The sequence below is a fragment of the Panthera onca genome, chromosome E3 (genome assembly GCF_046562875.1).
Source record: "Panthera onca isolate mPanOnc1 chromosome E3, mPanOnc1 haplotype 2, whole genome shotgun sequence".
NCBI lineage: Eukaryota > Metazoa > Chordata > Mammalia > Carnivora > Felidae > Panthera > Panthera onca.
The window spans coordinates 26864882-27008325 of record NC_138354.1 but is presented as its reverse complement, the minus strand read 5'-3'; the positions used below and the strand labels follow the sequence as shown (position 1 = coordinate 27008325).

Here is a 143444-nt window from a genome sequence, read left to right as displayed (position 1 = left end):
CATCCAGGGTAAGGAAGAAAAGCAGAGATAGAACCAGAGATTAGAAGAATAAATTAAAATTTTTTCACATTCAGCCCCTTTCAGAACTTAGGATCAAGAAAATAATTATCTCAACTAAAGATGTGTTGTTTTCCTTTGATTAGAAAACAAGAAATTGTGTGTAGCACTGTGTTTCCCTTTTTGCTTTGGCCGCCAGAAGGCTCAAAGCGAAATTTAACTTTTAAATCTTATTAAGAGTAACTGAATGAATCTGGGCTGTCTTCCTTTCTGTCATGCGCATTTAAAATTTTCTGTTCTATTGACTTTATTGTTCCTGTAACATTTAGAATTAATGTAAAACAATTGTTAATGCAACTGCTTGAACAATGGGTGAGATAAAAATGAACAAGACATATTATGTAGTTATAGTTTAAAACAGTGCATTTGAAATCAAAGCACTACCCGTTACTTGAATTTTAGACAAAGATAAAAGACACTGAGAAATCAGAGATGAATTTCAAAGTGGAATTAGTTCAGAAGAAGCATTTAGGGAGAAAAATTGTAAATCACCCCAGACCTCGTCAGTCCTGTTTGCAGGCAGAGGAAGGTCAGCTTTGGTCCCTCTGGGCTCCACCCTGGCTGGCACTTAGCTATTTGAGTCCCAGCTCTCAGAGGAGCAGAGGCCTGCCCCTATGTTCCCATGCCTCAAGGGACTTCCTGTTTATCTTTCCGGATCTTGTGTCCATTCGCACAAGATGTGAATCAGCAGCAGAGGCCAGGATGACAGGAGCTATTTCTGTAAGTCAGTTCGATGTTAACCATGCTGGAGTGAAGAAAATTTACATTTAAATGAAACTTCGATCAAGTTCCCATTGTCTGGAATCTCCAGAAAGAGAAACTGTGGGTTTCTGTGAGAGAGTGTGTATGTGTTTACATCCAAATACGATATTCTCTGTAAAGAGGCTGTGAGAGGTGTCCTCATTTGGAGTTGGTGTAATGGCCAAAGATTGGAAACAATATAATTGATGGGAACTGGCAAAATATGATGGAAAAGGATGCAGGCGTTACTAAAGAATGAGGACACAATTAACTATGAAAAATATTCGGCGGTATCTAGTTACTCTCAACATACACCTGACCCGGGATTCTCATCCTCTGCTACCCTCGGGATAAAATCGAAAGTTCTTAGCCTGGTCCACATCAGGCTTCCTCAACATCGGCACTACTGACAATTGGGGCCAGATAGTCTCTGACGGTGGGGGAGGGGGCTGTCTTGTGAATTGTAGGATGCAGAGGGCATGTCTGGACCCCACCCACCAGATGCCGACGACCGGACTCCCCTCTGCAAGGTGTGACAAGAGGGTCTCTAGTCATTGCTGAGTGCTGCTACCTGCAACAACATGACTGTATCTCACAAACATAATGTTTGGCTAAAAAAGCTAAACAAACACAAGAAAAGAGTACATATTATTTATAAACCCATTTGGTTTGGGAGAGGACATCTAGGATGAGAGGAACGTTCTGTTTCTGGATTTAAGTAGTGATTACTTAGGTGTTTTTCACTTTGAAAGTCACTGTGCTGTGTGTGCACTTTCCTGTAATTACAATGTAATTCAATAAAATGTTTATTTTATTTATTCAAGAATATTTATTTATTTTGGGGAAAGCACAAGTGGGGGAGGGGCAGACAAAGGGGGACAGAGGATCTGAAGCGGGCCCTGTGCTGACCGGCTGACAGCAGCGAGCTCCCGATGTGGGGCTTGAACTCACGAACCACAAGATCGAGACCTGAGCCAAAGTCGGCCGCTCAACTGACTGAGCTGCCCCAATAAAAAAAAATTTTTTTCATGAGGCATATCTAGATGGGTTGATATGGAAAGATCTCTAACATACATGGCAAGTGGAAACAAAGCAAGATGAAGAATGAACATGTCGTGATTCTGTTTGTAAAGGATCCCAACAACATGGGGAGAGCCCACACGCTCCCCTTGGAAGTGTCGACCGTGAATCACTGCAGAGCAGTGGCCCTCATTAATCACACTGGAGTTACCCACACCCCATAACATCTGGACCCCGAGGGCATGTTCCAGAGAGGCTCCTGCCCACTGCCCAGAGAGACACTGGAATACTCACCACAGGGATTCTGAGATAGTAAACAGAAGCTCAGAGGGGTTAAGTGACTTGCTGAAGATCACACAGCCTGTGAATCAGAAAGCCAGGATCTTGGGGCGCCTGGGTAGCTCAGTCAGTTGAGAGTCCGACTTCGGCTCAGGTCATGATCTCACGGCTCATGAGCGCGAGCCCCACATCAGGCTCTGTGCTGACAGCTCAGAGCCTGGAGCCTGCTTCAGACTCTGTGTCTCCTTCTCTCTCTGCCCCTCCCAGGCTTGTGCTCTGTCTCTCAAAAAATAAATATTAAAAAAAAAAATTTTTTTTTTTTTTTTAAAGAAAAAAGAAAGCCAGGATCTGCTCCCAGGTGCCCGAGAGCTGCTCTGAGGGCTCTAATGCTCTAGCGCTTTCTCCTGGCCCTGTACGTGGGTGGAAAATCCCACCCTGGCTGGCTAAGCACCCTCCCACCTGAGCTGCAGGAGGCAGCCTTCAGAGCAGGAGTCACTGCAGAGATCCACCACATAGGCTGAGGGTGACCTCTGCCAGCATACACCCTCCCCTGCCCAGACCCCAGTATGCACAATGTGTCTGTCTCCTTCCCAGCCTTGAGTTATTCCACAAAATCCCCCCTTTTATATTGCCTTATCCTTGGGAGGTACCAGCCTCAGGCAAAGGAAAAAAACCCACTCTCCCCTCTGCTGTGGGCTCACCCAGAATCCCCCCTCTTCAGTGGGCTGGCCGCCCTGCCCACAGCCTGGCCTAACGGAGAAGCGACGATGGCAGACAGCCCGGGCAGGACAGATCCCAAGGCCTTGTGCGGGGGGGAAGCCAAGAGTGTTTCTTGCCTTTGGGAAGGGAGAAGATGTGAGTTGCCTGAAGAAGATCAAAGACAGCTCCATCCTCTGTGCAAGCGGTGAGCTACTCACACCTTAAAAGGGATAGATGAAATTAACATGGCAACTGTCCCCGGATTGACAAGAAAAGTCACCCACGGGCATGATCACACCTGAGAACCTCTTGCTGGAGCCTGAGCTGTGCCCTGCTTTCTCTTCTTTCGGTTTGGGATCACCCACCCAAAAACTCAAATTCCTTCTCATATTGAAAATAATGATAATAGTAACAATAATAACAGGGCTCTCGCTATTGAGACTGGTGGGCATTACTCAGGTAAGTGCTTTACATCTAGTGACGTGTCTCATCTTCCCACTTCCCAAAAAGCCTGAGAAGGAGGTTCTATTGTTAGCCCAGTTTTGCTAATGGGGAAACTGAGGTGCAGAGAAAGAATGCAGGTCAGGGGTCACAAACTCAAATGCCTCCAGGAGCACGCAGGCAATATAAATGGGGGCAATGGGAGGATATAAGATATCAGTCTGGATTAGTGAGGACTGTATGAACTGAGAATAAAGGCGACAGCCCCTCCTCAGTCCCATCCTTAGGACTGCCACTTGGGAATGTGGCCCCAGTGTAGCCAGATCTCATTTTTCAAGTGAAAATATAAATTTGTATTTGAATGTGAATATGACATCTTCCCAGTTTTGTTAGCAGCTAAATCACTTAGGATTAGGATTTCCTCCTTATGACAAAACCTCAAAACAAGAAGGCTAAGATAAAAGTATCAGAAAGTATCTGGAGAATCAACAGCTCAGAGCTGGGATGGAGACTCCAAGCGTCAGCAGGGACCCAGACACTATATTCCTGCTCAGCATCCTCAGCTCACGACTTTCATCATCATGGTCACCTCATGGACCAAAATGGCTGCTGGTGCTCTGGTCATCTCTCAAGAGAGGGCAAATGAGCAATCGCCGAGCAGATCACTTGATTCCACCCCCCCCCCCCCCCCCTTCAAACGCTACACTTGGCCTTAGTAGGCATTTGAATCTCTATGCCTTGGTAAATCTAGGGTGGAAAACAAAACCAAATTCCATGTTAGTAGCCTCTCTTTTATTTTTTTTTTTAATGTTTTTATTTATTTTTGCGACAGAGAGAGACAGAACATGAGCAGGAGAGGGCCAGAGAGAGAGAGGGAGACAAGAATCGGAAGCAGGCTCCAGGCGCTGAGCTGTCAGCACAGAGCCTGATGCGGGGCTCAAACCCACAGACTGTGTGATCATGACCTGAGCCGAAGGCGGACGCCCAACCGACGAGCCACCCAGGTGCCCCCATGTTAGCCTCTCTTAATGGGGCTCCATCTCACTCACAGAAGGTTGATAGGGACTAATCTGATTATTATCCAAGAACCTGGGATGAATCTCCCATTAGCTAAAAGTCTGGGATTGCATGTAAGATCAAACTCCTTGCCATCAATTGAAAAACTTTGCCACAGTATTTTGCAGCATCTCTAATCAAGAGATGGAGTCTACTTCTCTATCTCCTGCCCCTGTGCTGAACCCAATATTTCCTTTGACCAGTGGAATGTAGCAGAGGTGGTGTGTGAGTTCTTGGGCCTGGGCCCTACAGCTTCCACTTTTGCTCTCTTAGAACCCGGAGACTGCCATGCTGTGAAGGAGCCTGGGATGGAAGGCGACATGAAGAGAGGCCTGGCCATCTGGTGGCCCCGGACAAGCCCAGACCCCAGTGGATCTGCCAGCTGAATGCGGCTGCCTGAGTGAGCCCTGATAAGACCATCAAAAGAACCGCCTGGTCGGGGTGCCTGGGTGGTTCAGTCAGTTAAGCGTCCGACTTCAGCTCAGGTCATGATCTCACGGCTCATGAGTTCGAGCCCTGTGTCGGGCTCTATGCTGACAGCTCAGAGCCTGGAGCCTGCTTGGCATTCTGTGTCTCCCTCTCTCTCTCTGCCCCTCCTCTGCTTGCATTCTGTCTCTATCTCAAAAATAAATACACATCAAAAAAAGAAAAGAACTGCCTGGTCAACCCATAGGAATTGTGAAAAATAATAAATGGTCACTCTGTGAAGCCACTACTACAATTTGGGATGCTTTATTAAGCAGCAGTATCTAGCGGATACATTCTTCATCTCTGTCTACCTTCCTGTTCCAGATCCTTACCAGGGTCTATAGCATTGACTCCACCCCTAGAGTAAGACATCTCTTCCACCATCCCTCTTGATGCCAGTTTGGATACTTGAACCTGGTCCCTTCCCAGCTCCCACCTCCCACCATGGCCCTCTTTTCTGATCATCTCAGATGATTTGTTGATTTGAGAACCTATCTGTATCAGGTTTTTTTTTTTTTAATTTTGTAATATTTACTTACTGTGAGAGAGATAGAGACAGAGTGTGAGCAGGGAAGGGGCAGAGAGTGAGGGAGACACAGAACCCGAAGCAGGCTCCGAGCTGCCAGCACAGAGCCCGACGTGGGGCTCGAACCCACGAACCGCAAGATCATGACCTGAGCCAAAGTCACACACTTAACCAAGCCACCCAGGTGCCCCCCTATCTGTATTAGTCTTATAGAGTTGCCATAACAAAATGCCACCAGATAGACTGGGTGGCTTAAACAACAGAAGTTTATTTTCTAATAGTTCTGGAGGCTGGAGGTCCAACATCGGGCGCCAGCATGGCTGGTTTCTCCTTGGCTTGAGGTGACCACCTTCTCACTGTGTCCTCGCATGGTCTTTTCTCTGTTCATACGCATGGCTGGTGTCTCTCTCTCTCTTCTTAGAAAGACACCAGTCCTATTGGATTAGAGACCTACCCTGATAGCCTAATCACCTCTTTAAGACTATCTTCAAATATAGTTACATTCTGAATACTGGGAGTTAGGGCTTCAACATATGAATTTTGGCAGGGGGGGGGGGGGAGGGACACAATTCAGTCCATAATACTGCCCGTCTCCCCACTCACCTGCTCCTTAAATAAAGGTGGAATTCAGGTTTCATCGCAGAAACTCTTGTGTTTTTTATAGATGAGTGCATGTATAATTGGTTGAATGTGACATATATGGTTTATTGGAGTAGGTGTTCAATGTATTAGAAAAATATGTTGTAACTAGAACTGAACCAACGGTTTTACAGATGGTTGTTTGGAATAAGGCTACAGACAAAAGTCAACATTAAGAAAAAACAGATGAAATGAATAAGGCACACTGATGTAGCAAAGACAGTCAAGGTGGCGGCTCAAGGGCCAGAGTTGAGGAAACCTGATACTAAGAGAGCCAGTTCTGCAGGCTGGTGACCCTGAGCTTCTTCCCTGGCACTGGTGCTCATTAGCTGTAAGACCCTGGGCAGGCCGCTCAGCCTGTTCATAGCCCTGGTTTACTCATTTATCTAATGAGGATGCCAAACAGACCTGTTCCAGGTGGCTGTTCGGAGCATCACATCAGCCTCTTGAGGCACGAGGCACAGCATGTGGCTTGGGGACCAGGGCCAATCCTGACTCTGCTGCTTACCAGCTGTGTGGCCTTTAGCAAGTTATTTGCCTCTCTGAGCCTGCTTCCTCTTCTATAAGAAGGGCATAATGGTACCTAACTGCTCGGGTGGTCAAGAGGATTCAGTGAGTTAATTCACCTTCTGAGTGATGTCTGGTACACTGTGAGTGTTTGATCAATATCATTATTATTAGTTACTCTGGGGACAGCTCTGGACACTAGCTGAAATGGTCCCTCAGAGAGGCCTTCATCAGGGGCAAGTCCCAGCTCCAGGCCAAGCCCTTTCCAATGAGGCTGATGTCAGAATTCCTTAAACTCCATATCCTGCCATTGTCCCCAACACTCCAGCTCCAAGGCGGGAGATGATGTCATGGGAACTGATGGGTTTTTTCCTAAAGGGATGGGCAAGGGTGGGTGGGGAGGGGCCTTGCTAAGGCAGCCCTTCTCTCCCACTCCTGGTCTCAGCGGGGGGAAGCTTGGCCCTGAAGATCTTCACTTCTGTCTCGTAGGATTCTGCATTATATGAACTTTTTATTTTATTTATTTTTATTATATCTATGATCACAAACAAGAAAGCTATTTTCATTTTTCCCCTCCTCCCACCAAAGCTATTTTCATTTTGAAAAATGAATCCAAGGCCAGTTTGACCCTTCTAGATTCCCAGGGTCAGTTCTGATTTATCTGGGTCACTTGCTCCTTGGCCTGGCTCTCTGCAAAAATAATTTAACAGAACCAGGATACTTCAGGGGTTCCTTCACTGAAGACCACTCTGACTCTAAAGTGGAAATAAGACCACTAGCTACCTCCTAGGCCCAAACGAGTCATAGACTTAAAAGTATTTGGCACATAATGAGCACTGAATAAATGGCACCTTTATTATTATTCATGAATGTCAATCATGTTCTGTGCCCAAAACCTTCCATGCTTGATTTTATATAATCCTCACAAGGACCTCAAAGGGGGTTCCCATTTTACAGATAAGGAAACTGAGGCTCAGAGAGATAAAGGGACTTTACTCAAAGTTCTGAAGTCAAACTACATTGTGTCGTCTGCGATGTCACTTCCTTTGGGCGGCTTGCTTCCCCTGCTCCTTCCCAGCACTGTCCCCCTGGTGGCTAATTCTCTCTTACCTTGCTCAGAGCTCTTTGTCCCTACCTTCACATGGGAATCATCTGGGAGGCTTTTAAAAATCTTTTTCTTGAGCTGCACACTGATCAACGACATCAGAATCTCTGGGGTTGTGACAGTCACTTAGGAGCATGATGGGGAGTGATACTGGGACCTGAGTTATTAATGCTACCCACGTGATTCTAATGTGCAGCTAACATTGAGAACAGGTGTTTTAGAGTGATTGGCAGGTCTGTCTTCCCTTTCTTATAAGAAGGGTCAAAAAATAGGGTGACTAATGTCCAGTTTGCTCCGGACTGACGAAGTGTCCTGGGACACAGGATTTTCAGTGCTGAAACTTAGAAAGCCCTGGGCAGACTGAGACATGTTGGTCACCTTGGCCAAAGCCAGGTCCCACAGTCAGCAAGACCCAGTGGCTCCAGGTGCCAGGCCAGTAACTACATGTGTGAAGTAGCTGGTGGAAGGTGATAGAGGATGGTATCTGAGAGCGGACAAAGAGAGCGTGTCCTGCTAGAACCTTTACATTTCAGTGAAATCAACGTACCAAACAGGGCCTACCGGCGAGCCAGACCCATTTGTTTTAAACCCAACAGATGAACTTCACCTTCTACTCTAGAGCCACCAGGAGAATCTTCCACCTACAGTGGGGTCTTGGTGGACCAATGGTTTTCAAGCCCCTGGTGGGGTCACCTGGGTAACTTCCAAAAAAAAAAAAAAAAAAAAACCATGATGCTCAGCTCCAGCCCAGACCAATTGAATCACAGTCCCTACGGGTGGGACCCAAGCATCAATATTTTAAAAAAATCCCCCTCCCCAGGTCACTATAATGTCTGGCTAGGGCTGAAGATGGCTGGGATAAATGATGACCAAATGAAGGAGGAAAAATGGGCTTCTCTACATCTTCAGTGTCTCTCTGATGTCCTTGATGTCTGACTCATAAGGTTTGGGGAGCATTTCTGTTCTACCTGCTTTCTACCGTAACAAGCAAAAATGAATGCTGAAGCAACCAAGATGTCCTTCAGTAGGTGAATGGATAAATGAACTATGGTTACATCCAGATGAGAGAATATTATTCAGCGCTAAAAAGAAATGCACTCTCAAGCCATGCAAAAACATGGAGGAATCTTAAATGCATATTACTAAGTGAAAGAAGCCAGTCTGAAAAGGACTGTATGATTCCAACTATATGACCTTTTGGAAAAGCCAAAACTATGGAGACATTGAAAAGATCAGTGGTCGGGTTACCTGGGTGGCTCAGTCAGTTAAGTGTCCAACTCTTGATTTCAGCTCAGGTCATGATCTCACAGATTGCGTATGGCTGTGCACTGACAGTGTGGAGCCTGCTTGGGATTCTCTCTCTCCCTCTCTGCCCCTCCCCCACTCATTCTCTCTTTAAAAAAATTAATAAGCATTAAAAAAAATCAGTAGTTACCAGATGTTATGGAAAAAGAAGGGATGAATAGACTAGACACAGAGGGTTTTCAGGGCACTGAAAATACTCTGTATGATACTCTAATGGTGGATATATGTCATTGTACATTCGTCCAAATTCATAGAATGCACAACCCAAGAATGAACCCTGAGGTTAAAACCATGAACTTTGGGTAATAACGATGCATTAATATAGGTTCGTCAATTATAACAAATGTACCACTCTGGTGGGGAATGTGGATATGGGGAAGGCTATCCACATGTGGGGACAGGGGGTATAAATGGAATCTCTGTGCCTTTCGGTCAATTTTGTTGTGAACCTAAAACTGCTTCTAAAAGAATAAACTCTCTTAAAAACAATCCGTACAGAACAAGGACTTCCAATTCATTCATTCATCAAGCACCGCTGAGCCCCAGCACCTAGCCCAGCTGTCAGTGATCACCACCAGCCTAGTGGCTTCTGTTGTGTGACACTGGGCAACGCACTTAACTTCCCTGTCCCTCACGTCTAACATCAACAAAGATGTGTAGGTCTCTAGCCCCATGGCCATTCCGAGTAAGGCTAGGGATCCAGGGTCCCGAGCCTCTGGGCCTCTTCATGTGGAGAGAGACTTTGCACAACGGAAGGAAGACAGGAGGGTTTTCTGGCATCGGAACACCTTGTTCAAAAGAGAGGAGGAAAAGGTCTCTGAGTCATTGGAGGAAATTACCATGTTCAGTGGAGAGGGATCAAACAATGTGTGTATATGTGTGCCCACGCATGTGGATACGTGTGATTCTACACATGGAAGTGGAGGGGGTGTGTGTGAGGGTGTGTATGTCTGGAGTATGTGCATGTGTGTACATGTGTATATGTGAGTGCTTATGTGCAAATATGTATGCACGTATATGTGAACGTGCATGAGGACTTGGTGTCAATATGAGGATGTAAACATGTGACTGTCACTGTATGCCTGTATGTGAATTGTGGACGTGTGTGTGATGAATGTATGTATAATGTGTGAATATGTATGCACCCACATATTTGTGTGAATGAGTGTGTATGAGGTTGTGTGTCACTCCCCGGCTGTCGTGAGCAAGTTATTCAACTATTCTGTGCCTCTGTGTCCCTATGTCTAAAGTGAGGATAAGTACTTACTCTGGTGGATTGAAGGTGGCTGCAAATCCTTTGCTAGTCCTGCCTCCAGGAGGTGGAGTCACTTCCTCTTGAACCTGGGCTGGACTTGTGATCTGTTCTGACCAATGGAATCCGGACCTTAGGAGATCTGCCGTTCTTCTGCATTTGCAAACATGACACTGCCTCTTGGAACCCAGTGGCTGAGCTGTGAGATGCTAGAACTGAAAAGTAAGGCCATGAGGAGGGAAACCAGCGCGTGTGGGTTGTCAGTGCCAGCTGAGTTCACAGCGCACAGTAGCACCAACTGCCCTTTGCTGTAGAGGACCGTGGTCCTAGCTGACATCACGAGGAGCAGAACTGCCAGCAGAACTCAGTTAACACATAGAAATCATAAGAGACAATAATAGCAGTGGCCGTTTTTAAGCCATTAGGTTTCAGGATGGTTAGCTACGCAGCAGGCATGCCTTGTAAAATTTTTAAGCACTTATAACTGAAGTTGGCAAACTTTTCCTGCAAAGGGCCAGGTAGTAAATATCTCGGGTTTTGCAGGTGATGCAGTCATTCTCACAACTACTCAACTCTGAAGTGTAGTGCAAAAGCAGCCAGAGGTAATGCGTTAATGAATAAGCATGGCTGTGTTCCAATAAAACTTTATTTACACAAACAGGTGGCAGGCTGGATCTGGCCCCCTGGCAGTCAAATGTTTGCCCAGAGCTTGAAAGTTGCCTGGGATCTGGTGAGTGCTTTAAAGTGTTGGCTACGAGGCGCCTGGGTGGCTCAGTCGGCTAAGCGTCTGACTTCGGCTCAGGTCATGATCTCATGGTTCGTGAGTTTGAGCCCTGCCATCAGGCTTTCTGCTGCCAGCGAGGAACCCGCTTTGGATCCTCTGTCCCCCTCTCCCTGCCCCTCCCTCTCTCATGCTCTCTCTCTCTCAAAAATAAAAATAAATAACTATAATGTGTTAGCTATGAGTGTATGTGTTAAACAGAGTGTATGTCTATGCACCCACGTGCATACGGGCATGTCTGCATGTGAAGCATGTGCCAGAATGAGTGTAAATGTGTCTATATGCAGAATCCGTTTAGTCCTTCTGTAAGACAAAGCAATAGGTTCATATCAGCTAACTTTTTTTTTTAACTTTTTGGTAATGTTTTATTTATTTTTGAGAGAGAGTGAGAGCATGAGCAGGGGAGGGGCAGAGACAGAGGGAGACACAGAATCCGAAGCAGGCTCCAGGCTCTGAGCTGTCAGCACAGAGCCTAGCTCAGGCCTTGAACCCACAAACAGTGAGATTATGACCTGAGCCGAAGTCAGATGCTTAACCGACTGAGCCACCCAGGCACCCCTCAGCTAACATTTCAACGCAGCTACCTCAGGCCTTCCTGCTTCTATTCTGGGGAGAAAGGGAAGCATGGTACAAAGCCAAGGGAAGAAAGAGCTGGTATGTCCCTATCGTTTTCATCTGGGTTAAGTTTGGAGGGAAGCCATCATCTGTCAGTGGCTGGGCTACTGTAGGGCAGGCAGCCCACGCCTTCCCGTCCGCTGAAAGGAGAAGTCAGTCCTCTGGGGAGAGGGGGAGGGGATGCTGTAAAAATGAAAAAGGAACACTGGAACTTTTAAGGAGGAGCTTGGGAACTGGAGAGAAAGCTATCCCCACCCCCCCCCCCACCCCCCTACAGTGGGTGGCTTTTCCAGGCAACTTGTCAACATCTGCTTGCTGGTTTCATTCTGATCTCCCACTGTGGGCCTCACGAGGGGTGACTTCCTGCATGACTAACCTCCCTGGCTCGGTTTGCAAGGGCCAGAAATGAGTGTTAGCGTTGTAGCCAGATGTGGATTCAAATTCCTGTTTGCACTTACTTACACAGGGCATGTGGCCTCCTTTTGCTGAGCCTCAGTTTCCTCACCTGTAACATGGGGATGATATTACTACTACCTCCCAGGACTGTTGCAACGGTCAAGTGAGGGTGGTGTGTGTCTAGCATTTTGGCAGAGAGCTTTGCACATAGCAGGTGCTCTGCAGGGTGACGTCCAGAGGCAGACCCTCATGGTTAGCGTGCCCGCCGGGCTTCAGAATTTCGGGGAAGCCTTCTCTAACCCCCTGGGCTGCCATAAAGTCCCTTCTGATTTAGAAACCTCTTTCCTTCAAAGCACTCACCGCTGCTAGTTATTCTGCGCTCATCGGCATGCTTATTTGTCGAGCAGCAGTCTCCTCTGACGGACTGAAAGCTGTAGGCAAAGACGAGATGGAGTCCGTTTTGCTAACCACGCAATCCCCAGTGCCAATAAGGGCCCTGGCACGTGGTTGGCACTCAATGATTATTTACTGCACGTGTGAATGCCGATGGAGCATTTCATGACTGGGGAGTCCTTGGGGTCCGAGGAGAGAGCATCTTCTCTCCATCTACTTCAAACACATCAAGATAAGAGGCTTGCAGTGGGGTCTTCCAAAATGGGGTGATGATAGGAGCCCTCTTCAGCGTCCTGTTGTATTGATAGGTTAAGCTGGGCTTTTCTGCAGTCACAAAAAATCCCAGTGTTTCATTTCAGAAGGCTAACACCACAGAGGTTTGTTTTTCACTCATACAAAGGCCACGATGAATCAGGTGACCGTCAAGGGCAGCTGTGCTCTTTGTGGTGACTCAGTTCCATCTTGTGATGGCTTTCACGCGTGACCTTTAGGGCTTCTGCAGAATCATGTACAAGTCCCTTGTGCTCCCTGCCCATTGCTCAGAACCAGTCGGCTGGCCCTGGCAAATGGCAGCAGGGTGGGAAGTACAGGGTTACTCAAGGATATTCAGTGAGCAGGAATGTCTCTGCCGCGAACGTGGGAAGGGCTCAGACGTCTCGGCTGGTCTCCTGGGTCTGGGTTTAATGATAGGACAGCCAAATGCATTTCGAATACTTGGAAAATGGAGATCCCTACTAATTAGACTGCTTTTGAAAACCAGGTATTTATCAGAGGAAAAATAATCAATCATCGCAAAGCCTTTACTTAAGGTACGAGGAGCAGTGTTTCCAGTCTGCAGTTTCTTGCCATGCAAGACCCTGAGGGCCCCCCATCTCCAGATGCCACACCATTTTCCTCCACGGTTGAAATATGTCTTAGTAGTTTTGATAAGGATCAACAGTCGCCCATCAGAGGCTTAGCTCCTAATTCGAGGGGACCAGTGATTAAATAAACCGTGAAGATAAAAATCTTTTGCCGAGATAAGGTCATTACAACCTTTTAGTTTGAGTCTGGTACACAGTAGGACTCCTAGTTTCCACCACCACCCCCCTACGACATCGGGCTTCACTGGAAGGCGCCTTGATGGACTTTACTTTTTTTTTTTTTTTTTAAGTGGTAGCTCAAAGTCACTGCATCTAAGATGGTAATGGGGGGAAGGGGAGGAGAGAGACTGAGACAAAGTGTGGGCAAAACCATTGAATATTCATGAAAAGAGCCAGCAGTTTGTAAAGACAGGCTGTATATGATGTGTGTTCTCACCAGGCTAGAAGACAAAATCAGAAGGGCAGTGTGCCTCTGAATAGAGACGCTGGGTGTTTTTTTTTGTTTTGTTTTGTTTTTTCTGCTGAGAAGTTTCAGGATGACTCTGATGCCTTTTATAAATTAATTTAAAAAAAAATTTTTTTTAACGTTTATTTATTTTTCAGACAGAGAGAGACACAGCATGAATGGGGGAGGGGCAGAGAGAGAGGGAAACACAGAATCTGAAGCAGGCTCCAGGCTCTGAGCCATCAGCCCAGAGCCTGACGCGGGGCTCGAACCCGCGGACCGCGAGATCGTGACCTGAGCCGAAGTCGGACGCTTAACCGACTGAGCCACCCAGGCGCCCCTAAATTAATTTTTTTTTTTAACTGTTTCTATCTCCCTGGGGTTGGAGAAAAGGGGGAGTGCCAAAGGAATTAAATCCTATGCCTGCTTGATATTATTTTGCCCCGTATCTCCCAGCTGAAGAATTCTATCCTGGGCTTCTATTTCTGTCCCGCCACCACCACTACGGCCAATCACCTCTTTTCGCTGTCTCTACCGCAAAGCAAACCTCACACATACCAGCTGGAGGTTCCAGGTTCTCGGACCTAAGGGCCATCTCACTAAAGGAAGTGGTTCACCACCCTGGCGGCCTTCTAGAATCATCAAGGGAGCGGCAAAAAGTACCCACACCTGGGCCGCACTCCCCGCGCTTCTGACCTCATCGGGCCAGGGTGGAGTCCCGAGCGTGGATAATTTCACAAAGCCCCTCATAGGATGTTAGAGAGCCAGGACTGAGAACTACGAGCTTTCACTAAGCTTTCTGCCTCGGACTCAAGCCACGAAAATGAAATTTCGTTTGAGAAATGAAACAGAGAAAGCTTGTAAGAAAATGACATAGTTCAGAGGAAAGAGACACGGGGGTGCTGGATCCTCTCTCTGGGCGTCCTCCCTCCTGGGAACACGTATAACAAGTACTCACAGCTGCAGCTCACTCACAGGCCTGAAGAAAAAGGTTGGCGGTGGGGGGAGGTGCCGGGCAGAGAGCCAGATGGTGACCATCCCCTAAGAAATGGATTTACCTTCTTCCTGTTCCACAGATGCTGGGGCGCTGCTCCTGAGACAGCAGCTAACACTTGGAGGGCACTTCTCAAGTTCGCATGCATCGCTCTTTGATGCTCCCAACCAACCTCTAAAAGGCAGGATTCTCCTCCTTCATCGCCGCCCCCCGCCCTCCCGGCGATTTTGCAAACGAGGAAATTAATGTCCAGATAAGTTAACTGACTTGCCCAAGAGATTACAGCCACTGAATGGTGGAGCTGGGACTTTAGTTCTAACATTTACTGCGCATTTACTATATGCAAAGACTTAGACAAGTATAAATGATATAACTATGAAATTATATATTCCCTGATTACATCTTTGACACCACCTTCGGCTATTTGTTCTTAGCATTTCTGTGGCAGAATCTTATTTACCCACTAATATCCATTCTTCCATTATATTTGGCTTGGGCAGCTGTATGCCATGGGGCAGGCTTTCTCCTCCAGCTTTCCTCACAGCTAGGTGTGGTCACGTGACACCATCCTGACCAATGAGATGTAAGAAGACGGCTACTACGTTCCCTAATCCATTCTCTCTTCTCCTTGCCTTAAACAATGCCTGGAACTGTAGTAGCAACTGTGGGATCTGGAGATGACAAGTATGATGATAAAAATGAAAATACCCAGGGGCACCTGGGTGACTCAGTTGTTCAAGCGTCAGACTTCGCTCAGGTCATGACCTCATGGTTTGTGAGTTCCAGTCCCTGCTACGGGCTCTGTGCGGACAGCTCAGAGCCTGGAGTCTGCTTCAGATTCTGTCTCGCTGTCTCTATGCCTCAAAAATAAATTTAAAGAATTTAAAAAAAAATTTTTTTTTTTTTTTTTTTTAATTTATTTTTGGGACAGAGAGAGACAGAGCATGAACGGGGGAGGGGCAGAGAGAGAGGGAGACACAGAATCGGAAACAGGCTCCAGGCTCCGAGCCATCAGCCCAGAGCCTGACGCGGGGCTCGAACTCACGGACCGCGAGATCGTGACCTGGCTGAAGTCGGACGCTTAACCGACTGCGCCACCCAGGCGCCCCAAAAAAAATATTTTTAAATAAATAAATACACATTTTAAAAAATGTTGGGGGGGCTGTGAAAATACCCAGAATGACAGAGCAGAAAGATGCCTGGGTCCGTGATTCATCCCTGAACTGCTGGCTGTGCACCTCCAGGCTCTGGCTGTTGAGGAAAAACAAGCCTCTGTTTAAGTCACCGTAGGTTAGGTTTTTATAAATTGTGACCTAATCTATGTCTAAGTGACACAGTCTCCTGCATGCCCTTCATCACTATGGTGGGTCTTTTCCTTTACAGTTGAGCACCCCACCCACCAGCTCAACAGCAGGCAGCATCTGACTGCAGCTGAAGCTTAGCCACTTGGGGCACATTGAATCAGTGTCCTAATTGTATTACCTTTGAGACCTGTGGCATTTTTGTCACCCGAATCAGCACTTTCGTTTTCCCAGATTCCATTTGTTTTTACAAGATAAGGGCGAATGTAGGAACACAGTCAAACAACTGTGTAAACAATCTGCACAAAGATGGCTACACTGGCCCAACTCATCCACTGAAGGGGAGGCCAACACCCTCCTGCCACAGCTGATGAGGGAAACCCGGATTACTGTGGGCAAGGTGCTTTGGGGCGTCAGTCAAGCACGTGTATCAAAGTCAGGCTGTTTGAAAGTCAAACGTACAAAAGTTAAGGACTGCCTGTACACACTCCAGTGGCAGCCCAGTATGCCAGATTGTGGTTTTTTTTTTTTTAATTTTTTAACTTTATTTATTTTGACAGGGGCAGAGACAGTGCAAGTGGGGGAGGGGCAAAGAGAGGAGAGACAGAGAATCCCAAACAGGCTCCACATCGTCAGCATGGAGCCTGTTGCAGGGCTCGAACCCATGAAACCATGAGATCATGACCTGAGCAGAAGCCAAGAGTCAGATGCTCAACCAACTGAGCCATCCAGGCATCCCTGCCAGATTGTTTTTTTAAGATTCCAAATCAATTCTCTATTGCTGAGCTACAAATGACCACTAACTCAGTGGCTTAAAACAATACCTATTATTCCTGAGAGGCTATGAGCCAGCTGAATGCTTCTGCTGATCTGGGCCAATCTGTGACTGGTCTTGGCTAGCTAGGCTCGCTCAAGTGCTTGGGTCAGTTCGTGGTCACATCAGTCTGGGACGGCCTCATTCACGAGTCTCACAGGAAGCTCGCTGTCAGCTTCAGGGACAGGGTTGATTGGGCCACAGAGTCCCTCATCCTCCAGCAGGCTATTCACACAGTGGCTGCAGGTTTCCAAGAGAACAATCAGAGGCAGACGAGGCCTCTTGAGTCTCAGGCCAGGAACTAGCACAGCATCCCTTCTGCCACATGCTATTGACTAAAGAGAGTCCCAAAGTCCTTCCAGTTTCAGGGGTAGGTAAAAAGGCTCGCCTTCTTGATGAGACAGGCTGTGGAGGCATTGGCACAGGAAGAGAAAGAGGACAGGGGCCATTTTTGTCATCAGTCCACTGTCGTACCCAGAGTGAGGGCTTTCCATCGAGTGGATGGCCATGGACGTCAAGGAAAGAGATAAACCAAATCACAGTAGATAGAGAGATGGTTGCATGGACAAAAGGGAAACATGCCCTGTAGTGGAGAAAGAATGAGCAGCAAAGGAAACAGGAAGAGGATGGAGACACAGATTAAATCAAAATTCCATTCCAATAATTACTTCTACGCTCACCGCCCCTTCCCAGGTGCTTATTATGTTAAATACCATCTCACTGAATCCTCAATCACTCCTGTGAGGGAGGTTCCATTATTAATCCCATTTTATAGCTGAGGGAATCAAGGTTCAGAGAGGATTAGGTAATTTGCAGAAAGACACACAGGATGAGTAATGCAGGACACAAGACTTCTTCAAGTCTCTTGGTGTCACATCTCTTGGTGTCAAAGCACTGGCCCTAATCAGGACATTGTTCTATCTTTAGGCCAACTTGTTTCTCTGTCCCCACCTCAGGCCCCCTGCCCAGGCCTGGACTGTTGCAGGATCTGAAGACTTCCAGCCTGATTACTTCCAACCGATTTTTTTCTGTAAAGGTCCACTGAGTAAGTATTTTCAGGGTTGTGTTGCAATTATTCAGTTCTACCAGTATAGACAGTATATACACCGTCTATAAAACTTCATTGGCAAAAATAAATTAAATGGCCACCCCCTGCTTAATCCATTCTCCACCTTGCAGCCAGAGTGGGCCAGACTCAAATGTGACCCTGTCATTCCTTACCTGAAGTGTTTCACCAATATCTCCAGGATCAGTCCAAACCTTTATCGCGGTATGTATGACCTTGTGATCAAAGTGTGGCCCCTGGGCCAGCGGCATCACCATCATGTGGGAGCTTGTTGGGAAAGCAAGTCTCAGGTCCCACCCTGGACTTGCTGAGTTAGAATCTGCATTTAACCAGTCTCCCTGGTGATTTGCACACTCCGGTTTGGGAAGCCCTGTCTTCAGGACCCCCGTCTCCTGGCGCCTGCCTGTCTCCCCCCGCCCCCATCCTTTGCTACTGGAGCCTCTTCCCTCCCACCCCCACTTTCCAGCCACTCATCTCTGTTCTTGATACATTCCTCTGCTACCCAATTGCCTCCACTTAGCGAATTCCTGCCTACCTCTAGATCTCACATTAGACTCCACTTCTTCCGAGCAGCTCTCCCGAACCTCCTGAACTGCACAAGGTGCCCCTCTTCTGTGTTTCCATAGCCCTTCCTCATCACCAACCACCACACTGCATGGAAACGACTGAATTGCCAACCTCTCACAATTAGTGTGCGAGTTCCTGAGAGGGAGACCCCGTCTGCCTCGGTCATTTCTACACGTGTCCTCAACACTGGGGACAGTAAAGACTCAATAACTACTTGTTGAAAACTGAATGAAACACACCCACCGCCTCTGCCCTGGGCAAGTATCCTACACAACTACTGTTTAATCAGCCTGTGGCTGCAGGTTTCTCTAAGCTTTCACTTGGCTCCGAGGCTTTGTGGAGTCTTACATCGTCCCCAAGATTCCATCTTTCACTAAGCCCGGTGGTTTTTCATTATTAGCAAACGTTTACTACTTGGAGAGGGCCCAGGGGCCTAAGAGATTTCTGAGCAAAATTCTTGAGCGATAAATTAGCTACAGGCCAAGACTTGAACTGTGTTAGGGAGTGTGTGGGGGAGCCAGGCAGAAGGTTCTAGGCGAGGAAGAAGACTTGAAGGCAGGACCCCAGGCTGCACACCTTCAGAGCTATGAACTAACATCTTTTCCCACCTGTGTATGGTGCCAGTTCTAGATGAACAATTGTTCTAGCTTTGCTGAGTGGGAAAAGACTCCCAGACACCCAGAGGTGGAAGTCAAGTGAGCTTTGTGTAAGGAATCATAAGCCAGTACATCCATGGGATGCCCTCCCCAAGGGAAGAGGAGAGCCCTCCCCAAATCAGACACTCAGTCCAGGGTTTTCTACAAGTTCCTTTATTAACAAAGCCAAGTATAAAAGAACAAGGCCCCCCAGATGACCCAAAAGATTAAAAGTGCAAATTTACTCCAACCTGAAATAGAAGACAAATGGCTGGCCTCAACTGCCTGGGCCATGGAAATTTGGTGTGATTGAAAACTCCTTTGAATCACACAACTGTAGCAGCGGAATCATATTTGATTAACTCTTTGGTCTCTGTTACTGGAACAAACCATACACCATGACTGCAGCCAATGGGCTACATCATAATATATAGCTGGGGGTCAGAATACACATTTAAAATAACAATAAAATAAGAGGAATGTTTTAAAGTCAAGTCACTGAATCAAGGCACATTTTTTTTTTAAAGCAAAAGGTGCTAAAAATATTCCTGAATATCTTTGATACTTCAAAAACCAGATTATATATAATTTTTTCAGTCTATTCTCTCTGTATAGATGATTGCATATTATCTTCACCCTCTCCCAACTTATACTTGCCAAATTTCCACCAAATCATGTGCTATGTAGGTATAAATGGAAACAAACAGTAGTGTCTAAGTAACAGATGTACGATTAAAAAAAAAAAAATTAACGAACACCAAGATGATAACACTGAACATTTTTCCCCCCCTCTCTAGGGTCACTGGAAATGTTAATGAGGTTCATCTTCCCCACTACTGGGGAAGGAAGTCATAGCCTTCCTCCCTGTAGGTAGGGATAAGTTAAGTCTTCACCAAGGTCAAAAGCCACATTTTACAGAAAGAGTGACTTACTCCGTGAGGTTAAAAAAGATACTTTGGAAGCATGTTAGGTTAATTCCTTCCAAATCCTAGGATGTCCGTTTTGGTGGGACATCCCATCCCAAGTCAGAAAGGGGTAGAAACATCTGATCAGAACGGTATTCTTTGGCAGTAGGAGCTTGAAAACCCAGCACTGGATTTCTGTTGTCCATGGCCACCAACCATCCTTGCTAAGGCACGGTATGGGATCCTACTAAAAACTCACTTAAAAATAAGAACAAAATACAAATAAAAAGGAAACAAGTTCTTCTGCAATCCTTCCTGATTACTCATCTGCGAACTCCAACTGAGCCAAGGAGTTTAGCCCCAACTCACCAGGAAGGAAATGCCAAGAACTGGCCCCCAGCGGTTTGATTGGAGGATGTGACTGGGAATGAACAACTCCAGGATCGAGGGTCCTCCTGGGAATTATGAGTTAAGTGTTATCTGTGGCCATGTTAATTTTTTTTTTTTTTTTGGTTTGTTTCTACAATAAAGCTTAGCTCTGAGAGATAAAAAGAACTTGAAGTATCACAACCCCAACAATGTATAACAACATTATCTCCATAACAATAAATATAACCTTATACATACTGTGTAAGGCAGGGGCCGCAAACTGGTGGCCCCCAGGCTCCAGCAAATGTTCTGTTCGGCCCACGTGGTGTTTGGAAGATTTTAAAATTATTTTGTTTAAAAATGAGAAAGTTCCACTTGAAAGAAAATCCTGATTTCCGGCCTCTCCCTACCCTTTTCCCAGCAGAGCTGAACGTTGGCTGCCCCACTTAAGATGGGCACAGTCCCCACCACCCACCCACCCCTTCCCATATTCATCTCCCTGCCTTACTTCTGCAGGCTGCTGAGTTTGCGACCCCTGGTTTGAAATAGCACATACCTAAAAATGTGTTTCCTACCCAAACCTCTTGCACCCCCATGTGATTTCCACACCATCTGCCCTTCTCCCGTCTCTTCCTTCACTTCTCTCTTAAGGCCTCCTTCCTGAATTCTTCAGATTTCTCCCTCCCCTCCATGCTTCCATTCTCTCTTCTTTCAGCTTCCATTTCCTTTTTGCAAAAAACATCTCCTTCTCTCAGCGCATGAGCCTTCCGGGACGGCTCCCAAGACTGGTCAGTGGGAGTTACTGAAGGGTGTCTTTGGGCAAAACAGCTGAGTCATCTTCCCTAAAACTTTTTCTTTGGGCACTGGCTGGACAATTCATCTTTTTTCTTTAACATGAGCAATTGTGAGGCTTCTCGAATAAGAATATTTGCATAAATGAATCTCTAGTACCAAGTATACACCAAAAATGTGTATGTACATTTCAGATCAAGGACATGACAGAGCCCTGATAAAATACAGAATTGAGCTTAATTTAAGTGCCTCAGACAACCATCACACCTGGCTAATATTCCATATTATTTCATTTGTACACAGTACATGTTTGGGATCACTAAACATTGATCAAAATTGATCGACATCTCTAACTTTTGGTTACCATGTGCAGAGAACAACTGCTCAGCATGGCACTTAAATAAAACATTAATATTTTAAAAATTCACAAACACAATGCCCCATTAATTAAAAAATAAGAATAAAATTTAAAAATCTTGAGGATGGATGAGGCTTTGGGTAATTAACCTGAAGAAAAAAAATAACAAAAACACTACAAGAACAGAATGTTACCAGATTTACACTTCAAAAGACTAGTATGATTTAAAAAATAAAAATAAAAAAAGGAACCTATTGACTCTGCTAGAAACATCTGAAAAATTCAGTTTTTAAAGCTTTATAATCCCTCCAATAGCCTTGCTGTTCCCCACTTCAGTAGACTTAATGACTACGGGGGGAATTGGGGCTGATATGGAAACATTATAAATATATATATATTTATAAAGATCTACGTACTCTTGGCATCTATTTTAAAAAGTAAGTTTAAGAAACACTGTGCAGTTTATATCTTCGCAGGAAGTTGGTAGACGGATTCCTTTACTAAATGCAGTACCTTATGACCTAACACTGACCTCCAAAGCTGGGAATGACCTTTGTGTCATCAAGAGGAACTGTCCCCAGAACAACCTCAAAGAGAAGGCGCAACATTTGCAACTATTTCTCTTACAGTCCAAAGTGACAAAGGACAGAAGTCGTCTCCTCAGCTCCCACGAGGATACCCTGCCAACCATTTATTCACAATGACTTCCTGCAGTGGCCAAGTAGGTCCCCTCAAGCAAGTTTAAAGAATTCCCTCAAAACAACTCAGAAGTTGAACAATGGCCCCATTTAGATGGCTCCTTCTGTCTTCCAAGTTTTACCTTTAAGCATCTAAGGAAGTACATGTCTTTGTAAAAAAAAAATAATAATAAATAAAAGTCCCCAAGTCTAGCACTGGGTGGGACTGGTTACATTTTCTATTTGGCAAGCAAGCGGATGGTGGACTTATTGACACCTCAGCCGAGTTGGGGACATTTATGTCCAAAGAGAAACAACAGCAGACTCCTGACAAGGACTCCCCTCACCTCCCCCTCACTTACTCTCCTCGGCTGATCAGTCAGGGAGCCCAGAACCCAGGATACTGAATTCTTTGCGAAAGGCCCTGCAAGACCTGGGCTGAATCAACTACTCCTCAAGTTGGCCTTAGGACCACTTACTTAAAGGCTGCGGGGCGGCGGGGGGGGGGGAGGGGGGGCGATGGGAGAGGAACTTTTAACCATCGCCGAGCACTGACTGAGAGAGCTGACCACATCCTAGGCACTACAGCCCGCATTGCCTCTTCGTCATCTCATGACACTCGGAAAGAAATCACCGGGCAGAGGGTTGTGTTAAAAAGGCTGAAAACAAACAAACCAACCAACATGTTTCTGTCTCTAGCCAGCAGCAAGCTATGGTGAGTCATCTTCATAGACGAAGATCGAACTACATCTTCCTCAAAACCCAACACGTTTCTACGTCCTCACCAGCGTCGTGCTAAACATGGATTCTTTGCTACTCTGCACTGTGCCTGGCTGGCGGTAGGCTCTCCATGAATGGGTGCTGACTGGTACTCACCCCATCGTATGCCTGCAGGGATGTTAAGCAAGCCTGCTTTTTAAGACTGCACATTTCTTAATGACAAATGGAACTAGTCTCCCTTTCAGATGCAACAACTTGGCACTGGCCATTAGCACAAAATGAAAGGTCTGATCAAAATACAGTGCTGTTTGCTCTGGGAGTTTCTCTAACCAACTCTAGACGACCTCTCTCTCAACATATGTGACTTCATTCTTTGCAATCCTGTCAGACACCCGTGATTGCACCATTTAAAAAATACATGAATATTAATTTGAACGGTGGAACCTGTGTTCCTCAGAACATTAGCCCCTAGAATAGAACTTCAATTCCAGTTGTAAAGATTCCGATTTTTAGGAAGACCATCAGGAACCCAGGACCTAGCAAGTAGTTATATCAAAAAAACATTAGCTTCTTTAAATCTGGGGGCCAGAGATCTGTGTCTCAAAAACCGACAGCGGAAACTTTCTCTGCAGCTATTTCTTGCTTCCTTTACTGGACTTCCCTAAAAGCTGGATCCTTCTACAGAATCATTTCACACAAATCAACATTTGGACCAACTCTTAGCTGCTGGGGTTGGATGTCTTTCTGTGGCTTGCTCCGGACACGCTGGTGGGTGTGAAAAAGATGCCATAACTATACTGGCTTTGGAGCCAGGGGTGACATAATAAGTCACCAGATGTCACCTTCCGAATTTTCCAACACCTGTGGCAGCTCATTTCCTTGCGATAAACTGGCTTCTTGCCATCCCCACCCCCCGCGGGGGGGGGGGGTGGCTTTAGGAGCTTTTGGCCAGGTGGAGGCGCTGTCAAGGTTTATGGTTCATCTTCAGGGAAGCCCTGGGTGCGCTGACTCCGGGGTGGGGGGCACCTGGCAAGGTAGCGAGGACCCCCATAGACCCGGAGAAGCTGGGGCAGCCTTCGCCACGTGGACAGCAACCTCGCAGCCGCGAGTTCCCGGGCATGTCTGTCGAACGCGGCCAGGAGGTCAACCGGGGCAGCTTCACGCAGAACCTTGGGCAGTGGGCCCACCTCGGCAGCGGCCCCACCAGGGCCCAGGACGCAGTGGAAGAGCGTATGGCGTCGCAGCAGGCAGTCTCTAAGGAACTGCACTAATTCTTCCAACCGCTCACCCAGGTGTGCCTCGTCCCAGCCTTGAACCGGAGCCCCCTCACGCAGCAGCACCGCCAGCAGCACTGTCTTGAGCATGTACGAGGACAGAATGCGTCCCCACTGGGTGGCGGCCGCCGGGTCCAGCCCGCGGGCGCCCAGGTCTCGCAGAGCTTTAAGCAGCTGCAGGCACTTGAGGTAGCAGGCACCTGGAGGGGCCCGTTCCTGCAGCCAGCTCAGCAGCTTCTGCTCCTGACGCGCTGTATTCACACCCCACAGTGCATCAGTGCGCAGGCCTCCCGGGAGCTCCGACAGGGGCCCGACAGGTGAGGGTGGCGGCGGTGGTGCCACGAGGAAAACGCCATCGCCCAAATGCACAGCGGGGATGAGACGCACTGCCATGGAAAGGCGGCAGCAGCCGTAATCCGTGCGGCACGGCAGGATGTGCAGGGTAGGAGGCTGCTCCAGGCCGCCGGGGGTCAGGCTGACCCGACAACGCCCCTCCAGGCTGTAGCGCACGGTGGCCAGGGAACGCTGCAGGTGCGACTGGAACCAGCGAAGCACCATAGTGGCGGAGAGGTGACGCCGCCCGAGCACGTCCACGCAGAAGCCGTCGGCAAAGGGTTTGCAGTCCCGGAGCCAGTGACCCCCGGAGGCCCCCGGCGGCGCCTTGAGCGCGCACACGAAACAGCCGTGGAAGGCTGGGGCCAGCGCGGGCTCGGCGCCCAGGCTCCGAGGCTCCAGCGCCACCAGCGGCGGGAGGCGCAGTGGCACCAGCACGTCGAAGCCGTCGGGCCGCCGGATTTTATGCTGCTCGTAGGCGCTGCCCACCTGGATGAAGTCTCCGCGGAAGGCCAACGCCAGCGCCCCGCCGGGGATGGGTCCCGGGGACCCCCGGGCGCGGCCAGCCCGCACCAGCTCGCCCACGATCCGGCTCACGTGCGCCTTGCTGTGGCCCAGCACGTGCGGAGAGAGGCGCACCTCGTGCTCGTAGTAACTCTCCAGCAAGATGCCAAGGCTCGGCTCTCGGAAGTGTTTAGGAGAGAAGGTGGAGTGTCTCCCCAGGCGGGGAGACCCTGGCAGGAAGCGCTGCCGGACGGCGTGGCGACAGCGCAGGAGGATGTAGCCAAGGAGGAGCAGGACGGCCACCTTGAGCAGCGGGAAGCCGCTGTCCGCACCGTCGGGGGGCTCAGCCCGGTCGTCCCCGCTTCCCCGGAGGACATGGTAGAGGCACACAAGGGCAGTGCACAGGCCGGTCACCAGGGGCCAAAAGACGCGCAGATTGAGGGTGTAGTGCACCGACATACCGGGCGCCCGGGACAGCGGCGGCCCTGCAGCCCAGGGCGCGAGCCCCGGCGGCGCCCCCGGCCCAGCATGCGGGCAGCGCCCCGGCAGCCCCGCGGTCCCGGTCTCCTTCGCCTCCGCGGCGGCTCCCCCCTCGCAGGGTCCGGGTAAGGCGCCCTCCAGCTCGGCCTCCTCTCCCAGCTCAAGTTTTCCTTCCAGCTGCGGCCCGCCCTGCGCTCCCGGGCCCCGGGCCGCGCCCTGCGCGGGCTGCGAGCTCCGTCCCGCCCGGCGGCCCTCCCCGCCCCGCCCGGCGCGCCGCCCGCGGCCAGCTTCCGACCCGGCCCGGCTTGCCTCCTACCCTGGGCGGCACTCCCGGGCTCCCCCTCCGCGCTCGTGTCCGCTCTCCTCCGCTCTTGTTCCCGTTACTCGGCCCCAGGAGTTTCCTCTTCCGAGGGGAGGCGAATCCGCGCCAGCTAGCGGGGAGGAAGTGCCGAAGTCTGGAGCCGAGCGCAGAGCGGGCGGGCGGCGCGGCCCCCTCCCCGGCCTCCGCCTTAGAGCGACGCGGGGCGGCGGGAGGGACTTCAGGAGGCGCTCGTAACTGGCTTCCCGCGGGCCACCCCCGTTCCCCTCCCCGAAGGCAGAACTGGGAAGGCCCTGATTCCGGGGCGGTGGCCTTGTCCTGGGAGCTTCTGGAGTTGTGCTCACATAAAGTTACACTGGGAAGTTGAAAAGGAGGAGAAAAGGACTCACACCCAGGGTGTGCCTCCCCACCCCCCAGCCAAGCAAGTCGTGGCGCTGGTGGCGTGGCAGGCTTGGGCACGGAAGCGGCCGCTGCCACTGTGCTGCAGTCCCTTATTCAACCAATATTTACTGAGTACCTACTACGTGCCAGGCAGTAGGCCAGGAGCTGGGGCAATAGCAATCGACAAGGTCCCTGCCCTCCGTAAAGCCTACATACAGCCTTTCTTAAAAAAGGAAACCAAAAGAGAAAGGATTCCATAGCAGAAAATGCTCTGAAGGAAATAACACTGCGCGACGGAGTGAGAAGGGCGGGGGCGGGGGGTTGCCCTCTAGAAGATGGAAGCTCTCGCGGTCGGCTGACATTTGGTCTGAGATCTGAACGAGGAGGAGCCAGCCTTGGGAATCACAATAGCAGCTTTTACAGAAGACTTACTGTGGGCCGGTATTGGGCTAATCCTTTTACACACGCTCCCGCCTCCTGTCAATGCTATGAAACGTCCGCTATGATTTTCCCCATTGTTCAGAGGAGGAAATTGAGACACAGGCAGGTTCAGCCCCTTGCCCAGGGTCACACAGCTTTAGCAGAGCTCCAGCATCCGGCTCCAGAGAAGCCAGGGGGCAAGACTCCAGGAGGTTGACCAAGAAGCCCCTTCTCCACCTACTTACTGGGAGTTGTCTGTGTTGTCGGGACATACACTGGGGCCTCGGTCCCTGAGAAGCTTTGTTTTGTTTCATAACGGGGAGCACTCTCTGAAATAATCGGGATTTCTTTAGCTAACCTGGATTTATTTAAATCATTATCTTTATTTACTTATGTCAGTTGCACCTTCCCTGCTCCCAACACCATTTAAAGAGAGCAAAGGTGGAATGCTTTAAAAATGTCAGAACTCAGCTGCCATCTGGGACTCAGCACAAAGAGGATGGCTCCTGAGTTAAGCACCAAGATGCTTCTCAGGAAATCCTGGATTGAGCCTCTTAGAGCTGAGGAGACCTGCTTTCAGATCCCATCTCTACTACTCTTAGCCACTGGACCATCGTCTATTAGTCTGGGTTCTTTGGGCTGCGAGTGACAGAAACATAGCTAAAAAATAACTTCTTGTGTGTTTATAGCAGCACTATCCACAATAGCCAAAGCATGGAAAGAGACCAAATGTCCATCGATGGATGAATGGATAAAGAAGATGTGGTATATATATACAATGGAGTATTACTCAGCAATCAAAAAAAGAATGAAATCTTGCCATTTGCAACTATGTGGATGGAACTGGAGGGTATTATGCTAAACGAAATTAGTCAGTCAAAGACAAATATATGATTTTAGTCATATGAGGACTTTGAGAGACAAAACAGATGAACATAAGGGAAGGGAAACAAAAGTAATATAAAAACAGGGAGGGGGACAAAACAGAAGAGACTCTTAAATATGGAGAACAAACAGAGGGTTACTGGAGGGGTTGTGGGAGGGGATGGGCTAAATGGGTAAGGGGCACTAAGGAATCTACTGAAATCGTTGTTGCACTATATGCTAACTAACTTGGATGTAAAGTAAAAAAATAAAATTTAAAAAATAACTTATTGTGTCATGTTAAGTGAGATACCCAGGAGATCCTGCTTCAGTACAGTTCGATCCAGACACTCTCCGTCCTATTCTTGACTCTGCTTTTTTCTAAGCTGGGGCACTCTCTGCCAGGCCTCCTCCATCTCCTGCAGTGGCTCTCCCCTCACGTTCTCTTCACATTAAACTCGTCATAGAGGAAGAGAGAACTGTGCTTGCCTGGAAATTGTAGCAAAGGCCATGCCTAGAGATAGACTTGAGATGTATGCTAAAAGTGGCCATGTTAGGAGTGCCTGGCTGGCTCAGTTGGTAGACCATGCGATTCTTGATCTTGGAATCCCGAGTTCAAGCCCCACATTGAGGGTTGAATTTATTTAAAAAAAATAAAATAAAAATAAATAAATAAATATATATATATATATATATATATATATATATATATATATATATATGTATGTATGTATGGAACGCCTGGGTGGCTCAGTCGATTAAGTGTCTGGCTTCGGATCAGGTCATGATCTCATGGTTCAGTTCGGGCCCCCGCATTGGGCTCTGTGCTGACAGCTGGGAGCCTGGTGCCTGCTTTGGATTCCATGTCTCCTTCTCTCTCTATGCCCCTCCCCAACTCGTGTGCTCTCTCTCTCTCTCAAAAATAAATTTAAAAAACATTTAAAATTTTATTTATTTTTATTCTTATTTAAAAAGAATTTTTAATGCTTATGAAGAGAGCACAAATGCGCACATGCAGAGGAGAGGCAGAGAGAGGGGGACAGAGTTTTCAAAGCTGGTTCCACACTGACAGCAGAGAGCCGGATATGGGCCTCAAACTCAGGAACCGTGAGATCATGACCTGAGCTGAAGTCTGATGCTTAACCAAATGAGCCACCCAGGTGCCTATTTATTTTTAAATGTTTATTTCTTTATTTTGAGAGAGAGAGAGAGTGAGCAGGGGAGGGGCAGAGAGAGAGGGAGACAGAGAATCCCAAGCGGACTCCACACCATCAGCTCAGAGCCAGATGCAGGGCTCGAACTCCCAAACCGTGAGATCATGACCTGAGCTGAAATCAAGAGTCGGACGCTTAACCGACTGAGCCACCCAGACACCTCCCCAAAAACAATTTTAAAAAAATAAATAAAAGTGACTAAGTTAGAGAATGCACTGATACACCTGGTCTGGGCTGGTTCTATAGACTAAGTTGTGTCCCCTCAAAATTCATATACTGAAGCCCTAACCCCTAATGTGAGTGTATTTGGAAATGGCTTTTCAGTGGTAATTAAGATGAAATGAGGTTATAAGGGTGAGCCCTAATCCAATAGGACTGGTGTCATGATAAGAAAACATAGGGGTCTCTCTCCATGCACATGCACACCAAAGAAAGGCCTTGTGAGGACACAGCAAGATGGTGGCCATCTGTAGGCCAGGCCAGGAGAAGAGCTTGCACCAGAAACCGAACCCTGAGTGCCTTGATCTTGGACCCTCTAGCCTCCAGAACTATGGGAAAATACATTTCTGTTGGTTGAACCATCCAGTCTATGGTACATGTGGCCCCCGCTGACTACTACAGTTGGAGGTGGGGTAAGCCCTGCCCAACCCACGGGGACTGTAGGAGGGGTATCCCTCAAGGAAAGTCCCAGCACTTCTCGGGAAGAAGGGGGAGGCTCAGGCATGCAGAGACAGCAAAGTGGCCGCCGTTTTGGTATAAACCTCTTTATCTCGCTTTGCTTCAGTCTCCCCTCTAATCTATGAAATGGGAGGAATATTAACAGAGTGACGTTTGTGTGGCTCAGTCGGTTAAGCGGCCGACTTCAGCTCAGGTCATGATCTCACGGTTTGTCAGTTCAAGCCCCGCATCAGGCTCTGTGTTGCCTGGAGCCTGCTTCAGATTCTGTGTATCCCCCTCTCTCTGCCCCTCCCCACCCATACCTTGTCTCTCTCTCAAAAATAAATAAACATAAAAAAAATTAAAAAAGGGGGCGCCTGGGTGGCTCAGTCGGTTAAACGTCCGACTTCAACTCAGGTCATGATCTCACGGTCTGTGAGTTCGAGCCCCGCGTCGGGCTCTGGGCTGATGGCTCAGAGCCTGGAGCCTGCTTCCGATTCTGTGTCTCCCTCTCTCTCTGCCCCTCCCCCGTTCATGCTCTGTCTCTCTCTGTCTCAAAAATAAATAAACGTTAAAAAAATTTAAAAAAAAAAAAAAAAAAAAAATTAAAAAAGAAAAGAAGTGGCAGGGGTGCTGAAAATTCCAAACTTCTAATCATGGCTTGATCTCTCTGGTGACCACCCCCAATCCTGGAGCCATCCAGGAGCCCCCGCTCCAGTCATCTCATTAGAGCAAAAGATACTCTTAGAGCTCTTATCACCTAGGAAATTTCGAGGGTTTAAGGAGCTCTGTGCCAAGAACCAGGCTCAGAGACCAATATATACCTGTCTTCGATGCTCTCACAGTGGGCCACGATTCACCCCACTACACTGAGTAAATGATGCTTCGCTCTTACTGTTTTTCCAGCCGATAATCGGTTTCCATAGCTCATTTCCTCCAAAGAGTACAAGGTACAAGCCTCAGAACTTCGGCCTTGGAAAATCTGCTGTATGTGTCAGAACAAACACAAATTCATTTATTATTAATTTATTACACACCTCCATGGGTTCTCACCTTGTGCCAGGCAGAGGGGAAGGTGAAGGAAAACATCCCGGGGCTCCAAGCTCAGGGACTGAAACGCCAGACGCACTGCATGGGAGGGTTCAGAAAACTGCCACTTTTCACTGACTTTTGATTCTTATTTCATTAAAAACAGTCTTCTTTGTCTCTCTCTCTCAAAAATAAATAAACATTTAAAAATTAGGAAGAAAAAGGGGGGGCACGCCTGGGTGGCTCGGTCAGTTAGGCGTCCAACTTGGGCTCAGCTCATGATCTCACCGTTCCCGAGTTTGAGCCCCATGTGGGGCTCTGTGCTGACGGCTCGGAGCCTGGAGCCTGCTTCGGATTCTGTGTCTCCCTCTCTCTCTGCCCCTCCTCCACTTGCACTCTCTCTCAAAAATAAATAAATGTTAAAAATTTTTTTTAATTCAATTAAATAAAAAAATAGCCTTTATTGTTTAATATTTGACTAAGGCCACTCCTGTTTTTTTTTTTTTTTTTAAAAGGTCAGCAAATATATACACACAGTCCTCCCAGCATTTCTGATATCCCAGAGGTGTATCCCGTGGAGGAAAATGCTAGTAAGAGGAAGAGAGAGGGTTGAGGTGACTCATTTCTCACCGAAGGCTTGGGGAAGGCTCATGAGGACTGGGATAAGACATATGATCAGGCTTTGAAGGATGGGAAAGGACATTGCGTTTGATAGATGTCATGTGCCTCCTGGACGGAGTCCTGCCCATGCAACATCTCCTGAAATAGTCAGAACGAGCCCAGTGAGGCAGGCTCTGTTATTAAGGCCATTCCACACATGGGGAAAGTGAGGCTAAGAGAGGGTAAGCAACTTCTACCAAGTCACACAGCTGGCAAATCTGACCCCAGAGCTGAGTGCTTAAACCTGGTCCTTGACTCCCTTTCACAGTGTAAAGTGTTTTATAGCACAGAAAGGGAGCATTCTGGAAAGGCAGGTTAATTTACATTTCTATCTCCCTAACCAGGTGATGAGGTTTTTGGAAGCAGGGACTTGGCCATATTCAACTTGGTGTCCCCAGCAAGGGTTGAATGAATGAATAAGATTTTGGGTAGCAGGAATGCGGGGAGTCCATTTCAGGTAATGGCAACAGAATGTGCAAATGCACGGAGGTTGAGGGGCATGTGACAGCGGGGAGCAGGACATCAGGCTTGTTGTCACGAGAGTCTGGAGTTTGTGGGGGCACCTGGGTGGCTCAGTCAGTTAGGCGTCTGACTTTGGCTCAGGTCAAGATCTCACAGTCCCCATGAGTTCAAGCCCTGTATCAGGCTCTGTGCTGGCAGCTCAGACCCTGGAGCCTGCTTCGGATTCTGTGTCTCCCTCTCTCTCTGCCCCTGCCCCAGTCATGCTCTGTCTCTCTGTCTCTCAAAAAATGAATAAATGTTAAAAAAAAAAAAAAAAAAGAGCCTGGAATTTGTGAATGGACACGGTGGCATTCATTGGCCATCCATTCCAGCCTTCTCCAGCAGCCCTTCTTCTGCATCTCGGACTGGAAACCCAGACACATTCTTGGATTCTCCGGCCGAGGGACAGAATCCACCCAAGACACCTGCTTTGGTAATATGGCTGGTGGCAAAGGTGGGGTGGTTCTGCGACCCACAGCTGGGCCTTGATTTCATAGGCAGCTCTCCGGTGGAGGCTGAGGCAGCAGCTCCCATGTTGGCCCAGTTCTGCTGTGTGGCTGAGGAATCTTCTGGAAGTTGGGGTCACAGTCCTTTCCTGCAGCTTTCTCAGGGCCTCTCAAACCATATATGATAAATGATCTATTACCATTTCTTTAAAAATTTCCTATTGGTTCTCGTATGCACAACTATCACACAGCTCGTGTCACATACAGCTCAGAACACCCATGCTGGTCTATCCTCTTCAGAGAGACAAATTCATCAATCACACTTCTTTGGATGTCACAGCAATGTCAAGTTGATGCATATGTTTCTAAATATTCACTCTCAAGTGACTGGACGAGGGCAGCCAGGAACAAGGGAGTCTGCCCCACAGCTTTGCAACAATGCCACCCACTACTAGGTGGTGACCAAATGCCCCAAACCTATCTTTTCCCATAGGGATTCTGAATGAGACGCATAAGTCATGATGAACCGGGATTCAGAATTAAGCAGAAGTCACAGAATATGCAAAAAACTTGTGGCACCTGGGTGCCTCAGTCAGCTGAGTGTCCAACTTCGGCTCAGGTCATGATCTCATGATCTCATGGTTTTGTGAGTTTGAGCCCCACATCAAACTCTCTGATGTTGGCACGGAACCTGCTTCAGATCCTCTGTCCTCACCCCTCCACCCTTTCCCCTCTTGTTGTCTCTCAATAAATAAATAAACTTAAAGAAAAAAAATATGCAAAGACCTTGAGAAAATAGATACCATGGCAGGTCAGGGGAGGGTAGGAAGAAGCAGGGAGAATAAGAAGTTGATCCAAGAATGGTGGGTGTCCAAGAATGATTGATGTTGGGACACTACAGCCACCGTGTGCCTGGATGACATTCCAGACCTCATTCCTATTTGAGTGAGAGGCTGTGTCCTCATTTCTTTGGATCCTTATAATAATAATCCCCACTGGGTTCTCAGATCACGTGAGTGTGCCTCGTCCTCATAACCCTGATGCAGGGCTGGTCATGGCATGAGGTGGGGAGGCATTTCAGTTCATAGCAGAAGCACAGGTGACAACCTAGTCTTGCAAATGGCACCCAAAGTGAGGTGGTAAGGGGACCTCTTTTGGGACTGGAATCTGACTGTCTCCAGGTACATAATGTCAGAATTGAGTTGAGTTGTTGGACACCGAGCTAGTTTTGGACAATTGCTTGGTGATATGAGAGAACCCCCTTCCATACATCGGAATTGGTCCTAGAATCATACACGGCCTTATAGAATGTGAGAAATAAGGCCACTGACCCAATCAAAGGAGGGACGTGGGGCCTTGGAGCACAGTGAAGTGAGGCTTTAATCAATGGTCTTGCAAGAGCGGGTGTCAGATGGACAGGTGCACTCAGGGCAGTTACAGCAGACAATTTATCTCTTAGGGTGCAAGTCCCTCCCCTGATTCCTCATTGGCTGAGTACCACAGAGGTTACAGCCTTACCCCAAATGTCGCCTATGCCCATGTAAGGCAAAAAGTAGTCTGATTGGAACAAATGTATATTTCCTGACAACACACAGAGACTTTCAGTCCCTCCTTTGTTCTTTGGCTCAAGCTCATCGCAAAGCCCATGAAAATAAGCCCGCGAAATGGAAAGGGGGAAAAAGAACCAGGAAGTGAAGTGTGTAAGGGTTTGGGACTCCATTGTGGGTGGGTAGAGGACTCATATATATTTCCGATAGGTGGTAAACCTATTGTTAACTAGACAGCACAGCTTTTATTTGGTATTTCTGAAAATGAATCATCTCCCTTACTTCTCACATAGAACAGCAAAGGAGGCTGGGAAATGTAGTCATTACCCTAGATAGCATGTATCCTGCTAAAAATAAGTGTTTTGTGACTACAGAAAAGAAAGGAAATAAATATTAGGGGACAATTATCAGCCTTTGCCATAGCAGGCAACCAATAGGATCTGCTCCAAGGGCTGCTGTGAGATGAGTTCTATCCTGATTGTGATTCATTATTTGTGTGATTACTAAATAAGTGCTTGTATTTTTAAATATATTGTGAGAGTTTTTGCAAACGGGACCATAACTGTCTTGCACATACTCAATTACTAATTGTTGAATGGCTGACTGAATGAAAGAAACAATGAATGAGTCTTCCTTCAGAAGTCTAGCAAAGTATCCCTACATCGATACAGAGCTTGTCCACCAGAAAGTGTCCTTCCCTGATCTCCATTTTCAAAGACACTGTTTGTTTCAGAGTCCTCAATAATGAAACCAACATCAGTCAAAGGAAAGCTTTGGTCCGGCAGAGATGAAGGGCCAAGAGAGAGCTAATGAGTCTGTAATGCAATTTGATGCCAATAAAATGGCGCAATATTAAATTCAAGGCCATGAGATTTACACTAAAACCCAACACAATTAAAGAGTAAGAACCCGATCCCCCACCTGCTCCAGTTCTTCTAGTTTGAGTCATTTTATGGACACAGACTTCCCACTGACATTGTCTGGTGATGTCATGGTGAGAATTTTGACAGTCATTAAATTTCTGGCTGGAAGGCCAACTCAGCCAGAGAGACTCAGAACGGAGAGGACCATAAAATCACTGAGTTCCAAAAGCCACTGTCTACAAAGTCAATGAGTCAGATACGAGAGCTCCTTCCCTGTCTCCTGCTACCAATGTGGTGATACAGGTCAGCCTGTCCTGAATGTCTGCTGCGTGGTGGGCAATGTTCTAATTAAGGCCATTATATCATTTAACTCATTCACACAGAACAACCTTATGAGGGAGGTTCTATCTTTACCTCTATTTTGTAGATGGGGCAACTGAGGCATATAGGCACACTACATACTTTGCCCTAGTTCATAGAGCCAGAAACTGGAAAAGCTGGGATTCAAACCCATGCTTCTTATGCTGATAACTTGAACCACCCCACAAACTGCCTCAATTGCTTCCAAATGGACATCTGAGGATGTTTTCCAGGGTCTGGGGCAAAAGAGCAAAATAAGACATGTAAAGAGAATTTTTCATAAGGTTCAATTTACAGTGGAGTCTTGTCTCACTGGGTAGGGGCATTTCAAAGTCATCACATAGCAGAAGAAAAATTGCATTTCGTTTAAATTACCCTTGATAGATCAGCACAGGGATTTGGATTACACATTTGTCAAAACTCATTGAATAGTCCACTTCAGACTCGTGCATTTCACTGTATCTCAGTTTTACCTCAAAAAAAAAAAAAAAATCATAAACACAAATTGGATTCTAGGGAGTGAAATACATGGTGAAGTGTTTAGGGGTGATGTGTACTGATTTCAGCCACTGCCTTTGAAATGTACCAAGAAGACGAGCTGGGATGATGGGTGGAGAGGGGGCTGGATAAACGAACAGACATGAGAAAGCAAGTCGAGTTAAACATTCACGGTAGAATCTAAGTGGCAGTAGTGGGCATCCTCTGCACAATTCATTTGGTTCCTCTGTATGCTTGAAAACTGTTTTCAATATAATGTTGAAAGAAGAAAATACATTTCAAAATCTAGTAGAAAGTTGCTGTCTTGGAAACTGATATTCTGTCTCTCGCTGACCCTCACAGTCTGATGTTTCTCCAACTTTGAAACCATCGGTTGAGCACCTGATGAAGGAGTTGGTTTGAGTTATCGACCAAGTTGTATAAATAATACATATCTTTAAGCATTCAGCATGGTGAAGGAGCCATTGTTAAGACATGGAAAATGGGAGACCAGGGAAAGTCAGCTCTTTAAGTAAAGAAGTGAACAAAATTGTCCACACTATTTAAAGTGCTCTCTCCCACACCCAAAGCGGTTTTGTTTGTGTAGCTGAATCCCAACAACTTATACTTGCATATAATAAGGTTCTAATAAAATCATTGAAAAAAAAATGTGTCCTTTAAGAGTATGCCTGGGGAGCCTGGCTGGCTCATTTAGTGGAGTATGCGACTCTTGATCTCAGGGTTGTAAGTTCGAACCCCACATTGGGTGTAGAGATTACTTAAGGGCTTTTAGGGGTACCTGGGTGGCTTAGTCAGTTAAGAGTCCGACTCTTGGTTTCCACTCAGGTCATGATCTCACAGTTCGTGAGATCGAGCCTCACACTGGGCTCTGTGCTGACAGTGCAAAGCCTGCTTGGGATTCTCTTTCCCTCTCTCTCTGCCCCTCCCCCCACTCACACTCTGTATCTCTGTCTCTCAAAAATAAACGGACATTAAAAAAAAATTTTTTTAACAAAAGCTTTTTAAAAAAATAGTAAGAGTATGCCCTTTCACTCTGATGGAGGTTAAAAAAACCATCTTCTCCTAAGGAGAAATTGATAATAATGATGATCACAGGAGGTCTGTCTCTCTCCTTAAGTCCTAACTTAGCAAGGTGAAAAGTGGGCAATCCTAGGTCAGAGTCCCAAATCACTTCCGTCTGGCACTGGAATGTGGGCAGGGTTTTTATCTGTGTTGTGCTCTGTTATCTCCTCAGCGCCTGGCACAAGAATCGCTCAATAAATAAATATTTGTTGAATCTATTTTACCAGCCTGTGAAATCTAAAGGCTTGGAGAAAACAAGGGCCTGCACCAGGATGCGAGAACTCTTCTGACCCCACGGAATGCTAGACAGAGGTGCCTGTGCTATGGCTTGGCAGAAAGATAGGGGAGCAGGGGATGGGGAGGGGGGAGGAAAAGGGGGGATAGGAGAATTACATATTAACATTTATTGCAGGAAAGCCATCAATCTGCCCTTGACTCCATCGGGCACATGGCTCATGATTAAATGTGAGATGGAAGCTGACAATCTGCTTGTCACCTCCCTCTATCTAATTTCCACCTCCTGGGTGTGACTAATATTCAAAGACTGCTATTTCCTTCAGTATGGTCCCAGGAAACAACGTATTGAGCTCGACCACAGAAATGCAGCAACCCTGTTCCAGCCCTGGAAAAAAATAAACCAGGTGTATGGAGATAGTACAATGTTGCATATTCTAGGAATTTAAGAAATTATTTCAAGGGTGTCTGACAACACGTGCCTTTTCGTCATCCTTGCGGACTCGAGCCTCCCGCATCCCATCCCTAGGCTGCAAGGGATGGGGAGAACGAACAGGTTGCTCACTTTCTCTGAACCTTCAGCAACTGTCATCCTCTGGGATGTTTTAGTCCTTGGCCGCTTGGAATGCTCTCACTGGAGGGTACGACGCCCTTCAACCTATCCGTTTGAGCCCCTCGCAGATGTAGATGTGATTTCTAAGTCTGAGAGTTAGCTTTGTCAGTGATCTCGGACTCCTGGCTCTGGAGTTCTCGAGCATCTTCTAGAACCGTCCCCCGCCCCAGTCTGATGGTGCTGGAAAGCTGGCCTAAAAGATGCCCCTCTCGGCTGGCAGCCCCACTGTCCAACTCTCGCCAGGCCACATGAGGCCATCCCAGCCAAAGCAGCATCTTGTTTGTCGCTCTGTGCTCTGGCCATTAGCTTGACAAAACGCCAAGTCGCCTTCACATACATTTCACTTGAACACAAGAGATCCTTCACTTCTCTTCCTTTGTTAAAGGTACATTGTGGGGAGAGAAGGAGCGAGCTCGGCTGTCTTTTTATAGCCCCTCTGCAAAGGTCAGGCTTTCTTCTGCAGCTGGAAGTGGCCCATGACACACTGTGTGCATAAAAGGGACGGGTTATCAGCCTTGCCTTCATGTCATGGCTGCGCTGAGCACATAACCTACCTCCCTTTTCTTTGGCAAGGCCACCCGGGGCTCACTTTCGTGTGTTTAATTTCTGACCCTGCATGAGAGGCCCCTTCCCCAACATCCCCGTTCTTTACGAGGCCTTGAACAATACTCACCTCGTTTATCCGGGATGCCCAACTGGTCCATATCCCATACGAAGTGGGTGTTCAATATGTATCACTGAAAACCCCAAACCCAAACTAGGCACAGTTTGCTGTAACCCCGTAGAGGGACCAAGAGCCAGGTACCCAGGCATGTTCGGAGTTATTTTAACAGAACAACCCTCTTCCCACTGTGCGGCTTTTGTTTACGTGGCAGCTACCTGTGTGGGTTACTGATCATCCATTCAACATCCATCAATTCAACACACACCTACTGACCACCTACTCACTATGTGCCACCCTCTGTCCTAGATGCTGAGAACACCTAGGTGTTCCAAGTACACTCAGGAAACAGACAAAGACCTCAGCCCTCACTGAGCTGATGTTTTCAGCCTTGTACATTACAGTGGGGACCACAGAATTTATTGTCCGAACTCGCTCTTGAGAGGGAAAACGGTTACCATGGATAAATAAGGTGGACAAGAGGCATTGGCCAGGGCTGTCAGCGAGGCGTGCAGTGGTTCAAGGTCTTGCCTTGAAGTGGACACAGCTCAACAGTTAGGTGCTTCTATAATGGAGAGAGCATGTGCTTTGGAGGGAAGCAGCATTGGATTTGAGTCCCAGCTCAGGGACTTGGTAACGGCGTCATTGACTACTTATCCCTTCTTTCTGAGCGTCATGTGTCCTTTCCTGGGTAATAAAACTTCAGTGACGTAACACATGGGAAGCATTCATCCCACACCTGGCACATAGTAGGGGCTTAACAAATATTGGTTTCCTACCCTTAACTCAGGGCCAGCTCCCCTGACACATACACACACACACACACACACACACACACACACACACACACTTCCTAGATTTGAAAACTATTCTTTAATAGCTAAGCAATTTACTTAGATCTGCAAAAACAAACAGACAACTTATATTCATTAAATAGCTACAGGGAAATTTCTATTGGAAGAAAAGAGAATAAGATCAATGAGAAAAATCTTAATAATTACCTATGTTTATTGAGGATTTACTATAAATACTAAGTAGTTTTAGTTACTATAAATACTAAGTAGATTATGGAACTAAGTGTTCCATAATCCTTACAATCCCTGTGAACCAAGGCATGTTTCTATCAACCCATTTTAGAGATAACGAGAGCAAGGTCTAGATCAGAGGTTACAAATGCTTTTCGTAAAGGGCCAGTAGATAAAAAACTAATGTTTGGTGGGCCATACGGATTCTGTTGCAGGTGTCAAAGTCTGTCTTTCTGGCAGGAAAGCAGCCATAGACCTGTAAATGAAGGACAGGGCTGTGTTTCAATAAAAACTGATGTACAATAACAGCTAGATTTAGCTCCCTGACTGTAGTTCCCTGACCCCTGACCTACAACCTCATCAGGCTAGTGAAGTGGTTCATCTGGGATTTGAACTATACTTATATATACTTGTAATTCACTGTTCTGCATCTTTGCGTAACCCCAGTATAGTAAGTCTTAGAGGTTTTTCCATATTACAAATAGAGCCACCTAATTCTTTTTAATGGTTGCAGGGTCATCCCCGATATGGCTGAGTCTTAAGTTGTTTGGCTGGTCCCCTCCTAACAGGTACTGAGATGGGTTACAATCTTTTGCTGTTGTGAATAGCGCTGCAGCAAACATCCCTGTACACGTGTCATTTTGCACGTGCGGAACTGTGTCTTCAGAACAGATGCTGGAGTTCCAGCCATCATATCCACATCCCTGGTGGAAGCACGATTGGGGGGAAGGGGAAAAACAAAAGCCAGTTTTAGCTCTTTGCCCCATTCCTTAAGAAGCTTTCCCAAAACCCCACCTAAGAACTTCTGCTTGTATTTTTCTGGCCCGAATATAGTCACGTGGGCACATCCCATTGCAATGTGGAGGGAGAGAATGCGGGCTGCACAGAGCCCAACGTGGAGACTGAGGCATCAGGTAAGAGATGACAGCGGCCAATACTTCTGAAGAGGTGATAGGAATGCAGAGAAAATGGCAGGGGTTTGAATTTTTTTTAATATGATAACAACTTCCAAATACTCTCTAGCTTCACTGCCTAGAAATCAATACCAAAAGCAGCGTCTCTTTTGTAAAGTGATTTATTCTTTCTCTCATCTCCGGTCATCTAGAACAAAAAGAAGGAAAGGGGGCGGAGGGAGAAAAGGCTTCCTGCTGTTGGATTCACTCAGCAGAGAATGGACAACCTCCCACCACCCTCACCTGAGATGATCTCAGTCTGAGCACCTCCCCTCCCCTGGGCTCCCTTGGAAATCGGTGGACAACATGATACCCTACAGGACTCCAAGGAGGCAGGGGTGGTCCAAGCTGTCCCTCCTTGCTGTGGCTTCTTAAGATACCCTTCCCTCAGAGGGGGACAAAGTATGAAGTGTAGGGGCACCTGGGTGGCTCATTCGGTGACTTTGGCTCAGGTCACGATCTTGCAGTTCATGAGTTTAAGCCACACTTCAGGCTCTGCACTGCCAGAGCCTTGGGATTCTGTCTCCCCTTCTCTCTGCCCCTCCCCCACTTGCTCTCTCTCTCTCTCTCTCTCTCTCTCTCAAAATAAATAAAAATAAACTTAAAGGGGCACCTGGGTGGCTCACTTGGTTGAGCGTCCAACTTTGGCTTAGGGTCATGATCTCGCAGTTTGTGGGTTCAGGCCCCACGTTGGGCTCTGTGCTGACAGCTCAGCCTGGAGCCTGCTTCCAATTCTGTGTCTTCGTCTCTCTCTGCCCCTCCCCTGCTCATAATCTGTCTCTCTCTCTCTCTCTCTCAACAATAAATAAATATAAATAAACTTAAAAAAAAAAAGTATGAAGTGTGAGGGGACTCTCAGTCTTGGCTGTCACCCAGGACACCCAGGGCACCTTTTTCCTCTCTCTCTGGAGGTATCCCCTGTCCTCCACCCATCTTTCCCTTACTCTGGGCCCTGTTTTGACTAATGGCATTTTGCAGAAAAATTGCAGATAATTTTTCTTTAGACACCATCTCATCCCCTAACAAACACTTCACATTGTTAGCCACACCCTTCCTTATCACCTTAATATGGAATTGCAAAATAAACCTTATTTCCATGTACTTTGATCGATACCTGTGACTTTCTATTTTCTAATTCTACGTACAAAAGCTCTCCAAATACCTCAAATATGCCACGTTCCTGCTGAACCCTGAGTGAAGTCATTACAAAATGTTATGGGTCTAAAAGGATTGGGGGAGGGGAGATCCTGGGTGGCTCAGTCGGTTAAGTGTCAGACCCTTGATCTCAGCTCAGGTCTTGATCTCAGGGTCGTGAGTGCAAGCCCCAAACTGGGCTCCATGCTAGGCATGGAGCCTACCTAAAATTAATTAATTAATTAATTTATTAACTAATTAATAAAAAAATAAAAGGGTTGGGGGATGGTAATTCCAACGGAAGTCCTCTCTACCTGCCAAAGAAATGAGTTTGAAAGCAATTCAAGGAGGTAAAATTACAGATCTTGAGATTAATTCAGTTATTGAGAGTGAGGCTGGAGATATAGTCAAGGATGGATTTGGAGTCTAGTTTAGCCAGTTGGGTGGCTCTTTCAATCCCCAGCGGCTGGCACTCTATCTGGTACAGGGCAGATGTTAAATAAATGTTTACCAAAAAAATTTTCCCCAAAGCAACCACTTCCCTTGATTTGATTTCCTTATTTCTGTCCTATATTTTGACTGTTTTCCCAGTCATTTCGCCTGAAACTCATCACTGACTCATCTTTTCTTTAGGTCCTGTGTTAGTCAGGGTTCTCCAGAGAAACAGAACCAAAAGGATCTACATATACAGAAAAAAGAGACTCATGTGATTCGGGACGCTGTTAAGTCCCAAGATCTGCTGTCTGCAAGCTGGAGACCTGGGAGGGCCAGTGGTTTAGCTCGAATCTGCAAAAGACCAAAGAGCTGATGTTCCAACGCAAGTCCTGAGTCAGGAGAAGACCAATGTCCCCATCCAGCAGTCAGGGAGAAGGGGTTCCCTCCTACTTTTAGGAGAGACAGGCTTTATGTTCTATCTAGGCCTTCGACTGATTAGATGAGGCCCACCCACGTCAAGGAGAGCATTCTGCTCTACTCAGTCTATCAATTCAAATGTTAATCTCAACAAAAAAAACACCCTCACAGAGACACCTAGAATCATCTTTAGCCAAATGTCTGGGCACCCTGTGGCCCAGTCAACTGAACACAAAAATTGACAAGTCCTTTCTGATTAGCCAACAATTCCCGCTCTTCTTCTGGAGAGGTAGTCTCTGTGCGGTCAGGGTCCTGGCAGCAAAGAGAGGCACACTCAAAAGAGGCTAATACAGGGAGTTTATGATGGGACTATTCAGAAAGGCAAGGGCGGGATAAAGGAAACTTAGACTTGAGGGCTGGTCTACAGTCCCCTAGGGCCTACATCAGTCAGAAGCAACCGTGACCTCTGGGCCCGATGGAGCAGGCAGAGAGGATGTGCCAGGTGCGATTAAAAGCACTTGACACTTATGACTTTTAAAAAACCCACAATTTGGGGGCACCTGGGTGGCTCACTCAGTTGGGTGTCCAACTCTTGATTTAGGCTTGGGTTGTGGTTCGTGGGACTGAGCCCTGTGTCCTGCTTGGGATTCTCTCTCTCTCTCCTCTCTCTCTGCCCCTCCCCTGCCCGTGCTTTCTGTCTCTCTCAAAATAAATAAATAATTTTAAAAATCCACAGATTTATTGAGATATAATTCACATATCCTACAATTCACCAACTTAAGTCGCAATTCAGTGTCTTCTAGTCCATTCACACAGTTGTGCAACCATCCCCACGGTCTTAGAACATACTTCTTACCCCCAAAAGAACCCTGAACCCCGTAGCCATCACCTCCCAACATCTCTGTTGCCCCAAACGGAGGCAATATTAATCTACTTTCTGTATCTATTGATTTGCCTACTTTGGATGTTTCGTGTCAATGGAACCATAATTGTGGTCCTTTGTGATTGACTTCTTCCACTTCGCATGTTGTTTTCAGGGTCATCCGTGACAACCCAGGTGCAGTCATTTTACAAGTGGGGAAATTAAGGCACAGAGAGGTTAGGTAACACCCACTAAGTAGCAGAGCAAGAATTCACACCCAGGTGTTGTGAACCGTTATGCTACTCTGCCTGCAACCACAGAGCTCTCACCCAGGTCCTCACCATGCTAAACGGGAGCACTATCCTAATGTCCCCCCACTGGTGTCAGTCCTCCCTGCTGTATGTAGTCCATCCTAAACCCGCTGCCCCATTTACCTTCACTCAAGTTTTGTCTCCGTCATGACCCCCAGGGCTCAGGGAACAACAGGACTTTTCCTTCCCCGACATCCGTTCTCCCTCCTCCTGGTGAGGGAATTCTGGCTTCCTTTGTGGAAACCACCCTGCCCCTACTCTTGGCCCATGTGGGTTGGGTGGAGGTGTCCCCACTCCATTTGTTTCAAGAGCAACCACGTGACTGGAGGGGGACCTGGGCGGCTCAGTCCGTGAAACATCCGACTTTGGCCTCGGTCATGATCTCATGGTTCACGAGTTCAAGCCCCACATTGGGCTCTGTGCTGACAGCTCGGAGCCTGGAGCTGCTTCAGATTCTGTGTCTCCCTCTCTCTCTGCCCCTCCCCCACTCGTGCTCTGTCTGGTCTCTCAAAAATAAATAAACATTTTTTAAAAAAGCAACCATGTGACTAAGGATGGCCAATGAGAGCGCCACAATCTCCTGGACCACAGTGATTGGCTGATGGTGAGGAGTGTGACCTGATGGGAGAAAAATGAGCCTAGAGGTGAGGGACGGGTATGTGCTGGGGACTCTGGGAAAGCAAAGTTTTCTCTCTTCTGCAGAAGCTAGAGGAAGAGATCTTCATCTTTCTAGTGGCTGGAGCAGTGTTAGGAGGTGATGCATGCCCCTGGCGGTCATTGTGAGCCTGATATCGACACTGTGGAAAGCAGAGAGAAGAGAGAGAAGCCAAGTATTTGGTTTGCGCTCCTGGATCAAACCACAGCTGAAGAGAACAACCTCTGGGTTTTTCATTTAGCAGAACTAATAGTTCCTTTTACAGCAGAGATGAGATGTTTTGGGTCTCTTCTAAATGTTATAAAAAAGGACTGAAGTTCATGTTCTAAAGGTTTTGTTTTTGTTTGCTCCACAGTACTTACAATAATATGCTCCCTTAAAACCAAATAATTGAGATAATTATTCATTTAGTGGCCACGTCTTATTTAAGCACGTATACGTACACAGAGCATCAGCAAGCAAGTGCAACAGGTGGCATCTCCACACAGTGTTTCATTGTTTCAATAAGGCCAGTTGGAAGCTAGGCATGGAAAACATCACACAAAGGCTGCTCCCCACCCCCACCGCCTGCAGAAAGGGGAGCATCGCTCTTCACCATTGTTTCCACCTGATGAAGAACGTGTTTCCAGCTGTCATGGCACTGAATGGGCCGGAGAATACTGGAACTACAGGTCACGTCTCAGCAGAAAACAGCGCAGGAAAGAAATGGAACAGAATGGAAATCCCGAATCAGCCCGGAAAAATAAAATGTAAAGCAGGGGAAAAGCGTCTATTCGGGGGCAGATTTAAAATAAAGCCCTTGGAATGAAACCACTAATTCTTAACTAGGCCTGCACATCAGAGCCCCTATGTGAGTTTTTAAAAGACATTTATCCCCCAGGCCAGCTGTGGAGCTCCTGCTTCGGGAAGGCTGGGTAGAACAGATGCACATTTGTTTTTAATCTCAGGGTTGACTCTGATGGAGCATGCCCAGTTAAGTGTTCCAGGATTAAGAGTTAGAAAATTCTGTATAGCCCTAGAAATGTAATTGACATTTTAAAAAAGGAAGAAAGTCGGTTAAGCGTCTAACTCTTGATTTCAGCTCAGGTCACGATCTCACTGTTCCTGAGTTGGGCTCTGTGCTGACAGCACAGAGCCAGCCTGCTGGGGATTCTCTCTCTCCCTCTCTCTCTCTCTCTCTCTGTCCCTCCCCTGCTCACGGGAGCGTATGTACGCACATGGACTCTCTCTCTCAAAAATAAATGAATAATTTTTTTTTTTAAGGAAGAAAGTCACATGAAGAGAAATTCTAAAGAAACAAAACACAGCAGCAAAAAATAAAAGCATTTTGAGGAAGAAGACTTGAGACACGGCCGCGGGTTAAATGTTGGCCAGGCTCATCCCGGGTTTGGGATGCAGATGCACAAGAGGACACTCAAAGGTTGACCCTCCTGCCTGACTTCATCCTTTCATCCAGAAGTTTCTGTAGAAGCCTCTTTTAGGCAAGAGGCTTGAGCAATGGAAACCTAAGTAAGGTAAAAGTGCCCCCAGTGACCACTGGGCTGAATGCTAACAGGCTCAGGAGGCGACCGCCTCAAAACATGCACGAGCCCTAGCTGACCAATGGGCTACTTCCAACTAGGCACAGGTACCAAAAAAGGAGAATTCCATACATTCCATACCTCCTCACCTCTCCTCCTTAACTCCAACCTCCCCCCCACCCCTCACCACTGCCTCTGGACTGACAGTCTGCTCTTCGCTCCCTTGCAATGTATTCAACAAACTTCTAGCTCTTGTATCTCCTTTGTTCTGCCTTGAGCAGAATTCTTTCACCGCCTGCACCTCAGGCCTCCACCTCATCGGGTCCCACCACAGTGTCTAGGTTGTTCATACTGAGATCAGGAAGATTGTTTGTCATTACTCGTAATTACTCCTGTCAATTCACTTTCTTCCACCTCATGCGTTCACATGGGCTTTTTTTTCTTTTAGCTAAGATTCATCTATCACACATTGGCGGAGGGCCAATGAGGTGTGCGAACAGCCCTTGACTTTAATAAGGCCACAACATGTTGGAGAGTTGTCAGGAAGGCAGGTAGTGACCACACGATGGTAGAATAAAGTACCAGGGCAAGAAGCTCAAGTATGGAGAGATAAGAGAGGGTGTGGGGTGACGTCACTTAAGAGATAAGCGGTTTAGAAGGGCAAATGGCCTTCATCGCCTTCATCGGAAAAAGGGTCATCGGAAAAAGGGCGGATCGTACAAATGGGAGGAAGGTGTGTGTGACCAAGGTGTGTCCAGGGAGCAGCGTGAACTGAAGAATAAATATTCAACGCTGCCCCTTGGATACTGCTTGATGCTTGAAGCTGGTCTCTCCGTGTTTTACTTCTAGACAGAGACTAATCGTCCTGCCCTGTTTTCCTCTCTCTCTTTCCTAAAGAAGAAAATGAATCATCCTCCCTGATAAGGGATGCTCTCAAGTCAGTGGGCCAGAGCAGACTGGAACAGCCCTCCGTCTCCTGCAGTGTGCAAATGTGACAATCCATTCCCGTTCAACAGCGATCAGGAGGTGGGACTACTGGGGCCCCATTATCACCACACGTAGCAATGACCTCGCCTTGCTCACCAGGCGTTGTCCCTGGGACATTCTGGACTGACGAGCAGGGCAGGCTGCGCGCCCGGACTCAGAATTCGGGGCGAGGGCGCCCTCTGGTGGCCGCAGGCGGGCGCAATGAGGCCCAGGACCTTCCATTGCCCTTGGCGCACCAGGGAGCTGATCTTCCTACACGATCCCAGATCAAAGGACCTGTCGTGTTCTGTCACAGCCCTGCAGGGCTGCCATTTCAGGAGACAGGAGTGGGAGGAAGCACGTCCCCGAAGGCAAGAGAAGCCTTTTAAACCTTTGAAAATACATTCAGCAGGAAAGCGCCTTGTGCTCTGGCAGAGCCAGAAAAGAGCAGTTTTGTGGAAAGGTTTCTTTTGTTCCTCTCTGTTGGGAAAGGTCAAGTTTTCTTCTCCTCAAATCACCGGGTCAAGAAGTTTTAAGGAGGGCCTTAAGGAGGCCCTGGGGTGAGGATTCAGACTTTTTATCACATTCTCGAAAAGTTTGGAACCTCCAAAAAGGGGGAAGAACCCTGAGAGGTCTCTCCTCCTGAAATTCCATAGAACTATGTTCAAAGGTGGTCGCCTAAAGCATCAGAGGTCCCCCAATTTGGTGCTATTAATAGCCCAAATGTCCACCTGACAGAGGAAGAGAGGAAATTAGAAACCAAGGGACCTGGTGGTTAAGTTCGAGGCTCTCCAGCCCCTGCAGACTCTGTTTCCACCTCCTCCTCCATAAAAGGGGTGAGGAAAGTACCTGTTCTGAAGGGCGGTGGTGGGAATGCGGTGGGTGAAGCAGTTAGAGCAGTTCTGCAGGGTGGCAGGAGGCCAGTGTCGCGACAGTGGTGGTGGCTTAGCGGGTCAGAGGGATGAGGTGGATCTATGCATGCTGTCTTAGAAGGATGGCCAGCATAGGTCTCTAAAAGGAAAGCACAAACTGCAGATCAAGACACACAGTATCACTCTGCACAGGGAACACTACAAACCCAAAGGTGTACATGTATGAATAAAAGACTTATTATTTTTTAACATTTATTTATTTTTGAGAGAGCGTGAGCAGGGAAGGGGCAGAGAGGGAGACACAGAATCTGAAGCAGGCTCCAGGCTCTGAGATGTCAGCCAGACGCAGGGCTTGAACTCATGAACAGAAGACCATGACCTGACCCAAAGTCGGATGCTTAACTGACTGAGCCACCCAGGTGCCCCTGAATAAGAGATGTTTTAAAACGAGTCTGGAAAGGTACACAATGAATTCTTAATAGTGGTTACTTCTAGAGATAGATTTGGAAACAGTGTTTTTTGTGTGTGTTTTTTAACCTATATGCAGTTTATATTGTTTCATTTCAAAGCAGCGATTTCTTTGGGAAGTGGGGGGGGGGGGGAGAAAGAAAAAAAATGTACTGTCTTATGTGACAGATTGCTAACAACTAATCACAGAGTAAGGCAAGTGGTCAGTTTCCTGAAAAGCAACAGTGGTCTGCAGAGAGATTTACTTGTCACTGTAAATACCTTTAGCACTGTTGGAATATTTCACCATGTGGATGTGTGCATTTTTTTTTTGTTTTTACAAAAAGTTTTCTTTTTTTTTTTTAATTTTTTTTTTTTTAACGTTTATTTATTTTTGAGACAGAGAGAGACAGAGCATGAACGGGGGAGGGTCACAGAGAGAGGGAGTCACAGAATCTGAAACAGGCTCCAGGCTCTGAGCTGTCGGCACAGAGCCCGACACGGGGCTCGAACTCACGGACCGCGAGATCGTGACCTGAGCCGAAGTCGGTAGTTTTCATTTTTTAAAAATGGCAACTGAAAATTGCATTTAGTCCAGCAAAAATTTACTGAGTGTCAGGCACTGTGCTAAGCTGTGAAGGCATGGAAACGACTAACGTGGTCTCTGCCATCCAGGAGTTCACCGTCTAGTTCAGCTTCTCAAATCTAATGTGCTTAAGTGTCATGTATTGGTTAATTATTGCTGTACTTAACCAGTTACCCCAAAACTCAGCAGCTGAAAACAACAAACATTATCTAACATAGTTGCTGAGAGTCAGAAACTGAGGAGTGGCTTAGCTGGCTGATTCGGAATCCGGGTCCCTCATGATGTTGCAGTCAGGATGTCAGCAGGGGCTGCATCATCTGAAGGCACGACTGGGGCTGCAGGATTCACTCCCAAGATGGCACACATACGTGACTACTGGCATGTATGTTTTCCTAAATTGAGTGATCTCAGAGAGAAAGGTGAAAGCTGCAATGTCTTTTATGAGCCGGCAGCCTTGGCAGTCACACTCAATCATTTCCACCACTTGTTAGAAACAAGTCACTAAGTACAGCCCACATTCAAGGCAAGGGGAACAAGGCTCCACTGAACAGAGGACTATCCAGGAATTTCTGGCCAGAGTAGAAAACCACCACATCTTGTCAAAATGCAGATTCTAATTCAGAAAGTCTGGGGAGGAGCCCTAAATTCTGCATTGCTAAAGTGTTGCCAGGTGATGCCACTAGCTGTTGGTCTGTGGACCACACTTTGAACAGCAAGGGAATCCAAGACATGCAAAGAACTATAGCTCAGGTTGTCTCTTTGGAACTATCCTGCTTGCAAGAATAACATCCTTTGTCCTCCTGGCATCATCTTTGGATGGTGTCCAATTTTGAAATCACATTTTCCCTGAAAGGTCAGAGCAGTAAAGTAAGGGAAAGACAAGATTACCTTGTTAATACACGAGGACAATCTGTAATGGAATTATAAACAATCCCAGGAGGATTCAGAAAATCTCTCTGGTCTTGTTCTGGAAGCTCTCAGAAGCATAAAACATCAGCCATCAGTTCTGAAGCAGGTGCTAAACAAACGGCAGCAAATCTGGGCTTTTAATAAGTATTGTACAAAATGTCTTTATAGGACTAAGACTCCTGACTGCAATACTTACAGAATTAGCTTTGATATGGGAGGGCAAGAAACAGCAAGAGCATCTCAGAAGATTGAGGCTTCTACAGGCTCTGCTGACTTGAAGGGTGGCACATTAAGGAAATCGTTCCCCCATTCAACAGACTGGATTGAAATTGGCTTTCAAATACTGCATAAAACTATAAATAACTATAAATCGTCTATTTTTTATTGCTATGATTCACATTCCATAAAATTCACCATTTTAAAGTGTACAATTCAGCAGTTTTTAAAAATCTGTTCACAAGGTTGTACAGCCACCACCACCAGCTAATTCTAGAACATTCATCACCCCAAAAAGAAACTGTATCCAAAAGCAATTGGTCCTCGTGTCCCGCCATTCTTTACAACCCTAGGCAACCACTAGGTTATTTTCTGTCACTATGGATTTGCCTCTGCTGAACATTTTCATATACACAGAATCCTACAATCTTAGCCTTTTGTGTCTGGCTTCCTTCACTTAGCATTTTTTTTTTTTTTTAATTGTGGTAAGTATACATAACATCATTTAAACATTTTAAGTTTTTATTTATTTTGAGAGAGTGCAAATGGGAGGGGCACAGAGAGAGGGAGACAGAGAGAGAGAGAGAGAGAGAGAGAGAGAGAGAGAGAAATCCCAAGCAGGATCCACAGTGTCAGCACAGAGCACGATGTGGGGCTTGAACTCATCAACTGTGAGATCATGACCTGAGCCAAAGTCATGAGTCGGACACTTAAGTGACTGAACCACCCAGGCATCCCTATCATTTAACCATTTTTATGTGCAGAGGTCAGTGTCCGTAAGTACATTCACACCACCATCTGCCTTCACTATTTTCCTCTTTCCATTCTGAAACTTTGTACCCAAACATCATGTTTTGAAGGGTTTTTATGACCAAAACTGGTCATAAAATACATATTCTATTGTATGGATAGGCTACATGTTGCTTATCTACTCATCGGCTGGTGAACATTTGGATTGTTTCCACTTTTTGGCTATGTAACGTTGCTACAATCATTCGTGAATATGTATTTGTTTGAACATATGCTGTCATTTCTTTGGGGTTTATACCTAGGAGAGGAGTCACCGTGTCACATGGTAACTCCGTATTTAACTGTCTGAGGAACTGCCAGACTGTTTTCCAAAGGGGGCTGCACCACTTTACGTGTCCGTTGCAGTGTGTGCAGATCCAAGTCCTCTACACCCTTTGCCAACACGTTATTTTCCACTATTTGAGCAGCGCCACACTACCCACCGGCCACACTAGTGGTATCTCATTGTGTTTTTCCCTATGACTAATGATTTTACACAGCTTTTCAAATGCTAGTGGCCTGTGTCTTCTTTAAAGATGCATCTATTCAAATCCTTTGCCTATTTTTAATTGGGCTCTTATCGTTGAGTTGTTAAAGCGTTCTTTATATAGTCTAAATACAAATCCCTTATCTGATCTATGATTTGCAAACATTCTTGCTCATTCTTTGGGTTGTCTTTTACCTTCTTGATAGTATTCTTTGAAAGCACCAAAGTTTTTATTTTGATTAAGTCCAATCTATCTGTTTTTTTCTTTTGTTGCTTTATGCTTTTGGCATCCTATGCAGAAAACTAATCTAATCCAGTCACACAGATTTACTCTTATGTCTTCTTCTATGTGTTTTAGCATTACCATTTAGATTTTTAATCCATTTGAGTTCATTTTTATATATATACTGTGAAGCAGGGGTCCAAACTCATTCTTTTGCATGTTTTTTAGTTTAATCATCAGCAAGAAGCATAGAGAATGGCCTTTTAAACATTAAAATAAATAAATAGATAAAAGGGGTGCCTGGGTGGCTCAGTCAGTTGAGCATCCGACTTCAGCTCAGGTCATGATCTCACAGTTCATGAGCTCAAGCACCATGCTGGGCTTTGCACTGATAGCTCAGAGCCTGTTTTGGATTCTCTGTCTCCTTCTCTCTCTGCCCCTCCCCCACTTGTGCTCTCTCTCAAAAATAAACATTAAAAAAATTTTAAAAAGAGAATGGCCTTGAGTTTCTTGGTAGCGTCTTTTTTTTTTTTTTTTTTTTTTTCCTTTTGGCTGGAAGATTTGGAGTTTTATAGCAAATCATATGGTATGGACCCAGAACCCAGGAGCCCAGCCTGGCCCAGTAGCATCTTTTCAATCAATCTGTACTGAATTTTGCTGCGAAGCACATAGTCTTGAATTCTTACATTACTGGTTATGTGAAAATGACTTCTAACAAAGGAGAGCTATTTCTTCATTCAATCCCACTGAAGACTATCTAGTGATCACCTATTATGGGTCAGTGATTAAAACAAAGATTCCTGCCCTACAGAGAGCTTACACTCTTGCAGGGAGAAACAGACAAAAATAAATAAATAAATACATCATGTAATATGTCAGAAGGCGGTAAGTGTTGTGGGGAAAAACTGCAAGAGCTGAGCAAGTGGGATGAGGCAAGCAGTAGGGCGGGGTTTGCAGTTCTGGAAAAGGTGGTCAGGGAGAGCCTCCTTTAAAAGGTGACATCAATAGGGCACCTGGGTGGCTCAGCTGGTTAAAAGGTGACATCAAGCAAAAATCCAAGAGCTGGTGAGGGATCTGGCCATGCAGATATACAGGAAGGAGCACTGCAGGCAGAAAGAGAAGCCACTGCAAATGCCCTAGGACAAGACGGTGCCTGGTATTTTGAGAAATGGCAAGGAGGCCAGTGTGGCTGGAGCAGAATGAGGAAGGAGGAAGTGGTCAGAGGACCAGATCATGCGGGTTCTTAGAGACCATTTTAGGGACTTTGACTTTTGTGCTGAGGAAAGTGGGATAAACCACTGGGGGGGGGGGGGGGTTCCGAGCTGAGCAACAGTAACAAGGTCTGGCTTCTGGTTCAAAGGATCACTCTGGCTGCTGGGTTGAGAATGGATTGTGGGAGGCCAGGCAGGGCAGGAAGAATAGTTGGGAGGCTTCTGAAATAACCTAGCTGAGATGAGGGTGGTTGGGCCCTGAGTGGCAGCAGCTGAGGCCGCAAAAAGGATTTGGTAGAGTCTGCAGGATGTCCTGATTGGATGGGGGTGTGATAAAAGCAGGTGTCAAAGGTGACTCCAGAGATTTTTGGCCTGAGGACCAGAAGGATGGAGTGGCTATTAACTGTGATAAGGAAGGCCACTGGGGTGTCAGGATGGTGGGGTGGGGGTCGAGGAGTTCTGCTTGGGGCACGTGGAACTTGAGATTCTCTCTGACTTCCAAATGGAGGGGACCGGCTGGCAGGTGGATATTTGAAGATGAGAAAGCTGGGCTGAAACAGGAATGTGAAGGAATCAACCACAAGGCAGGATGAGATACCAAGAAAAAGATGACAGACAGAACAGGGCCAAGAACCACAGCCTGGGACCCTCTGGCACTGAAAAATCCAGAGAAGAGGAACAATAGTTAAGGAGGCCACTGGAAACAATGGAGACAATGACAGTCTTCCATTTAACGATGGATTTGACAGTCTTGCTTTGTCAATCTTCAACACCCTCATGTTTTAAATTACCTTTGGTTAGAAGTAAATTCAAATTTTTTTCCCCTTAAAGATTTCTGTTATTTTCTTAATGATTCATTCTTGATGTTTAAAAAAAAAAAATTAACTATGCCCCAAACAAGCAGCAGCTTCGTCTGTTATTAACTGCAACAGACCTGGCCAACAGTCAGCCTTCTGGCGTAAGGTGGCACAGGAGAAAAAAAAAAATCATCACTAGAGACTTTTATTAATGAAATAAAAAAAAAAAAACCTCTTGCAGTTTATTAACAAAATTCATATAATGACAATTGCACATTTCCTTTTCCGCCAATGCCCCTTGTTTAATTACTATCCTTTTTTATAGACAGAAAAGTGGACATACTTTAAAACCTTTCTGATAAATATATTGCCACGCGGCATCCGGCCTGGATAACGCTCTTCAAAACAGCGTATGCTGGAGCCTGTTGAAAACGACAATAAGCAAACAAAAGAAACATGTTCTACGTTCACTTGTAGCAGTAAGATATGGCCTGAAATGGCAGGGCTGCAGCTCTCTGGATAAGACATAAGATCTAAACATTTCTTTTAATTCAAAAGGTTGGGAAGCTTCCACTATTGCCAGAAAATCTGAATCATCTGGTTTCTCATCGGGAAGAGGAAAGAAGCTGCTAGGGGGAAATGATGAGAAAGGAAGCAAGAAATAAGACTTCCCATTGGGAGCAATGCTTTTGCCTGATTTTTTATCAAAGCAAAGTATTGGTTTGCTATCTTTGGTGGTCACTATGAAATCTATTTTTCTGGAAACAAAAATTTTCCCACCCTTTACTCTTCCAAATAAGGTGCCCCGGGCAGCACAAGCAAATAGTAAAGAGAGGTCCCCTACCAGCTGTGCGTCATGTTCAAGGCCTATGTCATGGTGCTCGAGCTCTTCATCCCGAAATTTCCTTATCACCTGGTTAAATAAAAAGAAATCAAAGAAAATCAAAAGAAATCTGTTGTCCTATCTTCTTCTAGAGGCTAAAGCTTCATTCTACGGTCTAAGATAGGGGTAGGCAAAGTTTTTCCTATAAAGGGCGAAAAAGTCAGTTCTTCAAGCTCCGCTGGCTGTATGGGCCTCTCCACAACTACTCAACTCCGCCAATGTTTGGGGGACAGCAGCCACAGACACATTAAAGAATGGGCGTGACTGTGTTGCAACAAAACTTAATTTACAGAAACAGGTGGTTGGCCCCAGGCCAGGGTTTACCAACCCCCAATTTACACTTGAAAAAAAATTAAACAGTTCCCTTATTTGTAATAGAAAATTACATGAAGATATCTATTGGTTAATTTATTTAAGCTGAAGTATTTGTGCTCACAGCATTGGCTCAGAATCTATCAATGATCCAGAAGTGGAGAGAATACAGTTGTGGGCTCAGGAGACACGACATGGCTTCTGGTCCCAGTTCTGCCCGAGCATGTGACCAGGGCACATGACTTGAGCTTTCTGTGTCTTTTGCCTATAGAATGAGGCACTCACCTAGGTTTCTAAGGCCATGTCATTCCCCAACTTGCTATTTTTTTCCTTCCCACCAAGTTGCTTACCTACCCTTTTCGCCCTTATTGGGCTATTTCCAGAGTATATTCAAATACCTGAAGAAGTTCCTCATATTTTTCAGGATCCTCCTCCATCAACGTCCTGATTTGGTTGTTGTAGTGATGTGCTATAGACTCTTCCACAGCCACAGTGCAGGCCATTGCTCCCTCCTTCCCAAGCAGGGCGGTTCCCGCACCTGGAATTGTCAAATCCAGCACAGAAAAGGATGGGACAGACACTACACCGGTGCAGGAGATCATGTCAGGTCAGGGTTCATCAACCGGAGCACTACAGGCTCTAGGGCTCAGTAATTCCTTTTTGTGGGGGCCATCCTGTGCACTGGAGGATACTTTAGCAGTGTCCCTGGCCTCTACCCACTAGAGGCCAGAAACACCCCTGGTTGTGACAACCAAAAATGTCTCTAGACACTGCCAAGCATTCTTAGGAGCAACCCGCCCCCAGTGAAAATCGCTGTTTTAGGTGGTACCAGGTCACACTGTCAAATCCGGAATCACAGAGTAAGAATGCTATTCTCTTTTCAATGTTCTTTTTAGCCCTCTGATTATGGCAAGAAGAAAGTCCTCATCTGGGGTGAGTACATCTTTATTTCTTTCCCAACATTTACTCTTCTCCCTTTTTAAGAGTGAGCAGGTCTTAGAACCTTTGTCAGGGAACATCATCGGGCTACAACTGAATTGCTCTAGTTTTTTTCTTCCTCCGATGTGTTTGTTTTTACTGTACTTTCTATTTATAAAACCACTGATTTAAATCCATAAATATTTAAATAAATTTAAGCCAAAAAAAAAAAAAAGTCAATTTAACTTTAAGAAATATTAAGTCAACAAAAAGGTTGTAAGAGGACACAGAAAGAACTGTGGATTCAGTACTTTAATGATGTAATCGCCCCAGATCCCTAAGCTCAAGCAAGCTCTTCTGGACACATACCCAGTGCAAACCCCACCACGTTCCAGAAGGGCATCAGAATGGTGGGCCGCACCCTAAATGCAACCATCAACTCGTTGAACTTTTTCAAGTGGTCCTTTTCTTGATCCCACATTTTCTGTAAGAAAAACATAAAAATAAATGCAAGCATTACTCAGAGACCACCTGCTACATGCCAAGGAAGCTCCATGCCCTGTCCTTGTGGGAGACAGGAAGCACAAGGGAGATGGAGGAAGAATGAGAACCGCTATTTCTCCCCTTCCCCTTCAACCACCCAAGGAAAAAGCGAAGCATCGGACTAAAAAGCATCTTGGATATGGAGAAGAGAGTGCCAGCAAACCAGGAGAAGAGCCATTATCTCCATTCCAGGTTAGCGGGCCATGAACCATGGATCCAGAAGTTCTGAGACCTGCAAGTGCCTTTTGTGTTTTAATGTTTACTTATTTTTGAGAAAGACAGACAGACAGAATGCGAGCAGGGGAGGGGCAGAGAGAGAGGGAGACACAGAATCTAAAGCAGGCTCCAGGCTCTGAGCTGTCAGCACAGAGCTCCATGCAGGACTCGAATGCACAAACTGCGAGATCATGACCTGAGCCGAAGTCGGATGCTTAACTGACTGAGCCACCCAGGTGCCCAAACACATGCCTCTTTAAAGACAAGGTCCACACTAAAGAGAAATGAGATGCTCAGCCCACTCCGCAATTAGGAGAGCAGAGAATCACCGATTGTGTAATTTCCTTCTAGAATGCTAGAAGTACCATTTACATCAAAGGATTAAGTGGGAAAGACAAAAGAGCTAACACTTAGCTGGCACATCCTAAGCGCCAGGTGCTATCAAATAGATTTATGAAGGCAATTCATTTAATTTGCACTAATTGTCATTATCCCCATTACACAGATAAAGTGAGGCACAGAGAGGTTAAGTAACTTGCCCAAGGGCTCACAGCAGGCAATTTAACTTGTGCTGAGTGTCTATTACATACCAGATGTGGTGTTAGCTGCTCTATGCCAGCTCATTTATTCCTCACGAAAACCCAATGAGGTAGGTATTATCAGTTCATTTTGCAAATGTGGAAATAGAGACCCAGAGAGGTCATGTAACTTCCCCAAGGTCACAGAAGTAGGAGGTGGAAGAAAGCTGGAATGTGAATCTGGGTCTTTGTGACTACAGAGCCCAGGCCCCTCCCTCTGCCTCTCAGTATAAAATATAAAATATCTCCACTGGGAACAGGATCACAACCTCTCAGCAACTGGTGCTTTCACCTCATGTGATGATTCTCAAACGTTTTTAATTGCCCACCCCACAGTGAAATGTTAATACTTCAGATATACCATATATCTGTTTATGTACTATATGTCTCTACTTGATACATACAAATAATAATATACTTTTCCCTCCCTTGACCCCACCTTAGTAACCAATTTTTGTTCTCTTGGGGACAGTACCTCCCTTGACAGTGCATGACGTAATGTGATTCATGACTTGAAGGCCTTTGGATCCCCACGCTATACAGTGAGGCCAGCCTGAGAGGGGTAACAGAGCACCCACCTGAATGACTGGCCCGACACTTGTCCGACCCAGGACGGCCATCTGCCCTGCGTAGATTCGGTTCGCTCCATATTCACCTGCATGATCCACCCGGATTATTCGATCCACAGCTGCCCAATTGATATTGTCTAAAGTCATTCCTGAACTGTAAAATCTGACACTGATTCTTCTTCCATAAGCTGCAATGCAAATGTTTATTCTTCATTACTTTCGGGTAAAACAGATGTTTCCTTTTACAGACAGAAGAAAGGGGTACCTTGGAACTAAGGTCACAGATGACTTCCTCATAGGAAGGATATCCCCATAAATGTATCCTGTTAAACCTGCAGTTTTGTTACTTTAAAAAAATTTTTTTAATTCTTTTTTTTAACGTTCATTCATCATTGAGAGACAGACACAGAGCATGAACAGGGGAGGGGCCGAGAATGGAGAGACACAGAATCTGAAGCAGGCTCCAGGCTCCGATCTGTCAGCACAGAGCCCGACACAGGGCTCGAACTCACAAACTGTGAGATCATGACCTGAGCCGAAGTTAGATGCTTAGCCAACTGAGCCACCCAGGCACCCCATAGTTTTGTTACTTTTTAAAGTAGGCTCTATGCCCAACATGGGGCTTGAACTCATGACCTGAGATCAAGAGTTGCATGCTCTACTGACTGAGCCAGCCAGCCCCCATCCCCTTTTAAAAGTGAATTAATTACCAACACTTAAAACATAGAGTTTACCTAAAGATCTGATTCTTCTGGCTTCATGTTAAACATATAAAGATCTGGAAATACTGAGCCTGTCTTTTCATCAGGCAGTGAAAAAGACAGGCTCAGTATTTAACGTGGCAGTGACCTCTAGATGAGCATGCTTCTCCAGTTCACCTCCCCTCAGGCCTCTTCGTTCCCAATGCTGGCTACATAAGAACTCCTAGGGAGCTGTCAAAACCATGGATGCTCCTCCCCAGTCAATCCCCGAGGTGGGGAGAGGAAGCAGCCATGTTTTTAAAAAGTTCTGTGCAGCCAAGGTTGAGAAAATTGATTTAAGTTCTCTCAAAACACACATGGGCGTTGGATTTTGAGAGCAGAGCCTTACACCTTGAGTTTCATCTCCTTATGGTACATCATCAGTTCAATTGAACTCTTGTCTTCAAAATGTAAATTCTTCAAGATAGATTAAATTTTGTCTTTAAAAAAATCTCCTAAGAGGGGTGCCTGGGTGGCTCAGTCAGTTAACCATCTGACTCTTGGTTTCGGCTCAGGTCATGATCTCGTGGTTTGTGGGATCTCACGCATTGGAATTTTTGGGATTCTTTCTCTCCCTCCCTGCCCCTCCGCTGCTCACATTCTCTTTTTCTCTCTCAAAATAAATGAAATAAACTTAAAAAAGATCTCCTAATCGTTAACGCCTTGATTGTATTCTCTGAGCCTTGCATTAAGGCATCCCCAAAGTTTTTTCCCCTAAGAGCCTTCCAATGTGTTGTTATGTGTATAAGATGTTATCAGCTCTTTTTGTAGATATGAAAATGTGGACCCCATGGACGCAGCTGTCATGTGAACTTTGACTTGTACTGGTGTCATCTTGAGATGTATCTTAAGGCTCTTATGCATGACTACCATATCTTTAACACATACTTCTATTCATTTAGGCTAACTTCAACACCCTGAAAATGTGTGCAAAACTTCACTTTTTTTATTAAAAAAGGTTTGAGTGCTTTGGACACAGGTGATGGGGTAGGTCTGCTGAAATCTGAGTGATTCTGTATTCTGGGGTTTTAAATGCTTCACTAAACAAAGGAGCAAGGATATGGGGGTCTGAGGCCTTGTGACCCAGCTCTAATCCACTCTTCTGCAGGACCTGCTCCATCTCACTGTGCCTGCCTGACTCAAGAAACTGGATGGAGTCCAGGAACTGGACACCAAAAACTAGATGGAGTGCAAGTTCTGCTGAGTGTAATGTACCACTCAGATCTGTGCCATCAGACAGTGGGTCACTGTGGTCCAGTTTTTGTGATTTCTTATTATTTTATTATCATTATTTTTAAAATTTTATTTTGAGAGAGAGAGAGAGAGAGAGAGAGCAGGGGAGGGGCAGAGAGCGAATCCCAAGCAAGCTCTGCACTGTCATTACAGAGCCCGACATGCGGCTCAAACTCACAAACCGTGAGATCATGACCTGAGCTGAAATCAGGAATCAGATACTTAACTGAGACACCCAGGTGCCCCCATGACCATGTTCTCGTATGGAGAACAATTTGACACATTTGACAAAGTCAGGGTTGCCTGTCCAAAGTTTTCTCCTCCAGGTCCAAGGACTGATGCTCCCATGAATCTTACCTCCTTACAGAAATAGGACTCCTAGGAATTGGAATTGAAAACAATGAGCTGGCTCTACTTCTCAAGATAATCTTGTTTGCTTGTTCTTTCATTTGTTACTCCCATCCCAAAACATGTTAATAGGAAAGAACTTACAGCCCAGGACTCGTTTTCTAAAAACACATTTCACGAGAAATAGCAAGGGGCTGAGTACACAGGATGAGTGTAAACACACAGCTGACTTCTGATGGGCAGGACTGTATTTGTACTAAAAACATACCACACAGTTCCCCAGCACTGCACTTTTCCAGGCTCAGGCACCTAATAAATGATTTTTTGTGGGGTGTGTGGAGGATTGGGTTGTATTATTTGCCATTTTTATCTTTTCACAATCTCTGTAAGGTATCTTTAAAAAGTATGGGATGAACCACAGAAGGAGCACAGAGCTAGAGCCAGAAACTGTGTCCTGTTTGTTTTATTTAAGTTTACTTATTTATTTTGAGGGAGAAGCGAGTAGGGGAGGGGCACAGACAGAATTGCAAGCAGGCTCCACACCAGCAGAGCTGAGCCTGACATGGGGCTCGAACCCACGAACCATGTGAGATCATGACCTGAACTGAAACCAATAGTTGGACGCTTAACCGACTGAGCCACCAAGGCACCGTATACATGTTCTATTCTCTAACACTAACCTTGGACAAATCAGAATTGCCATTTCTTACATATAAAATTGGCAATAATCAGGTTTTTTCCTTTTTAAGGAAACCTACAATAGTAACACTTTTCTTACTGAATTATCATGAAGATAAAATGAGATAAAGGAAGCAAAGTAACTTTATAAGTGATAAAGAATGATTTTTATTGTTATGCTCATTGGCTCAACAAAAGAGCATTAAAAGTCATGTTTAAAAATCCTGCATTGAGTTTTGCCTGCATTGTCACACACTTTAAAATTGTGAAAAAATAAGTTGAGGCCCTGTGCTAGAAGCTCTCAAATGTATCATTTTAAGTTAGTGCTTTCCCACAGTGTGAAAAATCTAATAATGATGGTACCTAGGAGATTTAAAGTAGTATACAGGAAGATCTTAAGTGGCTTATGAACATGCATTTAATAACACCCACGTAGTTAAGAGTTACTCTTTTAAATTCTTTTGCAATCCCTTTGATTTCATCAAGGAGAATGTCTCAGTTTACAAATACCTTCCTAATACTTGCTAATCTTTTTTTTCCTCCACCCAGAAAGACTGTTCGGGGTTCAAGTCTTGGTAGGCAATAGTATCTAATACAACGTACTTTTTGTTTTTAACCCATTCATTTTTTGATTAGTCTATTTGGGCCAGGCAATACTTGGTTTTCCGTCTTCACCATAAGAACTTAGCTTCCGTGAAATTATTTAATTTAAAAATGGAACACACTGACGTGCTCAGTCGGTTGAGCATCCTGACTCCGGCTCAAGTTACGACCTCTAGGTTTGGTGAGTTGGAGCCCCACCACATCCGGCTCACTGCTGTGAGACTGTCAGCTCAGAGCCCGCTACGGATCCTCTGTCCTCTTCTCTCTGTCCCTCCCCCGATTGTGCTCTCCTCCCCCCATAAAAATAAATATTTTTAAAAGATGGAACACGGTTATAGAAAAAACACATTTGGTAATCAAAAGTACAAGTGATATTGCTAAAAGGTAAAAATCTTCAGGTGGTATACGAACGACTTAACTTTCAGAAAACGACTTCACAATTTTCTGAGGCAGCTCTGATGAAAAGAGGATAAGAGAAGGACCCAGGATCCTAACTCATCTCCCTACTCCAAACTCTATGCCCCTTCCACTACCCAGGTGCTTCTCAAACTTTCTAGTACATGCAAGACATTCGAAGGTCTAGCTAAACTACAGACAATGCGACCTTTTAAGTCAGGAGTGGGACCTGCACTTCTAACAAGCCCACGCGGCAGATCGCGCGACTACTTTGCCTAGCAGGGCTCCAAAAGAAGGCTATGATGACGCCCATCGACACTGAACTTGCAAGGTCTCCCTCCACCTGTCCTCAGCCTGGAATGCCGACGACACCGGCAGTGACGTCCCGTCAGAGGTGTACAATTATGTCATTCTCCCGCGTGCCAACTGCGAACGGACACTCCAGCGCGCCCCAGCCGAAAACCACGCCCTCCCGCCCCACATTCCCCCAGACCACCACAAACCCCGCCCCTCCTGTCAGCAGTCCGAGTTTCCCATTTCGCAGTGGCGCGCCGTCGCAGTCCTATGACGTCTACGACGTCTGCCCCGTGACCTCTCCGGCCCAAGTCACAGGCGAAAATTCCCTGGTTCGGCGGTTTAGCGCGCTTATGCGGCCGCGCTGGTTCTTTACCTGGGAGAGGCCGCAGGGCGCCCGTGCGCAGCCGCCACAGGGAGCGAACCGCCGCCGCCCCCGCGCAGCTCATTGCTGTGACAAGGTAACCGCTGCCCTGAGCGCAACGGCCAAACGTGCGCTCAGCGCAGACTGATGACGCACAGCAGACGTAAGACAGACACTGCCCGCCCTGGCAGCGGTGGGAACGCCCCTAGGCCCCTGCTTCCATTCGATTGGTTGGAAAGGGCAAAGGAAAAGATGATATTGGGTATGATCACCATCAATCACTCAGGAGTCCGACGTTTCTAAAGGAGACTTGGGTTGCTAGGGAGTTGAGGATGCTAAATTGCTTTTCCCAAGATGCCGACTGGGTAGATTCCTGGGAAAGAGGGCCAAGAGGGAACTCTTTATTGTCACAGCTGTTGTACTTTGTTTTACCAACATGGAAGGAGAGTTTTCCCTATGTGTATCCCACATCCTGCATCCACTTGTAGAAGTTGCATGACGAAATTAAATTCACCGCATGGTCAATAGTGTCTCTAGGTGATGGTTCTAACAGCCGACTTAAATTCTTAGTTTTTTTCTCTAATTTTAGGTTTTGTATAGAGAACATGGTTTTTGTTTCGTTGTTTGTCTCCACTTTACGATTGATGTGTATCTTTATTGATGCAAATTGTTTTGAGGGGTGTGGGGTGGGGAAAAGAAGATTTTGCAACCATATCATGCTTTTGAAAGTGAATGCCCAATGTGTGCGTGCAGGCTCATCAATTCTGGCAAATGTACCACTCCGGTGGGGGGATGTTGAGAATGCAGGGGAACTATGCATGTAGGGGAAAAGGGTCATTTCCACTTTCCTGTCAATTTTTCTGTGATCCTGAAACTACTTAAAAATTTTTATCAAAAAAATTTTGTGGAATATTTTTTAAATAACGCACATCCACTGACTACGTCAAGGGATCTAACCAACAGAAATTTTCCAAATATAGGATATATATTTGAAGGCAAAAAATCAAAGATGCGTATCTGGAAGGAGATATAACAAAACATTTAATTTCAGTAACGTCTGAGGGTTGGGATTGTTAAGAAAGGGGCTTTCACTTTCTACTTTACACCCTTGAACTATATATTTTTTCCAAGTTATAAAACATTTAATATAATTTATATTAAAAAAAAATTTAACGTTTATTTATTTTTGAGACAGAGAGAGACAGAGCATGAACAGGGGACACTCAGAGAGAGGGAGACACAGAATCTGAAACAGGCTCCAGGCTCTGAGCTGTCAGCACAGAGCCCTACGTGGGGCTCGAACTCATGGACCGCGAGATCATGACCTGAGCTGAAGTCAGCCGCTTAACCGACTGAGCCACCCAGGCGCCCCAATATAATTTATATTTTAATAAAATATTTAATACAGTTGTTTCAAACTTTTCTAACACAGTACAGTAATTATAAATTATGGCGAACTATTCCATAGCTTTTTAAACCCAAGCAATTAGTGTGAGGATGATGTGACCTTCTAATGTAAAGCTGAGTGTAAACTTGTCTCTCAAAAGCCCTAAAACATTCTTACTAAACCTTTAGTGTAATCCCATCCCACATTGACAAAAATTTATGGAAGTCCAAGTTATTGTCAGGAAAAATTGAAAACAAAATGTTAAGCAGCAAAGGAATGTTAGAAATTATGACCCATCTTTATGATGTTATGTAGCCCATTGAAATGTTTATAAAGAACTTTTGATAACATGAAATAACACGGTAAGTGAAAAGAATACCAACATTTTTTTTCTTTCTTTTCATCCCATCCTCCCTCCCTTTGTGCTTTCTATCTTAAGAGGAATTAGGCAAGATTAGCAGTGAATGTCAATAAATGGTGCTTATATGTGATTTTTTTCTCTGTACCTTTCAGTGTTCTCAATATTTTCTATAACAAGTATTTTTATAAGGAGAAAACAAAATTTCAGAAAGAAAAAGTGTATTAGTCCCTAACTCCATTCTCAAAAATAAAAGTAACCATATGTATTATTTTCCATTTTAAAGGGAATTTTATCTCAGAAAGGTGAAGACACGAAGCAAGTAGCAAAGCCGTTCCAGGTCCCTAAGCATCCCATGCATTGGAGAGAAAATACAGAAAATGGAATTTACTAATAAAGCCATACCCTATATAAAGAAGATACATTCAGAAATCCTGTCTTCCCAGGGATCAGACCTTGCAGCTCCACTCTGGCAAAATGGATTGTCTTCTTCATCATTACTTACTCCTGAGTAGCTGCTATCAGATATTGCCAACTTAAGAATTAATGCAAACAAAACCCTTGCCCAGCTGGATTCTTCTCTTTGCTGGGATGAGAATATTCTGTGATTGCAAGAACATGCAAGGCTGCCTTGAGAAAGAACAAGAACATGTTCTGGGGGAACCCTCTGATGCACTGTTGGTGGGCATGCAAACTGGTGCCGCCATTCTGGAAAACAGTGTGGAGTTTCCTCAAAAAGTTAAAAAACGGACTACCCTACGACCCAGCAATTTAAGCAGATTTATAGCCTTTGATATTTATCCAAAGTCTACAAAAATACTGATTTGAAAGGGCACATGCATCCCAATGTTTATAGCAGTATTATCAACAACAGCCAAATTATGGAAAGTGCCCAAATGTCCATCAACTGATGTATGGATAAAGAAGATGTGATGTGTTGGGGCACCTGGGTGGCTCAGTCAGTTAAGCGTCTGACTTGAACTCAGGTGATGATCTCACAGTTCATGAGTTCGAGCTCCACTTCGGGCTGTGTTGACTGCTCAGGGTCTGGAGCCTGCTTCGGATTCTGTGTCTCCCCCTCTCTCTGCCCCTCTCCTCTTCACGCTCTCTCTCAAAAATAAATAAACCTTAAAAATTTTTTTGAGGGGCGCCTGGGTGGCTCAGTTGGTTAAGTGGCCGACTTCAGCTCAGGTCATGATCTCGCGGTCTGTGAGTTCGAGCCCTGCGTCGGGCTCTGTGCTGACAGCTCAGAGCCTGGAGCCTGTTTCAGATTCTGTGTCTCCCTCTCTCTGTCCCTCCCCCGTTCATGCTCTGTCTCTCTCTGTCCCAAAAATAAATAAACGTTGAAAAAAAAAAAAATTAAAAAAAAAAAAAAAAAAAAAAAATCTTAAAAAAAATTTTTTTTAAAAAAGATCGTGTGTGTATATGTATATGTGTATACATGTATATATGTGTATATATAATGGATATTATATATAATGGACATATATATAATGGAATATTACTCAGCCATCAAAAAGAATGAGATCTTGCCATTTGCACCTATATGGATGGAGCCAGAGTGTATTATGCTAAGCAAAATAAGTCATTCAGAGAAAGACAAATACCGTATGATTTCACTCATATGTGGAATTTAAGAAACAAAACAGATGAACACAGGGGAGGTGAGAAGGGAGAGAAGCAAACCATAAGAGACTTTTAACTAAAGACAGCAAACTGAGGGTTGCTAGAATGGAGGTGGGGGGTGGGATGGACTAAAATAGGTGATGGGCATTAAGGAGGGCACTTGCTGCATTGAGCACTGCATATTATAAGTAAGTGATGAATCACTAAATTCTACTCCTGAAACCAGTATTATACTATATGTTAACTAACTAGAATTTATATTAAAATTGGAAATAAAATCTAAGAATAGAAAATAATAGAAAATTAAAAAAAATATATGTTTTGTTTTAAATTTTATTCCTTTGATTTAAAAATTTATGAATTTTAGGGGCACCCGGGTGACTCAGTCGGTTAAGCATCTGACTTCAGCTCAAGGTCATGATCTCAGGGTTCGTGATCAAGCCCCACATCGGGCTCTGTGCTAACAGCTCAGAGCCTGGATCCTGGTTCAGATTCTGTGTCTCCCTCTCTCTCTGCCCCTCCCCTCCTTGTGCTCTGTCTCTGTCTCTCAAAAATAAATAAATGTTAAAAAAAATTTTAATTAAGAATTTTAAATTCCAATAAAGCCCTGTTTTGTAGGCAAAAAAAAAAATAATAGTAACAAGAACCTTCTTTAGGAGAATGGAGCAGAACAGGGAAATAGAGACAATAGAGACATGATTGGAGGGACTTTTAAAACTCCCCATGTTTGTAACAGGAGAGGGTGGAGGGCAGTGTTGGTGAGTTGAAAATAAAGTACCTAGCAAGGAACATATCCTTATGGAAGTACACAATGATACAATGGGATGCTATGTAGCTATTAAAAAGATACAATGGGATGCTATGTGGCTATTTATATGGAAAGATCTTCAAGATGTTATTAAGGAGGAAAAAGGGAGAAGCTCAGAAATATACATTTTTCATGCATTTAACCACACATATATATCTATTTGAATATGTATTATAATTTTCTGGGAAAAGAAAATAAACATCATTAGCAGTGGTTCCCTCTGGGGGGTGGAGGATTGGGAGAGGAGTGCTTGAAATAATTTTATGTGTTTTTAGTTTAAAACACATACCTATACTCCTTCCTGGCTTCGGTAGAGCCAAGGAGTCTTAAAAGCACTCATCTGATGACTGCATTAAACCCTCTGTCATTTGGGGCGCCTGGGTGGCTCAGTCAGTTGACTTCAGCTCAGGTCATGACCTCATGGTTGGGGGAATTGAGCCCCACTGGGCTCTGTGCTGAACATGGAGCCTGATTGGGATTCTCTCTCTGCCCCTTCCTTGTGCACACTCTCTCTCAAAATAAATAAACTTAAAAAAAAAACAAAAACAACACTTCTGTGATTCTAGGAAAAGGCAAAGAACAACTTTACAAACTATTAGTTTTCCACAATCACTTCATTGCTGACAAGAAACGTCCAGGAATTCAAATATACGCAAACACATTTTAAAACCTTCAAGACACTGTTTAATCAGTAGTTTTAAGGCACATTTGTTAGACCTGTACTTCAACAATTATACAGACATCACTTGAAGTTATTAAAGTTATCAAAATATATAAAAACATTCAAGTAAGAGGTATGCAAATCAGCAGCATTTAACCAAAATGAATATATTAGCATACTTCAGTATCAATTTTATAACAGGGAAAGAAAATGGAGTTTCCATCTCACACACTTACATTTGTACACACACATGCGCACACACACACACAAACTTGACTGTTCTCAGAAGCATGGTGAAAGCAAAAACATATAAGTAAGTGCAGTAGGTAAAAATACCAACAATTAGAATTTTTTTCAAGTGAGGATAGAGTGAACTTTTGGTTACTCAAAATTCTGTGATACTAGTTATTAGCCAGAAAGGCTCATTTGTCTCACAGGTACAAAAGTATCACATGTTAATGGTAACTTTGGGGAACAGCAAGAAAATGATCTGGCAAAGGGACAAATATATAGAAATGTGTAAACTGTGGAAAGCATACTTTGCTCCTCAGAGCAAGGGGTCCATCGTTTTGACTAATGGCGGGTTGGGGGTGGGGATGGGAATACTCTTAGCAGAGCACAGCTTTCCAAAACAGGTACCCAGCTTTAAACTCCAGGTTACTCCCGAGGAAAGGTTTAGAGCCTGTGAAAGGAAGGAAAACAACAGAAGAAAGGCTCCGATGGTCTGTTACAAAACTCAGTACTTTAAAAAAGATTCTGAAGATAATTAAGACACAAACTGATTACGTGAAACCATAACTTAGGCTTACTAAAAGGTTCAGAGCTATCAATTCCATGTAAGTTTATGATGAGGTATTTATTGCATGTGGTTTTTGCTGTAACGGAAATCTTAAGCAATACTCTGCCTATCATGTAAAATAAAACTTAAAATTTTAGGCACAAGGAAACAATAGCCCTGAACATATGGCATTGCAGATGCCAGCATTCAGTGTCCTCTGGGACACTTGCACAGGCTGGTCTGATGCTGCAACCCCTGATCCTCAAACACTTACACACATAAACCATGGCCCCCTGTGCTCCGTGCACATACTCAACTGCCCTTTCCAGCCTGGCTCTGAAATGTGAAGTGTCCATGAGAAACAGGGACCTCAGTGCAGGAAGGAAAATGGCATTTGGAAGACTTGAAAGACAAGCTTTGCCTCTTAATTTTGATACCCAGGGCCCTCTGCTAAGTCTCAGAACTCAGGACCAGAAGGGAACTCAGGACCTATGGATACCCAGCACCTTAGAGACAGCTCCCCCCCAACCCTGAGCACCTCCCCACCCCCGAGTAATAAGGCGGCAGCAAAATACCCAGGAACTAAGACATCAAGGCCCGCAATCCACAGCATTCCCCTCCTCCCCAAACTTAACCTTATTCACACAGCAGGGATGGCTTTTCTCTCTCATATTACTACCAGGTAACTGGACTTATATAGCCACCCTCTCCATGTTTCCACCATCCGTTTCAAACATCTCAATTCAAGGATTTCTCTTCATGAAAAAAAAAAAAAATCAGGCCTCAGAACCATTTAAAAAGGATTACTACTTCTTAAGGAACACTTTTCAGCCTAAAACTCCAGAACCTGGTTCAAAAGAACGAGCCCAGTCTCATGAACAGATGACTCCCACAATTAACTATAAAAGACAACACAAATGCACTTTGAAAAATATAAAAGGGCTCTCCTCCTCAAATTTTGTTCTATCAGCCTAAATGGCTAAGTAAGTTAGTTTTGTGGGGGATCACCAAGCTGCTGGTCTATAGGCAAACCAGGTTTGAACCTGGTCTTCTAAGACACTAAAATGGGGGGGCTGGGTTACATTAGGGGTGGGTTACAGCCACCGCAGCTGCATAATATGGAGCTACTTTCAGGAAAAACCTCAACTCCAGAAAAATATATTTTAAAATCTCTGCTCCAAACCCAGGTGGACTCTGTAGGCTCAGCAGGTCAGCTTCTGAGCAACACGCAGTAGGATCCTCACTGCCAGTCTAGACGGTTCTTCATATCCCTCTGGGCTTCTGTTAGTTTCTGAATTAGATAACGCTTGTCACGACTTTCCTAAGGACAGAGATGGGTGCAAGAGCACATTCAATATTTTTGGATACATGTATCATCATTTCAACCTAATAAATTGCCTGTCAGACTCACGGTTAATGATCCTAACCCCCGGATGGTTGTAATGGCCTCCAAACTGGTCTGCCTCTGGCACTCTTGCCCCTCCATGGCCCCTTGTCCACAAAGTGGCCAACAGTCTTGTAAAAATGTACATCAGGAGGCGCCTGGGTGGCTCAGTTGGTAAAGCATCTGACTTCAGCTCAGGTCACGATCTTGCGGTTTGTGGGTTCAAGCCCTGCGTTAGGCTCTGTGCTGACAGCTCAGAGCCTGGAGCCTGCTTCGGATTCTGTCTCCCTCTCTCTCTGCCCTACCCCTGCTCATATTCTCTCTCTTTCTTTCTCTCTCAAAAATAAACAAACATTAAAAAGAAATGTACACCAGACTGCTACTGAACACATTTCACTGGTTTCCCATCACATTCAGAATTAAACTCAATCTTCTCAACAGAGCCTTCAGACTGTGCTGTGACCCCGGCTGATAAGCCACCATCCTCCAGCCCCAGGGGTGCCCTCACTGTCCCCTCTGCCTGTTACTGTCATCCCCAAGACCTCCCACAGCATTCAAGTCTCAGCTCCAATGTCACCTCCTCAAAGTGGGCTTCAGTGGCCACCATCGACAGCAGATGGCCACTCATCTTGTCTGTGTTCTCTTCACGGCAGTTACTGCTATTGAAATTTATCACTTTTTCTGTAACTATTTAGCAATCTTGTCTCCCTTTATCACCACTGTATCCCAGCACAGTGTGAAGAGCAGGGAGTGATCAATACACATGTTGAAGGACTGGATGAATGAATCTGGGGAAGGCCCGGCCTGAACGCAGAGTTTAGGGAAGTGGTGGTGAGCGGGGCCACAGCATTCCACCCTCTCCCTGGGAAAAGTGCCACTTTCTGTTAGATGTCCTGGGTAAAGGTCCCCAGCCATGACCCTCTGGACCTGCTCTTCCTTACCAGGGACAGCTGCTCTCGGAGCTGGACCACCACCCGCTTGTGTGCTCCGGCAAGGGCGATGAAATAAAACATAATGAGGCTGCAACACAAGGTGGAGAGGTCAGTAGGGAGTTTGCACCATTTGAAGGCCACTAGAAAAACCACCTGATCCATTTTGCCCAGGACAGTTTTACTGTTGTTAGGAAAAGAAGGAAGGAAAAAAAGAGAGGGAGGGAGAAATGAATGGAAGAAAGGAAGGAAGGAAGGAAGGAAGGAAGGAAGGAAGGAAGGAAAGGGAAGAAGAGAAAAGGAAAGGAAAAGGAAAAAGAAAAAGAAAGACAAAACTCATTCATCCTAAGCAGAAGGCAATCAGAAACGGCCCCAGAGGGGTTGTGAGTTGGCAGTGGTAGCAGAGACTGATTCATGCCTTGCTTTTTAAGCTAATATTAAAAGTTGTTGCTGTTCCCTTGGCACATAGAATATGATAGGGAGAGACAAGGAAATGGTCCAGAAAGTCAGCTCAGCATAGAATGCACTGGATGTGGATAATCACTGTGGAACCCCCCTCGTCTCAGTTTCCTCATCTGTAAAATGGAGATAATATAGTAAACCCCAGGGACAACAAGCCTAGGATAATACATTTTTGAATAAAAGCAACTGGCAATTAGCTCCTATCTTCCATGTAGTCCCAGATCTCAAAGTGGGGTGAGTGAAATGACTGTCTTTGAGGTGAGGGACAAGTGGAGTGGAGCGCAAGCCCCCAGGAAAAGAGTAGGCAACTCATTCCATTCCATGAAGGGGAGGTGGTTTCCTGTCCAATCTCCCCAGATAGGGCTGAGGAAATGAGGGCCACTGGACACTGATATCAATGAAACTCTTCTAGAAGATACCATGGCCACAGGAAAAGAATGGCCAGATCAGGTAACCGCCACCAGATGGCGTCAGCCAAATGACAGCTGGAGTAAATGCACAGGGCCAGGAGTCTCTGCATCCTGGGGTCCTCAGAATTCCAGGCTGGTTGTCTGCACAGCTCCCCCAAACCATGTTGTTAATCTCATCAAAGGTATCATGCCTTTAACAAATACATTTCTGAAGCTCACTTCTTTCATTGGGTGGGGTTTTACTGTAAGAATATCTCTATCATGGGGTAAATTGCGGTGATTTCATTCATTACAGTTAATACATACCAGCTACAATCAATTCTAGTTATTTGTGGTAGTTCTATTCTATAAAGCTTCTAGGAACACCTGATTAGTGAATTCTGAACCAATGGCCCTAGGGGAAATACAAGGGGAGGTTCCTTGAGTCACTGGTCACAACATTTTTGTCAACTGATCAATACCTTGTCTTATGTTTCTTATTCATTGAGCAAATCAGCTATCAATACGTAATCTTGCTTCTGTTTAAAGATAATTTAGTTACCATTATTGTTGATTCCTTAACTCTGAACTCGGTGTCAACAGTACCATAACCCATGCCTGAATGAAGCTTATCTAACATACAGATTTTCTTTGTAAGGCATATCTCAGCCTCTTTGCACTTAGGAACATGAGAAGCACTTCAGCACTATGCTTGGGACGGTTTTATACTGGGAAATGAGCCACCAAAAGCACAAAATGCAAGAAACATGGCACTAAATAGGTCACCAAAGACATTTGTAGTACGAAAGCAGAAAGAAGATAGCAGGCTTATTGCCTTGTTTGACCTCAGCTGTTTACATGCATGCTATGGTCTGAATGTGTGCCCGCAAAATCCGTACGCTGAAATCCTAATCCCAAGGTGATGGCATGAGAAGGTGGGGCCTCCGGGAGGTGATTAGGTCCCTCACAAATGGCATTAGCGCCCTGATAAAAGGGACCCTAGAGAGCTAGCTCAGCCCTTCTGCTATGTGAGGACACCAGAAGTCTGTAAGCCAGAAAAGGGCTCTCCCCTAATCATGCTGATCTTGGACTCCCAGTCTTCAGAACTGTAAGAAATAAATTTCTGTTGTTATAAGCCACCTAGTCTATGATATTTTGTTATAGCAGACCAAACAGACTAAGACAATGCCCTTTGGGTGACTCAAATTTTTTGCTACCCTGTGCAAGTCCACAAATGACCATGAAACTGATGGTTTGAAACTGATTTTGGGGGTTGTAAAATATTTTAGCAAGTAGGCATATTCACAATACAAAAAAAAAACACCTTGAGATCTATGAATAACGAAGACAGACTGTAAGACTGTGATTAGAACAATGGCCACCACACAGTAAGCCCTCAATGTACATTTGTGATTAGAATTACTTTAACACGCAAAATCAATCACTATGCAGCAATGACTCTTGTCACCCTGACATATAACACCTGTCATTTACTGAGCCTTTACTAAGGGCCAGGTCCTCTGCTGGCATTTTACATTTAAAAATGCATTTTAGGGGTGCCTGGGGGGCTCAGTTGGTTAAGCGTCTGACTACAGCTCAGGTCATGATCTTGTGGTCACGAGTTTGATCCCCACGTAGGGCTCTGTGCTGACAGCTCAGAGCCTGGAGCCTGCTTCAGATTCTGTGTCTCCCTCTCTCTCTCTGCCCCTCCTCCACACATGCTCTCTCTCACTCTCTCGCTCTCTGTCTCTCAAAAATAAATAAACATTAAAAAAATTGGGGCGGCTGGGTGGCGCAGTCGGTTAAGCGTCTGACTTCAGCCAGGTCACGATCTCGCGGTCCGTGAGTTCGAGCCCCGCGTCAGGCTCTGGGCTGATGGCTCGGAGCCTGGAGCCTGTTTCCGATTCTGTGTCTCCCTCTCTCTCTGCCCCTCCCCCGTTCATGCTCTGTCTCTCTCTGTCCCAAAAATAAATAAAAAACGTTGAAAAAAAAAATTAAAAAAAAAAAAAAACATTAAAAAAATTTAAAAAAATTAAAAAAAATAAAATAAAAATGCATTTTACATTAAAAAATTTTTTTAATGTTTATTTTTGAGAGAGAGAGAGAGATAGAGATAGAGAGAGAGAGGGAGGGAGGGAGGGAGGGAGGGAGGGAGGAAGGGGCAGAGAGTGGGAGATACAGAATCCGCAGCAGGCTCCGGGCTCTGAGCTGTCAGCACAGAGCCCGATGACACGGGCCTCAAACTCACGAACTGTGAGATCACAACCTGAGCTGAAGTCAGACACTTAACCGACTGAGCCACCCAGGCGCACCAGCATTTTACATCATTAACCACATTTCCTTCATGTCACAACCCTATAAGGTATGTGCCATTCTTATCCCCATTTTCCAGGTGAGGAAATGGAGGCGCAGAAAGGACACAGACTACTTAGAAGCAGTAGAGCCAGGGTTCAAGTGCATGTGTCTAACCTGGTGCTCTTCTCTCTGCCCAGTAATGATTTACTTTACCAAAGAGCCAGTGATTTTGTGAATAATCAGTAATATTAATCGACAAAGTTCACTGGATTTATGTCAGGCATTGGGCTCAGGGCTTCACCAGCAGGATCTTAATGAACCCGCTCAACGACCCTCTTTAAGAATCACTATTATTATGCCCATTTTAGAGATGGGAAAGTGAGGCTCACAGAGGTTTAGTGACTTATCAAGCGTAACAGGTGGGCTTCCATTTCCCAGTGGAGAGGAGTCCACATGTCTCAATGGAGAATCCTCGCAAGGGTCTAAGCGGTTCTTACTCACCAGATGATCATGAAGAAAGGCACTGCAAAGGCTTCCGAGGTGACGCCATGGACCAGGGACTGCAGTGAGCTGGGAAAGGTGCTCACTGTCTTGGGGACCACCTCCCAGGTGGTGTTGAAGTTGGTGAACGGCCCACAGGCTTTTGAGGAAGGGACGCTGCCGGGACACAGACCAAGGGGCTCAGGGTGAGGCATGCGGCACAGGCTGAGTGTCACTCCTCCACCCGGCCGCAGGCTTTGTCATCCAGCGACCTGTGAGGAACAGCCCAATCTTATGGGCCTTCTGGAATATTCTGGACAAAAATGCTGACCCTGAAATTCCATCTAATCTGTAGACTGACTTCCAGTGTACAGGAAATGTAGCACAGAAGAGCAAGTTAAATGACACTGTAAGACAGCAATCAAATAGATCCAGAAGGTGGTAGTGATTTTGTGCACCAATCTCTCAGTTTGGAGGGGAGGAAACAGTTGTGGACTCTTCAAAGAATTAAAGATTAAAGGAAAGTAAGGAGACATGGCAATGAAAGCAATGGGTAAAACTCGAAAGATCCTCATGTTATTTTATTTAAAAAAATTTTTTTTAACTTTATTTTAGAGAGTGTATGAGTTGGGGAGAGGAGCAGAGGGGGAGAGAGAGAGAGAGAGAAAGAGAGAGAGAATTCCAAGCAAGCTCCATGCTCAGTGTGGAGCCCCACATGGAGCTTGATCTCATGACCTGAGCTGAAATCAAGAGTTGGACATGCAACCAACTGAGCCACCCAGGCGCCCCGGATAGATAGATCCTCATTTTTAAAAAAGGCTATAGAGGCACGTGGGTGGCTTAGTCGGTTGGGCGTCTGACCTCGGCTCAGGTCGTGATCTTACAGTTCGTGGGTTCAAGTCCCACATCAGGCTCTGTGCTGACAGCTCAGAGCCTGGAGCCTGCTTAGGATTCTGTGTCTCCCTCTCTCTCTGCCCCTCCCCCACTCATGCTTGCTCTCTCTCTGTCTCTCTCAAAAATAAATACAAAAAAATTTTAAATATAAAAATAAGGCTCTAAAAGACTATTGGGGACAATTAGAGAAATTTGAAAATGGCAAGAATAAGACAGTATTCATTTTCTGAGATGTGATATTATTGCAGATGCATGAGGAGGAGAATATACCCTTATTTTTAGGAGCTGCACAATCAAGTATTTAGCTCATATCTTCTGTGCACCCCCAGATCTCAAAATGGGGGTGGCTGAGGTTATTATTTACATATGTCATGGTGCCTATAACAATTTCAAATAGGTTACCACACCCACAAAAAGCATATGCATAGAGAGAGATAAAACAAATGTAGCAAAATGTTAACAACTGGGACATCCAGTTGATGGGTATGTGAACCTCCATTACTGCTATTTTTTTTAACTTTTCTACACATTTGAAATTTTTCAAAACAAAAACCTAAATAAAAACTAAATAAAATTCAATGCAAAAAATCTGTAATTAAGGCCTAAAAGAATTAAGTTCTGTGTATGAGCTTTTCCACTGTAGCCCTATTTTTATGGATAAAAAAAACATTCTTGGAAGCAACCTAACTATTGTTTAAGGCAATGGATGAACAATTTATGATCCATTCATAAAAAAGAACACTAGGGGCGCCTGGGTGGCTCAGTCGGTTGAGCCACTGACTTCAGCTCAGGTCATGATCTCACAGTTTGTGAGTTCGAGCCCCGTGTCGGGCTCTGTGCTAACAGCTCAGAGCCTGGAGCCTGCTTCGGATTCTGCGTCTCTCTCTCTCTCTCTGCCCCTCCCCCACTCACACTCTGTCTCTTTCTGTCTCAGAAATAAATAAACATAAAAAATTTAAAAAAAAATAAAAAATAAAAAAATAAAAGAGAACACTAAAAAAAACCACTGAAAGAGACATTGAGATGTAAAATGACTGGCTCCCATACAGAAAATAGTTGGGAAACAGGATTGGAAAATTAATTTTTTCCATCATATATTCTTATGTTATTTAAATTCTGTGGGATGTAAACTATTTATTACATATTTTGTAGAACTTTATATTTTATATATTTTATATTATATATTATATATATTTATTTATTATATTAAAAAATCAAAGTTAAAAAACATTTTAAAGGAATGAGAGAGTTCTGTATGTGCTGGCATGGAAAAGGGCACATCATAAAATTAAGCTAAAAAAATAAGCCACCATCCACTCACCGCTGTTGTCTAACATAGTGTCGGAAGTTCTAGCATCAGCAATCAGACAACAAAAGGAAATCAAAGGCATCAAAATTGACAAAGATGAAGTCAAGCTTTCACTTTTTGCAGATGACATGATATTATACATGGAAAACCCAACAGACTCCACCAAAAGTCTGCTAGAACTGAGACATGAATTCAGCAAAGTCACAGGATACAAAATCAATGTACAGAAATCAGTTGCATTCTTATACACTAATAATGAAGCAACAGGAAGACAAATAACACATTTGTCTTCAAATTTGTCTTCAAAAAAGACCCATTCACAATTGCACCAAGAATCATAAAATACCTAGGAATAAACCTAACCAAAGATGTAAAAGATATGTATGCTGAAGACTATAGAAAGCTTATGAAGGAAATTGAAGAAGATATAAAGAAATAGAAAAACATTCCGTGCTCATGGATTGGAAGAATAAATATTGTTAAAATGTCAATACTACCCAAAGCTATCTACACATTCAATGCAAGCTATCTACACATTCAATGCAATCCCAATCAAAATTGCACCAGAATTCTTCTTGAAGCTAGAACAAGCAATCCTAAAATTTGTACGGAACCACAAAAGACCCCGAATAGCCAAAGTAATTTTGAAGAAGAAGACCAAAGTGGGAGGCATCACAATCCCAGACTTTAGCTTCTACTATAAAGCTGTAATCATCAAAACAGCATGGTATTGGCACAAAAACAGACACATAGACCAATGGAATAGAATAGAAACCCCAGAATTAGACCCACAAAAGTATGGCCAACTAACCTTTGACAAAGCAGGAAAGGATATCCAAAGGAAAAAAGACAGTCTCTTTAACAAATGGTGCTGGGAAAACTGGACAGCAACATACAGAAGATTGAAACTAGACCACCTCCTTACACCATTCACAAAAATAAACTCAAAATAGATAAAGGGCCTGAATGTGAGACAGGAAACCATCAAAACCCTAGAGGAGAAAGCAGGGAAAAACCTCTCTGACCTCAGCTGCAGCAATTTCTTACTTGACACATCCCCAAAGGCAAGGGAATTAAAAAGCAAAAATGAACTACTGGGACCTCATGAAGATAAAAATCTTCTTCACTGCAAAGGAAACAACCAACAAAACTAAAAGGCAACCGACGGAATGGGAAAATATATTTGCAATGACATATCAAACAAAGGGCTAGTATCCAAAATCTATAAAGAACTCACCAAACTCCACACCCGAAAAACAAATAATCCAGTGAAGAAATGGGCAGAAAACATAAATAGACACTTCCCTAAAGAAGACATCCAGATGGCCAACAGGCACATGAAAAGATGCTCAACGTCGCTCCTCATCAGGGAAATACAAATCAAAACCACACTCAGATATCACCTCACGCCAGTCATAGTGGCTAAAATGAACAAATCAGGAGACTATAGATGCTGGCGGGGATGTGGAGAAACGGGAATCCTCTTGCACTGTTGGCGGGAATGCAAACTGGTGCCGCCACTCTGGAAAACAGTGTGGAGGTTCCTCAAAAAATTAAAAATAGACCTACCCTATGACCCAGCAGTAGCACTGCTAGGGATTTACCCAAGGGATACAGGAGTACGGATGCATAGGGGCACTTGTACCCCAATGTTTATAGCAGCACTTTCAACAATAGCCAAATGATGGAAAGAGCCTAAATGTCCATCAATTGATGAATGGATAAAGAAATTGTGGTTTATATACACAATGGAATACTATGTGGCAATGAGAAAGAATAAAATATGGTCTTTTGTAGCAATGTGGATGGAATTGGAGAGTGTTATGCTAAGTGAAATAAGTCATACAGAGAAAGACAGATACCATATGTTTTCACTCTTATGTTGATCCTGAGAAACTTAACGGAAGACCATGGGGGAGGGGAAGAAAAAAAAAAAAAAGAGGTTAGAGAGGGAGGGAGCCAAACCATAAGAGACTCTTAAAAACTGAGAACAAACTGAGGGTTGATGGGAGGTGGGAGGGAGGGGAGGATGGGCTGTGGGTATTGAGGAGGGTACCTGTTGGGATGAGCACCGGGTGTTGTATGGAAACCAATTTGACAATAAATTTCATATTAAAAAAAATAAATAGGGGCGCCTGGGTGGCACAGTCGGTTAAGCGTCCGACTTCAGCCAGGTCACCATCTCGCAGTCCGTGAGTTCGAGCCCCGCGTCAGGCTCTGGGCTGATGGCTCGGAGCCTGGAGGCTGTTTCTGATTCTGTGTCTCCCTCTCTCTCTGCCCCTCCCCCGTTCATGCTCTGTCTCTCTCTGTCCCAAAAATAAATAAAAAACGTTGAAAAAAAAAATGTTTAAAAAAATAAATAAATAAAATAAAAAAGGAAAAAATAAATAAATAAAAATAAATAGTGTGCATATGACTTTCTGGAAGTAATAAATATATTAATATTTATTAATACATTAAACAATTAAATTTTAACATTTTAATACTTTTAAATTAATTTAATTAATTTTAAAATTTAAAATCATTAAAAAACTTTAATGATTTTAAATTAAAAATATTTTGTTAAATTTTTTTTAACATTTATTTATTTTTGAGAGACAGCGTGTGAGCAGGGGAGGGGCAGAGAGAGAGGGAGACACAGAATCCGAACGAAGCAGGCTCCAGGCTCTGAGCTGTCACCACAGAGCCCGATGCAGGGCTGGAACCCACGAACCGTGAGATCATGACCCGACCTGAAGTTGGATGTTCAACCAACTGAGCCACCCAGGCGCCCCTAAATTAAAAATATTTTTTAAAATAAAGGGTGTTCATATGAATTTTGGGTTGTAATAAATATATTTATTAATATATTAAATAATTAAAACTTAATATTTTAATAATTAAACTAATTAATTTTTAATGTTAATGATTTTAAATTAAAAATATTTTAAAAATAAATAGTGTTCATATGAATTTCTGTAAGTAATATATTTATATTAATATACTGAATAATTAATATATTAAATATTAATATTAAAATATTTGTAGTGGTTACCTTGGTGGAGTGCAACTAAGGGAGGATAATGGGAAATTTATTTCTCTTTCATTTACACCCTTGTGTACAGTTTTTTTATACATAACATCTATTACTATAATAAAAAAACAATAAAGATATACAGTCAAATTGGTTAAAAAATAAAATCTGAGAGACAGAAAAGTTCAAGGATTTTAACTGAAAGATGAAGAAATGGAATTCCATGAGGATATAAGTCAGAGAGACTGGTAAACTATAGCCCTAGTGTCAAATGTGGCCCACCATCTGTTTTTTATAAGTAAAGTTTTGTTGGAATAAGTCATGCCCATTAGTTTGTATACTGTCTACAGCTGTTTTCGTGATGCCACAGGAGGGTTGAACAGTTGCTACCAACACCATATGGCCACAAAGCCTAAATATTTAGGATTCCTCTTTACAGAAAATGTTTGTTGGCCTTTGGTATAAATGGTTATACTCTTAAGGAGTAGGGTCACTGGGGTCTGAACACTCAACTTCTGATCCCTAGTCTTAAGCATTTCTGCTCCTACCAAATTCTACACTAGACTCAACATTCCTTGTGCCACGTCTGAATCGTCTCCATACTCCTAGCACCGAGCCCAGTGCCTGTCACAATGAAGATACTCCAAATTCTTCTATAATGAAGATGTATTATTTTTGTAATCAGAAACAAAGAAATAATCCAAAAGGATACCAGCAGAGAGGTCCTAGGAAAAGGGAGTGGGGGAGGGCAGACCCAACCAGTACTCTAAAACACTGGCAACACAGCCAGCCAAAGTTCTGGAAGTGGACCAAGACATTCCAGCATCCAGAGAGAGATTCCAAAACAACGATGGGCCTGGCTAAACCAGGAGTGACTTACTGACTTCTGCAGGTGGAACGCCATGAATTTGGAAAACCAATAAAGAACACAATGGACCCTTTGATATAAAAGAGGAACATGTCTGGGGCGCCTGGGTGGCGCAGTCGGTTAAGCGTCCGACTTCAGCCAGGTCACGATCTCGCGGTCCGTGAGTTCGAGCCCCGCATCAGGCTCTGGGCTGATGGCTCAGAGCCTGGAGCCTGATTCCGATTCTGTGTCTCCCTCTCTCTCTGCCCCTCCCCCGTTCATGCTCTGTCTCTCTCTGTCCCAAAAATAAATAAAAAACGTTGAAAAAAAAATTTTTTTTAAATAAAAAAAAAAAAAAAAAAGAGGAACATGTCAAGAAGCAAGGAAATGTTCTCGAAAACAAAATCATATTTACCGTGCCATGCTGATCGTCAGAGGTATTATTGCCAAACACAGCCCTATCAGCAACACCAACAGGAAGAAGAAATTAGAATTGGATGCTCTGAACTGCCTTGGGGAGGGCCGGCAGGTGTAAAGAAGACTTATCTAAGGGGAGAGAAAGAAAGAGAAAAAAGTAAGAGCATAGCTTCCTTGAAGGTAAATGAGCACATTCATGCATCCCAGGGGAATGTAAACTGATGCCACTTTTCTAGAGGGTAGTCAGCAATACAGATGAAAATGAAACATGTTTAATCCAGACCCCAACGCTGGGAAATTCATCTTGATGAGAAAATAGAATAAATGGGCCAAAGTTCACGTATATGGATGTTTACTGCTATAGTTACTGATATCAGGGAGTAACTGGAAGCAATGAAAGAGCTATCGACAGGGGTCACTTAAAGGTTAAAGTGCATCCACACAATGGAATACCCTGAGCCAGTAGAAAGGATATGGGCTTTGCGTCCTGCCCTGACAGTACTATGAAATGAAAGGGCAGATTTCAGAACTCTGTGCTGTATGATCTCATTTAAGTTTTTAAAAAACTTTACAGGACTTTAAATATGTGTTAAATGGATCCATGAGAACATACAATTCATTACATGAATTTTTTATAAGCATTTATTTCTCCTGTATATTAAAAACAAATATCTCCATCAGGGCCAAAAAGACTTGTGGAAATATCAAGTGGAAAGGGGGTGAAAGGTATAGCAATAGGCATAAGATTTCCCCTTAATATTTTTAAAAAATACATTACTAGGAGGGAGCAGCAAGCCGTTCTGACTTCAGCAGAAGCCAGAAAATCTTCTGAGCCAGACGGCAAAGAGTACTAGGGACCCCCGGTGTCCTGTTTGGGGGTGGCTAGCTGGTCAGGCCTGTATCAGCCATGCGCCCCTGACCTATTCCGTTACTCCCACATATCTTTACTGGGCTACACACCGGGAAAGCACTGGGTAACCAATACTTTCTGGAAAGGGAACAAGTTCCTATATGTTTTCTCACATCCACCTCTCCTTCGGTTACTTCAACCAATTGAAGTTTCCAAATGAAAGCATCAGAACATTCTTCAAAGGCCAAAACATCTGGGTAGGCTCAATTCAAGGCTCTGCTTACCTAAGGATTAAATAGCTTAGGTCTTGAGTGAAGTAAACCTGGAGTCACTTATAAGCTATGTGACCTCGGACCAGTTACTTAACCTCTCTGAACTTCAGCTTCCTGATTTATAAAATATGATTAACGTCAGTACCTACTTCAAAAGATGTGTATAAGCATTATATGATAGCCTATGGAAAGTGTTCAGCAGGGCAGGGGAGTACCTGGTATTCTTATCATTATGATTACTGTAATTATGAATATTAATATTATAATTATTATTTCCATTTCTGAATCCTCAGGGCTTGGCATAATAGGTAATTAATAAGTGTGGGGCTTATTAGTAGATGGCACCTCTGGAAGAAGGGATGAAAGTTACTGTATACATATCTGCATTGTTTAAATGTTTAATATTGAGCATCTATTGCTTCTATAATAATAATAATAATAATAATAATAATAATAATAATAATAACAATAATAAAAGAAGCTCAGTAATGAAGCCCAGATCAGTCAGTCATCTGCAGGGCCACTCTACCCATTCAGCACTTAGTTCAGACACAATACTTACTTCCCGTGAGCCCATCAAGGAGCTACACAAATAACTGACACCTGAAAATAAATACAATGCCTCCAACATCCAAACAGAAAATGACAAAACTTTAATAAATGCTTTGTTAAACATCACCAGATGTGCCACTACCAACTGATGGATCAATTACAACTCAACTTTTAGATGGTTACCTACAAAAACAACATTTAAATCACAGGAGCAAAAAAAAAAAAAAAAAAAAAAATCTTAAGACTCTCAAAATTATAAAAATGTGGAAATCCATTCAAAGTCTTTTTTTTCCAGAATAAAAATATGTATCAAATTAGGAATGTAGTTTTAATACATCTGATGGGACGTGGATAGGTTCCAGTCACACGACTGCCGAATGCCTTGCAAGGTCAAGAATGGTCCAGAATATCAGCCCCCTGCCCAACCTTCTCCTTACCTCTTTCACATAAAAGATGATAATGAGTTTCAAGGTTGCAATTGCAGGGAGAAGAGGGGAGAAAAAGGCTCCAATCCAGCAAATGGTTTGCCCATAAACAATCCCCAGAACATTATCAGGAATGGCAAATTCCTGCTGTCCCCAGCACTGAACCAGTTTCCAAGAAGAACAGTAGGTCACCAGGAGCCTGGAAACAACAGGACAATTTCTCACCTGGATTGCCAGTACCTGCCAAGGCCACAGAACCACGTCCTCCAAATCACGGCTATTTCCACATACATTTCTCATGGAAACTGGTTAGTCATATGTTTAGATGCAGAAGACCGTGAACTCTGGAATCATTGAGACCAGAGTCTGAATCTCAGATCTACAGTTTACCAGCCAGATAAGGTTAGATGAGGTTCATTTCCTCATATGGAATGTAGGGGAATTATAACACAACCTACCGCACCAGGTTGTGGTGACCATTAACGGCAGTCTCTGTGTTCTGGCTTGCCACTCGGCTCAAAAAGTAATGTGCATTCACACAGAAAATGGCTTATGAGAATCCTACCACTTAGCATAACCGCTTCCTGGAATCCTAGAATCTTCTCACGGAAACCCCAGAAGCAGGGGCCTGTGACTAACACACATAGTTGTTCACTGTGGATTGCCACGTGTTAGCAAAAATACTGGAAACAGGGGCGCCTGTGTGGCTCAGTCAGTTAAGTACTGACTTCGGCTCAGGTCACAATCTCATGATTCGTGAGTTCGAGCCCTGCATCAGGCTCTGTGCTGACAGCTCAGAGCCTGGAGCCTGTTTCGGATTCTGTGTCTTCCTCTCTCTCTCTCTGCTCCTCCCCTGCTCATGTTCTCTCTCCCTCTCTCTTTCTCTCTCTCTCAAAAATGCAACAAACATTAAAAAAAAATTTTTTTAAATACTAGAAACAACCTAAATGACCATCAGTAGGGGCTACATTGACAAACTATATGCCACAGACACAGTGGAACATTATACAGTCCTTAAAATGAACAAGGAAAATCCATGTGTCCTGACTGGAAAGTTATTCATGATATTTTGTGTGTGCAAGGGAGGAAAACAAGTAAGCTGCAGACCAATGCAGATGTACCGTGATCCCATTTAAAGGCGGAAAAAGAACACTTCTAGCAAGACTGTGTGTTTACTTATACATGTAGTTATGTAAATGTGTCTTTGTTTTTATTTATTTTTTTGAGAGAGGGAGAGGGAGCGGGAATGCACATGTATGGGTAGGGGAGAGGGGGAGAGGGAGAGAGAGAATCCCAAGCAGGCTTCATGCTGTTAGCATGGAGCTGGACACAGGGCTCGATCTCATGAACCATGAGATCATGACCTGAGCCAAAATCGAGAGTTAGATGCTTAACTGACTGAGCCACCCAGATGCCCCAGGACTGCTGGATCTACCCCAATGGCCACATCTGAGAAATAAGGTAGGACTGGGGAGTTAAGGGGACGGTAACAAAAGAGAAGTCTCACTATTCTCTGGACTTCTGTATTTATTTAAATACTAAATATTTAACATTTTTAAATAAGCACACATTCATGTCATATTTGTGTAGGTTTTTAAAAGGACACTTTCTTTTTTAAAGTTGGTTTTGAAGGGCTTACTGGACTTCTGACATGCCTGAATAATTTGTACACCTGGGTAAAAAAAGTGGTTAAGTAAACAGTTTCACTTAAGGCTCAAGGAGATGCCAGTAATAATATGATGACAAAATAATGGTGACCATGTAGGGCACCTGGGTGGTTCAGTCCGTTGAGCGTCCACCTTCAGCTCAGGTCATGATCTCAAGGCTCATGAGTTCAAGTCTCACATCGGGCTCTGTGCTGACAGCTCAGAGCCTGGAGCCTGCTTTGGATTCTGTGTCTCCCTCTCTCTCTGCCCCTCCCCTGCTCATGCTCTATTTCTCTCTCTCAAATAAACATTAAGAAAAAATTTTTTTTAATTTTTTTAAATAATGGCGATCATGTGGTGATAGTATTTTCTTGAGTGCTCAGTACTTATCTCTGCGTTTTCTCATGTGATCTTCACGACAGTGCAGTCAAGTGGCTAATGCTACCATCCCCACTTCGCAGGTGGGAAAAGAGGCACAGAGCTTAAATAATTTGCCCAAGGTCACATGACCAGCAAGTGGCAGTCCTGGGGCATGAACCCAGGTCTCCCCTGACAGTGGCTGTGCTAATGGCCGGAAGCCACCTCCACGGAAGCCTCATGGAAAGCAGCACCATTTCTGTTTATGCTGCCTTTCAAGGAGGCACCTAATGGACCATGAGGTCAATGGCCCAGAGCAAGTTAAAAGTCACCAGATGGTTGTTGGTGATTTCTGTCAGCACTCTGTGAAGCAGCTGTGGTGGGAGCCTCCAGCGAGGACTCGGGAGGGGGCCGGAGGGGTAGGGGAAATAAGAGGGGTTTCCCTCATGCTTACTTTCTAGGAAAATCCACAAAAAGCGTCACGGCCAAGATGATGATGAGGTCGAAGATCATCAGCTTGTACATTTCCTGTCCAACTTGGGTCTCCCAGCACTGGAACCAAAGAGATCAAGAGAAAATGAGGCCCTTGGGGCTCCTGCCTGGCTCGGTTGGTAGGGCATGCACTCTGGATCTCAGGGTTGTGGGTTCAAGCTGCATACTGGGTGGAGTGGTTACTTAAAAGTAAAATCGTAAAGAAAAAAAGAGAGAGAGAATGCCAGGTTCTCAGATTCCTTCCAGAGCCCTTTTCGCCCACAGATCCTGCTACCTCTGGAGGCCACCAGCAGATGCTCCTCTGAGCTCCAGCACAGACTTTGGTTTTCAAGCCTAGAGAAGTGTCTCCTGTGTCAGACTGTGCCATACAGCAGGATAGTGGGCCAATCTGGGATTCAAACCCAGAGGTTTGAGGGCTGTTCTCTTAACCTTGAGCCCGTCACCCCAGGATGACCCACCCTGCAGGACACCCCCATCCCTGCAGCCTCACCGGGTAGAGTTTCTGGTTGTAGCCACAGAGCTCACAGGAGTAGTTATCACAGGATGTAATCTTGGAGCCCAGGGTGAATACCAGCACACAGATGGTGGCCAGGCGCATGAACACACACCTGCAGGGAAAAGAGGGAGGGGAGGGCACAGGACGAGGAGGCCTCAGGGCAGGCCGGCTCCTTGGAACCGAAGCTACAAGTGGAAAAGCTTCAAAGCAAACCTAGAAATATTAGAGAGTTTCTGTTTGGGATTATGAGAACGTTCTGGAAAAGGATAGTAGTGCTGGTAGCAACACTGGGAATGTACTTAATGCCACTGAATTGTACACTTAAAAATATCTAAAATGGGAAATTTCATGCTGTATATGTAATTTGCTACAATTTTTTAAATGGCGGGGGGGGGGGGGGAGATCAAAAAGCTGGGAATTCCTGCATCCATGATGATGCAGCCACACTACAGAACATTACACATTCCTGAAGGGAACTAATTGTGTCTTTTAAGTAGAAGCTTTGAGAGATGTCTGGTATATTGGGGAGTGGAAAAAGCATGTTACAGAGTGTCACTTAGATAGGATCCTATTTCTGGAAGAACACAAAACAGGCAGATGGACAATGGCAACCATGCAGATGAGAGCTGCCTGGGGGAAGCAGGATTCAAGACAGGAGGGCAGGGGCACCTGGGAGGCTCAACTGGTTCAGCGTCCGACTCTTGAATTTGGCTCGGGTCATGATCTCAAGGTTTGTGAGTTCAAGCCCCATATCAAGCTCTGCGCTGACAGTGTGGAGCCTGCTTGGGATTCTCTGTCTCCCTCTCTCTCTGCACCTCTCATGCATTCTTTCTCTCACAAATAAACAAAGACAGGAGGACAGAGTGGGCTAACCTTTTTTAAAGATGCTTTTCTATTGTTTGCTTGTAAAAAAAAATAGAAATATGAAAAAGTTAGGAGGGGGGAGCAAAGCACTCTTCTGGATACATAGCCTGCCACCTGACGTTGTGTCCCTCCTGGCAGAATGTGGGTACCCAGCACCACTGGGGATGGGCCCACCACTAAAAATGGAATCTAATGAAAAGTCAGATTTGACACAGTTTAGAGCAACTGTAGGCAACAGGAGGATACAATATACCACGAAGAAACAATGAACTAAATCCACACTAGGGGATGTTCTACGGGACAAATGCCCAGTGTCCACCCAAATCAATGGCATAGAGAAGGGGAAGGGGAATTCTTAAAAGAATAAAGGGGGCTTAAGAGACGTAACAACCAAACGTAGCATGTGGATCCTGTCTGGATCCTGGTTTGAACAAAACAATCCTAGAAAGCCATTTGCAACTTCATCAGGTAACTGGCTTGATTTTATTAGGTATGATGATAGTATGTTAAGGAAGAAAAAAAAAGGTGAAATAAGATTTGGGCAGAATAATCCAGCAAAAGTTGGGGAGTGGGACAGGTGAAACAAGATTAGCCAAATGTTGGTAATGATTGAAACTAAGTGATGGGCATATGGGGGGTTCATTATACCTTTTGTTCTGTAAAAGTTTTGGGGGCGCCTGGGTGGCTCAGGCGGTTGGGCATCCGACTTCAGCCCAGGTCATGATCTCACAGTTTGTGAATTCGAGCCCCGCGTCGGTCTCAGTGCTAACAGCTCAGAGTCTGGAGCCTGCTTGGGATTCTCTGTCTCCCTCTCTCTCTCTGCCCCTCCCCTGCTTGTGCTCTGTCTCTCTCTCAAAAATGAATAAACATTAAAAAAAAAAAAAAGTTTTGTTTTTAAGAAGCAAATGCCCTCTGAGGCATGAAACGCTCTATTTCACACTGTCCCCACCTCGTTCTCTTCAGCTCATTTGTGTTAACTCCCCAGACCCTGCTTTACAGCTGTCCTTTCTTTCTTTTTTCTAGGAAACTGAACATTTATTAAGAATGAAGAGAGATATTACAAGTTATAAGAAGTCAGCTGAAACACATCTGGTCAGTGACTTAGCCACATTTTCTTGGTACTCACTATACCAGTAGATGCCTCAGGCAGGTTCGTGCAATAAACCCCTGTGACTCTCCTCCCCTCTCCTCCCAAGGCCCTTACACCGCGTAGTGAGGTGGCAATGTGAGGGAATTCATGCCTCCGGGAGCCAGCCACCTTTAGGAAGTCCAGGATGAGTACCTTGTTGGGTGGGAACACTCTTAAGAGCTTTCCTACCCAAACTCCCAGTTGTCCAGTAGGACTGAGCCCCAGCTGCCAACAGCTCCAATAAGATACATTTTATCCCTTCTCTCTCTCTCTCTCTCTCATTCCCTCACTCCCCTGCTGGTAAACACTAACATCTTCTGAGCAACACCGCCTCCCAGGGCCCCCACCTCATGCCCTCAGCTGTTGATATGCTAACACATGTACAAAAAATATAGTACCGCTGAGCACATGCTTAAGTCAAAGAGATTTCACTGCATGGGCACACTCCGATTCATTCACAGGGGCTGTCTGAAGGCTGTAGAGGCCTCTTGGCTCAGCAGGAAAAGGTGCCACAATTGATCAGCAATGTCTGCCATGAGCAAGAAAGCGGGCAAGTGGTGATCTGCTTGGCATGTCTAGGCATTACCTAAGGATTGTCAGCCGGATCTCAAAGCCTGGGGAATAATCCTCATAGTGGATGATTTTGGCAAAGATCATTGGGGTGATAAAATTGGCCAGCGTGATCACAATAGAAGGCAGGTACAATATCAAAAGGTTCTCTCCAAAAACCATCTTGTCAATTTCCTGTGAAGATAACAAAGGGAAGTTTGCACCCAGATGAATCGACCTTGAAAGAACTTAACTCTGACGTAGTCAAGTCATTATGCTGAACACCTTATATGCTATATGTCAATTATATTTCAATAAAACTGGAAGAAACAAACAAAAAAGAGCTCAACTATACATATTTAGAAAACAAACAGAAGAAAACATATATGTCATTCAACATGGCCCATAAACATAAGCCATTTCCTTCCTCGGGTGTTCAAATAGAGGAACTGTGCTCTAGCACCTCAGGAAGAAAAATTAGCTCTATTGGATTAAAGTCAAGTATTGAAAGAAATACATGGATAGGGTGCCTGGGTGGCTCAGTCAGTTAAGCATCTGACTCTTGATTTTGGCTCAGGTCACGATCTCATGGTTGTGAGATCGAGCCTCAAGTCGTGCTCTATGCTGAGTGCGGAGCCTGCTTGGGATTCTCTCTCTCCCTCTCTCTCTCTCTCTGCTCCTCCCCTGCTCATGGTATATCTCTCTCTCCCCCACAAAATAAATAAATAAACATTAAAAAAAAGAAAGAAAAAATCCATGGAATCTGTATTAATGGGCAATTTAAAGTATTATTAAGGCCATAGTAGTAATTGATTTGGACTAGCCAGTCCCTCCTTTCAGAGTAACAGACTAATTGGTCACATATGTGGCTATCTGGGATAAAACTATGTTTCCTGGCCTCCCTTATAGCTAGGTACAGCCATCAGGGATGTGAGTGGAAGTTTTAAGTGCAAGCACTAGGTCTTGCCCTTGAAGGAAAGGGTGCGCCTTCCCCGACCCCTTCCCATTGGCTAGAACGTGAATGTGCTCAACTGTCTCGTACCACATAGAAGAGAACGCATCCTAAGAATGGCAGGGTCACAACAGGAATGAACCTGGGACCCCGATGATTGATTTCATGAAGTAGAGCCACCAGACCAACTTGGCTTTTTTAAACCACTGCTATTAAACTTTTTTAAATGTTTTATTTATTTTTGAGAGAGAGAGACAGAGTACAAGTGGGGGAGAGGCAGAGAGAGAGGGAGACACAGAATCCGAACGAAGCAGGCTCCAGGCTCTGAGCTGTGAGCACAGAGCCCAATGCGGGGCTCGAACTCACAGACCGCGAGATCGTGATCTGAGCCAAAGTCGGACGCTTAACCGACTGAGTCATCCAGGCGCCCCTAAAACAACTGCTATTTTAGGTAAAGTGGGGCCCCAGCTAGTAAGTAGTGGAGTTGGCGATTAAATCTAGGCAGGCAAGCCTGAATTTTGAATCCTGTGGATTCCAGGAGGAATTCCAAACACTCTTTTTGGATGCTTTTGTATTTTTATTAAAAGTGGAAATTGTGGGCTCCTGGGCGGCTCAGTCAGTTAAGCGTCCAACTTTTGATCTCGGCTCAGGTCTTGATTTCAGGGTTGTGAGTTCAAGCGCCACGATGGGCTCCCCACTGGGAGTGAAGCCTACTTTTAAAACAATACATAAATAAATAAAATCAAAGTGGAAATTGGTCACCTCTGATTTTCCAGTTCTCTGTCATATCAGCCAAATTTATATCCACTTCAGACAATGCACTTGGCCTACAAAATGTCCAGCCAAAGTAAAAGTTAAACTGACTTTCACAGAGTACTCACTTTTTTCATGTGCTCTTGTGAGAATATCGTTGCTCTATAAATTGCATAAAAGCACGCAGCTAAAACAGCCAGAACAACGCAGTTCAAAAACAGTCTCAAAGAGTAAATCCGTATTGTTTCTTCCGAGGTCCTCTCTGCTATCTTCTGCCGTATTCTTTCTTCCTCCAGATCTGCCTGAGGGCCAAAGAAAACTCATCTGTGAGCACTAGGTGAAGCGATATTCAGGGGTTGAACATGTGATTCACCGTCGTGCTCTATCCAGCCATCTATAAGACCTTCCTTAAGCAGTCGTCTCCCCCCAGGTATCTTCCCAGACCAAGCTCAACTAGTCTTCATGTCTACTAAAGACCTAAGTCAGGGTAGAGCCTCCTATTTAAGGCAACAGTTAGACTCCATAATAAACGTGAAAACGGAAGCATAACCTATTCATGACATTACTTACATGCAGTATGTGCCATTCCTTTAAATTTTTTTAAATGTTTTATTTACTTTTTGAAAGACAGAGAGAGAGGGGCGCCTGGGTGGCTCAGTTGGTTGGGTGGCCGACTTCGGCTCAGGTCATGATTTCGCGGTCCGTGAGTTCGAGCCCCGCGTCAGGCTCTGTGCTGAGAGCTCAGAGCCTGGAGCCTGTTTCGGATTCTGTGTCTCCCTCTCTCTCTGACCCTCCCCCGTTCATGCTCTGTCTCTCTCTGTCTCAAAAATAAATAAACGTTAAAAAAAATAAAAAAAAATAAAAAAAGAGAGAGAGGGAGAGAGGGAGAGGGAGGGAGGGAGGGAGCGTGAGCGGGGTAGGGGCAGAAAGAGAGGAGGGCAAAGGATCCAAGGCGGGCTCTGTGCTGACAGGCTGACAGCAACAAGCCTGATGTGGGGCTGAACTCCTGAACTGCAAGATCACGACCTGAGCCGAAGTGGGACGCTTACTTGACTGAGCCAGCCAGGTGCCCCTGTGCCGTTCCTTTAAACAGATAATACATTTAATTTGATTCCTTCCATCTTACTTTATTATGGTTTTGATATAATTGTCCCCTCCTCTTTTTTTTGGTAGGTTTGGTCAAGATACTATTTGTTCCTCTTTCTCCCCTTATGAGTCTGGAAATTCGTTTGTACTTTTTTGTACTCTCCACTCCTCCTTATCATTGTGGCCTCCCCCGCTTAGTTGTTTCTCCTGGTATAAGTGATGCATGACAGATTCTCAACAGGTGGAAAAATAACAGCATGAGGTGGTGGGGAAGGAGGGAAGATACTCTCCCCTCCCACCCACCATCATGTCCCCACATCTCCTCCAATCCCCAGTCCATCAGCTCCATGCTTAGGGTAAGGGGATCTCTGTGGAAAGCTCTTTTTTTTTTAAGTTTATTTATTAATTTTGAGACAGAGCACAAGTGGGGAAGGGGCAGAGAGAGAGACAGAGAGAATCCCACGCAGGCTCTGCACCACCAATGCAGAGCCCGATGTGGGGTTTGAACTCACACACTATGAGATTATGACCTGAGCCAAAGTCGAACACTTACCCGACTGAGCCACCCAGTGGCATCCTCCGTGGAAAGCTCTTGAAACCAACACTGGGGAAACCTGCTGAGTACTGAAGACAGCCTGGCCCCGACCCAGCTGCTCTGCAAGCTACAACCCCCGCTTTCCAAGGCACGACTTTGCTGGCAAGGAACCTGCCGAGGGAAAAGCCAGCAGCACTCACCCGGAGCTCATACCGCAGGCTGCTGTGCTTCAGGTCCGCCATGCTACGGTTGGTGATGCAGAAGTCCCAGCCAGCAAAGATCTTGTTGCAGTAACTCTGAAAGTGCTCCTCGCTCCGGATCAGGTTGATTTTGAACCCTTCCACTGACCTGAGCCCAAGACATGATTCCCCTTCTTTTAAGAACAGCATACAGGCCCACCGATTGGCTTTGTTTACAATTTAAAAAAAAAAATGCATGGCTGCATTTCCCACTCATTTTGACATGGACACGTTCTGGACCATTCTAAATATGAGTGGCAGTTAAACAGGTAGCTTGTTGACAATTATATCATCTGCCCAGTGGCTTTTCTCACAGCTGGAATAAATCTAAACTCTTTAACACAGCCTAGAGATCCTGCACTGTGCCATCTTTCCTCCCATATGGCTATTCTGCTGTAACTACCATGGCTTTGTTTCCTTTCCATAAACACACAAATTTCTCCGGCCCCAAGGCCTTTGTACTTACAGGACCCTCTACCCACTCTTGGGACAGTTCTTCCCCTGCCTCTTCCCAAGGCTGCTCCTTTTGCATCATTCAGGTTTCAGCTCAAATATCCCTTGCAAAGATTCCTCACTGCCCCATCTAAAGTTGTGACCCCCACTTCAAATTAGTCTATTTTCTTCAAGGCAATGAACCTAATCCGCAATCATCTTGCAGCCCCTTAACCTGACTCAATTAAAAAAAATTTTTAATGTTTACTTATTTTTTGAGAGAGACAGCATGAGCAGGGAAGGGGCAGAGAGAGAGGGAGACAGGATCTGAAGCGGGCTCTGTGCTGAGAGCAGAGAGCCCAATCTGGAGCTTGAACTCACAAACCGCGAGATCATGACCTGAGCCAAAGTCGGACGCTTAACTGACTGAGCCACACAGGCACCCCAACCTGACTAGATTTTAAATTCCTTGAGGGCAAGTACCCTGGCTATCTGGCCATTTTTATATCTGGAATGCCTGGACCATAATATGACCAAATATAATTGATGGATAAATCAATGTATAAATGACTTAAATGGTAAAATAGCCAAATATTTAGTGAGCACCTATTTAGGTCAGATGCCACTTGGTGGCACATTTCATAATTTTAATTCATTCAAATGCCTTCCTGGAAAAAATACACCCCAGCCTTTGATGATACGAAAACATCGAATGCCACAGACTGTGTAGAGGCAACAGGATGTTTTTAGGATTTGCTAGTGAGTTGTAAAGACAGCTGAAGTGTAAGGAAATTACAGTTATCAGTCATTCTGCCAAAAGGTTACAGCAAAAATTGTATATCAGAACCACCTGGGGTGCTCTTCCAAAATGCAGACGCCCAGGAGGCCTCACACTCTGAGATTCCTAATTCAGGAGATCCCACGTGGGGTCCAGAAATACGTTATTTTAGCAAGCTCCATGGGGATTCTGAGGTCCTATCCCAGTTGAAACCCTATGATTTAGACCAAAACTACATTTTACAGACGAGAAAGCAGAGATACAGAGATGGGAAAAATTATTTCCCTAGATCCAGAGAGTGAGGGCAAGAACTGGGGCTAATTTGACGGTGACAACGATGGTAATTTTAATTCAATAAATGTCTGGAAGGTGCCAGTACTAAGTCCTTTACCTGCCTTGTTTCAGTTAATCTTCCATTTCACAGGGGAAGAAAATGAGGCTCACAGAGGTGAAGGGGTGTTTGAACCTTGGTCTCTGGACCCTGAAGTCCATGCTCTTAGCTGTTAATAGCACTTCCTCTTCCTGGGATAGACTTTCCCCATGACATCACACCCAGGCCTCCCTCCAGTCTTCCTCAGGAAGCAATCAGAGCCCTGAGGTGAGGAGCTTGGGCAAGGTCTGAAGGTGGAGTCACCATTCGGCTAATAAAGCTTAAATCTTCTCCAGGACTCCTTCCAAGGTCCTGGGAGAGCCTCCAGCAATGTGTTCATATGGTCCTGTTGTGTTTATTTTTTCAGACTTTACACAAGACCTTTTTGTATTCTTCATCTTAAAGAGGGCCCCTCCAAACTGTCTAAACCGCAGGCCCATAAAACTTGGATCTGTCCCTGCCATAATCATAGAGTAGCAAAGCCAGACCCCAATCAACTAACATTTCTCTACCATGCATCTCTCTGCTCTCAAAACGAGCCACTGCTTTTTTGCATCAGTATGCTGCCCATTTGAGTGGGCAATGGACACACAGCACTTAATTTTCATCTCATAGATGCCAACACAGGATATGAGTGCCCAGCTAGTCTCTGGGGTTTTTTCTGTGGTGATAAATCCTAGTCTATGTGGAGGGCAACTCAGTCCTCAACATCCTGGTCCCTTCTATGCCTGTGATAAGGAGCTTCAGAGCCCCATGGCTTATAGCACCTATGCTCTCATGTAGACAGTGAAGCGGGTAAGAGAGGTGCCCACCCATAACCTTGCCTGCCGACCAACATTGTTGGGGCAGAGCGAGCAAGCTGTCCATTAAAAACTTGCGGTTCTCCTATAGTATTATATTAGTGCTAGAAAATAGCTGCCAGCCAGGGACATCTCCCAGCCTCCCCCACAGTTATCTTTGGTCTATAACTAATGGAATGTGAACAATGTGCATCACTTCCAGGCCTAGCCTATAAACACCTCCCATGTGATACTCCTCCATGTTTGTTTTCCCTTCCTGCCTTTTTAGCCAATGCTGAAAATGGCTGAAGTTTGGTAAACTTGAATCCCAGAATGACTGAGAAGGAGTCTACCACAGTAACCTGTGTCTCTATTCAGAACTTCATGTAAGAAAGATATACAACTCCTATTGTTTGGCTGTTGGTACTTTTTAGGACAGTTGTTTGTTAGTAATTAAAGTAATTAATATTCCTTGCTATTCATGTCTTGGGAATTGGCATCTCCCACTGAACCATTGGTCTACCATGGAAAATGAGACGTTTTCCTATGACCTTAACCTGCTGACCTTAGTTGAAGGGTCGGCTTTGGATACCTGAATGAAGCAGAGTCAATGAGTCTCTTCAAAAGGATTTCTGAACCTGTGACTGAGAGTCTATGTAAGGAAGCTGCCACAAGGAGAATCAGAGAGGAAGGAGCCCTTGCTTTTGGTTGTTTGGAAGACATACCTATATCCTTACCCTTCCTATAATTTGGAGCTTCCTCCCTACCTTGGTTCTCTGAGCCCCTCAGTTGCCCTTTACCGCAGTTAATCAGAGTAGGGTCTCTAACACTTGCAACCCAGTAGAGACCTGATTAGCATCCACACCAGATCCAAGGTAAGGTTACATTATGGCGCTGGCCAATGTGTGTAATTATGACTGACTGAAGCACCCCAGGCTTCTGCTCCAGCTCCCAAATTTTGCTTCCATTTCCTCCAGGTCTCCCCTGCCTGCAAAAGACTCATGGACCTTTCTTCCCAAATCCTACTCCTGGCCTCTGCTCATCCTTTGGGCAATGGCTCCGAGAGTCCACAGACCTCCAATAAACCCCAGCCATCAAAGGTAATGCAAAAAGAATACAATGAAGAGATAAATTTTACCTTTTCACTATCCAAAGAAGACTGAGGGCCAGGTAGGCAATCGTGCTTAACAAATAAGCCAGGGGCAGATCATAGGTGAAGTTCTGAAATTTCACCCCATCAATGGTGTAATGTCCATAAAAGAGGCAGGTCTCCTCCAAGAAACCCTGAAACAAAACCAAGGGCATGAGGTCAGACTGGTGAATTCACTTCAGGGAACAGGAGACCAGTCTCTGCCTCAAGAAACTCGCATTCCAGTGTCATTGTTCATCCCTGAATTCCCAGACACCAGAACAATGCCAGAATCATAAGGCATGTTTGGTTAGTGTTTGGGGAACAAAGCATGGATAAAACCCGAGCATTAAAAATACAGAGATGTATGATCCAAGAATGAAATTAAGAAAACAATTCCATGTGCAAAAAGAATAACATACTTTAGGTATAGATTTAAAACATGAAGTGTAAATCACATAGTCTTTTTTTTTTTCTTAATGTTTATTTTTGAAAGAGAGAGAGAGAGAGAAAGACAGAACATGAGTGGGGGAGGGACGGAGAGAGACAGACACAGACTCCAAAGCAGGCTCCAGGCTCTGAGCTGTCAGCACAGAGCCCAACATGGGGCTCGAACCCATGAGTCGTGAGATCATGACCTGAGCCAAAGTTGGATGCTTAACTGACTGAGCCACTCAGGCACCCCCCTCCTTTCTTTCTTTCTTTCTTTCTTTCTTTCTTTCTTTCTTTCTTTCTTAACACTATCAAACATTGTTAAGAAAAATTAAACATCTAAATAAGTGGAAAACATTCCATGTTCATGGATCAGGAGAATAATGGCAATCTCCAAAGTAATCTACAGATTCAACACATCTGTATCAGAATCCCTGGGGGCTTCTTTGCAGTCATTTACCAGCTAATCCTAAAATTCACATTGAATTGTAAGGGGCCCAGAATAGCCAAAACAATCTTGAAAAAGAATAATAAAGTTGGAAGACTCACACATCCCAATTTCACTTACTATAAAACAACACTCATCAATACATTGTGGTAGTAATATAAAAATAGACATAGATCAATGGAATAGAATTGAGGCAAATACATCTATGATGAATTGATTTTTGATAAAGGGAAAGAATGGTTTTTTCAAGAAATGGTACTAAGACAGCTGGGTAGAAGATGAAAAGAAAGAAAAGAAAAAGAAGCTGAACCCCTACATTACCCTATATAAAAATTAACTTATGGATCAAAAACTTAAATGCAAGAGCCCAAACTAGAAAACTCTTACAGGAAAATAGAGGACTAAAGTCTCCATGACCTTGAATTTGTCCACGAATTCTTAAGTATGACACCAAAAGCACAAGCAATAAAAGAAAAAATAAATTGGACTTCATCAAAATTAAAAACTTTTATGCTTCAAAGGATACTATCAAGAAAGTGAAAACACAATCCAGAGAATAGAAGCAAATACTTGTAAACCATGTGTCTGATAAGGACCTTATATCTAGAATATATAAAGAATCCCTGGGGATCCCGGCTGGTTAGTTGATAGAGCATGAGACTCTTGATCTCAGGGTTGTGAGTTCGAGTTCCACGTTAGGTGTAGAGATTACTTAAAAAGAAAATCTTAAAAGAAAAAAAAAAGAACTCTTATAGCTCAACAATAAAAAGACAGAATCCAATTAAAAATGGAAGGAGGATCCAAATACACATTTATTCAAAGAAGATACACAATGGTCAATAAGCACATGAAAAGATGCTCAACACCATTAGTCATTAGGGAACTGCAAATCAAAATCACAAAGAGGTTCCACTTTCACACAAACTGGGGTGGCTATAATCAAAAAGTCAGGTAAATAGCAAGTGTTGATAAGAATGTGGAGACATCAGAATCCTCAAACATTACAGGTGAGAATGGAAAATGGTGCAGCTGCTTTGGAAAAGTCTGGCAGTTCCTCAACAAGTTAAACACAGGGTTACCATTTGACCTAGTGATTTCACTCCTAGGTATAGGTGTGGAATCACTAGTTGTAAACAATCCAACTGTCCACTGTGAATGGATAAACAAAATGTGGTGTATCTACACAATGGAATCTTAATGGAATCTACACAACTGGAATCTTGTTCCAATGGAACAAGACTGAGAGATGCCACATGGGTGAACCTTTAAAAACACTCTAAATGAAAGAAGCCAGAGACAAAAAAAAACACCTATTGTATGATTCCATGTATATGAAATGTCAGGAATGAGCATTTTGTACACAAAGGTAGATTAATGGTTGCTCAGGGCTGGTTAGGATTGGTAGGTGATACTTGAAGGGCACAACATTTCTTTTTGAGGTGATGAAAGTATTCTAAGATTGGCAATGATGGCACACAGAAAAACCATGGAATTGTGCACTTTAAATGGACTATATGATACATGAACTATATCTCAATAAAGCTCTCACCAAAACCAAACAAAACCAAAACGAAACCAAACCAAAACAAAACAAAACAAAAACCCCAAAGGCGCCCTATGTGAAAATATAGTATAGAAAAGCCCCCAGACTACTTAGGGTGGGAATAACCAAACACCTCACTCTTCTCCTTTGACAGCAGGAAAACTGTAGGAGAGTGGAAAGGGAATATATACAGAAAGCAGGAAGAGTATACAAGGTACATAGATGTTCAGTATAGTATCATTTATAAAGGAGGAATATGGAAGCAATAGAAGGCTGTCTGGACCATGAAAAATCCGTATTATAAAATATGAAGTAAGACCATATAAAGCAAGGTTGAGAGTAAAGTCACAAAAGCTGTGAACCAGAAGGTCATGAGAAAGGTCAAGAAGGCTATGAACCAGTGTTAAAGGTTAGGTGGCCTCTGGGGAGAGGTACTTTCACTTTTCACTCTATAAATTTTGTATTTTTTATGATAACCATATATTGTTATATTGAGTATTTAAATACATGTTTACACGTATTTATTTATTTTGAGAGCGAGTGAAGGGCAGAGAGAGAGAATCCCAAGCAGGCTCTGCTTCGAGTCTGATACAGGGCTTGAACTCACGAACCACGAGATCATGGCTTCCCTTAAGTCAATTTTTATTAGAAATAAAAATGTAGAAACAAAAGATTCTATCTTTAATCCTTCTGAAGGCTGGGTACACAGGCTACAAAAACTTGCCCAACTACACGAAACCTGTTTTCATTGGCCCTGGTCGGTATCAGGGCTGTCTGTCATCAGCATCTCCCCTTCAAAATAATGTAACATTATAGGGCCAAGATCCAGTGGGCCTGGAAAAAGATTTCTCTGATTTGATCATGAGCTCAACTGTTTTCAGCAAAGACAAGCCATTGTTTAACCTCTCTGGCCATCTCTCCTTTTATCATGGTATGCTAAACATTTATGATCAAGTGCATCTAAGCCTCCTATAATTTCTCCTATAAGGAAAAAGGTTATGGTGTGTGGAGATCTATAAAAAGAAACTTTTCTTGTGGAATGTAATTTACAGAAATGGGCCTAACAGCAGTTCTGGGAATTTGGTCCCACTTTGCTATCATCAGCAACCTTGGGTTACTCACTGAATTTCTTTCCCCCTTGCATATTTTATATAGCTTCTGTTTCTTCTTTTGTATAGTGGACATTTTAACACGTGTCTGATAATTCCTCTCAATTGCTGTGAGAAAAACATAAGCTCAGAGATGTAAAAACCACTTTTTCAAAATCAAATGCAATGGACAAATTCAAAGCTTTGCACATTCGGTAAAGCAGAAGTAACTTTCAGGGGCACCGGGGTGGCTTAGTTGGTTAAGTGTCTGACTCTTGATCTCAGCTCAAGTCTTGATCTCAGGGTCGTGATTTCAAGCCCTGGGCTGGGTTCCATGCTGGGCATGGAGTCTATTTAAAAAATAAAATAAAATAAAATAATAAAATGAAGACTAGTAACTTTCAGAAAGACTTTTTATATATTTGTATTTTTTATTTTTTTTTAAATGTTTATTTATTTTTGAGATAATGCGAGAGGCAGAGTGCACGCGGCAGAGGGCAGAGAGAGAGGGAAACACAGAATCCGAAGCAGGCTCCAGGCTCTGAGCTGGCAGCACAGAGCCCGACGCGGGGCTCGAACTCACAAACCGTGAGATCATGACCTGAGCCGAAGTCGGACGCTTAACCGACTAAGCCACACAGGGGCCCCTATATGTTTGTATTTTTTAAACATCTAAAAGAGTGGTTCTTTTTTTTTTTTTTTTTTAAGTAGGCTCCATGCCCCACATGGGGCTAGAACTCACAACCGTGAGATCAAGAGTCACAGGCTCTATTATGAACCCGCCAGGTACCCCTCTAAAGGAGTGGTTCCTAACCAGAGGCAATTTTGTCCCCCAGGAAACATCTGGCAATGTCCGGAGACATTTTTGATTGTCACAACTGTGGCTGCTACGGGCGTCCAGTAGGTAGAGGCCAGGGACACTGCTGTACTTCCTACAGTGCACAGGACGTCCCCCACAACAAAGAAGTATGGCTCTCAAATATCAGTCGTGCTGAGGTTGAGAAATCCTGGTCTAGAAGGCAGAGATGGCCATTTTCCATAGCTGCAATCTCATTTCCTGGAAAAAGTGGGATAAACAAATGGAAGTGCACAAAAAAATCATTTTTTTTTTTTTTTTTAGAAGAAAGAAGATAAAAACCCTTTGGAACTACTATAGCAAGGAGGAGATTAGTTCCACTTTAGAGCAGGGGATTAACCTGGGATTAATCAACTCTGGATTTCAGGGAATGTGTATGGATGTGTACAAACGTGTGTGTGACTCAGGTCTTTGTGTGTAATTTCTGGGAGGAAGAGTCCAGGCTTTCATCCGGGTGGCTGAAGACCCCAAAATGTAAGGTATTACAATGTCTGAGAAATTAAATAAATTCTATTTGGGTTTATTTTCACTGAAACTTCTTTCTGTGGGAGAGCTCAGTATTCTGCTATAGGTCAATACAAAGGTGGCAGGGACTAAGGAAAGGCCAAAGGCTAAAAGTGACAAAGCCCATTTCCTGTATAATCTAGCAGCAGGTGGGTGAACATTATCCTTGCCGATGGTGGTCAACTCTTGTGTTTGGCTCACCACAGATACTCAGGAAACTGATCTTTAAGTTAACCTATTTTTTGGGATACCTCGGGGGCTCAGTCAGTTACGTGTCTGACTTCATGATCTCACGGTTCGTGGGTTTGAGCCTCACACTGGGCTCTGTGCCGAGAGCTCAGAGCCTGGACCCTGCTTCCGATTCTGTGTCTCCTTCTCTCTCTGCTTCCCTCCTGCTCATACTCTGTCTCTGTCTCTGTCTCGAAAATAAATAAACATTTTTAAAAATTTTAAATTAACCTATTTGCAGTATATCGAGGGTCCAAATACAGAATTATGTGAAATACTTACAGTGCCAGAGAGCAAGTCTATGATATAACTATAAAAGTAAATGAGTCCAGAACTACTTATTGGATACACTGTGCATTGAACATCTGTGAAAAAACAAAAACAAGAACGTCAGTGGAAATAGTTTCACAGTCTCTACAATTTGTCTATCATAATTTGTGTATATATGCATGCATATGTATACATATTTAGACATGTCGCATATAATTATGTGTGGATGTGTTTATGAACTTGTGGTTTTCTGTCTGCAGTCCAAACCTCCATACACCAAGTACAGCAGTATTTTCCCCTCTCGCTATTCTCCCTTCATATCTGTGGATGTGTGTCTTTTTCTGTACATGTTGTATGTGGGTCTACTTATAGCATGTGTTTTGTTTGTTTTGGTATTTTGTGCTTTGGGGTTCATGTTTGCACGTGTTTTGGAATATGTGATTGATGTATTGTTATTCCATTGTAAGCACATCCAATTTTAAAAGATCTTTCCAGGTGTGTAAATAAACACGCAGCTTCATTAAAACAACCTATATTTACATATGTACAAATGATCAAGAGATTATCTGAATACTAATTTTAGTGAAACTACCTTATCCTCGAACAGCTAATTCACTTTTTCTGTATCAGTTACCTTTGCTATGTAACAAATAACTTCAAAGCCTCAGTTACTAAACATACTAAATATATATTTTCTCATTCATGGAGCTACAGTTTGAGCTCATGTAGCTGATTTAGGCTGAGATAGGACGGACTCCAGTCTTCCAGTTGGGCTCAAGTCTACACCATATCACTTCATTCTGGGGCCCAGGCTGAGGCAATGGGCCCTCCCCAGGACTCTTCTCATAGACAAGTCAACCACATAAACCATTTCAAGCTAATATTCCTCTGGACAAAACAAGTCACAGGGCCAACTGCAATACCAACAGGGCAGAAAGTATTCTCTGCCACAGTGGGAGGCCCTACAAAGTCACAATTACAGGGGAGTGACAAATTGAGGAAAATAACCCAATCTCTGAACCTCTGAACCCTGAATCTCTGAACCCTTCTCTGAACCTTAGTTCCCCTTTGTTAAAAGAAGAAAGTTAACGGTCAGTTAAGCTTCTGACTCTTGATCTCAGCTCAGGTCTGGAACTCATGGTGGTGACTTAAAGCCCTGCATTGGGCTCCACAATGGGCGTGAATACTAAAAAAAAAAAAAAAAAAAAAAGGAGTTGCACCAGTTCCTCCAAGGCTAATTCCAGTTCTGCCATTTTATAATTCTAACATAAGTAGGCACTGACTCAGTTCACCCTACTTCTGGCCCCTAGCACAGAGATAGGAATCAAGAAGGGAATCGATAAATGTCTGTGGATGACAGAAACCCTCCACATTAGAATAAACAGAATGCCCAAAATATGTGACTTCTGTTGAGCATTCAGTAAAGAAATACACGTCCGGCACTTGCTATAATGTCTGGCACATAACTGGTGGGAACTGAGTGTCACCGTTATCAGAGATAAAAGTCTCGAAATAAAGTTACTGGAGTAGGCTATATCATGCTTGCTAAATATTCCACTTTCCTAGCCCACAGTGCTCCTCCCAAGTGGTAGATAGGCACACAGTGACAAGAACATTCTCACAGCAAACCAGGCCTCAGACTCACCCGTGTCTTTGGACGGAATGAGCACAAAGGTGCTGTTGGTGATGTTGTATTTGGTGAGCAAGACGGGGAGCAAAACCAGCATAAAGATAATCAGAAAGATCACCAAGTTCAGCAACACCAGAAACCGCAAGAAGGAGAAATAGGACTGAATCCCAGTGCCAAACTTCCCTGGAAAAAAGAAATCCAGACATCACCAACCAGGAGCATCGACCCACATGCACTACCCGAGATACATCCAATCAGCCAGAAAGCTGAGGGACTTGGTGGGGGAGGAAGGAAGAAACATTTTGTGTATCTGCTGTTGGCTTTAAGTCTCTCCTTCTTTCACTTGTAAATCTACACTCCATCTTGAATTAGCTATTTGACAATGGTGTGTGGTAGGACTCAGTATCTTTTTTTTTTTTTTTTTTAATTTTTTTTTTTTCAACATTTTTTATTTATTTTTGGGACAGAGAGAGACAGAGCATGAACGGGGGAGGGGCAGAGAGAGAGGGAGACACAGAATCGGAAACAGGCTCCAGGCTCCGAGCCATCAGCCCAGAGCCTGACGCGGGGCTCGAACTCACGGACCGCGAGATCGTGACCTGGCTGAAGTCGGACGCTTAACCGACTGCGCCACCCAGGTGCCCCGGACTCAGTATTTTTTCTTATATGAATATCTAATTGACTCAGCACCACTTACTAAAAAGGCTACCCTTTCCCCACTGAATTGCAATAGGTGCTTTTGTAACTGACCATGACTGTATGAACCCGTTTCTGAATTCTCACAAGCCACTTTCTGAATGAAAACCTCCAGAAAGGCCATCACTAAACCAGAAAGGAAGCTGGGCATGGAAGCTTGACCGCCAGGATCAAATCCTTCAAATCCTGGAGCTGCCTCATCCTAGCTGAGTGAACCTGGCCAAGTATTTTAACCCATCAGAGCCATGCGAATGATAAATACCTATATGAAAGGTTCTTCTGAGGATTAACTAAGCTAGTTATGAGTGAAATCTTTAACACAACACCTACTGGATAATAAAGGCTCAACTGGGGTCAGCTTTTATTATTTTGCTCCAAACATGATGTTGTGCTTAGATCACAAAAAAAGTACGACTAAATGGTTAAGTTTGTTTGTTTTTAATGTCTATTTATTTTTGAAGGGGGGAGGAGGGGAAAAGAGAGAGAGAGAGAGAGAGAGCAGGGGAGGGGCAGAGAGGGAGGGAGACACAGAATTTCTATCAGCACAGAGCCAGCCCGATGTGGGTCTAGAACCCACGAACCATGAGATAATGACCTGAGCTGCAGTCAGATGCTTAACCGACTGAGCCACCCAGGCACCCCCCAGATGGTTAAGTTTTAAGTGAGCCTATGAAATCCCTTGTGATTGTGTTTATATTCTCCCAATAAAACAATTTTAAAAAGCATTTTATTGAATAAATTACCAAGAGTATTTTATAGGTCTTAAAATAGTAATATTGACCGCATTTCTTCCATTCATCCTGCCACATTCACTACAAACTTTACAAAATTCCCACTTTAACAGATTTGAGGAGTTGTTTGTAAATTGTTTTTGCTTTATGGCTACGTAACCCTAAGAGGTATTTTCTCCCTGGCCCTGCTATGTCACCCAAATGTTGAAATGTTTCTTTCTAATCTTATATTGTGGCACAACTTGCAATTTTTTGTATACTTGCTATGGAATGAATTGTGTCTCCTCCCTCCCTCAAATTCATATGCTGAATCCCTAAGCCCTAATCTGATGGTATTTCGAGGTGGAGTCTTTGGGAGGTGTTTAGGTTCAGATGAAGTTATAAGAGTGGGGCCCCATGATGGGATCGGTGACGTTATAAGAAGAGGCGTCAGAACTGAAGCTCTCTCACCGCCCCCCTCTCTCCTCTTTTCCCAAGAGCACACAAAGATGAGGTCATGTAAAGACACAGCGAGAAGGCAGCCTGGTCTTGAACTTCCAGTCTCCAGACTATAAAAAAATAAATTTCTGTCGTTGAGGCCACCCTGTCTATAGTATCTGATTAGAGCAACCAGAGCTGACTGTTGGAATCCTGCAGCCCAATTCCCCCCAATATGGGGAAGGACGGATCCTCAGTATTTTCAGGGCCACGGGCACCTTTGGCAGTCCAGTGAAGTCTAATGAACCTTATTTCAGAATAATATTTTAAATGCCCCAAATACAAATAGACCTATGGTTATCATATTAAAAACCGGTTATAATATGAAAAGCCAAACGTGTGCTACAATAATATAGGAGCATCTTCATTAGCACATTAAATAACAAGACCTAGTGGCAGATCCTGCAGGTTAACTGCTACAATTTCAAAGTAGTGATGAGCATAAATGGTGTTCCAAGACAATTACAGCCGGAAGGGATAGGAAAATATCTGATTTTCCTGCTGACAAAGACACAGGTTCTGCTAATCCTAACTGGGGCTGTTGCTCCCATTCATCACGGAAAGAAGTGCTAAATTTCATCTAGAGGTTAGAGAAAACGAAGCTGTACTTTCCGCCGGGCATGGGAGACTTCTGCCAAGGAGCGCGGAGCCCGTGCGCAGAGTGTGGGGCGTGGTACCTTCTATGCTGCGAATGTCGTCCCGCCACAGCTCCAGGTGGGTCGTCATCTCGCGAGCCTTCCCTATGAACCTCTTCCAAGACTTGCTGCTATACCGTTTCCACTGGTCCCACTCAGATAAATACTTCATCTGGGTCTCCTGAATGTTCCTGCATTAAAAAACAGTCATGACAGGGGCGCCTGGGTGGCTCAGTCAGTTAAGCGTCCGATTCTTCATTTCGGCTCAGGTCATGATCCCACAGTTCGTGGGACTGAGCACTACCTGAGGTTCAGCACTGAAGGCATGGAGCCTGCTTGGGATTCCCTCCCTCCCTCTGTCTCTCTGCCCCTCCCCATGTGCCTATTCGCTCTCTCTCTCAAAATAAATAAATAAATAAAAGTCATGACAATGATCATGACAAGGTCATCAAGCCTCAGTATCAAATAAAATCCCAGCCAACAGGATGTGGAAAACCTGGAGCCCTCATACACTGCTGGTGGAAGTGCAAAATGCTGCAGCCGCTAAGGAAAACAGTCTGGATATTCCTCAAAATGTTAAACACAGAATTCTGATATGACCCAGCAATTCTACCCCCAGGGAGATACCCCCAAAAGAACTGACAACAGGGTCTCAAACAAAAACTTGTACATAAATTTTCATAGCAGCACTATTCACAAGAACTGAAAGGTGGAAACAACCCAATGTCCACCAATGGATGAACGGACAAACAAAATGAGGCACATCCATACAATGAAATATCATTCAACCATAAAAAGGAATGGCATATTGGGGCACCAGGGTGGCTCGGTTGGTTAAGCATCTGACTCTTGGTTTCAGCACAGGTCATGACGTTTTGGTTCTTGAGTTTGAGCCCTACATCTGGCTCTGCACTGACTGTGGGGCCTGCTTAGGATTCTCTCTCTCTCTCCCTGTATCTCTGCCCCTCCCCTGCTTGTGCTCTATCTCTTCCTCTCTCAAAATAAAAAAACATTAAAAAAATTTTTTAAAAAGGGGGGGTGCCGGGGCGCCTGGGCGGCTCAGTCAGTTAAGCGTCCGACTTCAGCTCAGGTCATGATCTCGCGGTCCGTGAGTTCGAGCTCCGTGTCGGGCTCTGGGCTGATGGCTCAGAGCCTGGAGCCTGCTTCTGATTCTGTGTCTCCCTCTCTCTGCCCCTCCCTCATTCATGCTGTCTCTCTCTGTCTCAAAAATAAATAAAACGTTAAAAAAAATTTTTTTAAATAAAAAAAAAAAATAAAATAAAATAAATAAAAAATAAAAAGGGGGGGGTGCCTAGGTGGCTCAGTCAGCTTAGCATCTGCCTCTTGATTTCAGATCAGGTCATGATCTCACAGTTCGTGAGATTAAGCCCTGCATGACAGTGCAGAATCCACTTGGGATTCTCTCTCCCTCTTTCTCTGCCCCTCTCCTAGGCTCATGAGCACACGTGCACACTCTCCCTCTCTCTCTCAAGACAAATAAGCAAACTTAAAAAAAAAAAAAAGGAAAAACAAATAATCCAGTGAAGAAATGGGCAGAAAACATGAATAGACACTTCTCTAAAGAAGACCTCCAGATGGCCAACAGGCACATGAAAAGATGCTCAACGTCGCTCCTCATCAGGGAAATACAAATCAAAACCACACTGAGATACCACCTCACGCCAGTCAGAGTGGCTAAAATCAACAAATCAGGAGACTATAGATGCTGGAGAGGATGGGGAGAAACGGGAACCCTCTTGCACTGTTGGTGGGAATGCAAACTGGTGCAGCCACTCTGGAAAACAGTGTGGAGGTTCCTCAAAAAATTAAAAATAGACCTACCCTATGACCCAGCAATAGCACTGCTAGGAATTGACCCAAGGGATACAGGAGTGCTGATGCATAGGGCCACTTGTACCCCAATGTTTACAGCAGCCCTGTCAACAATAGCCAAATTATGGAAAGAGCCTAAATGTCCATCAACTGACAAATGGAAAAAGAAATTGTGGTTTATATACACAATGGAATACTGTGTGGCAATGAGAAAGAATGAAATATGTCCCTTTGTAGCAACGTGGATGGAACTGGAGAGTGTGATGTTAAGTGAAATAAGTCATACAGAGAAAGACAGATACCATATGTTTTCACTCTTATGTGGATCCTGAGAAACTTAACAGAAGTCTATGGGGGAGGGGAAGAAGAAAAAAAAAAGGTAGAGAGGGAGAGAGCCAAAGCGTAAGAGACTCTTAAAAACTGAGAACAAACTGAGGGTTGATGGGGGTGGGAGGGAGGGGAGTGTGGGTGATGGGTATTGAAGAGGGCATCTTTTGGGATGAGCACTGGGTGTTGTATGGAAACCAATTTGACAATAAATTTCATACATTAAAAAAATAAAATAAAATAAAATATCAAATCAGAAAATAAATAAATAAATAAAGCCACTCCTTGTTAAAGGCAAAAAAAAAAAAAAAAAAAAAAAGGGAACTGCATACTGATATACACCACCACTTGGATGAACTTTGAAAACATGATGCTAAGTGAAAGAAGCCAGGTACAAAAGGTCACATGTTGTAAGATTCCATTTATATGAAATGTCCAGAATGGCAAATCTAAAGACAAAGAGTAGATTAGTAGCTGAGGGGAGGGGAAACAGAGAGGAGTAACTACAGACGATGAGGCTTTGGGGGTTTGCAGAGCTCCAAGACGGAGGGAGCCTGGGTCCCTGAATGACTACAAAGTTCCCCCTTGATCTGAACCCAGGATTTTTATGTGAACAAGAAATAAACTTCTAGAGGCACCTGGGTGACTCAGCTGGTTGAGTGTCTGACTTCAGCTCAGCAGCTCAGGTCACGATCTCACCATTTGTGAGTTCCAGCCCTGCATGTGGCTCTGTGCTGTCAGTACAGAGCCTGTTTTGATCCTCTGTTCTCTGTGCCCCTCCCTGACCTGCTTCTTGTGCTCTCTCTCTCTCTCTCAAAAATAAATAAAACATTAAAAAAAAAAAGAAAGAAAGAAATTTCTAATATGTTGAGTTATTACACGTTCGGGTAACTTCGTCACTGCAGTGTGGATTACTTTAAGTAATACATTTCTAATTACATGAACTCTTCAGGAAATGCATCCCATGCATACAACACACCCGTGCCTAAAACATACATCAAATGCCTTCCAGATGGCTACTGAACAAACCTTAGCCTCCGCTTCTCAGAGATGTTCAGTGCATACTTCCGAATCGATTGGCTATTGAGGTTTTCAGTGATTCCTCCCTCCAACTGGGAGCTGTAAGAGTCTGTCGGCTTTAGCAAAGTGCCACTTTGCTTCTCTCGGGTAGGAATGGTCGTCCTCTTGCGTGCAATGGACCGATAACTTGGCAATTCTTGAAGGAAATTCACAGGTGGAGAGGAAAAGCAACTGGAGTCCAACGAGAGGTTCTCTGAGCAAGAAAAAAGAGAATCATCAGTGACCCCACTGAGCCTGGGAGCCAAAAACACAAAGCTTGCATAGGAGAACTTGAGTCTCAGAGGCCATACCCAAACCTAGCAGATGGTCACTAGCCTGTGCCACAGACAAAAACATTTGTATCTTTTTTTTTTAATGTATTCAAAAAAAATTTTTTTAACGTTTATTTATTTTTGAGAGACAGAGTGAGACAGAGCATGAGTGGGGGAGGGGCAGAGAGACAGGGAGACACAGAATCTGAAGCGGGCTCCAGGCTCGAGCTGTCAGCACAGAGCCCGACGTGGAGCCCGAACTCACAGGCTGTGAGATCATGACCTGAACTGAAGTCGGACGCCCAACTGACTGAACCACCCAGGCGCCCCTAAAACATTTGTATCTAAATTATTCTGTTTACCAGGACGGTGCTCGGGACGACGAAATCATCCACAAATGGGTTCACTTTCAGCAGATGTGTGTGCAAATATGCGTTAGGTTACATGATATCTGAGTTCTAGTGTTTGGCTGCAGCCACCAGCTAAATGTGTGACCTGAGACAGTTATGTGAACACTTCCACATTTGTCAAATGGGGCTGGTACCATTTGCCCCAACTCTCTTCACACAGTGTAGTCTATAATGATGTATAGGACAAAACTTTGAAAAGCATAAAGCACTATGCAAATGCACGATGATAACATCAATAGCAACAACAATAATAATCGCATTTACAGAGCATTTCCTGTCCACCAGGCACTGTGTGGAGAGTTTCACATGCACTCATGGATCTGGGTCGGCCTTGTGATCTGCTCGGACCAACAGGATGCAGCAGAAGCAATGCTGTGCCGCTTCCTAAGCCTCGCTGGCTTCTGCTGCTCTCTGGCTCCCAGCTGCCGCCTTGTGAACAAACCCAATGCTAACCCACTGGAGGATGAGACCATTGCAGCAGAGGATGATCAACCCAGCTGAGACCATCCCAGATTCGCCACACCCCGCTGTCACCCAGCTGGCCACAGCTGCTCACTCATACTGAGGGAGGTACTGTTGCCATTCCCATTTTACAGATGAAAAAATAAAGCTGACGGGTTCCCCAACCCCATGCCCAGGCCCCTCAAAGCCCTGCCTGGTTGGATTCCCATCTGTGTCTCCAGTTCCTCAGGCTCTCTGCCCTCCGACCACACATTTCTTAGGATCTTTCAGACACTAAGATGGGCCCTGCTCCCTCCTCCTCAGAACCTTTGCATATGCTGTTCCCTCTGCCTGGAATGAACTTGCCACATCTATTTATCCCATTAGCTCCCACTCAAACGTCACTTACTCAGGGAAACCGCCCCTGCCCCACTGTACTATTACAGGTGCCATTCCTCCCTACACATACACTAAGTCCTTTACAGTACTTATCACAATAGGTAAATAAGTAGAGTATTTGTAAATAAATTTATTTGTGTGACTGTGTGAGCACATCTTTCCCTTCCAGTGGACTGGAAGTTCTCGGAGGGCTGGGGCGGTGATGATGTCTTCACCAATGCACCCTGGAACCTAGCACCGTCCCTGACTCAGAGAGGAATTCAATAAAGACTCATTAGGTGGATGGATGGGTGGGTGGATGGATGGGTGGATGGATGGATGGATGGATGGGTGGATGGATGACATTCCTAATTTGCCCATGCTTAGCCTAATGAGCGGAGGCGCTGGAAACAGAACGAGGTCTGCCTGACTAAAAAATTTATTATTTGCTCTACCACACCAGGCTACAGCTGGAGGCCAAGTTTTGCTGTGCTTTGTGCAGCGGTCTAAGAAGGGAGGGCCTTCTGTGGAAGATGAGGATGCCCCCTTCAAGATGGGTTTATGCCTGATCCAATTTTAGTTGTGGGAAAACCACCTTGATTGCAGACAGGAAACAGGGAGAGGAAATAGGAAACAGCCATAATTACCTAAGCAGCAATTACCCCTACAGGTAGTGAAACTTCTAAGGCTTCATGGATTAAGCCTGGATTTGAATCTTAGCTCTGTCGAATATTAGTGTGTGTGTCTTTGGGAAAGTTACTTAACGTCTCTGAACTTCACTCTCCTCATCTCAAATACTCATTCATTCACCAAATGTGGCTACCACGGGTCAGATCTAGAGCTAGGGACACTGCGGTGAACAAAGCAAATGCCCTACTCACATGGCACTTATATTCTGGGGTGGGGACAGGGAAAGATTAGACAGTAAGTAGGTGATAAATACACCAGGAGGTGAAAAGTGCAAAAACAAAACCAGAGGGGGGTAAGGAGACAGGTGACATGTGGAAGGAAGGCACTGTTTCTGATAAGGTAGGTAGGGTATGATCTTGGTATTAAAGTAGCATTTAAGCCAAGGTTGAATAGAGGACCTGATCCCTGTGTATATTTGGGGAAGGGAATCCAAGGGGAGGGAAACAGCAAACGCAAAGGCCCCAAGGCTGGGGTGTGTGCGGCATGCTTGAGGAAGGGCACAGAGGTCTGTGTGGCTGGAGAGGAGTGAATGAACAGGCAGTGATAGGTTCTGGTGTTGCTGACCTCTGATGAACCACACCAGCCCCTCTGCGGTCCCCTCCCCTTGAATCGGGACTGAATCTGTGACTCGCTTTAACCAAAGGTCGCAACAGAAGTGTTTCTCTGCCATCTGTAGCCCCAATCCTTGAAAGGCCTAGAGGCATCCGCTTTTGTGTTCTTGGGACGCCGAGGCTGTCGTGTAGAAAGTTGGCAAGTGGAGAGGAAGAGGCCCCGGGTGTCCAAGGAAGAGAAGCGAGGAACCAGCAGACAGTGAGAACCAGAGACCCCAGCTCTGACCCCAGCAGCTGCTGTAGCTGCCCCCAGCCCTTGGGTCGCCCTCACTTTTAGCACCACCAGGGGCAGGAAGGGACTACCTGGACGCTCCAGACCCAACAGACATGACATGCGGCCAAGCAAAACATCTCTTCCATGCCCTGCTGATTTCCTGATGCACAGAATCAGCAGAAACCATAAAATGGCCTAAGGCATCACGTTCGGAGTAGTCTGTTAGCAACAATAGGTAACTGGGACAGGGAGCATGGAAAAGTGGAGGTCAGAGAGGTGGCTGGGGCCACACCGAGTGAGACTCTATGGGTCAGGAATGCCCCTCGGATGTGGCAGACAGGAAGCCACTGAGGGCTCAGAGGCGAAACATGTCCCAATCTGACCACATTTTAGAGGATCCCTCTGGGGGCTGCAGAGCTAAGGATGGGACCCACCACAGGGGCCGGCTTATGCGCATTAAAGGCAACCGCATAGGGAGAAAGGGAGAAACACTTAGCGCCTGGCACACAGTGGCTCCATAAAATGTACTTACAGCTATTACGAGGAGGGGGTGCTGGGGAGGGGGGAACCAGCCAAGGCTGGGCTGTCTGAGTTGGAGTCTGACAGTGCAGATCTGTAATGTTTGCCTCTCTGATAAGCACGTTCAGGCACAACGGAACAGCTGTCCCACTGCAGATGACACACAGACACGCGCCTGGAGCCCTGCCAGCTGCCAAGTGCAAGCTTGTGAATCTCACTCAACCTTGCATTTCCCTGCTCCAACACACCCTGAGGAAATGACACACTTCCATTAGTAACAGCAGTTCCTAAAGCAAATGTGGGGGAGTGGGGGGGGGGGCCAGTGTGCCTGGAGGGTAAAGGGTCAGAGCCTTGGCTGGAGGCCACTCCTTCTGGCCACCAACAAAGAGCTCTTATTACCACAAACAAAGGTCTTTGAATATGAAGCAGCATCAACCAGTCGAATATTCAGCAACTGTGAGGTCAGGGACCACGGGCTGGAGCTAGAGCCTGGGTTGGCTTGTCACCCACCAGCCAGGCCACCCCAGGCAACATGATGACTGTCTCTGAGTCACATGTTTCTCTTCTCAGGAACGGGGCACATAATACCATGGACCTCATCAGCGAGATCATGAGGATGGTGTTACAAACAACGCAAATAACATTAGCTAGGATTACTGAGCACTTACCTTGTGCCAGGCTATTTGAGGTGCTCTGTATGCATCACCACACTAAATACTCTAAACTACTCTTTGAATAGAATCATCCCCTTTTACAGATGAAGAAACTGAGGTTTGGAGAGGTTAAGTGCCTTGCCCACTCACACAGCTAGTAAGTGTTGGAATTAGGAACCTACCACAGGTTTGCCAAATGCCAAAGCTGTAGTCTTCACCATGAAATGACTCAATGGGCCATGGATTTCAAAGTGCTTCGTGGGGCACCTGGGTGGCTCAGTCAGTTAAGTGTCCGACTTCGGCTCAGGTCATGATCTTGCGGTTTGCAAGCTCAAGCCCAGCGTAGGGCTCTCTGCTGACAGCTTGGTGCCTGGAGCCTGCTTTGGATTCTGTGTCTCCCTCTCTCTCTGTCCCTCTGCCGCTTGCACTCTTTCTCTCTCTCAAAAATAAACATTAAAAACATTTTAAGAAAGTGCTTCATAAACACTAAAATACAAATTATTTAATTGTTCTTCCACGTACTCCTATTCATATTTCATAACAACAGTCCCTGGTGGAAAACTCTATTTTCAAATGGCCGTTATCAAAGAGGAACGACTCTTCCTCTTCAGACATTCTCGGGAAGTGCTTCATCTTCAAATCAAGAAAACAAAAAATTACAAGCAACCCTTTGAACACAGGCATCATTATTTTTAACACTACGATCCACCTCCTTCCATTTTCATACGACCACACATTGGTCAGAGCATGATATCACCGGATTTCTCACGCCAACCTGGAGCGGTAGACAGAGGCGTCCCTGCCCTGGCTTTTCAACAAGGAAACTGGGGCCCAGAGAAATGGCGGCTTGCCCAAGGCTTTGCTGTCCAGACAGACTCCTGGTTTTACCTTCTTAGAAAGACAGGTTGTATCATCTCGCAGAGACTTGCTTTTCTCATCCTTAGAGAGTAAGAATGTCTCATCATAGTTATTGTCAGATGTGCTCCTGAATTGGTCCAGCTGAAAGTTATCATCAGCATGGCCAATTAAGTCCTGTGGGCGGTGTGTGGGCTGCCTGTTGGCCATCTATTTGCATGGGAGGCAGGAGCATACTTAAGACATTGGGGTGCCTCCATCTAGGAATGTCTAGAACCCATTGGCCATTGGAGCTGGATTTGGGCACTTAGATTATTATTTAGGTGGGAGGATGACTGGGTAATTACAGAGAATGTGGGGGCCGGGGCGGCCATTAAGTACTTTTTCTGTTTTCTGGTATCCTTCCAGGTTAAGGCCCAAGTTACTCTCTCTGAGACTTAGAGCAGTGTCTTGCTGAGGAACAGCCCTCCATCTGAAGGATGGATGAATGAATGAATGCGGAGAGGCAGGTACACCTGAAGAGCATCCTTAGGCCCAACTTCCTTAGCAGCTTTTTCCACAGGCCACGAAATCCTACCCATAAGCATGAACACTGTCAGGACGTGGGCACAGGCCAACTGTGATCTAAATGGCACTCAAACCACCACCAGAGTCCCTCTCATGCTTGCCAAGAATCTAGCCCAGCCGTATTTGGTGCTGGGTTCACTTCAGGGTTTTTTCTTCCCACTCACAGAATCGTAGAAACTCCAGGCAAGAAGGGACCTTCTGGGTCATCTGGTCCAGGCCTCTCGCCAGCTGCCGGGGGAATGAGTTCTGTTTGACAAACTGTATGGAGCCCCTCTCTGCACGAGACTCTGAGGCAGGGACTCTGGAGGGGAGGAGGGTTTGCAGACTTGCTTCCTGCCTCAGTGAGCTTTCACTCACTCCTTCAACCCCACTGCACTCATCTCTAATTCTTTTTAAAATTTTTTGAAGTTTACTTATTTAGAGAGAGACAGTGCACATGAGCAGGGGAGGGACAGAGAGAGAGAGAGAGAGAGAGAGAGAGAGAGAGAGAGTCCCAAGCAGGTTCCAGGCTCTGAGATGTCAGCAGAGCCCAATGTGGGGCTTGAACTCAAGAACTGTGAGCTCATGACCTGAGCTGAAATCAAGAGTCAGATACTTAACCAACTGGGCCACCCAGGCACTCCTCATCCCTAATTCTACCCTCCTCACGGTTTACTTGCACCTAGTGTCTCACCCCCTTCCTCCCCCATTAAGACTGTAACCTCCATGAGGGTAGGGGCCCCATCTCTCTCCCCCACTGCCAAGTCCCCAGGGTCTAGCACAGAACCTGACTCATGGTGACTGCTCAATAAACACCTGCTGACTGACTGACTAACTGAATGAATGAATGAATGAATGAATTTGGTGTTTGGGATACAGGCAACATTAGCTAACCCACCAGGCAGACCAAAGCATGTGTTCAGCACACCAGCAAAGCAGGGACACTAAAAAGTGAGAAAAGGGTTTAAGGAACATAAGCATTATTCTTCTCTATACGGATAATATATTTTTTCCATAATTGAAAAAAAATTTTTTAAGGAGAAAAAATAAGCCGTCAAAAAATAATGATTGAGATGTTGACTGAATACTCTATTATTCTTATTTAGGTACTTCACACAAATGAGCCCTGTTAGAAGCATGCTTTGCTGTCATTTCTCAAGAAATGATCAAATGGCTCATGCACATCTGGTCTCATATCACCAACGAGGCACTGTTGACACTGATTTCAGAATTTTGGGACCTCTTTCCACTCATATTCTTTGACATTGTTTTTATTTTGAATGCTAACTGAAGGTGGGGTACCAAAGTAATATATGCTCACAGCTAACCCTAACGCTAACCCTAACCCAAGGGCTCACAACCCAGGGGATCTAGTGGAAGATGCTATGACAGCTCCCCCAAGTGCTCCAAGGCCAGGGTCTCATCACTGTCTTACTCCTGGAAAGGCCACCCACCTGCCCGTCCATCCATCATTCACTCACTCATTCCCTCAGTCACTCAAAAACATTTACTGAGCAACTGCTATGTGCCAGCCAAGCACTCCTCTAAGACTGGGACATAGCCTTGAATATGACATACAAATTCTCTTGCCCTTATGGGACTTACATTCTAGCCAGAGGAGACCAACAGTAAGCAAGTTAAGAACAATATATTTCAGGGGCACCTGGGCGGCTCAGTCGGTTAAGTGTCTGACTTCGGCTCAGGTTAAGAAAAAAAAGGTAATATATTTCAGAGGCAGACTGTGTGGAGAAAAGTAAAGCAGGGATGGGTTGGAGCAAAGCCAGCAGGAAGGTGGAGGGTGGGGGTAAGAGCCACATGGTTACTGGGGAGAAGAGCATCCAAGGCAGAGAGAAGGGCAAGTGCAAAGGCCCAGAGGCAGGACCGTGCCCACTCAGTTCAAGGAACAGGAGGGAGGCCACTATGGCTGAAGGAGAGTCAGCAGAGAGGAGAGTGATGAGGTAAGAGTTCAAGGGGAGAGACAGGCCAGACCAGACAGGGTCTGTGAGCCATGGTGAGGACTCTGGCTTTCAGTTGAGTAGGTGGGAGCCATGAGGGGTTTGGCGCAGCAGAATGACATATTCTGACTCCGATTTAACAAGATCTCTCTGGCCAGTCCTGTGGCTATTTCTGTCCATGAGCTGCATAGGTTGGCATGGCTATGTCCTATCCCAGGGCATCAAATGTCAAAATGCACTGTCCTGCAATGACAGACATGTTCTATGTCCGCACTGCCCAGTACATGTGGCTACTGACCAATTGAAATGGGGCTGGTGAGAGTCAGGAAATGAATTTTTAGTTTTAGCAAACTTTATTAAATTTATATTTGCATAGCCCCACGTGGCTAGTAGCGATGTACCGGACAATGTAGAGGGGCCTCGTTCTTAGGAGGCCAGAGCCTGGTCTGAGAAGGGAGGATCCAGGGCCTTGGGAGCCTCCCCCATCTGCCAGACTTCACAACTGCCAGGCTAGGAGGACCTGTATGAGTCACACCGCCTGGCACCTGGGTGGGACCTAGGGACTGGCTGGGTGCAAGGCTTTACGACCAGATGAGCAAACAGCCTTCAAGAGGAGTGACTAACTGGGCAATCAGAGCCACGCTGGGCCCTGAACCCAAGTGTCCTGGTTTTCAAGTGGGCGGAGCATCCGGTGGGCTATACGTGGGCAATCACTGGGATTCTGTCTGCCTGAGTGGACCACAGACGTAGTGGTTAAGAGCACAGCCTCCAAAGCCCACTGCCCGGATTCAAATACAAGGTCCACTTGCTACTTTGTTGACCATTCCATGCCTCAGTTTTCCACCTATAAAATGGGGATCCACCTGGCATGACCATCCTGAGGATTGGATGGCTATTATATGCTTAGAAGAGAGGTCAGCAAACCTTACTATTTACTTACTATTTACCACCCAGTCTCTGTCACAACTCCTCAACTCTGCCGTTGCTGTAGGAAAGCAGCCATAATCCATAAATGAATAGCATGATTGTGTTCTAATAAAACTTGATTTATAAAAATAGGTGGCAGGCTGGATTTGGCCCGCGGGTTGTAGTTTGCAGACCCTTGGCTTAGAGCAGTGCCCAGCACATTGTGCTTTATACCCGGTCATTTAGTAATGAACTCAATGTACAGGGAGATTTTATACGTGCCGTGAGGGATCTCGCTATGGACCAAGCTACTCCTTCTGTGGAGTGTTTACCTTCCTTGGCCAAGATTTCTCCAAAGAAGATTTCCAACATTCCTGGAAGGAACAACAGAAACTAGCCTTTACTGAGCATTTACCATGCACCATGATTATGCCAAGCCCTTTATATACCTATCTCCTGTCATCCCTACAATTACTTCATCCCTGGGTCCTTCTTACATGTGCCTTCATTCTGCAGTAAGGAAAGCTCAGAGAACTCTGCCCAAGGTTGAGCTGAAGTCTGAACCTTGAGGGCAAAGACTTCCACGGGTCTGATTCACTCTTACATCCCTGGAGATTGACATGGGGCCTAGCACATCCCAAATCAAACAAACACTTGTCTAATAAACACGCAGACATGCTGTTTATTACATGTGGCTCTACAGTCACAACATTAATGTCCTTCTGTTTCAGTACTTTGTCAAGTAACTTCCCAGAGTCTCAGTTTCCTCAGGGGTCAAATGGGCAAATAACACCTCAGGAATTGCTGTAATTCGAGAAAGTTACCCACTTGAGCCCAAAGTCACACTGCTGACCAGGGCCTACCGTATGAGGAACGGGTTCCTGCTCACCTGACCTCCTCCCCTCTCCTCCTCCTGCGGGTTCCAGCCTGAGGCCTCCCCATAGACACCAACATCACTGCCATCTCCACCCTGTGCTCTCGCTGTATGCCCTTCTGGACACTCTTTCCACCTGCACTCCCTATGGCTGTTCTGTTACACCCTCCAGCCTCCGTCCACAAGTCCACAGCTCAGAGAGACCTCTCTGACCACCTCAGCTAAGCAGGCCTTTCCCCTCTCTAGCTCATCACCTGTTTACTTCCTTCTCAGCAATTACACTTAGCTGTAACTACCCTATTTCCCTCTTTACCTGTTCAGTGAGTGTCTCCCCCGCTTGACTAGAAGCTTCTTAAAAGCATGTCCCTGGCCTGCCTCTTTCAGCACTAGGTTCCACGCCTGGTACACGGTCATGACTCAGGGTCAGTTCCCTTCCTCCTCTCCCTGCTGGTAGGAGGGGGGAGCCCCACTGAAGGTCTGGGTGGTCCCACACTCAAACAAAGCTCCTTTAAAAAGCAACCAGATTGCAACAATGGTTACAACACTGAGAAGTCATTTCCCCCTTTTATCCCTCTAAATTCTTCACTTCCTGAAAAAAACAAAAACAAACAAACAAAAAAAGCCACCGAGGGCCTTTGGACCTCATCTGGCCTGAGTTGCTGGGCAGAGCTCAGCCTTTTCAGACAGAGGGGAAAAAACAATTCAAAGTCAGACTGCTGGCTCACCAGAGAACTAGTGTGGCCTGAAGTGATGCGTGCCGTCTCCAGCTGTGTCCAGTCCTGCAGAAGATCCCTCCCTCCCAGGGTACCTTTCAGGGTACCACCCTCCCAAGTGACCCTTGGGACATGTGTAAGTAAGGGTGCCGAGTGACCCTGATGAATGGGCTTAGCAGGTAAGGACAACAAACACTGCAGGATGAATGGTTACTTGTCTTCAAGCTTAATACAACCTCTTGGGCTGAAACAACCCAAAGAATTGCTTTAATTATCTAATAGCGTAACTCCAGAGAGTATAAGTACACAGCACATGAAATCAGCAAATCGTATAAGATTAAGGCTACAGAAGCCCCTAATAATTAATAATAATAATAATAATAGGAACAGCTACCATTTGAGTGCTCAACACCCAAGTCTTCAACATGCTTATCTCCTTAAATCCTCTCAGAGACCCTAGCAAATAGGGGTCTGATTATCCCCATCTTATGGGTAAGAAAACTGAACGTCAGAGAGGTAACAGGACTCGCTCAAGGTCACACACCATATAACTGGCCAAGTTGGGATTTGTATCTGGGCCAGGTACAAACTACTACTCTCTTTATCTTAAAAACAAAATAATAATAATAATAATAATAATAATAATGACAATAAGAGTAATAATAATAAAATGGGTCCCAGCACCCCATCACAGAAGGAGTCTAAAGGGGCTGTGTAGTTTTACCCCTTACCCTTCCAAGCGTTCCTGCTCCAAAGGCCCAGACTAAGTCCCACCCTCTGGAAAATGGGGTCAATGCAAATAGTCACAACATCGGGGCCCTCGAGGGCCCCTCCCCGGAGTAGTGCCTCTTGAGGAGGACAGAGGAGGGGTGAGTGGCTCAGAAGCCATCACAGAAGTTGCAAGCCTGGTCATGACACAATGACAATCAGGCCATCTTGAGTCACTTGGGTACCCCCGATAAACAAAGGGGTAATGGTCACAGCAAACCCCCACATGAGGGTTAAGAGTCCCAGAGGTTGGCCAATCCTCAAAAGGTTAAACACAGAATGACCACATGACCCAACAATTCCACTCTTAAGTACCTACCCAAAAGAGCTGAAAACAGATGTTCAATCAAACACTTGTACACAAGTGCTCACAGCAGCATCTTTCCTAAGAGCTGAAAGCTGGAAACAATCCAGATGTGCATTAACGGATGAACGAATAAGCAAACTCTGGTATAACCATACAATGGAATAATATTCATCCATAAAAAGGAATGAAGAATGGATACAGGCTATAATGTGGATAAGCCTTGAAAACATTGTTTATGCTAAGCAAAGAAGGGAGTCACAAAAGGTCACACTACTGTATGATCCCATTTCTATGAAATGTCTAAACTAGGTAAAACCCACTGAGAATGCAGACTGGTGGCAGCCAGGGGCTGGGTGAAGGGGAATCAGGGAGTGATATCTTAATGGACAGAGGGCTTCCTTTGGGAGTGATGACAATGCAACTAAATAGAGGTGATGAATGTACTAAATGCCACTGGATTGGACCCTTTCAAATAGTTGATTTCGTTATGTGAATTATACCTCAACTTAAAAGTCACTGAATGGGGCACCTGGGCCTGCTTAAGATTCTCTCCTCTCTGTCCCTCTCCTCTTCTCTCTCTCTCTCTCTCTCTCTCTCTCTCTCTCTCTCTCTCTCTCAAAAACAAACACTGAAATAATAATAATGAGAATAAATAAATAAAAATTTAAAAAATAAATAAATCACTGAATGCATTCTGGTTGAAGATGATGTCGTATGAAGTGCTTACTGACTGGAATATGGTAAATGTTTGGCAAAGGGGAAACACCAAGTCATTCCATTCAACAAACAGCACATGCCAGGAGTCATGGGACTGAGGGGTATGGAGTGGGCAAATGCCTCCTGGGGGCACTTGAGATAGAGGGGGGTCTTTGCTCCTCGGAGGTGACATTTCAGCTGAGATCAGGCAGAACAGAACAATGACCTCCAGACCTGAGAAGGAGAACATTGGAAGGGAACAATGGGTGGCTGGGGCCTGGGGGGCATGAGTGGGACAGGAGCAGGGGTCAGGAGAGGTAGCCAGGGGCTGGCTCAGAGTGGCAATCCTGTCTATAGACCCTGGGAGAAGGTGGGCCTCCAGCCTTTACTCCTATCAGAACCTTCACTTCCTAGTCATGGAAACCGAGGCAAATCAGTGTCTGAACTTGGGTCTGTTCAATTCCAAAATCCCTGCTCTTAAAAATGATATAACTTGGCAGGGCACCTGTATGGCTCAGTCGGTTAAGCATCCGACTTCGACTCAGGTCACAATCTCACAGTTCGTAAATTTGAGCCCCGGGTCGGGCTCTGTGCTGACAGCTCAGAGCCTGGAGCCTGCTTGGGATTCTGTGTCTCCCTCTCTCTCTGCCCCTCCCCCATTTGTGCTCGGCCTCTCTCTCTCATAAATAAACAAACATTTTTTAAAAAACTATTTTAAATGATATAACTCAGGGTACCTGGGTGGCTCAGTTGATTAAGCATCCAGCTTTGGTTCAGGTTATGATCTCATGGCTCATGGGTTTGAGCCCTGCATCGGGCTTTGCACCAGAGCCTGCTTCTGATCCTCTGTCTCCCTCTCTTTCTGCCCCTCCCCCACTTGCATGCTCTCTCTCTCTCTCTCTCTCTCTCTCTCTCTCAAAAATAAGTAAACAGTTTAAAAACTGATAAAACTCAAGAGAAGTGAGAATACAGTCCAATGGATACTTGGACAGGATGAGGCCAGTGGGCCATGTGGGCATGAAGCAGGGACAGAGTCTAGCCTGTGAAAGGGGAGGCAGTCAGGGAAGGCTTCCAGGAGGAAGTGACACCAGACTGAAAGAAGAGGAGTATGCCTTACAAAGGAATAAGGTAATGAATGGCACCCATGGCAGAGGGAACAGTAGGGGCTTTGCAGGCTCTAGAAGCATCACAGTACCAAATCATGAAAGGTGTGCACTCAAGTATTTCCTGAAGGTGTACTATGTACTAAGCACTATACTAAGCATGGGGACATGACGGTGAGCCCAGCCCTTGCCCTCCTGGGGCTTATCATCTAGTAGGAAACAGAGACATTAATAACAACAGTTAATACTTACATGGTCCTGTGACAGCCACAAAAGTCTCCAAGGTGGCTGCCGGTGACCCTCTCCCCCAAATACCGATATTCACATCCTTACATAGGTCCTTTCTACACGGAACAGGGCTGCCCCCTGTGACCAATAAGATACTGCAGAAATAACAGGTGTGATCTCCAAGAGCGGATGATCAAAGACATTAGGACTTCTTTGCCCTCTCCTGGACCATCTGCCATGTCAACAGGGCACTCAAACAGCCTTCTGGGAGGTCCATATGGAGAGGCTTCCAGCCAACAGCCAGTGTCGGTTCGCCATCTGAGCAAGCCATCTTTGGAAGGGAACCTCTAGCCACAGGCAAGCTTTCCTAAGATTTGCATCCCTGGCTGATACCATGATTGCAACTTCATAACAGACCCTGAGCCAGAACCACATAGATAGGTCATCCCCAAATTCCTGACTTGCAGAAACTGTGAGATAAGAAGAGATTATCACTGTTCTAAGCCTCTAGGTTTGGGGATAATTTGTCAACAGTATAGATAACTAATACAAGTCCTTACGAAGTTTTTAATGTAAATTAACGTTCTTAATCCTTATACTGACCCCCGAAGTAGGTACTGTCACTACCTCCATTTAATACATAAGGAAACTGAGGCACCAAACACTTCAGTGCCTTGCCTGAAGACAAAACCAGTACATGGAAAATGAGGATTTACATCTGGGAATCCAGAGTCTAGATTCTCAGCCACTACGCTATAGCTGTCAGTGTGGCTTCGGGTACACTTCATTCATTCATTCATTCATTCATTCATTCTTTGAACACATATTTAGCATCTACGTACCAGACACTGTTCTGGGTGTTGGCAGAAAAAGACAAAGCACTTGCTTTTCATGGCACGCACATTGTAGAAGAGACATCTAATAGACAAGAAAACAATCAAACCAGATGACTTCAGAAGGTGGTAAGTGCTTTGAAGGAATAAACAAGGGAACCAATCAGGGGAAGAGAGATGGGAGCACTTCTTCAGAGAAAGTCTCCAGAGATCTGCCTCTCTGAGGTGACATCTGAGCAGAGATCTGACAAGAGGAGGAAGAGGCTACCATAGGAAGATCAAAGAGAAATGTAGTTCAGGCAAAGAGAACAGCTGGTGCAAAGGCCCCGAGGCAGCAACAATATATTGGAGGAATTTTCATCATTTAGAAAGATGCATATTCCCCAATCTGTAAACCAGATGTCCTTTGACTCCTGCCACTCCAACTGTGCTTTCGTGATGCCCATAGAACAGGCCACCATTTACAAAGTACAACAGAGTTACAAACACAATCCCTTCTGAGCCTCCCAGTCAGGCTGGTGGATACAAGGTGATAAAACATCATTTGTCCTAAGGACAGGGAAGACCTTTCAGTCAGAGAAGCCATAAAAAGAGGCTTACAAAGTCTCCTTAAACACCCAGCAGAGATCGAAAATAGATGAATCTCATGCCCTTTGTCTGGGAAACCACGGCTGGCATCTTAAATGTGATGGATTGTGCCAAACTAAGAGCAAGGTAAATGGAAACCAACTAGAAAAACACTTGAATGGCTCCGATTGAATGCCTGAAGTTGAACTGGTGCCAACACTATTAACAATGAGCTAAAAAATAATTAGCATCCAAATGAATCTGACTTCTGTTTTCTGATTCCTGAGCAAGTTTCCACGGTTTGGGTCTCTCTAGATACCTTCCTTCCTCTTCTTCAAGATGTAGAGAACAATCCAATCAGAAGGGCCCAATGCCCCAATCCACACTCACGGTTTACTTACTGTAAATTCTTGTGACAAAACTTCTATTCTCAAATTGAAATAGAGGAAACGCTGCTTGTAAAACTCACAGCAGTTTCAGGGCACATGTAAGATGCAAACACTGCTGGGAAGCCCTCCCGGGTGCTGGCAACTTTTTATCTTGAATGGGTAGCAGTTGTACATATTTATGTAAAAACTCACTATGCTTACACTTCACTGTAAGTTTTACTTGATAAAAAATGAAAAAGAGGGGTGCCTAAGTCAGTTAAGCGTCTGACTCAGGTCATGATCTCATGGTTGTGGGAACAAGCCCTGTGTGGGGCTCTGCACTGAGTGTAGAGACGGCTTAGGAATCTCTCTCTCTCTCTCTCTCTCTCTCTCTGCCCCTCCTCTGCTCATGCACTAAATAAATAAATTAATTAATTAATAAACTTTGTTTTTTTAAAGGAAAAAGACTATAACACTTGGCTGGCTACCATTTATTATGCCTTTCTGTGTACCAGGCACTGTGCCTGGCACTTCACATATTTTTCTCTCAACTAATCCCACCAACATCCTAGTCCCATTTTACTGCTGAAGAATCTGAGGCTCAGAGAAGGCAAGCCATCTACCAAACATCACACAGCAATAAACAGCCAAAGCAGAATTCAGCTCCAAGTCTGTCTAACTGTAAAGCCTGAAATGTTACGGGAGGCAGACATCTCGTACCACAATGTTAGGGCTGGCGAGGCGCTCACACTCTTTTCAGTTAACAGATTAGGGATCCCTAGAGCAGTGACGGGAAGGCACCACACGGTCAGGGCTCCCATTCCGGTGCTCCTTTGGGGAGGGCATGCGGCCTCTGAATTGAATGAGTATTGCCTGCAGGAAGGAGACCAGGAGTATGGGAGATCCGCTTTCCCCCAAAGCCAGGAGCACCCGGCGCGGGCAGGTGGCGAGGGGCTGGGCCCCCGCCCAGCTCCCGGCAGCTCGCCCGCGGGCCGCCCGGAGCGCGGTCCCCGTCGCCCTACCTGGGTGGCTGAAGGGCTGCCTGCCGGGCCTGCCTGGCGGGAGCGCACTGGCACTGGACTCGCTCATGGCTGCGCCCTGCGCCCCGGAGAGGCCGTCGGGGACCCGCTCTGGCCGCCGCCGCCGCCGCCGCCAGCTCCCGGAGCCGAAATCCCAGGTTCCGGCGCGGACGTCACAGAGGCCGGGGCGGGGGGCGGGGCGCGGAGGAGGCCCTCTGCACGTGCGCCGTCCGCCCGACCCCTCGGGGGCCCGGGAGCCGGTGGAAGTGCCGGTCGCCCGCTGCGGGAGCCGGGATCTGAGACGCGGCTGCGGCGCCCCCGGCCCCGGAAGGCTCCACCCAGCGGCCGAGATAAGGGGAGGCTTCCCGACGTCTTACTAAACTTAAAAAGGTTGATTAATAAAAATAACCGAGACTCTGAACAAGTGTATCTAGTAAGTTACCATTTGGGTACAAAAAGGGGGGAGAAAAGATACCTGTACCGTTTGTAAATGCGATTGGGGAGCTGGCTGAGTAAGGTGCAAGGGAGGATCTCACCATATGAGTGTGTGTTACAAATTTCGCGGCATATCCATGTTTCTTCGCTCTACATCTATCCATGTACGGTTTAAAACGCAATTAAAAGTAATTGCCAAATGTAAATAAATGTAGAACGATTAACTAAATGTAATTCTATATGCATTTGTATATAAGTAATTGCCAAGTGAAATAAATGAGGAAGTGTAGATAAAACTCCTGTGCAGAATTCCAAATAATTTAGATACTTCAAGGAGGTGGAGCCTGATTCTCCACCCTAAATGTGGCCTACACACTGTGATTTCCTTCTAAAGAGTGCATTATGGGTGGGAGGGCAAGTAACTTAACCTGGATAATACTTGGGAAACACTTTCTCAGACAGATATTCAAAATCAACCCGCCACGGTGATAAGTTTACATTGATGGCATACACTCTTGGTATGATGTGATGAGAATCACGCTAACTGTGGGGTCTTTCTCCCCAAAACCTGTAACTATAGCCTAATCAATCATAAGAAAACATCAGACAGCAGTGCCTGGGAGCTTCAGACTCTTGATTTTTTGGATCAGGCCATGATCCCAGAGTCTTGGGATTGAGCCCCCACATGGGGCCTCAAGCTGAGTGTGGTGGAGCCTGCTTAAGATTCTCTCCCTATGCCCCTCTCCCTCATTCTCTCTCTCTAAAAAAAAAGAAACAAAGAACAGAAGTGCCTGGGTGGCTCAGTCAGTTAAGAGACCAACTCCAGCCCAGGTCATATCTCAAGGTTTCATGAGTTTGAACCCTTCATCAGGCTCTGTGCTTTCAGCGTGGAGCTGATTCCATCCTCTTGTCTCCCTCTCTCTGCCCTTCTGCTCACGCATGTGCTCTCTCTCAAAATACACATTAAAAATTTTTTTAATTAAAAGAAATAAAAACAGACAAACTGCAAACGTGGGACGTTTTACAGGATACCTGATAAGTACTCCCCCACTTGTCAAGTTCATCCAAAACAGGGGGAGTCTGAGAAACTGTCAACAGCTAAGAGGAACCTAAAGAGACATGACTACCAAGTTCAAGTGTAGTGGGATGAGGAGGATACAGGATGTGGAACCGGAGGGGGTGGGGAGAAGCATCTAAGCAAATCTGAATAAAGTATGGACTTTAGATAATAACAATGTGTCAGTATTGGTTCATCTACTGTGAGAAACGTATCATTCAAAGGAGTTGGGGGGGGGGGGCGGGGTAGAGAAACTCTTTGTACTATTCTCTCCCTACTGTTCTCTGTATGGAAACTCTGTACTCTCTGGACTATTTTCTGTTACTTTAAAACTGTTCCAAAATAGAAAATGTATTTATTTTTTTTAAGTAATTGCTTGGCTCAAAATAAAGGCTATTTTTATTGTAGTTAAGGGTGGGGTCTCTGGGTTTCCCGTTGGAGCCCAGTTTCCAATTATTCCCTGAGTGAGCTGGGCCACATGCCTCCACCTCTCTGGGCCTCTGTTTTTCACATGTAAAATGAAGATATATTAGTAGGTCCTGAGCTGTAGTGACAATACTCTTGTCTGAAATGCCTGGGAGAGCATCTGCTGATGGGGGAGGAATCCTAATCTGGATGCGAATATCACACCTCCACAAAAGAAAATCCAAACAAAGATAAGTGAGAAAGTAAAACCATGGAAGTACTCAAAAAAATTTTTTTAGAGAAAGGTTTTTTTTTTTAAAGTATCATCAAGGGGATAGGCCTTATTGAGCTTGACCGAAACCCAGAAGCCAAAGAAGCATAAATCCAACTATATAAAAATGTAAAGTTCTGCAACACAGTGACATTTGTGCAAGGATATTCTTTGCAGTGTTGTTTATAACAACAAAAGACCAGAAGTAGCCTAAATCTCCATATGTAGGAGGCCGGTTAAATACATTTTGATACAAGTGTCCAGCTATTATAGAACTCTACATGTACACATATAGAAAGTTCTGCATGTAGAAGTATATAATTAAGTGACAAAAGCAAAGAACAAAAGAAGTGTATTAGATAAGCTACCATTTAGGTAAAGAAAGTACATGCTTGGGGCGCCTGGGTGGCTCGGTCGGTTAAGCGTCCGACTTCGGCTCAGGTCATGATCTCACGGTCTGTCAGTTCGAGCCCCGCGTCGGGCTCTGGGCTGACCGCTCAGAGCCTGGAGCCTGTTTCAGATTCTGTGTCTCCCTCTCTCTCTGCCCCTCCCCTGTTCATGCTCTGTCTCTCTCTGTCTCAAAAATAAATAAACGTTAAAAAAATTAAAAAAAAAAAAAAAAAAAAAAAAAAGAAAGTACATGCTTGCACCGCCTGAGTGGCTCAGTCCATTAAGTGACCGACTCTTGGTTTCAACTCAGGTCATGATCTCACGGTTTGTGAGTTCAAGCACTGAGTCAGGCTCTGTGCTGACAGAGCCTGTTGGAACCTGCTTGGGATTCTCTGTCTCCCTCTCTCTCTACCCCTCTCCTGCTTGCTTGCTCTCTCTCTCTCTCTCTCTCTCAAAATAAATAAACATTATTTTAAAAAAAGAAAGTATATGTTTGTAAATGGATAGTTTATCTCCAAACAAGGTTGTAGGGTGGGGGTATTTAGCAAGAACCTCTCCTGCTTGCTCTCTCTCTCTCAAAATAAATAAACATTATTTTAAAAAAAGAAAGTATATGTTTATAAATGGATAGTTTATCTCCAAACAAGGTTGTAGGGTGGGGGTATTTAGCAAGTGTTCTTTTTTTGTACTGCATAGACATATTACCTATATGCACGTTTGTATTTTTAAAAAGTAAAAGTCTGAGGCAGAGAAATATTGACAAATGGTGGCAATTTCTATCATGACATAGTGCCTCCCTCTTCCCTTCCTCACTGGAGGTTAGTTACCTCCCAGTCCCCTGTCCTGGCCTGGAAGGGCGTGGCTGGAACCCAATGGGGTAGAGGTGCGTGATGACCTTGGAGAAGAGGCTCAGAACTCCAGGTGCAAAGCTCCTTCCTGCTGGTCTCACCTGGCACCTAGCCCTGGCTTGGGTTTGCATCCTGGACTAGGCAGGGCCTGAGATCCTCTCCAAAGCAAGGGAATGAGCCCAGCTTGCTGAAGAAGACTCCTTTCTCCCAGGAGAGAACTAATTTTTTTAAAATTTTATTTATTTTGAGAGAGAGAGAGCAGGGAGATGCAGAAAGAGAGGGAGAGAGAGAGAGAGAGAGAGAGAGAGAGAGAGAGAGAGAGAGAATCCCAAGCAGGCTCCATGCTGACAGTGCAGAGCCCTGCAGTGAGATCATAACCTGAGTCGAAATCAAGAGTCAGTCAGTTAACAGAATGAGCCACCCATGTGTCCAAGGACTAATTTTACAGGAATAGAAATAGGGTAGTTCTTCAGGAAAAAGTCACAGAAATCTCCTGTTTGAAGTAGAAGAGGAAGAAGGCTGTCAGCTGGACAAATTCAGACAGAAGGATGGCAAGTAGGGCAGAAAACAGAACACAACATTGCTTTCATTTTCAAGGGGAGGCACACGTCTTGCCACAGCACCCCATCTTCTTTCTCAGTTTAGCGCTTTGTTTTGTCTATTTTCTACAAGACAATGTAGGAGGCTTGGTGAGGATTCTCTTTTATTATTAGGGGAATAATGATAATAATAATTACTGCTTATTGAAAAATTACTTTGTATCAACCTTTTGTCATACATTACCTCACTTAACTTTCATCAATACTAAGACAATGGGAGTCTCTAAACCCCATTTATAGAGAAAAGAGCCATGTTTTCCTTAAGAGAGAGGCACAGTGGAATCACTCCTGTTTCCTCCTTCCCACCATCTTCCTCTGGGTCACCACCCAGAGCACCACTGCCTCCCCCAAGGCAGGGACTGCCTCCTGACTGTCTCCCTGACTTATCCAAACGTTGTCTACGCAGCAGTCAAAGCCAATTTCCAAAAAGAAAGTTGGATCTTGGCATTTTCCTGCTTAAACAACCCTCCTCCAATGGTTTCCTCTTGCCACTTAGAATACATATGCACCCTGCTTATTGTGTATGGACCAGGCTTTTGCAGGATGCTTCCAACCCCATCTCCTACCATCGCCACTGTGGCTGGCCTCTTTTCTGCTCCTTGGATGCATCTAGCATGTTCTTGCCTGTGGAATTCATGTTTGCTGTTTCTTTATGCTTGGAACCTGCATATCACACTTGCCCCTGATTTTGTCCATTTCTCTCTTCCCATGGCAAAAGATGGTGGTGTCTCAGCTCCAAGTTTATATAACCTCTGTGAGGGACTGAGTAGAGATCTGAGTCATAATTCCTGAGTCCTGGGAGGGAGCGTCTGATATACTTACACTGAAACTGATGTACTTGACTTAAATCAAGAGTAAATTTCTGGCCGTATCACCCAAGTTCTTCATGTAGGTTGTCCTGGTACAAACAGGATTCCCTGTGCATTGACTGCCTTGGAAACTTCATCCTCCTGCCCCCACCAATTGTCATTCCACACGTTGCCTACAACAGAAATGCTCTGTAAACTGTAAATCTCTAAATACATGTTTATACAGTAGCTTGGCTGTGCTATAGACTTATAACTATAGGTTTGCAAAATTGGACAAAGGAGAGAGAATTTTACACACCAATAGATGCATGCAAATAAAGCATATTGTTTCAGTTAATTTACGAAAAAAGAATTAGCCAAGGTCTTTGCTACTTTGCATTTTTCAAAATCTATTTTGAGAAAGCACGCAGGGGAGGGGCAGGGAGAGAGGGAGAGAGAGACCAAGCGGGCTCTGCACTGTCAGTGTAGAGCCTGTTAACGGGGCTCCATCTCATGAAGTGAGATCACGACCCGAGTCGAAGTGCAGAGTCAGACAGACGCTTAACCGACTGAGTCACCCAAGCGCCCCTGTTTTTGCAACTTTAAATTTTTGTGGATAATTTGAGTTTGTTGTTGGTTTGTTTGCCTTTTTTACTCATTTGGTTGGTTTTTTAACTCACTTTTTAACTTGGTGTAGGCTGATTTGTTTTTATTTGGCTGCAGTGATAACCCAGTGTGATTCTCTTAAGGGATAACGGGAATTTGTCAGAAGGGTAGTGGGCAAGATGCTACTGGGCTTCAGAAGGAGACAGAAACAGTCATACCAAGATTTTAGCAGTTTTTCTAGGTGATGACGGTAGACATCTTTTTTTTTTCTTACTGCCTTTCTGTATTCACCAGCTTCTCTACAAAATTGCACTCATAATCGATAAATGAAAGTTATTATTTTTAAACATATTACAGGACACCTATTCTTTATCTCTGTGCTTCCCTCTTGGGTCAAACTTTTTTTTTTTTCTTTTTTTTTGGAGGAGAGAGAGACAGAGAGTGAGTGGGGGAGGGCAGAGAGAGAGGAAGACACAGAATCCGAAGCAGGGTCCAGGCTCTGAGTTGTCAGCACAGAGCCCAATGTGAGGCTCAAACTCACGAACCGCGAGATCATAACCTGGGCTGAATCGGATGCTTAACCGACTGAGCCACCCAGATGCCCCTGAGTCACGCTCTTAATAGAAAAACACAAAGATGCTGAACATGTAACTTTTATCATTGCTACAACAGGTAATAATGTATGCCTGCTAGTTTGGCTGTGTGTTCATAAACAATTTTACCCATAGAGTCCCCGGATTTCACATTTGCAAAATCAACAGATTAGAGGAGTGGTTCTTAACCTAAAGTGATACCCTGCCAGGGGGCACTTTGGGAATGAAGGGAGGCAGCTTAGCAGTTACCATGGACAGGGGATGCTACTGACTTAATTCAAAAGTGAAAGCCAGGTTACTCCCTAGCAATGAGCTATGGGTTCCATCCCACACAATAAACATCCTGTTTCCTGGGACACAAAGTGCCCAAGATCCAAGCAGACACGCAAGCAGATGAAAACCCATTCTAATGATCAGAGCCAAAACCAAACCCCATCTGACAAATAAATACCCAGTGTTTTTGTATGATTTGAACCTGTACTGAGTTTCTCAGGAACACAGCCATTGTATACATTGAGGAGAGTGCATATCTCCTAGCTTCTAATTCTGTCAAGAGTTATTCGCTATTTCAGAAAATCAAAGCTGCTCAGGGTAGTTGGGTCATCACTACTACACCCCTGTATCACTCTGCTGTTGTAGCTGAAGCCTTTGAGATGTTTCTTCTAGAAGACATCCACTGTTTCATGACTATTATCCTCTTACAAATACTTTGGTTTTATCCTTTTTTCCTCTTAGGCTTGGGTCAGTATATTGTTTGGTTTCCCACATTATTTGTGCAGGTAGGGTTATACCATGTTCAGGGAACACCTGTAGAGAGCCAAGAGGCTCCCTCCCTTGCTTCTCCTTCATTTAAGTAGATTCACATGCCCCTTGTTCACCAGTCTTCCTCCAGACCACGTGTTTAATACTGCCCCCTCTGTTCCCCTATCCTTACCCCTCTGACCCTTGACTTCAATCAAGAATAAGTTCTTGGCCTCATCACCCATGTTCTTCGTGTAGGTTTTCCTGGTGAGGTGGGAAACAAAGGTAGAAAGAAATATAGGTAATATTTAATTTCCTTATAACCTGCAGCCAGTTCAGAGATACTTCAGGCTGGCAGAGTATGACATTTCTCCTCCAGGAACTCCTGACTTAAAGTTAATGCCTCACTAGAGGGAAAAACAACCTTAACTTGACAATAGCAAGAACTCCAGGATCCTGTGAGTCTTCTTTAGCATATGAAAGTCCTTCTTTTTTAATTTTTAAAATTTTTTTTAAAGATTATTTATTTTGAGAGAGAGAGAGAGAGAGAGAGCAGGGGAGTGGCAGAGAGAGAAGGAGAGGGAGGATCCCAAGCAGGCTCTGTTCTGTCACCACAGAGCCCGATGTGCGGCTCAATCCCATGAACCGTGAGATCGTGGCCTGAGCCGAAGTGAAGAGTCAGATGCTTAACCGACAGAGCTGCCCAAGTGCCCTAAAAGTCCTTTTGGAAACTTCCCGTTGCCTTTACCTCCCCCAACTCCCAAGTATATAATCAGTCGCTCCTCACAACCCCAGTGCAGCTTTTCCTGCTCATGGGTCCTGTCCCTGTGCTTTAATAAAACCACCTTTTTGCACCAAAGATGTCTCAAGAATTCTTTCTTAGCCATAGGCTCTGAACCCCAACACTTCAAACCACATAAATTCCACAAACTGTCTATAACACTGTAACCTACTCATGGGGTTTTGGGGTGATGGTGGAGTAAGTGGGGTAAAAAAAGATGGCAGAGTAAGGCAGTAAGGGAATTTAATTTTTCATTTGCCTTTGTTTCCCACGTCACCGTGGCAAGCACTTAAACCCCCTTACATCTTGATGAAGGTGATATTAGGGCTCCAGGACATGGGGTCTATAGGTTTCTGGAGATTAGGCTATAGATAAGCTTGCCTTTTTTCTTTTTTTTTTTATTATTAAAAAAAAATTTTTTTTTTTTAAGTTTATTTATTTTGAGACAGAGAGAGACAGAGCATGAACGGGGGAGGGTCAGAGAGAGTGGGAGACACAGAATCAGAAGCAGGCTCCAGGCTCTGAGCCATCAGCCCAGAGCCCGACACAGGGCTCGAACTCATGGACCGCGAGATCGTGACCTGAGCCGAAGTCGGACGCTTAACCGACTGAGCCACCCAGGCGCCCCAAGCTTGCCTTTTTTCTTGCAGTTTACTGAGTTGTCTGAAGGAGACTCCTGTATGACTCTGATCTCTATCAGGCAACCAATGCTTTCTTTCCTTTCCCTTGTCCTTGGGCAGCCAAGAGTGTCGGGAATATCACACATACCTCACCTTGGAGGAGGGGGGTTGCTGCTAGCCTGTACTTTGCCCTCAGCTTGCCCCATGCTCCCTCATTGCTACTCTGTATGATTTTTTTTCCTGGCAGTCATCACATTCTAACGAAATATACATTTGACTGGGGGCACGTGGGTGGCTCAGTGGGTTAAGGGTTCCACTTCGGCTCAAGTCATGACCTCACAGTTGTGAGTTCGCGTTGGGCTCTGTGCTGACAGCTCGGAACCTGGAACCTGCCTTAGGTTCTGTCTCTCTCTCTCTGCCCCTCCCCTGCTCACACTCTCTCTCTCTCTCAAAACACGAACATAACAAATACACATACACATTTGACTGTTTTATGTGTATTGTGTGTCTCCCTCACTAAAATGAAAGTCCCACAAGGGCAGGGATCCTGGTGTCAGTGGTCACTGACAGATTCCCCTTGTCTCAATTGTCTAGCACACAGGAGGCGCTCAACAATTCCAGCTGATTGCATAAATTGGGTTTGTTCATTTAGGATTATAAAAGGGGATCCAAACTCTGAGTCAGCTCCTGATGAAATTTTCTGTGAAAATGGGAAAAATAATGGGGTGTGGGAGGGGGGACTCTCTCTTCCTGGTATGAATTGTCCCAGGATGTTTAAATACAAATCTTCTTTATTTGGAGTCATGAAAACTAATCTTAAGGCAAATTGCAAGGTCATTCAGAAATGGTCAAACACCTCTGAGGTCAGGAGAGGCTCAGCCCGTTTTGAGTTTTCCAGGCTCTTGGCTGTCAGCAAAGAAAGGGCTCTTAGCAAAGGACCCCTCCCTGCTGGAGAGAGCTCAGCTGCTATTTTAAAGACCTAAGTGTTTACAGTCAGGCCTCCATGCACTTCCACACTGGCCTGTCCCTTCCCAGGGCGCTCAGAGATGGACCAAGGGCCCATCTGGAAATCGCTTCCTTCCTGACTCTCAGTCCCCACTTGGACTGCAGCCTTAAACCACTCCCTTGCCTTCCCACAAAGCACAGACCATCCCCCTCCCCCCAGGAGGATTCAGTTTTAATCCCCTCCCTTCAAGAGCTGAATCCCAACAAAAGCCGAGAGTATTCCCATAGTCTGCTCACAAGCCTAAAACACAGCTGTTAGAGCCGACCGTGTCCACTTGGGTGACAGGGGAGAAAAAATTGTCCCCTCAGCTTGTTTTGCACACACCTCCAAGCTGTGGGGCACAGGACAATTGCCACATTAAATTTTTATTGTAAACGCCTAGGTTCACCTGTGCCTCTGAGTGGGTCAGGTTGCAAAGCCTTCTTTCTCAGAAGGACTGTTTTATTCTGTTGTTATCCTTTTTCATGTGAAAATGTCCATTTGCAGAGAGAGGTGGCTGAGAGCATGGGCTGTGGAGCCAGACAGCCTGGGTTCCACAGGGGGCTCTGCCACTCAATAGCTGTGTGGTCTGAGGCCAGTTGCTAAGCCTCTCTGTGCTCCTGATTTCTCATCAAAGGATTCTAATGGCAGTGATGAGGGAGCATAAGGCAAGCTGACACCCCGCAAACACCCCTCCCCCAGGTGGGAAGTGTGTGACATTCCTTAGGCACTCATGGCTACCCAAGAACCAAGGAAAGGAAAGGAAACAAATGGTTAACTCAGATCACAGTCATGCAGGACAGGGGTCTCCATCAGTTTACGTATGTCTTGGTAAATTACAAGAAAACGGCAATCTTATCAATAGCCTAATCTCCAGGAACCTATAGACTCAGTTTCCTGGAGCCCCAACATCACCCTCCCCTCCATAGTGATGTGGGAAACAAAGACAAGAAGGAAATGGCTGGTAAAATGAAATTTCTTTATAACCTGCAGCCCATTGACAAATACTTGAGGCAAATACAAAGTATAACATTCCTCCAGAACCCCCTACTGTCCTAATGGTAATGCCTTACTAGAGGGAAAACCACCTTAGCTTGACAATAGCAAGGCCTCAAGTATCTTAGGAGTCCTCTTTAGCATACGAAAGTCCTTCTGGAGGCCTCCCTTCTGCTTTTATCTCCTCAACTCCATAGTATATAACCAGTCATTCTCCACAACCCCCCGGGAAGCTCTTCTGCCCACGGGTCCTGTCCCCGTGTTTTAATAAAATCACCTTTTTTTTTTTTTGCTCCAATAAAATTACCTTTTTTGCACCAAAGACGTCTCAAGAATTCTTTCTTGGGCAGCTCCGGACCCCCACCACCTCAAAACCCCATCAACATCATCTACCACCAACACAGGGCTGTAAGGCAGGCAGGGGTCCTGGGGGCAACATTTATAGAGACACCCAGCGTTTTGCAAGTGCAGGGTTAGCACCTGAGAGTATCTCCCTCCTCCACCCTCTTCTTCTTCCCCCAACCCTAGTCCCAGCCGAGCTCTTAAGATTGTTGGAATTGATGTGGCTTAAAGTAGAGTCTGAGAGCCAAAGGCCAAGAAAGAATTCTTAGATGTTTTTGGTGCAAAAAGGTGGCTTTATTAAATAAAGCACAGGGACAGGACCTGTGGGCAGAAAGAGCTGCACTGAGGTTGTGAGGAGTGACTGGTTATATACTTTGGAGTTGAGGGAGGTAAAGGCAACGGAAGCTTCAAAAAGGATTCTCTTATGTTAAAGAAGATTTACAGGATCCTGGAGGCCTAGCTAACATTGTTTTCCCCTCTAGCAAAGCACTGACTTTAAGACAGAAGTTGCTGGAGGAATGTCATATTCTGCCTATCTCCAGTATTTGTCAAGGGGCTGCAGGTTATAAGGAAATTTATCTACGTTTCTTTTGCCTTTGTTCTCCACATCAGAATGACATAAGGAGATCAGTTCTCTAAGGCACTTAGAACAGTGCCTGGTCCAGAATAATTGCTATATAAATGTTTGTTAAATGCACTAAACATTTTTTATTAAAGGTTTATATTACTAAATGCTAATGTTGTTTTTTCTTCTTTTTTAAATTTATTTTTTATTAAAAATTTTTTTTTACATTTATTTTTGAGAGACAGAGACAGAGAGAGACAGAGCAAACGTGGGGGAGGGGCAGAGAGAGAGGGAGACACAGAATCAGAAGCAGGCTCCAGGTTCGGAGCTGTCAGTGCAGAGACCCACGCGGGGCTTGAACTCACAAACTGTGAGATCATGACCTGAGCCGAACGCGGACACTCAACTGACTGAGCCACCCAGGCGCCCCTTTTTTCTTCTTTTAATTGTTTTTAATGTTTATTCATTTTTGAGAGACAGAGTGTGAGTTGGGGAGGGGCAGAGAGAGAGGGAGACAGAGAATCTGAAGCAGGCTCCAGGCGCTGAGCCCTCGGCACAGAGAGCACCACGGGGAGCTCAAACCCACAAACCGTGAGATCACGACCTGAGTTGAAGTCCGACGCTTAACGGACTGACCGACCCAGGTGCCCCTTAACCGACTGACCGACCCAGGTGCCCCTCGTTTTCTCTTCTTTTTATATAATTTTGCCCGGTGTTGGTCATGTGTAAAAAAAGACTGGTAACCCTGGGTTTGCTCCCAAAGTTTATTCGAGAAATGTTACTGTTTTGTACATTTCAGTCACCACACCAGGAGGCATATGATGTCAGATTGTCCCACTGACACTGATTGATGATGGATGTTGGCTTTGTTGAGATGCTAGGTTTGGAAATTTTACTTCCTTGGTTAAGTTTATTCCTCGGCATTTTATTCTTTTAGGGGCAATTGCAGATGGAACTGTTTTCTTAAGTTCTCGCATTTGGGAATTTTAAAGCGCCAAGTTTGGACCACTTTGACTTGCAAACATTCCAGGTATGTAACCAAACCAACGTGAGTGCGAATCTCCACCAGTCACAGAAACTTCACCAGGTGGGTTGTGGCACAAGGAAAACTTTATTTGCAGCAAGTAAGTGAGGTCACGGTAATGGCTTCCAAAGCCCTGACTCCCCAAGAGAGGGTGAACGGTTATCTTTAGGATTAGGATGAATATTTAGATAGGAGATCTCTGTCATTGGACGAGAGGCGGGCATAAAATTGCGCATGCGCCATAAGGAAACGTGCCTAGACAACGTTGTGTGTTATGCAAATGAGGCTAGTGCTCCTCCTGGGGAGGGGATTTTAGCAGTATAATGAGGTAAAGGTTATTTTGGGTCGTTCTAGGGGTCACTCCACAGTCCATCTGCGCAGGGCCAAATGGTCTGGCTTGTGGGTGTGGTCAGGGCAGTCGCCATCCCACCCCTGAGGTAGTTTTGGGTTTCGTTTGCCAGAGTTAAGAGGAAAGCCGGAAAAAAGCGCTTAAGGAAAAACGTAAGACAAAGGCTAGTGAGTACATGCAGGGGCGGTAAAGGTCAGGTCCTGGGGTCTAGCTGGTGACACGTTTGCTCTTTGGTGAGTTACAGGCAGAGACCACTCTAGGCGGAGTTGTGTCACAAGGGAAACTTTATTTGTAGCAAATAAGGAGATCAGGAGGAATAACTTGCAAAGTGGTAACTCTTCAAGTGGAGGTGAGTGGGTTGCTGTTCTTTAGGGTTAGAATGAATATTCAGAAAAGGGAATCTTGTCACTGCATGTAAAGTTGGGCGTAAGGTTGCCCAGGCATACTTTGAAAACATGCCTATGCATGTATCCCATGTTGTGTTAATAAACCTGCGTTCCTCCGTGGGTGGGGATTTAATTTTTTTTTCATGTTTATTTATTTATTTTGAAAGAGAGAGAGAGAGAGAACACGTCAGCAGGGGAGGGGCAGACAGAGCATCTCAAGCAGGCTCTGTGCTGTCATCATAGAGCCTGATATGGGGCTGGAACTCATGAACCTGAGATCATGACCTGAACTGAAATCAGGAGTCAGATGCTCAACCAAGGAAGCCATCCAGGTGCCCCTTGGATGGAGATTTTAACATTAGAATGAGATAGAGCTCGCTGTCAGCAGGTGTGAGTCGGTGTTTGAGCTCAAACTGGTCTAGGCTGGCGGGAGCTCTTGTTTGCCTCTAAAAGACAAGGTTGGGTTGCCTGGGTGGCTCAGTCAGTTAAGCATCAGACTTCAGCTCAGGTCATTATCTCGTGGTTCATGGGTTTGAGCCCTGCATCTGGCTTTGTGCTGATAGCTCTTCTGATTCTGTGTCTCCCTCTCTGTCTTCTCCCCTGCTCACGCTCTGTTTCTCTCTCTCTCTCTCAAAAATAAGGTTAAAAAATTAAAAAGATAAGGTTAATGTTTCTGTCAAGAAGGGGGATGAGTAGGGGACTTGCTGGTGACAGTTTTAACCTCATTAATCCTGTGGGGCACAGTTTCAATCCTGCAGTAGGTCAATCTTTATTTTTGAACAGTGCTGGGAGTGTTACAATTGATTTACTGTGTCTGATATGTTTAGGCTATTTTCTGGCTTGGTAGAGACCATTGGGTTTTGCATTCCCTTTTGTTCCCTTAAGATCTTTAACTACTGAGGTTTTTGTATTTCTTAGTTCTTACACCTCTTAGGAAGAGTTCTGTAAGAAGTGTTGCCAGGGCAAGTAGTGCTGGTGAACTGTAGATCACAGAAGATAGCTGGGGGTTTAAAATGACTTCTGCTGTGCCACAAAAGTTATATCTCATCTTTCTTTTTCTGGGGACCCCCCCCCCAACTCTTTCTGCTTATAGTTATATCTGTAAATTATATTCCTTTTGTTAACATTTATAATTTTTCTTTAGGGTCCTTTCTCAGGGTCAAGATTTGGGTCAATCACATCTTTGCAATTAAAAAAAAAAAGTCAAATACCAGAGTGATTTGTGATCATCAGCAAGAAACAAACAATATATGTGCATTAGAGAAACTTGTAAGCACCTGATTAAAGAAGAGATCAGGTCAACCACACCGGTGGGATGAACCTCTTCCTCTGACACAACCTCACCTGTTAACTGGAGCTATTCAGGAAGAAAGAGGCAAATGCAAATTGTGGGATGCTCCTGAGAGGCAACTGGCCAGGGTGTTTCAGCAATGCCAATGTCTTACAAGAAAAAAAAAAAAAAAAAGATGAGACAAATTAAAATTCAAGGAAAAGGAGATTAAAGAAGGATAAAGAGGCATGAAGCTAAATGCCATTCATGATCCTTCGGGCCTCTCCCCAGGGCAGCTAGCTTGAGCATCCTTACGACATGGCAGCTGTCTTCGCCCAGAGCCAGTGATTCAAGAGAGTGAAAGGCAGAAGCACTAGTATCTTTTATGACCTGGTCCTGGAAGTCACATACTATCATTTGCACATTATCCTATTGGTTACACAGGTCAGTACTATTTAGTGTGGGAAGAGAGTACACAGGGGTGTGAACACCATGGGATGAGGGTCCCTGACTGCCATATTACAGGCTGCCTACCACAAGTACCTACCTCATGGGGTTGTGGAAGGAATGAAATGCATTAATAAATGGAAAGGATTCCAGACCAATGCTCTGCATACAGTAGGTTCTTATCAATGTTAGCTTTTGGTATTATTGGCCCACAGGGTAGCAGTTTGCTTTTCTTTAACTATATATCACTGTCACAAATTTTAAGGCAATAATCTTTCACTCTTAACCTATCTTAACCTAGGGCACTCCTCAAAATCACCTGTGGGATTTTTCAGTTTAATACTACTTTTTAGGAGTACCTGGGTAGCTCAGTTGGTTGGGAATCTGACTCTCTTTTATTTATTTATTTATTTATTTATTTATTTATTTATTTTAATTTTGATTTTGAGAGAGAGACAGAGTGTGAATGGGGGAGAGGCAGAGAGAGGGAGACACAGAATCTAAAGCAGGCTCCAGGCTCTGAGCTATCAGCACAGAGCCTGACATGGGGCTCGAACTTACAAATCATGAGATCATGACCTGAGTAGAAGTCGGTCGCTTAACTGGCTGAGCCACCCAGGTGCCCTGGGAGTCTGACTCTTGATTTCGGCTCAGGTTATGAACTCATGGTTCCTGAGGTGGAGCCCCTGTTGGGCTCTGCACTGACAGCTCGGAGCTTGCTTGGGATTCCCCCCTTGCCCCTCCCCCTCCATCTCTCAAAATAAATAAATATGGGTGCCTGGGTGGCTCAGTCAGTTAAGCGTTGGTCTCTTGATTTCAGTTCCAGCTGTGAACTCACAGGTTCATGGGATCAAGCTCTGAGTTGAGCATGGAGGCTGCTTGGGATTTTCTCTCTCCCTCTCTGCTTCTCTGTTCCATTTCTGCTCACATGAGCATGTGCTCACTCTCTCTCTCCCACTAAATAAATAAGTAAATAAATAAACTTTAAAAAATATATACTTTTAAAAACAATTTTAAGTGGTTTTAAAATTTATGAAAATAACAATGCTTGTTCAACCTTACAGAAGTATGTATAATATATGCTTGTTTCCCTCCCTGGGAGTAACTACTTTTAAGTTTATATTCTTCTGATCACTTTATCCTAATTTATAGATATATTATACTAGTGTTAAATAAATGGGATTCTAGTGTATGTATGGGTGGGTGACTTAGAAATTGGTTGAATGGTTTATCTTGGGAATCATGTATGTTATGTCTGTGCATTTGTGTGACGGTCTCCAGTCCCACCCTACTCCCCAGGGACTGACCATTGAGAGATTTTTTTTTTTTCCTAGGGGGTAGGGGCATATTTTCATAATTTACCATTCCACGACGTGGAATGGAATAATGGAGTCATGACAAAGTTTGATCCCCAGATAGGTCGGTAGGCTTGATTCTATTTCAAATCTGTAATGCAAATATTGGAGAAAGTCTGTGAGCTTTGGAGTCAAGGCAAGTCTGGATTTGAATGTTGGCTCTGATGCTTACTAGCAGGATGACTCTGGGCAAGGTTTGCTTCTCTTTGTATCAGTCTCTCTCCTTCAGTCTCCATATTTGTAAAGCCACCTTATGGAGATATTAAGTGAGGTCATCCGTGATGTCAAGTGTCAGGCGGACTCCCAGCCTGAATTACTCAGTGTAGGTTAGCTGCGTTTCCTGTCACCGCACCCTTTGGACGGACTGCGGAACTTCCCACAAGAGGGCGCAAGTGAGCGGGCGTGAGTGCCTTGCAGCCCTTTGAGCGCCGCCGTGGGGGCTACAGCGGTTCAGCGGCCACAACATTGCAAACATCCCTGGAGTATGTATAAACACGGTCCTGTCCTCTCCGGAGGTGGCTGAATGAGATTGTGTCGTGAATATAATGAGTGCCCTGGGGGGTGGCAACAGCTCTGCTCTGCCTCTGGGTAGCCTGCCTTCTGGTTGCTATGGAATTTTCACAGCCATTCTCTTCCCAAAAGCACTGAGTCAAATCCCTTTTGGGACCAAAAAGCCTTAGTTTCACCACCTTTAAGATAGATGGCATCATACTTTCCAGTCTCTCCCCATCAGGTTAGCTGGAGCAAAGGGCAGAGCCGGGGCCACTGAAAAAAGTGAATGACCACGAAATAACATGCTCCTATTTTTTCAAAGTATTTTTTTTTTTTAACTGGCTAATCATGACAGACCTAATCTTACCTCGTTCAACCCTCAGGACAACGTATGAGGAGGATATTATTATCCCTGCTTGATGATTGAGAAAATGGGAGTCACACAGAGGGCTAGCAACTTTCCCAATGTCACACAGCTAGGGAGTAGTAGAGGTAAGTTTCATGGTCTTGTTTGTTCAAACTCCACAGCTGGTGGGTCTAACCACTGCACACACAGCCTTTTTGCTTGAGGTGAAGACTCCTGGACTCAGGGTCAGAAGTCATGGGTGAATCATAGTTCTTTCACTGCTGAGTCAATTTGCAAGTCAATTTGCTGAGTCATAGGCAAGTCTCAATAGTTTTTTTCTCTTTCTCCATGAAAACTTTGGGTCTGGGAAGAGTTATGACTTCACTCCACTAACATCCCTCTCTCATGGGGTTGTGTAGGTGTCAAATGTGAAACGGGTGTGAATGTGCTTTGCAAACTGTAAGGCGAGGTACACACACAGAAGAGGCATGCTGATGATAGGAAGAAGCAATCAGGGCGGCAGGGTCCTCATTGCATTTGTGGATTGGTTTACTTTTTTAAAAAGTTATTCATTTTGAGAGAGAGAGAGTGCACGCGCATGTGTGTGGGGGGGAGGGGCAGAGAGAGAGGGCAACAGAGGATCCCGAGCAGACTCCGTGCTGTCAGCACAGAGCCCAATGCGGGGCTTAAACTCATGAATTGTGAGATCATGACCTGAGCCGAAACCAAGAGTCGGACGCTTAACCGACTGAGCCACCCAGGTACCCCTACTTTCTTCTCCTGTCTTACTTAGTCCCATGACTGTATTCCTTTAACAAATACTGAGTGTCTGCTATATGCCATGCTCTGTCGTGGGCACTGGGGATTCAACAATCAGACAACAGTGCAGGCACAAGTCTCTGCCCTCACAAAGCTCCCATTCTAGTGGAGGGAGACAGACAAGACACACACGCACCTGTAATGTGTCAGGGGGTGAGTGCTTTGGGAAAAAACAAGCAGGAAAGGGTAAGGAGAAAACCCGGGCTGGGGACAAGGTGCAGAGGGAACTGGAGTGTTGAGGAAGATCACTACAGGAGTCCGTGTGAAAGGGATGAGGAAGTGGGTTACGTGCATTTCCGAGGGAATGTTGGTTCAGGCAGATGGAACAGTGCTAGTGCCCTGGGGCAGCAGGTGGTACTGGAGTGCTAGTGCTCTGGAACTAGAAAGGCCAGAGTGGTGGAGCTGAGTGAGCCAGGCGGGGGATCTGTGCTAGATGAGGTCAGAGCACAGGGTAATGGGACGGAACACGGAGGGCCTCACAGGCCACCATAGGGATTTGGGCTTTTATCCTGGGTCAGGCAGGAGCCACTAGAGGGATTTGGGCGGGGGATCTGAGGTGCCTCTGCAGGATGGCTCTGACTGCCTGCTTGAGAATACACCGCAGAGGCACAAGGACTGGAGCAGGGAGGCTGTGAAGAGGCCTGTGCAGTCATCAAGAGATGATGGGCTGGACCAGCAGGTGGCAGCGTGGAATCAGTGAGAGGTGGTCGGATTTTGGACATAGAGATCGGAGCACCAGGACCTCACTGTTACGCTGGCGCATGTGAGGAGTAAAAATAGGAAAGCCAGCTATAGTTGCGTAAAGTTTCTGGGGTTGCTGAACAACCATTTGCAAAAACGGAGCTGTCATGTTCGGAGACGGTGGGAGAGACGGGGTGGAAGAAGGGCCCTTAGGGATCAAGCGTAGACTTGCTGGGTTTGGGATGCAGTCTACTTTTACGTGGGAAGATGGATCCTGGTTCTGCCGGTCACATCGCGAAAGGTCATGCTTCTTTCTAGGGATGGGAGGAATTTGTGCCCAGTGTGCAACATATCACAGCATGTGAAGTGGTTAGCACCAATGGCTTCCATGTAATTTAAAAAAAAAAAAATTTTTTTTTAACGTTTATTTATTTTTGAGACAGAGAGAGATCGAGCATGAACGGGGGAGGGGCGGAGAGAGAGGGAGACACAGAATCGGAAGCGGGCTCCAGGCTCCGAGCCATCAGCTCGGAGCCCTACGCGGGGCTCGAACTCACGGACCGTGAGATCGTGACCTGAGTTGAAGTCGGACGCTTAACCGACTGAGCCACCCAGGCACCCCAGCTTCCATGTAATTAAATTTTATTTACTAAGTACTAATAGCCCCTGCTCTGTGGCAGGCACTGTATATGTGATATAACTCAGTGTAAGCTACCTTATTTGTCCTCACAACAACCCTGTGTGTAGGCCCCGTTACTGTCTTCATTTTCCAGATAAGGGAAACCAAGGCACAGAGATTCAGTAACTTGCCCAAGATTATGAAGCTAGTAAAGTTATGGTAGAGCTGGAATGTAACCCCAAGTACCCTGGTTCAGAATCCCTGCACTTGATATTTACATTAAGTACATAATTAACTAAGTGAATTAATTTCCGGCCCATGTTGGCTGTTACTGTCATTATTGTCATTGATTCTACTCCTGAAGCAGGAAGGTTGGAGACAACTATGGTATATAAAATAAATTCAGACTCATCACGTGACCTGTTGTCCTGGCGTCTGTGCTGGGCTGCTGCCTCAGCATCTGCGGCCCTTGCTTCTCTCCTGTGTGATTCCAAAGTTAGCTGAAGCATTACTTCCTAATGGAAGCCTTGCCTCGCACCCAGTAAACCCCCCAATTAGTTATAAATTCTGAGAGCATTTTGTACCCCCCTTGGTTGCAATAATCACGACTGTATTTACATTACTGAATGGTTTTTTGAATTGTGGTAAAAAAAAACACATAACATTAAATTTACCATCTTAATCTTTTTTTTAAGTTTATTTTTTAAGTTTATTTATATATTTTTGAGAGAGAGAGAGAACACAAGAGAGGAAGGGGCAGAGAGAGAGGGGGAGACATCGAATCTGAAACAGACTCCAGGCTCTGAGCTATTAGCACAGAACCCGATGTGGGGATCGAACCCTTGGACTGTGAGATCATGACCTGAGCCTCAGTTGGACGCTTAACCAACTGAGCCACCCAGGTGCCCCCATTTATTTATTTTGAAAGAGAGACAGTGAGCGCGTGTGCATGTGCATTAGTTGAGGAAGAGCAGAAAGAGGAGACAGAATCCCAAGCAGGCTCCAAGCTGGTGCAGAGCCCAACATGGGGCTTGAACTCACGTACTGTGAGATCACGACCTGAGAGGAAATGGAGAGTCAGACGCCCAAACCAACCGAGCCACCCAGATGCCCCCCATCGTAGTGATTTTTAAGTGTACAGTTCAGTAGTATTAAGTATATCCACATTGTGCAACAGATCTCTAAACTTTTTCATGTTGCAAAATTGAAACTCTATACTAATAAAACATTAATTCCTGCTCTCCTTCCGCCTACCTTTTCTGTTTCTATGATTTTGACTACTTTAGATATTTCATATGAGTGGAATGATACACTATTTGCCCTTTTGTGACTGGCTTATTTCACTTAGCGTAGGGTCCTCGAGATTCATGCTTGTTGTAGCGTGTCAAATTTCCTTCTTTCTTAAGGTTGCATAGCAGTCCACTGGATGTATATATCACCCTTACTGTATCCATTCATTTGTTGATGGACATTTGGGTTGCTTCTATCTCTTGGCTATTGTGAATAATGGTGCAATGAACATGGGTGTGCAATATCTCTTTGAGATAGAGATAGATGCTTTGAGTTCCTTTGAATGTATACCCAGAAGTGGATTTGCTGGATCCGATAGTAGTTCTGTTTTGAATTATTTAAGGAGCTTGCACACTGTTTTCCATAATGGTTACACCAATTTACAACCCCAGTAACAGTGCGCAAAGGTTTCAGTTCCTCTAAATCCTGATCAACACTTGCTGTTTTCTGTGGTTTTCATTGTAGCAATCTTAATGAATATGAGGTGTTACCTCATTGTGGTTTTGATTTGCATTTCTCATATGATTAATGATGTTGAGCAGCCTTTCATGTACTTGTTGGCCATCTATCTGTATGTCTTCTTTGGAGAAGGACATTCAAGTCCTTTGCCCATTTTATTTATTTTTTATTTATTTATATTTAAATTATTTTAATGTTTATTTATATTTGAGAGGGAGAGAGAGAGACAGTGAGCGAGCAGGGGGAAGGGCAGAGAGACAGAGATGGAATCTGAAGGAGGCCCA

General features: G+C 45.0%; 3 protein-coding genes and 2 long non-coding RNA genes across 8 annotated transcripts; 1 reads left to right on the top strand and 4 right to left on the bottom strand.

Moving 5' to 3' along the window:
• Positions 1 to 9355: 9355 nt before the first annotated feature.
• LOC132689145 (uncharacterized) lies at positions 9356 to 16266 on the bottom strand. Of its 2 annotated transcripts, none has more exons than XR_013552853.2 (4): positions 15757 to 16266; positions 12248 to 12318; positions 10111 to 10304; positions 9356 to 9631 (listed from the first exon to the last, which is right to left on the bottom strand). It is a non-coding gene; the product is annotated as an uncharacterized LOC132689145 (long non-coding RNA). The 2 variants fall into 2 exon arrangements; XR_009614885.3 differs by lacking the exon at positions 15757 to 16266 and adding an exon at positions 14147 to 15436.
• A 2857-nt stretch (positions 16267 to 19123) lies between these two features.
• ITPRIPL2 (ITPRIP like 2) lies at positions 19124 to 26062 on the bottom strand. Its single transcript, XM_060627534.3, has one exon. It carries the CDS (start codon positions 25354 to 25356, stop codon positions 23758 to 23760), a length of 1599 nt encoding a protein of 532 aa, XP_060483517.1. The 5' UTR covers positions 25357 to 26062; the 3' UTR covers positions 19124 to 23757.
• Positions 26063 to 46833: 20771 nt separating this feature from the next.
• On the bottom strand, positions 46834 to 61394 carry COQ7 (coenzyme Q7, hydroxylase). Of its 2 annotated transcripts, none has more exons than XM_060648625.3 (7): positions 61209 to 61394; positions 56550 to 56728; positions 55004 to 55118; positions 54115 to 54254; positions 53366 to 53434; positions 52865 to 52943; positions 46834 to 46995 (listed from the first exon to the last, which is right to left on the bottom strand). In XM_060648625.3, exons 1-6 carry the CDS (start codon positions 61279 to 61281, stop codon positions 52866 to 52868), a joined length of 654 nt encoding a protein of 217 aa, XP_060504608.1. In that variant the 5' UTR covers positions 61282 to 61394; the 3' UTR covers positions 46834 to 46995; position 52865. The 2 variants fall into 2 exon arrangements, with proteins under 2 accessions (XP_060504608.1, XP_060504607.1); XM_060648624.3 differs by lacking the exon at positions 46834 to 46995 and adding an exon at positions 49159 to 52275.
• A 4634-nt stretch (positions 61395 to 66028) lies between these two features.
• TMC7 (transmembrane channel like 7) lies at positions 66029 to 122772 on the bottom strand. Of its 2 annotated transcripts, XR_013552993.2 has the most exons (17): positions 122605 to 122772; positions 106646 to 106889; positions 103499 to 103647; positions 100933 to 101100; positions 99300 to 99382; positions 93928 to 94073; positions 90392 to 90539; positions 88699 to 88872; positions 86903 to 87060; positions 84318 to 84435; positions 83790 to 83887; positions 81345 to 81531; positions 79232 to 79362; positions 72775 to 72930; positions 69140 to 69218; positions 67998 to 68135; positions 66029 to 66718 (listed from the first exon to the last, which is right to left on the bottom strand). XR_013552993.2 is itself a non-coding variant. In XM_078440463.1 (16 exons), the coding sequence occupies exons 1-16, from the start codon at positions 122669 to 122671 to the stop codon at positions 68055 to 68057; spliced, it is 2187 nt and encodes a 728-aa protein (XP_078296589.1). In that variant the 5' UTR covers positions 122672 to 122772; the 3' UTR covers positions 67957 to 68054. The 2 variants fall into 2 exon arrangements, 1 of the variants encoding a protein (XP_078296589.1); XM_078440463.1 differs by lacking the exon at positions 66029 to 66718 and having other exon boundaries at positions 67957 to 68135.
• A 163-nt stretch (positions 122773 to 122935) lies between these two features.
• On the top strand, positions 122936 to 139442 carry LOC132689148 (uncharacterized). Its single transcript, XR_009614886.3, has 4 exons — positions 122936 to 123034; positions 134561 to 134653; positions 136527 to 137096; positions 139330 to 139442. It is a non-coding gene; the product is annotated as an uncharacterized LOC132689148 (long non-coding RNA).
• The last annotated feature ends 4002 nt before the right edge of the window (positions 139443 to 143444 follow it).

What these genes read in the sequence shown, in the direction of transcription:
- ITPRIPL2 (XM_060627534.3), bottom strand. Translation starts at nt 25,356, where the DNA reads ATGTCGGTGCACTACACCCTCAATCTGCGCGTCTTTTGGCCCCTGGTG.
- COQ7 (XM_060648625.3), bottom strand. Translation starts at nt 61,281, where the DNA reads ATGAGCTGCGCGGGGGCGGCGGCGGTTCGCTCCCTGTGGCGGCTGCGC. An exon ending in CGCCCTGCGGCCTCTCCCAG is followed by an intron (nt 56,729 to 61,208) that starts GTAAAGAACCAG and finishes TTTGCATTGCAG; the next exon opens with CTTATGGAAGAAGAATCAGT. An exon ending in AATATGAGGAACTTCTTCAG is followed by an intron (nt 53,435 to 54,114) that starts GTATTTGAATAT and finishes TTATTTAACCAG; the next exon opens with GTGATAAGGAAATTTCGGGA.
- TMC7 (XM_078440463.1), bottom strand. Translation starts at nt 122,671, where the DNA reads ATGAGCGAGTCCAGTGCCAGTGCGCTCCCGCCAGGCAGGCCCGGCAGG. An exon ending in CATTCCGTCCAAAGACACGG is followed by an intron (nt 99,383 to 100,932) that starts GTGAGTCTGAGG and finishes GTTTTTTCACAG; the next exon opens with ATGTTCAATGCACAGTGTAT. An exon ending in TAGACTTGCTCTCTGGCACT is followed by an intron (nt 94,074 to 99,299) that starts GTAAGTATTTCA and finishes GTTTTGTTTCAG; the next exon opens with GGTTTCTTGGAGGAGACCTG.